The 144,179-nt window shown below is 44.8% G+C and overlaps 1 protein-coding gene across 1 annotated transcript; it reads right to left on the reverse strand.

The window, feature by feature from the left end:
* Positions 1–3,846: 3,846 nt before the first annotated feature.
* Positions 3,847–104,280, reverse strand: LOC147439405 (glycolate oxidase 1-like). The gene is made up of 11 exons (XM_086485258.1): positions 104,027–104,280; positions 103,723–103,847; positions 103,499–103,545; positions 96,421–96,498; positions 95,196–95,320; positions 95,042–95,108; positions 93,755–93,817; positions 46,930–46,999; positions 30,112–30,212; positions 4,396–4,500; positions 3,847–4,312 (listed from the first exon to the last, which is right to left on the reverse strand). Exons 1-11 carry the CDS (start codon positions 104,197–104,199, stop codon positions 4,133–4,135), a joined length of 1,134 nt encoding a protein of 377 aa, XP_086341384.1. The 5' UTR covers positions 104,200–104,280; the 3' UTR covers positions 3,847–4,132.
* Between the last annotated feature and the right edge of the window lie 39,899 nt (positions 104,281–144,179).

The following is a 144,179-nucleotide window of genomic DNA, read 5'->3' on the forward strand; positions in this document are numbered from 1 at the left end:
AGGCTGCTTGCTGCAAGCCCTTCAGGTTGATGAATCTTTGCACTCGCCTCGACTATAGCAGTGTGGGTTGCCGGTGAAGATATTGCATGTGTAGCTAGTGGTCGCCGGTGGTCGCCAGGCAGTGTGAATTGCCGGTTGTGCTGCCTTGACTGCAGTCGAGGATCATGTGATGCAAAGCAAGCGGTCGAGGGGTTTAACTCCTGCAGTGGTTGTAGCTGGCGGAGAAGGTATAGGGTATGTGAGCTGTCGCCATGCAGTATGTCGCCATGCAGTTAGGTACTCCAGGCGGATGGGGTTTGGCGCGGGGTCGACTGGCTGAAGATATTGCATGCGAAGTTGGTCGTCTCCAGGCAGTGTGAGTTGCTGGTTGCGCTGCCTAGACTGCAATCGAGGCTCATGCGATGCAAAGCAAGCGTTCGAGGGTCTTAACTCCTGCAGTGGCTGCAGCTGGCGGAGAAGGTATAGAGTATGTTGCAAAGCAAGAGGTCAAGGGGGCTTAACCCATGCAACAGCTGCAACTGGCGGAGAAGGTTGTGTATACCCAAGATGTCGCCATGCAATCAGTATTACGGGTGGATAGAGTTGAGCGTGGGGCCGAGGGGATTAATCCATGCAGGGACTGCAACTGGCGGGGAAGGTTGACAAGACTCGAGTTGTCGCCATATTGCATGCAGTCAATATGATGGAGTTGGTTGTGAATAGAGAAAAACAACAACTAGAGTGACTCTATTCCCTACTTTGTGCAGCGTATGAGGCCATGAAGCTAGAGTGTTTGTTGGCTTTGTGCAAGAGTGCGTTGCTGTAAGACTCAAGCCGCTCAGATAGCCGCTGGAGAGAGAGAGAGAGAGAGAGAGAGAGAGAGAGAGAGAGAGAGAGAGAGAGAGAGAGAGAGAGAGAGAGAGAGAGAGAGAGAGCAGTTGGCTATGGCAGCTCGAAAACGAGTCGCTAGGAGTGTGATGTTGGCGAGAGAGACGTGAGTAGGTAAATGGTAAGCCTGTGTAACAGAGAGGGTGTGGAGGGAGCTGTTCTGCAAGATGACGAGGAGAAGGTGGAGGGGGAGGTTAGTGACAGGACTAGAAAGGTAAGAGATTAATGAAATGGTCTAATCGTGGGTGGTAAGTTGGGGCAAACGCTGGGTGTCACAGCGTCGACTGAGCATGGTACAGTGGAGAAAACGAGATTGTAGGGGTGGTGATTCCCATTATCAAAAGAGACGTACTTACCCGTGTTAAGTGAAGTAAAGGGTCTCTTTAAGGTTTTCAAAGTAAGGGTTTGCCTTGAGTACTCGGGGCAAAGTTACGACAGTTGAGGGATATTAAAGTTGAGATAAAATCAAGACAAAACATAGGGAAGGTGGTATCTAGGCTAACCGGGAAGTTATAGAGAGAGAGCTATTCGAAGGCGACACAAAAGGAAGGTAATTGTTCCGATGGTCGAAGCAAAAGATTATTAAGGGTGAAGGGCAGGATAATCAATTAAGATGCTCAGAGGAAACAATGGAGCATGTTTCGGGATGAGGCATAAGTGCGCAACGCTTATATTTTTCAAAAAAATTTTAATTCATTCATAACGATGTTTAAGCGTGCGAAGCACTATGTTCATGAGCAATAGGGAGGGGGTGGGTTGTGGGGAGGTGCGGTGGGGGTGGGCTATGGGGTACCAAACGTGTTTCGCTCCATTGAGGAGCTCATCAGTGGTAGGGGAAAGGAGATAAAAGGGGAATCATGGGCAGGAGGGTGTTCTTTATATAAGAGGGGGGGGGGGGAGGGAAGAGTACTTATTGAAGAGGTATAGTTAGGGAGTGAGTTCCTTTAATTGAAGGCAATGAGTGGTGTAAAGTGTGGTGTAGAGTCCCCATAAAAATAAGAGAGGTTTTCATTGATTGTTTGCCGAGGAGCGGTTCAAGTGGAGGCGGGGCCTGATAAGATGGGAAAAATGGTGGGTGGGTGGATGTGGGGGGGGGGGGGGGGGGGGGGGGAAGGGCGTCGAATGCAATACAAGGGGGTGTATCCATCTAGGGGGGTTAAATCCCTCTAGGTTTTCATTGATTGTTTGCCGAGGAGCGGTTCAAGTGGAGGCAGGGCCTGATGGGTGGGTGGGTGGGTGGGGAAAGGCGTCGAACGCAATACAAGGGGGTGTATCCTTCTAGGGGGGTTAAATCCTAAAGGGGACTGAAATAGAAAATAAGGGGGAAATGGGAGTGTAATGTACATGACTGGGTGTAAGGTGTATACCGGGGAGAACCCGGGGGAGGGGGGGGGAGGGGGCGCTTAAGGGTTTGAGGAGCAAGGGAGAGTATTTAAATTTATAAAGAGGTATTTCAAGGGTACCATTCAAAAAAGGTGTTTACAAGAGGTGGTACAAGAGTATCATTCAAAGGGACAAAAATTAGGAAAGTAAGCTCCAAAGACGGATGAGGATTTTATGGATAGGAGGGGTCTTCGTTGTCAGTGAGGTTTATATGGGGGGGAAAAAGAAAGGGAGGTTTGGAGAATTAACCTGCAAAATAAGCGATAGCGGTTAGGAAGGGAATAAAGAGTATTTCAAAAAAACTTTGTTTGAATTTTGCTTTTGGATTTGGTTAGCAGAGTGCTTAAGTTGTGGCCGTTAGTCCAACATAGGATAGGTTTGTCCAGATAAGAAAGGGTGGGAGAGAGATTGCAGGCTGTATGGATAGGTTTGCCTATTGTAAGGGTAGGATGAAGTTTTCGAGTTTCTGGTGCAAAAGGGAGTTTGAGGATGTTAGGGAGAGGATTTTTTGAAGAAGGGGTTTTGGTTAAGAGAGAGGTACGTTCCTTATAGGTGATCAATCCAAATACCTTAAGAAGGAAGTTTCTTGGGTAACCTCTGTGAATGAGTCTTAAGAAGAAAAGGTTTCTCAAGCTAGCGAATCCGTCGGATTACTGTCCCTGATGATATAGCGCTTAAGTTCTGTTTTGATAAAAGCTACTTTTTGATGGAGAGGGTGCCAAGAGATCCAAAGGATATATTGGTATGAGTTGAGAGGCTTTTGGTAACAATTGGAATCAAGTATACCATAAAAGTTGAAAGCATGTCCCTTGTAGAAATGGATATCTAGGATGGTAGCTTCAAAGGGGGAAATGATGGGTGAGATTACAATATGCTTTTGCAAAGGGAAGGCGTAAGAAGCGAAGGCTTGGTAAGTGATTTGCGACTTCCCACACAAATTGATCAACAATCTAAGACAGTTTTACAGTCACATTGTAGTTTATGCATTTAAAATTACAATTAGAAGTTGTTATTGCTTTTTCTTGTTATTGCTGATTCTTCAAAAATGTCTTCTACCATTTAATGGAACAAGGAAAGGGGCAAGTGTCAATAGAGACAATCTATGAGAAGAGAAACATCACAAAACTTCCAGTTTTTGTTCCTTGGAGCCTTGATAGACTCCCTACTTCAATCTAATTAACCAAAAACTGCAAAGAAAACAATGAGAGACATGCAACCTATCAATACTTATTTTTTCCATAGTTGATATTGCTAACTTTTTCATCATGCACTCATTGCCCAAGTCAACAAGTTCGACTGCGCTTGGATGCACAACCCATCAGGTATGTCTAAGTACTAACGCCCACTCTTTAATGTAATTGCTTGTTATGACAATACAAATCTATTCTTAAGTGTCTCAATACTATATACTACCCTAACTTCATCTTCTACTGAGGGAGAACCAATCTTCAAATGAAGAAATGCAAAATAAGTAGTCTTCGCATATGTTTTTGAAATAAAAAATGGGTATTTGGGAAAAAAATCAGGGGCATTTTGGAATTTCCAAAGAATATGAAGGGTATTTTGGGAATACTTGCTCTCCGATTATCTGCTCTATTCTCAATGCTTGGCACTTAACACCCGGTGTGGGCAACATGCCAACTTGTTTTATTAGTCCTTATCATGTTTTTATCAACAGTCTACTTCATATACAACTTGTCATCATGTCTGACAGTGCACAACCTTTTATTTTGAGACTATACAGACTGATATAGATGGCCCTGTAGAGCTTACATATAGCATGCATTATGAAAAACCAAAACTAAAGAAGTCTTGCAAATGTGCTGCTCAGGGCCAAGATTGATTACTCAAGGTACAATATTCCGAAAAAAAAGAAGGAGATTCACAGTTTGGAAGCAAACATTTGGGAGGTCGTCTGCACATGAGACCGCTTGATGTCTTTAACGGAGCAGCAACCGCTTAAAGACATAGCCAATTCCAACTCATCTGAAAGCATTTGCAAGACATTTTTCACTCCCCTCTCTCCATCAGCGGTGAGTCCATAGAGAACTGGTCTTCCAATCTGCACAAAATCAAAAAACAAGGCTATAGTCTTTTTCAAAAAATATAAAAAGTAAAGAAGCAAGCATGGCTTGGTCTACATACGAGCACTGCCTCTGCACCCAATGCTAGGGCTTTGAAAATGTCAGTACCTCGGCGAACTCCTCCATCTAAGAAAACAGGTATTTTTCCCTGTACAGCATTAACAACCTGCACAACCAATTCATTATAAAGGTGATCCGAATATGCTGTTTAGAAATTTCTTATGTGAAACTATCGCCCCTTCAAAAGATCGAGATTTTAAAATTTAAATTTTGGCTGGGTGGGTCTGTATTCATGTTGTAGGCTCATTCGGAAAACACAAGCAGTAGATCCTGTGTCCTCACTTGATGATGTCCACTTGTGGAGGTAATGGATTTGGGAGAGCAGGGCTCTCACATTTATCATGGGGACCTAGGAAGTGGTGCTGGCCCTCAGCTGCAGATCAGGCTTCAGAGTCAGATAGTCTTCTTTTTTGAGTATTCTGCTAGCATTGGTCGATATATTCTAATGTGGCAGCAGAGTTTGTTGGCCTACACGATTGGAATCTTGGCTGGATGCTGGATAATCTCCTGCGTTCATTAACACATTTGGTCCTTCCTCTGGGATTTGCAGATCAGCCACTTCATGTGGCTCATGTTGGTTTGCCAAAGAGGACATGGGCTGACAAAGTTGGCCACTTTGCACCTTCCATGTAGATGAATAGCCACTGCCTTCAGGTTCGGTGCACATACGGTAAGGCGTGCAATGTGTGCTATGTCAGGTGGGTGTTTCCAAAGGGTTTGTCTCTTGGAGTTTGGTCTGCTGGCTGTTATAGTTCCCAGGTTCTCAACTTACTCTTGAGGGGGAGGAGAGGATCTCTATGACTCCTACAGACCACCCTGAACTTGGAGTCTTTGTACATATGTTATAATTTATACGGCTCCTTGAGGACATCCTGACCCAAGCATCCTCAAGGACCCAGTAATACAGACTTGTCATTTGAGAGAGAGACGAAGAGAGAGAACCAATGGCAAGAGGTGGTCTCCCACAAGGCTGAGGGCAGGCAGCCACATGTTGAGTTGGGGTAAATAGGCAGTCAGACCTTAATGCACGACGCTCCTTGCATTAAGGTCTGACTGCCTATTTACCCCGACTCAACATGTGGCTGCCTGCCCTCAGCCTCCTCTAATTCGAATAGCCTTTTGACACAAACATGAGAAGGCAATTAATCTCATCCATATAATTAGAGAGAGAGAGAGAGAGAGAGAGAGAGAGAGAGAGAGATGAAATGAAATGTTATATTAACGTCTTCAAAAGGCCAGAATGACCTATGAGACCAAACTGATACAAAAGTGGTGAATCTGTTACAATGTCTGGGTACCTTAGTACTAAAGTACTAAGTGTGAAAATAAATGTGAAAAACTAAATACAAAGTATTAAATAAACTTCTTAGGAGCATTCTGGGTGTCTGGCTAGAATGCTTCCAATCCTTTGTTGTAGTCTCCTCCGGTGAAGTGTGCTTCTGCATCTCGGTCGTGGTCGTCTCGATTTCCTAAGCTCAATTGCCCTGTCAATGAGGGTGCCTTTGGTATGAATGTGGGTACTCCTTTGTGCTGGTTGCTGGCCTCTTGCTTCTCCTTCCACTCCTGCTTCTCTCGATCCGAAGAAATCTGTGATCTGCCTCTGAGGCTGTAGTGCTCTTTGTCTTCTCATTAGATTATCCCTATGCCGATGTAGTTCCAGTAGGTACAAGCCTAAGCATCTTTGATCTTGGTATTGCATGACTCTATCAAGAGGTCCAAAGCCTTCTTTAAATAGGCAATGGAAGCGCCCACGTATCTCATAGTATACGGTGCAATGGCATATGTAGTGTAATTCTCTCTCCGGCTCCATTCCGCATAACTTGCAAATTCTGCTCTCAGATGGGATTCCCCTAAATCTGCCAAATTCAATTTCCAACTGGTGTGAGGATGTACGAATATGACCAATAGCACATCTCAAACCATGAGACAGGTGGGTATCCATGTAGCTCGGGCGAATCACAAATCCATCTTTAGATAGCTGTAGGAAGTTTTCTTTGTAGTCGGCCATCTTCGTGCCCAATTCTTGTGTAGGGTCTACCCATGTCCTCTTAGTATCCAACTGTATAAGATCCTAACAAATGATTTTATTAATCTCCGTTTGTGTAATTGCCAGTGAGGGAGCCTCAAGAGAGTATTGGAAGGGGGGTAATCTTTCCATACTGAACCCGTGTCTCTGAAACCACGAGGACAGTTGCGCATACCAGCATGATGTATCCCCTTTCATTGCTAATTGTCGAGAGGATTCGAGGGCCAGTCTAGTATATCGGCAATTATTTGTATCCCACAAACCATGTATAAAGGACACTGATCTGGTAAGAGCTTCAATTTCTATCAGAGGGGTAGCTAGTTCCGCTCGGGTAATCGCGCGTGGTACGGAGGCCTTGGCTCTAATCATTCGGGAAATCATAGATACCAAAGGTCTCTCCATTGACTTCCAATTATCCTGATCCACAAATGGTCCCCAAATCTGGACCCCATAAAGCATAGCCGAAGCCACCACAATATCAAAGAGCCAAAGTTTTGTTCGTGGTTCCTGAAACTGCACTTGTGAACACATCCTCTCCAACCCTCCCAAGGCCGCAGAGGCTCTAGACAATCTAGCATCCGTTGCTTTCTTAAGAGTAAACTTCCGTCCTGCAAATACCACCCCAAGGTATGTGTATGCATCTGTGTACTCTACTGTATCCTGGCCATATGCAAATGTAGGTGCTGATCTCCTAACCCACTGCGGTGTGGTGTTAAACACCATAACTTTGGTTTTACCCAAGTTTACCGACAGTCCACTGTCCTCCGCGAATTTATGTAATGCATCTAGCTGCCTCTGCATTCCATTTGGTGATTCTGCTATCAATACAATATCATCTGCATACAACAACAAAGGGATCCATGACCCTGCAAGTTGAGCACCTCTGTCACCCTCTCTATCAATGTAGTCTGATACCTCATCTATGTACATACCAAATAAAGTAGGGGACAGTGGGCATCCCTGCTTTACTCCAACGGTGGAATGAACAATGTCGGAATCCCCTTCTGGAGTACGTACATACCCAGTTACTGACCCGTATAAGGCCATGATCCCCCAAATAATCTCTTTGGGGACCCCTAACTCTTGCATCCTGCGCATCAATCTGGCCCTTGGTACTGTATCAAAAGCTTTCCGAAAATCCACAAAGCAACAATACATCCTTCTCCCGTTTGCTCTTCCTTCCTCAATAATGCCTCTAAGCGTAAGAATATGATCTAAAGTGGAATAACCCCTTCTGAATCTGAATCCAGCTTGTCCTGTTGCCCTTATGCCCTCATTCTCAATTTTTGTTCAAGAATGGATGCGTACAGTCGGGTCAATGTGTGACCTACCATAATGGTACGGTAGTTCCCGAGTATCATAGGATCCTCTGACTTGAAAATAGGTACGATAGTAGATAATTTTCAAGATTCAGGTAATCCTTCACACATGACCCGATTAAACAGACGAGCAAGGACTTCTGAAAGTAGATCCGTGGCATGGATCAGATGTTCTGCTACTAAACCATCATGATCATATGCTCTTCTTGTCTTCATCTTATCAATGGCTTTTTTCACCATTTCCGTAGTAAAGAAAGTACTAGTAGCAGGGCATGGCTCTAGCGGATCTGGTAGTGGAGGCTGTCCAGATACCATATATAATGATGTTACATATTGACCCCAAATCTCAGGAGAAGTAATCGTCGGAGGCGGTGAGTGCTCGTGAAATAAGCGCCAGGCCTCATGTGAGTCTTGACTCAAGAAGAGCTGATATAAATCCTTCTCCAGATTGGCTAAAAATGCCCTTTTCTTGCGACGTACTATACACCGAAGAGCAATCCGAGACTGCTTATATGTGATGATCCCAAGTGTAAGCTCTTTCTGGACCTGGGTTCTCGTCTCTCTGCATTCCTCGTCATACCAACTGTTTTGAGGCATGTTCCCAGATCCTCTCTTCTGATCAGGTTGAGTATGTGGGTATGCCTCTTGTGCTGCTCCATGTAGTATCTCTGTTAACTGAGAAGTAATCTCCTCTACAGTATATCTTTATAGATATACTATTATAGATCTTTTCCACATAGACTGAATCAGTCTCTGGCGTGAAAGTATATCTTGTGTGTGTCTTCTTCCTTTGTACTTGAGAGGCATTGTATTGGAAGGAGATTGATAAGGTCAAGAGAGCATGATCCACTGCAATCCCCACCGGTCTGGGTCCCACCTTAAATTCCTCGATACTAGAAATAAAGCTTGGTGAAGTCATGACATAATCCACTGTACTGGCCCCATGCCTGTGCGGGAAGCATGTGAATCCCCAGATAACGGGAAATTCTCTAGACCATTAAGTATGGCCAAACCATGTATAGTTGCCATCTCCATAAGATGTCTCCCATATTCAGTGTGTTCATTATCCTGTGAGTTTCTAGTAAGCCCCCTCTGTGACAAATCCACTTCTCTGAGCATTTCCTCAGAAGTATCATAGAATACTGCTTGAGAGTTGGTTGTTCTGGCATTAAAGTCTCCTAAGAGAACGATGTCTCCATCTCTAGAGAACTCCCATATGTCATTATTCAATATGGAGAAAGGGGACTATCCTTAAGGTGAGGAGTAGACTGAGGTACTTGGAGGGAAGTAGCATATAGCGATATATAGAAATCTACCTGTCTCGGCTCTCATTCTCACCCACATATACCTTGCTTGCTCATCTTTCCTGATAATCTGTAGTAGCGGTTTCAGCTCCTCTTTAAATAAGACTGCTACTCCTCCTGAACCCCGGCTACCCCGTAGAGATCTCTTGTCTGGTCGACCAGCTGTTTCCCATAAATAACCCTTCACATGTGGCATACGCTGTCCCGGTATCTGGTGTGTCTCTGAGTAGAAAACTATGTCTGTCCCTAAAGCTGTCTTCAAAGGCACCTACATCTAGCCTATATGGTCCATTACAATTCCACGCCGCTATCCGGAGTGTCGCCCCATAGGTCTCGCACCGTCGTGCTGAGCGCTTTTCCAGAACCACTACTTTCCCTCCTCTATAAAAGGCGATTTTTCCCTTTTCTCTTGCTGCCATGATCTCTGGCATCAACTCTTGCATGTGTGCCACTTGTGCCAATGTAAGGTCATCTCCCAGGAAAATACCGGTTTTCTTAAGAGTTGGCCTCTTCTTTAGAAATTCTTTCCTTATTTCTATATTCGGGAAGCGAAGAATAAGTGCCCTATCCTTTACGTTTCCCTTCTCATCGATTCCTTTCTTGCCCACTCTCCATGTACTTGTGTGAGTAGGCTCTGTGATGCCCATGCGTTGTAGCAGTTCCTTCACTTCTTCATCTACATTCTCTTTGTCTTTGACTCCTGTGACCCGCACATGCAGAGCCCGATTCTTCCTTTTCTGCTCTTCCTCAATGGTCATATTAATAATGGTAGAAGTAGGTGTGGTCTCGAGCATCTGGGCCTTCCCTTTCTTCGCATCCTCAATCCATTTCTCTGCTTCATTAACCTTTTCTTGTGTCTTAAAAAGACGTTCCGCCCATGAAGATGCCGTTTTCGATTTCTGTTCATCTCCTTCCCGTAGAGCTTTCATCTGATCCTTCATGTCCTTGAGCTCCTTCAGCACCGAAGGTTGGTCGTCTCCCTTCTCCTTAGTTGCAGATTTGCAAGCCGCCAGTTCTCCTTTTAGCTCCTCGATTATTGCATCTTTTTCCCCCATGTGCTTTTCCATATTTGTTCTCCATGCTTCAAAACTTGCTACTGCCTCATCGAGTTTCTTTTGCATAACACATTCTGTTACATTTACTTCGGCCTTGATTAGGTTTCGTAATTCCGTTTTCAAGATCTAAATCTCCTCATTCTGTATCCCCTGGATCTCTCTCCTTAGTTCTCTCATCATGTCTCCATACATGGAGTTCCTGTAGCTCTCAGCGCTCGCGTGCATTTCCTTCCTGATGTCATCCCTCATATAGTTTAGCTCTGATTTGAGCATCACCTAGATCTTCTCCATCATTAGTTCATCATGTATCCTGGAGGTTTCCCCCACTCGTAAGGATCCTGGTGATAGTACAGTATCTCTGTTTCTCCGTTTAAATGTAGCTGTTGTTTTTTTTGGGGTGGTGTAGCTAAACACCCAGCCCTTCCCCTTCGATAGGCGGATCCATCGAACCCGAGCCACAAATGTGGGGTAGGGTACTAGGGTACTAGGGTGAAACTAACTCACACACAATCACAATCAAGCTTCCACAGCGGTTCAGAATGCCGATAGAAATACGTTTTTTTTAAAAAAAAAAGCTAGTATGAATAGCCGCCTTGTATGCTTTGAAGCAACTTGCGTTCTATTTTGGTTGTAGTGCACAGAGCCTAGACACATGAAAAAGACCGAGCAAGCGAGGCATGCACGCCTTCCAGGGCAAACTTAAAAATTTACCTTAAGGATTAAAAAATCTCTTTAAACTTGAACGTAAGAGCTATTGACTTTCTACGCGTAGATGAAGGGGGGTGCCGGGGCGCGCGTAGGACTGCTGGGACTTGCTACGTGTAGGACTGCTGAGCACCAGCGCGTAGGACTGCGCATGGGACTGTTGGGCATAGGACTGCTCGCGTAGGCCTCAGCCTCAGCAGGAGTACGCAACAGCAGCGCGTGCAAGTCTCAGGGCAGCGCGAGCAGGAGCCGGCAAAGGCAGTGCGAGCAGGAGCATCAGGGCAGCGTGAGAGAGAGAGAGAGAGAGAGAGAGAGAGAGAGAGAGAGAGAGAGAGAGAGAGAGAGAGAGAGAGAGAGAGAGAGAGAGAGATGCAGTTAGCAAGGAGAAGAACTCATGGTGTGGGAGGGCATGGTGGTGCTGAAACCGGATGCACAGATCGGCTACAACTCTGAGAGAGAGAGAGAGAGAGAGAGAGAGAGAGAGAGAAGAAGAAGAAGAAGAAGAAGAAGAAGAAGAAGAAGAGGAAGAGGAAGAAGAAGAAGAATAACGTAGTAGGAAACTATCCCAAGAGATGATATGAGACCTAGAAAAATTACATCATCATACAAAGCCTCATCTCTGGAGCAGACTGTCACAACACATCTCATCACATAAACTGTCCCAGAGGCCACTACACCATGCATCAATGTCCTCTGTAAACAACCTCATAGGAACTGGTCTCTGGCTCTCGAAGTCCTAAGGGGTGCTGCCTGAGGGGTCTTCTCTTGAAGAAATCTACAACTTCCTCTCAAGGGGTAATTTGCTAGAGCGGGTTGAACTCCTTTGTGAGAAAACCGGTTTGTCAAAGAGCGTGTTGAACTCCTCTAAATGTAAAACCCCTAACCCTAAAACTGGTTTTTCAAAGAGAAAGCTTGGAAAGAGGTCTAGCAAGCCACAATTGACACCGGAATAGAAACTGGAATGGTTCAAGTTAGAAAAGTGCTACACGTGTAAAGAAACAGGCAATATCTTGACCAAGTGTCCAAGTAAGGAGGAGAATAGAGCAAACAAGCTTGAGACATCGAAGGAGAAGACATAGAGGTTTGTCAAAAGAAAACTTGGACACAGGTCTAGCGAGCTGCAGTTGACACTAGAACAAAAACTGGAATGGTGCAAGCAGGGAAGGTGCTACGCATGTGGAGAAATGAGTATACCTTGGCCAATTGTCTGACATAGGAGGAGAATAGAGAAGACAAGCCTGAGAGATCAAAGGCAGCCAAGGAGCAGAAGGCAAAGACAAATGCACGACTTGTGTCGGATTTATTAGGGACGCCATAGGATGCTAAGTCTACCGAGCTCTGCAGAGCATGGGGCAAGATACGAGATCACAAGGCACTAAACTTCTACAACAATGGAGCCAAATCATGAAGAGATGGAGCCACAGATGGACAGGCATCAAGACATTAATAGCATTAGGAAATGAGGTTGCAGTGACACTTTTGATCGGCAAGCTCTGCTTGGATGTTCAACGATATATTGGACCAGAGAACTTCCATATCATGCCTTTGGAGGGGTGGGATGTTCTCTTGGGGATGACCTGGCACCACAAGAGCAGTGTCATAGTGGATTCTTGGGCTAGGAAACTCCAGTTCAAGAATCGAGGCAAGGATCTTGTGATTGATGTAAGACTAAGAGGGGAATCTGTCCCTCTTGTATCAACATCTACCATGGTCCATTTCTAAAGGAATGAACTCACATTTTTGCTTACATGATCTTTTTTTCAAAGAGTGGAGTTCATCTAGTTTGTCTCAGCTAGAGTCAGGAGATTTGAATTTTCTCAAGTCTCACGAAGATTGTCTTTCACAAACCTTCCCGATGAGCTTCCGAGTTCCTCCTAAACGACCAGAAGACCACGCCTGCTTTTTGATCTCAGGGAGTTCACCTCCTAATAGAGATCATAAGCCATGCAAATGAGCTTCTGGCCAACAATCAACCGAGCTCATTTCCCTTTTGTTCAACAATGCTTGTACAGAAGGACCGACCTTGGAGAATGTGCAGAGACTACAGGGCTTGCAATGAGGTCAAAATCCAGAACATCTTCCCAACACCTAGGATCAATAATGTATTTGACAAACTATAGGGTTCTACTTGTTTCAATAGGATCGACCTGAATAGTGGATACCATCACGTCAAGAACGCTCTTGGACACAAGAGTAAGTTCACGACGTCCTTTGGATTGTATGAGTTTTTGGTGATGTTGTTTGGGCTTACAAACTCTCCTGCAACATTGAAAGGATGATGGGCCGGAGATTTCGAGAGCACAACAATATGTAGGCATATTTTTTGATGATATCATTGTTTTGTTTCGGAGGCCAAACATCGAGAGCATCCAACACGGGTGTTTAAGAGATTGGAAGAGCTCAAGCCTGTCGTCAATGGCAAGAAGAGTGAATTCTTTATGTCGGAAGTACACTTCTTGGGACATATTGTCACCTCGAATGTTTTTAGAGATCCGGCCAACAAAGAGGTTATTTACATTGTACAATTGACCACCTTTGAGGAATGTGCATGAAGTGAGTGTAGCAGGGCTACAGTGTCACTGGCATGGGACAAGCAGTTAGTTGCAGTTGAGCTTGAGTTCACACTCGGCGGACTCTCGCCTGGACAGTGACACGTGGCAAGTGTTACGGATGGTGGTCCAATGGACACCGTGGCCAGATCACCACCACCTCAGTTAGGAGATGGGCTTAGCTGGATTGGGATATCTGCCAGCTGTTGGTGGCTCTTTAGGAGATACATATGAGTGGTTGGTTCCAGTGGTGGGTACGCATCATGATCTACTTTTGTGTGGTCAGTCTGGAGTCTATCATCTGGAGTTGTACACAGCACGTCTGCACCATCCCTGCACAATTGAGCCTCGACACCCCCGCTGTACCTATGAGATCTGGGTTGGAGCTGAGTGTGCTGCCATGCCAGAGTCTGTATTGGTTTCTTTGAGTTAGTCGATGTTCCTGCTGTTCATGTTCACTGCTGAGCCATACTGTTGTTGCTCTGTCGTTCATTGTATTTTTTGCTTGCATTCTGTGGAGTGAGATCTCATGCACATTGCACTGAGGAGCACCCACTATAGAGGGCACGACACATTATCTTCGCTACAGGTGCTCTCATTTTTGGCACGCCCAGTGGGACCTCAACTGAAGTCTCACTCCGTTATGCCTACTGGTCGAGGAGCTAGTTGATTAAGATTAAGCTCTCTAGTGTTTGTCTGAGATTTCTGATTTGTTTGTTGGTCTCGTCCAGCTTCCCTCTGCCGGCTGGGTCTAGTCCTCTCTCGTCTAGGTCTAGCCAGGAGTAGGCTAGGTCTAGTCCTCTCTCATCCGGGCCTAGCTAGAGGTCTAATCACTCGCCCTGGTCTAGTAACTCACCTGGTCAAGTGGAGTATGGACGAGTGTGCAGTAAGTAAAGGTCTTCGTGCTCAAAGCTTGGGTGGGATTTTGGTTACTGCATGACACATACAAGGCAATCAAAAGAGCGACAAAGCCCCCTCCTAAGTCCTTTGAAGTACTACCACAGGAAGCGTCAACCCTTCGTGCCAAGCAAAAGTCCACCAGCCCCATTACCCCTACCTTCCCCTTCAACCAATTCTACACCTCCACAATCACCCCCATCAATAAACTTCTCATCCCCTATGTTACAGCAAACTCCAGTGCAACAAGCGGCCTCAACCGAGAAGATGCCTACTTAGTACTCTTCCCATCTACCTTGGATGGTTTAGCAGACAAGTGGTAGTATCAGTTTGCAGAGAACCACTTTGCAACTTGGGCCACTTTACGACAACAGTGTTGTGAAGCTTTCAAACCAGGGGACTTCCAGGAGAAGGTCCTGGATGAGTTGGCCAACCTCATGCTCCAGCCAAATGACACTTTTGCAGAGCTCATGACCCGAACAAAGTCTCTGGTGGCCAAGCTTCCTCAGCAACCGGGTGAATCTATGGTTAAGAAGTGGGTGGAGAAGGCTCTTCCCAAAACTTCCCAGCAAAAACTCCGAGGGAGTCTCGGACCTGACGCCACTCTAGAGGAGTTTGTCCCGGCTGCTACTAGGATAGGAGCTAGAAAGCTGTTCACTGACTCCCCTCAAGTAGAGACCCCTTCAGTGTTTTTGGAAAGTTCTTTTGATCCGTTAACTTCTTTACGCAGGGAACTGCAAGCCCTAAAGCTCAGCGAGCTCTTCAAGAGGAGAGGTCCTCCTCTCTTAGACAAGAGAAGCCTCCACATCACGAGGCATTGGAACAGATCAAGCGCGAGCTAGAAGAGCTCAAGTCTCAGCAGGAGACTAAGGCTATGGTTTGGTGTATAGCTCATGCCGCTCTCCAAGGCACCCTCCACATGAACGCCCCCTTCGGGTTTACTGCCACTTCTGTGAAAAGTCTGACACGAGGACAAGGATTTCTACTACCTCAAGGGATTGCGACAAATACAACAAAGTCTTGGTCCTACTCTTCAACAAGGACCACCTCTAGCATCCAACATGGTTTTCCCCTATGGTCATCCAAACCACATGCCACCTTTGCTGACAACCCCTCCTATGCAAGGTATGTAGAGCACTTTTCCCTCTCAGAGCTTTTATCATGCCCATGCTCCCTCATCCCCTCAAAGCTTCTATGCCTCCACCTCCAACTCCATGCACCAGGAGCAAGGAACACCTCGCCCTTCGACTCACCCATTGAATCGGCCTATTTTATGCTACAGATGCGGAGACTATGGACATTACCAAAGCAAATGCCCTCTGCTAAAAGGGTCCCCTCCCTGCCATCATTGCCCTGAAGCGAAGGATCACTACAGTAAGGATTGTCCCAAACTTCGTGCATCTACGTCTTCGAAGTTCGAACCCGAGTCAAAGCCAAAATGAATTTACCTTTCCAAAGATCAATCTGATAGAAATTAGCACCATCCCTCAGCCGCCACCTTCTGCGCATGTAATAGCCCCTCAAAACAAGCTACAGTTGATAAAGGAGCCCGCAGGTGTCCTCACTCGGGCCCAGAGGGCAGCTCTCGGTCTCAGCACTCCAAAAAGTTCCACTATTACACCCACAAGTGGGTCCCTCGCTTCTAGCTGTTGAAAAGCAGTCCCCTAGTGCAAAGCTCATCTCCGCTCTCAGATATTGATGAAGCTTTCTTGAAAGCAGTAGCCGAGCTCCAACAGATCAAGGTACAAGAAAAACCACATGTAGAAAAAGAAAAGCTTACAATTGAGACAATCTTGAAGAACACTTTCCAACAAGTGTCACTCTATGATATGCTGTGGCTAGATGCGAGTTTTAGAAGTGACACCCTTGCAGTTATTCAGTCACTTTACCCGGGAGCAGGTCCTCGTGGCGGGCACCTCCTAGTGCAACCATCAAAGTCCTATATGATATCCCATCCCGCTACTCCCCTCACTGATTATAGAAGTCCTCGTCTCACCGTGTCCATCGTGGGGCAGACATTCTAAGGAGTGATAGTGAATGGTGGATCTGGCATCAACCTGATGCCCAAGTTCACTATGTTAGCTTTAGGTCTACAACCTACTCGACCTACCCCATTCACAGTGACTTTGGCTGACCACAGAACTGTTTATCCTCTCGGCATAGTCGACAAGGTGCAGTTGCAAGTGCAGGATTTTACATTTAGTCTGAATTTTATGGTTGTTCGACTTCCACAAGTTGAGGGAGACTTTCCCTTGCTCATTGGCAGACCATGGTTGCGGCACACTAAAGCACTTCATGATTGGGGCAATGATGCTATGTGGATAAATACTCCATGTGCCCCAAGGAAACCCATTCGCCTTGAAGGTGGTATAGATCTAGTAGTTCATCTCATCATAGTTCGCTGTCACTAGAGTCCAATCCCGAACTGGAGCAGCCTACACCACCAGAGTCCAACGACGACCTCTTGCAATGGTTGGAGGCTACTACTTCTATGCCCTGCTATGGGTCTCTACTTAATGTTTCCCTGAGGATACACCCTCTTTCACAGTTCCTACACTACCTACGCCTAGTGAGCCACCTAAGCCAGCAGCACGTGTGGAGGATCTACGAGACGACGCAACAAATTCTTCACCTAAAATGCACTCTTCGGCGGTGCTAGCTAGAGATCCAATAAAGGGAGCGAACTACAATGTTTCTGATACCCACCTAGCTCTGCTGAACCGTATGCAGAGCAAACAATCCAATTTGTTGTCAACGAAGATCAAATTAACCCCTTTTGAAGCAAGGGAAAAGTCAAGCATTGATGATTTTACAAGCGGTCACCTTCACTACAGGACACAGGTCCCCTTCAACTTGCTCCACATCCTCTCCATCCTTTTGTGCATCTTCTACTTAGCTTCACCCAGAATTTTGCTCCTATTTACCCCCTTGGCCCTACCCACCCCCCTCTCTCTCTTTTTCTCCCTCGCCTTCACCACCCTCTCTTCCCCTCGTCCCTACCTACCCTCCCTAGACCCTATCCACCTCCCCCTAGACGCTACCTACCCCTCCCTAGACCCTATCCACCTCCTCCTATACCCTACCTACCCCTCCCTAGACCCTATCCACCTTCCCCTCGTCCCTACCTACTCCCCCTAGACCCTATCCACCTCCTCCTATACCCTACCTACCCCTCCCTAGACCCTATCCACCTTCCCCTCGTCCCTACCTACTCCCCCTAGACCCTACCCACCCTCCATCCCCCCTCGCCCCTACCCAACCCCCTCTTGCTCTCGCCCCTCTCCACCCCCTCTTGCCCTCGCCCCTACCTAGCCCCCTCACCTACTCGCCCCTACCCACCACCTCCCCTTCGCCCCTACCTAGCCCCCTCACGCACTCGCCCCTACCCACCCCCTCCCCCTCGCCCCTATCTAGACCCCTCTCCTCTCGCCCCTATCTAGCCCCACCCCTCTTGCCCCTATCTAGCCCAACCCCTCTTGCCCCTATCTAGCCCAACCCCCTCACACCTACCCACCCCTCCCCTACCTACCCCTTCCCCTCTTCCCTAGCCCTCACCCACCTTCGCATTCAAGTTAGATTTCGACCATTGACTTAAAGAAATTGCTACAGCAGCCCCTCAAACCAATGTATTTCAAGATTGGTTGCATTTACACTAGCTTTGTGGGATTTGTTAATCTTCGCAATCTTCAGTTTCTACTTTCTGGTCAACTTATCTCATTGAGCCGGGATCGTTACTTCTTCAGCATATCTTGCAAATATCGGCATTGCTTCATTGGTACTTCCTCCTAGGAACTCAAAATCTTCTCCAAACATCACCTTCTTCAGTCAAAGTGTACTGCGTTTTTCCTGGTGTTTCACTGTTCTCTCTAGTTTCACTATTCTATCTCACCGGGACGGTGAGTGGTCTTGTGGTGGGCAACCTGTAGTAGCAGGGCTACAGTGTCACTGGCATGGGACAAGCAGTTAGTTGCAGTTGAGCTTGAGTTCACACTGGGCGGACTCACGCCTGGCAGTGACACATGGCAAGTGTTACGGATGGTGGTCCAATGGACACCGTGGCCAGATCACCACCACCTCAATTAGGAGATAGGCTTAGCTGGATTGGGATATCTGCCAACTGTTGGTGGCTCTTTAGGAGATACATATGAGTGGTCGGTTCCAGTGGTGGGTACGCATCATGATCTACTTTTGTGTGGTCAGTCTGGAGTCTATCATCTGGAGTTGTACACATCACGTCTGCACCATCCCTGCACAGTTGAGCCTCGACACCCCCGCTGTACCTATGAGATCTGGGTTGGAGCTGAGTGTGCTGCCATGCCAAAGTCTGTATTGGTTTCTTTGAGTTAGTTGATGTTCCTGCTGTTCATGTTCACTACTGAGGCGTACTGTTGTTGCTCTATTGTTCATTGTCTTCTTTGTTTGCATTCTGTGGAGTGAGATCTCACGCACATTGCACCGAGGAGCACCCACTATAGAGGGCACGACTCATTATCTTTGCTACAGTGAGGAGTTTTTTGGGGCTATGTTTTTATTATAGTACGAGAATCAGACATATTACAAGATTGTTTCAAAAAAGTTGACCACATGACCTGTTTTGGTACTTCCAAACTTACAAAGGCGTTTCCATGTGCATTTTGATGCATATGGTAGCAATTTGGGAGGTGTGTCGATGCAAGATGGCAACGAGGTAGCATATGAGAGTCGTAATTCCTTCAAGTTAGAGAGGGTTGCACAAATCTAAAGAAGGAGCTCTTGGCGGTGATTCATGCTTTGAGTTCATGAAAGCATTACTTGCTTGGTGCACACTTTACCATGTTACTCGAAATTTCAGACGAGACACTTAGGCGTGGTGCAACGATACAAAACAAATGTTAGTTTTGAATTAGAGTCTACAATAATTCTTGTCTCAACCAAAGTATCCGAAAATTTTGATGTCATAGTTTCACTTACACATTGTCTATGATGAGGGTAAAAAAGAATGTGGTTACGGATGCATTATCTCGCAAGCCACAAATTTCCGGCCACATTCATTTTTCATCATGATTTTGATGACATCATGGAGCAAACGCTTCAGATCCCAACTTTGATGTGATTTTTGACAAATTGCAGAATAGGGAGTAGGTTGCTTGATACAAACCCAAAGACGGTTACTTAATGTGTAGGGCCAAGTTATATGTGACGAGGGCTTTGCAGCAGAAACTATTGTTGGATGCTATATTCCACCTTTTGTTGGGCATAGAGGCATTAAAGCAACATTCAAGGCAATGGAGAGCTACTTTATTGGCCTCTACTCAAGTCGGATGTGGATGCTTTTCTCCAAACTTGCATAGTATGTCAGACGATCAAGTATGACACACACAAAGCGCAAGGACTCTGACAACCTTCCAAACTGAGGGTGGGAGAGTATTGCTATAGAACTTATCTTTGATCTCTCGAAGACTCAGGGTGGGCATGATGGCATTTAGACTATAGTGGATCGATTTAGCAAGAAGGCTCACTTTGAACCAGTAAAAAAGACGGTTAAGGCCAATCCGTTGGCTAGACTACTCATTGCACGGATCTTCAGATATCATAGGATGCCGAAAGAGGGCAAGTGTACAAGAATTTGGGTAATGACACTCATATTCTATTTATCATTTTATTCACAGACTAATAGGCAATGAAAGATTACCAATTGTTTAAGTGCTATCTTTTGATCACGAGTCCGCATGGGACAAGTATTTGCCATTGGTGGAGTTTGTCTACATCAACACCATTCATGGGATCTCTAGCCGATCGAGCAAGACTAGGACCTCTCATGATAGGGTACAAATTCCAAACGATGCATGACCACCCTTGGACAGTGTTAGTAGTTGTAGATGCACAAATATAGTAGACTTTGATGGAGGTGCATAGCTCTATAGGATTTGAGTTCTTCTCAGATGCGATTGAGAGCCAGCTTGATAATGGTTGGGACGGCTGGTATGGTCAAAAATTGCTACTTTTTGGTACCTTCCCTTTGTAATCATTGTGGAGGATGATATAATCAATGTTCATCTTCCAAGTCCGTTAGTATGGCTATGTAGGAGGACTGCACCTTATTTGGGGATTGGACAACGAGATTTGATGATATAATCAATGCTTCGATCGGTTCGTATGGTCGAAGATTGCTACTTCTTGGTACCTTTCCCTTGTAATCATTGTGGAGGATGATATAATCAATGTTCATCCTTCCAAGTTTGTTAGTATGGCTGTGTAGGAGGATTGCATCTTATTTGGGGATTGGACAATGAGATTTGACGAGATGAAATGGCATAGTGTAGGGGCTATACAGTCCCTTGGAGCATATTTCAGGCTACCTGGAGATGAACCATTTATGGTAAGATACTCGAGTAAGATACTCGAGGTTACTGTGGTAGTGAAGACTGGAGTAAAAGGTTTCGCTGCACAAACCAAAGGTGTTTCAGCTTCCACCTTGATAGCTGGGGCAAATAAAGACAAAGGGAAGCAATCGCAATTGTCCACAATTCATGCTTCTCCGAATGCAAAAGATAAAGGCAAAGAGCAAGTTTCAACCTCACACTTGGATAGTGCCCAAGAAAACACTTAAAGCCCGCATTCCAACATCTTCTCGCAACTATGTGTCCCCATTGAAAAATGTTACGCAAAAAAAACTCCCTTGTAATGACAACACTTCTTTGGCTGAGGCCTAGGGCAAGGTTGTTCGCTCCTACAAGGATGTGGTTGCAAGGGAAGCCTCTTTATCGCAAGGTGCCCCCCTCTTCATTCCTCCTATTCCATGTTATGATACGTCTTCTCATGTACCCACTGCTGATGAGGATGTGCCCATGGGCACTAGTATTTAAGTCTCTTTTCTCTTGTTTCCTCGCCCACTGTTAATACCATATAAGATGCAGAGTTCTTTAAATTGCATCTCCTATAATGTGCATGGTTTATGCAATCACGAAAAGTGGCAACTTACCTCGCACTATGTACATACATGTAAAGTGGACATGGTTGTTTCATTACCCAACATCATTTTTCCGGACAAACTTCTTACTTTGTGGGCTATTGGATAGCTTATGCAAGATCAGCTGGCTATTCGGAAGTGCTTATGCTTGTTCGACATGAGCTCTTCCTAACCTTGGTTTTCAATGACCCAACTGGGAGATGGATGGTCATTCAACGTGTTGTTAATGGGGAAGTCTTTGAATTTGGCAGATTATATGCATACACAACATCTGTTGATAGGGGACGGTTGTGGAGTGCCGTCTCCTCCTATTGTTGGCGTTCCAATGCATTTCTTTGTGGGGATTTCAATAATGCACCAAACCTTGCGGATAATACTACTAGGCACTCTCACATGCTTCATGTCGAACGACAATCATAAAATCATTTTATGCTGACTTGTAATGGATTGGATTTGTGGCCGCTTTTGCATGCGGATGATCTAGGATTCACATTTCAATATAATGCTTGATCCATGTATCATGCTCGATTGAATCGCTCGTATCTTTTCCCTATGATGACTTTGTGTGCGATATGAGGATTGATTATACCTTGTGTCTCTCGAATCATGCTCCCATATGCTTGAAACTACATTTTAGCTCCTTTTCTGCCAATGACTCCCTACCCAGGAAGAGACTTTTGCATGTCAATAATGCTTATCTCAAGCATGAACTTTTTCGCACTATGATTGTGGATATTATCCTGCCTTTGACATCTCAAATGCATGTTAATAAGGACACAGTCTGGTTTTGCTTTGTTATGCGTGTTCAATGTGTCATCCAAGATTATGGCAAGTGTTATTTGTCGCAATTGAGAGAACAAGTTACACAAGCAAAAGATACTTGTGACAAATTGATGCACTTGGCTAACAATTCCTCCCTTACTGAAACTCAGATGGCTGAGTTACTCTCTGCTTGCACTAAGTTATGACATAACGATGAGAGGAAATTGGCCAAATGGTAGGCTCGAGCTCGCCAACAGGCTTTTACAAACAAAGGTTGTGCTTCTAAACAATTCTTTCAGCATTGGCATCATTCTAAGCAGTCTCAAGCTATCCAAAAAATTAAGCTATCATCAGGGGAGTGGACCTTCTCCTTACAAGGGCTTGCACAAGCCTTGCATGTCACAAATTGATGATGTGGCAGTGCAACCCGGACACAGCAGACTGATGACGTGGCTGACTATACGGACGTTCGAAAAATGCGTTGACTGGCTGACTGTACGAACGTTTGAAAAACGCTCTGACTGGCTGACGTGGCAGCGTATGGATTTTCCGCGTTTACGCTGGCTGCTGACGTGGCCTGGCTATACGGATTTCTGCAACTAGCGTTGAGTGATTTTTACTGGCATATTTTAGCCAAGATGCTTTTGGGGCCTAATTGCTTTTGATTTACTGCTTTTGGAGGCTCTGCTTTTGGCATCCCTTTGTAATGTTTATAAGTGACCCAAGGACTCACTTCTCAGAGCATCAGGACGCAGAGTGTAAGAGCGAGCACCTGTGGGCAGTTGTACTCTGCTCAAAGATTAATATAAAAGAAATACCGAAAGAGGCGCCAATCTTTGGGGCCTATCTCTCTTGGCACGGAATACGCCGAGCCGTGTCAACTATTAAATTTGGAAAGTGTTTTGAAGTGAATGAGCCCCTAAGGCCACTTATAAACGATTTACAAGGGATGCTTAAAGCAGAGCCCCAAAAGCTTCTTAAAAAAAATCAAAAGCAACTGTCCCAAAAGCTGCGAGTACTAAAAACACAAGTCTGTACAGCTGTACGTAAAATGTTGGAACTTCCGTACAGTCATCCTAAAAAGCGGGATCTGTACGCTGCTGCCACGTCAGCCTGTCACCACATTTTCCGGCGTCCGTAATGGTGGCCACGTCAGCAAGCATCAGTGTGTTTGTGTCCAGGGGTCTACCACGTCACCAGTTTGTGACATACCCCCCTCTTGAAAGAATTGTAATCGTCCTCGATTACGCCTACAAAACAGACAAAGGCCATAAATTGTCTTAGCAGACATTGACTGTTAGTACCGACGCACTAGACACGACACACCTAGCACTTGTACAAAACAACAATCACATCACAAGATATCACAGGACATCACATGACAAATCACAGAAAAATTCATTCCAAGTCTCAGACCATGACCATCAGCAACGTATTTAGTAATTGCATCTAGATCCATTCCGGACCTCACTGATGCCCGATTAACTAATCCTTCTTGCAAGTCTATAGAGATTTATGAGACCTAAATGCTGCAATCATTTCGTCTTTTAGTTCCTACACTCAAACAGGTCAAGTACAAATCAATCATATTCATTTTCGGGAATTCCTCTCATAAAGTCATACAGTAGAATACTGGTCAGCCCATTAGTATCCCTGAAACCCAAAGGGGACATCAGTGACTTTATTCAAAATCGAGGTAATCCGTCGACAAAGGAGCGTAGTGACTCCTCTCTTGTGCAAACCTGCTGCACTAGATTCACCCTCGCCGAATTCGGGGTTCTATCGGAGTAGACTATGCTAAAGGGGAGTCACTCTGCTCCTTTGTCAACAGATTACCTCGATTTGAATAAGGTCACTGATGTTTCCTTTGGGTTTCACGGATACAGATGGGCTGACAATACTCTGCTGAATGACTTTATGAAACGGAATTCCCGACATTGAATATGATTGATTTGTCATAGTTACAGGGGACGGGGGGGACGGGCCCTAGGGCCGGGGAACGGCCGTAACCGGGCCGGGAACGGCTGGGAACGCCGAGGGACGGACGGAAAACGGGCCGGACGGGTGGGTCGCAGGGGGGACGGCCGGGGCCGGACCGGGGTCAGACGGACCGGACGGGGACGGCAAGGGTCGGCCGGGGTCGGATTCAAAAAAGTGACCGTTTTTTACCGTTTGCAACGGCTCTGTGCAGCCCCAACTGCCATATTTTTTAAGCCTTGGCCCTTGGGAGGCTATAAAAGGCTCCCTTGGGCCTCTTAATACTCATAGTCTCAATGCTCAATGCTCATTCCATTTCCCTCAAGCTCAAGGCTCAAGTTTGAACTTTGAAGCTCTCCTCTCCCTCTTCTACCCACTTTGAAGCTCTCCTTTACTCTCTCTCCACACAAGCTCTCCTCTAACCCTTCTAACTTCTAAGCTCTACTCTCTCGAGTCTCTCCACCATCATGTCATCTCAAGCCAACTCCACTTCTCAAGCCGCTTCTTCTCGAAGGAGGCCCGCCGTGCAAACGTGGTCGTGGTGGGATGAAGTCGACTTTAGCTCACGTGGCAAAGGTGGCGGTGCAAGACCATGGACGTGCAAGCTATGTCCATACAAGAGATCGGGTGGTTCAAACAAAGTGCAAGCCCATCTTCTTCATGAACCCGGTCACGAGGTGAAGTTTTGCCCTCATGTAGCTCCCGAGAAGAGGTTGGATCTTCTTGAGAAACTCACGGTGTATGAGGTTGCGGAAGCGGCCAAGAGGGGCCGTTTTGTTGCCGTTGATCCCTCCGCCACGGCGACACCGCGAGAGCAAAGGGAAGCCAACCTTGACGACATCTCTCGAACCTTCAAGAGCCATGGATCTACACCGTCCTCTTCCCTTCCACATCGCCAAACTACTCTCAACGAAAATTGGAATCCTAAATTGAAGGAAGAGGTAGATAGGTCGGTTGCCCGATTCTTCTTCCACGACCACATTGCCTTCTATGCTTCGCGGTGAGTTTCCCTTGGCATATGCACATTGCAATCTTCCATTTTGTATTCATAATGGGTTATAATTTCTCGACTCTCCATACTAACGCAACATGCTCTATTTTGTGTGGATAGGTCTCCATACTTTCGAACCATGGTTACGAAAATAGGGGAATATGGCTCCTCTTATGTGCCACCTTCATCGGAGAGGCTTCGCACCACCCTCCTTGACAAAGAGAAGCTTGCCGTGGAGTAAGCGGCCCAAGCAACAAAGGATTTGTGGGAGACCAATGGCGTCTCTCTTCTTGTAGATGGATGGAGCGACACCCGCAAGCCGTCCATCCACGGGGTGGTGGCCTACTCTCGAGGGGAGATGTACTTTGTGGAGTCACATGATGCATCCGATAGTGGCAAGGCCGCCGAGATGCTTGCTGCGGAGTGGACAAGCACCATAGAGATCACCGGCCCGGAGAATGTCCTTTGTATGGTTGCAGATGGAGAGGCGTCAAATAGGGCAACCGGAGCTATCATTGAGGGCATGTATCCCAGCATCCATGTCACATTTTGCATGGCGCATTGCCTCAATAACCTCCTCAAGGACATAGGGAACTTGTCATGGATTTCACCCACCATTGGTGACGCCTCTCGAATTGTCTCCTTTGTGCTCAACCATCAAAAAGTGCGCCATGAATTCTCAAAGAGGAGCAACTTGTCTTTGCTCAAATATTCAGAGACAAGATTTGCATTCAATTGGCTTATGCTAGGCCGCTTGTCTACATGTGGCGGAGCCTTAAGGGGCCTCTTTCTCAGTGATGAGTTCCAGGCCATGCCGGAGTCTACATCAGCAGTAGGATTGAAATGCCGAGAATGGGCCGACGACGCCGCTTGGTGGGAGGAGGTGAAGACTCTTGACCCCATGGTCAAGCCTATTCTACACCTACTTCGAGTGGTGGATGGCTTGCAGCCATGCATTGGCAAAGTCTACGAAGCCATGGATCGGATGATAGAGGCACTTGAGAAGCTTGTGCCTGACCCTGTTCAGTATGCGGAGATTCATGGCTTGTGTGAGTCGAGGTGGAATGGATACTACTCTCCACTTCATGCGGCAGCTTATGTGCTTGACCCTGAGTTTCAAGGAAGGCGTCAAGAGACCGACAAGGAGGTGAGCAAAGGATGGCGGCTTGCATTGGAGCGCCTTGAGCCTAGCAGTGACATTAGGCGCAAGATTAGAGACGAGCTACTCAACTACAGGCAAAAGAAGGGCTCCTATGGATGTGTAGATGCACAGCTTGATCGCAACAAGATTGGCTCGGTTTTGTGGTGGGAGGACTATGGAGGAGATGGCCCACATTTGCAACGCTTGGCTGTTCGTGTCCTTAGCCAAGCATGTACCACTAGTTGCTTGGAGCAACTATGGAGTGCGTACAGCCACATTGCCTCTAAGAAGAGGAATCGCCTTGGCGTTCAGAGGGCCAATGATTTGGTGTTTGTGAGCGCTAACTTGCGCATGCTTGCCAAGAGCGTCACACACAAGGCAGATCCTTTCACTGAGTGGGAGATGGCACAAGAGAATCCATCTATGGCCGATACTCTTTTGGAGGAGCTAGAGGAGGATTTCGAGCCTCAATGCGAGCCTCCCGAGCCGGAGCCCTCATACGTTGCTGACGACCTCGACTACGACGACGATGTGGAGATTCAGCAGGCTAGCACTTCTTGAGTTTGATGATCATTGATCACTCGACTCTCGAGTCTAGACTCTTGAGTCTACGACTCTACCTACTACATAGCCCTTTGTACTTTTTGTTATCCTTGAGGCCTCAGGCTTGTCCTAAGTCCTTTAGGCTTTTTGACTCTTGAGCCCTTGTGGCATGCACTTCTCATTTTGTATCCATCGATCATCGATGTTTTATTAGCACATTTCAGCCTATATGACTCGTGTTCTTTGGTCTATTTAGTGTAAATTTATGGTCAAAGTGATGCTCTATGTGTGTGGCATGTGTGTAGGTCAAAAAATGCCAAAAAAACTCTCTTTTTTTTTTGCCGTTCCCGACCCCGACCGGCCGTCCCATGTAACTATGTGATTTGTACTCTCTCGCTTGACTTGTTTGAGTGCAGGAATTGAAAGACGAAATGACAACAGCATTTTGGTCTCATAAATCTCTATAAACATGATCGCAATAAGGATTAGTTAATCGGGCATCAGTGAGGCGCTCTGATTGGCTGACGTAGCAACGTATGGATATTTCACATTTTACGCTGGCTGCTAACGTGGCCTGGCTGTATGGATTTCTGCAATTAGCATTGAGTGCTTTTTACTGGCAGATTTTAGCCAAGATGCTTTTGGGGCCTAATTGCTTTTGATTTATTGCTTTGGGGAGCTTTGCTTTTGGCATCCCTTTGTAATGTTTATAAGTGACCCAAGGGGCTCACTTCTCAGAGCATCTGGACGCAGAGTATGAGAGCAAGCACTCACGGGCAATTGTACTTTGCTCAAAGATTAATATAAAAGAAATACCAAAAGGGACGCCAGTCTTTGGGGCCTATCTCTCTTGGCACGGAACTACGTCAAGCCGTGTCGACTATTAAATTTGTGAAGTGTTTTGAAGTGAATCTCTCCTGTGTCGCGACAGAATCTTGACTTGGGGTGTCCAAGTTTGTTACATTGCACTCTCATTATGGCAAATTCTTTGAGGCTCCTTTACCTCCCACACACGAACCTCGCCAATTGCGTCACTTGTTTCTATCGCATGTTACTCCCATTCTTTTTTTTCCGAGAAAAAGATCCTTCTATTAGTTACTGAAAACTGCCCATAGGGCTACATCCACCTCTGCAAGAGAGGGCTACAACAAGCATGATGGGGAGACTCTCCCAATGAAAAAACAGCATATATACAATGAGGCTAAATCAAGAAATGGGAGGAGGGAAGAGCCACACAGGTGGACAGTAGTGCCATCTGAGCACCCCCTGGACTATGGTGAAGAAAGGCCTAGGGCGCCAGAGTCGAAGGAAAGCCTCGCGGCGCTCCCGCATGCGGTCGGAGCTGCCCTGTAGTCCCTCAAGCTGTCCTCTAAGAGTATGGATCAGCTCTAGACAAAAGTCACGAACAGTCTCTGCTGGTGGCACAGGGCGAGCCTCAAAGATGCGGAAACAACGGGCCCGCCAGATGAACCAGAGAGCTAGGCCACTGATGAGCTCCCAACACTCCTCTCTCTCACTGCACCACTCCTGTGGAGTAAGCTCTGTAGCAGGCTGGAGTGTAGGTCGCCCCCCCTGCATCACTATCATCCGACTGGTGGAAGATAGCTCAAATTGTAGTGCCGGGCCCGTGAGGGTGGAACAATATTCCTGTTAATCGACTCAAGTGATTTCTGCATAAGGCTTACATCAATCTCAATATGGCTTCATTCCACGACGTCAAATTACTGATAACTCGGTGAATGTTTAATTTTCGTAAATCCAAGTTATTACCTTTGATTGGCATAAGCTACTATGGCCAGGGGAGATTGTTCCTCTGCACATCATAGTTCGCCATTTGGGTTATCCACTGGCTTGGGATGTATCAGCTGCGCAAAAACTGGACTGGGTACTCCAACTTCTCCATTCCAAGTTAAATTATTGGAAATTGTCCACGTGGCCACTACATGAGTGTCTCAGGATTCTCCAGTGCATCCTCATGGCTTATGTGTAGTTTTAGTTACCTCTATTATACCGGCCTCAGTTACGCTTGCAATCCCTTATGTCTACTATTTTGGAGCATTTCTGGCGCACCTCGTCTCACAGAAAGGGTCTTTGGCTTTATCTATGGACGAGTTGTGTTCTCCCAAGCGCCTTGGAGCGCTGAATATTTTGGATTTGCGAAGTCATAATCTGGCTCGAAAAGCTATGCTATTGCCCGTCTTGGTGGAGCACTGATAACCTTGGACACTCATGGTATCACATTTGTATGCGCATATTGTCACGCCATACTTTGGTCATTGGCAACCGACATATTGGGATGTCATTTTTGGGAAGCTTGAAGGACACATTCCAAGATGTCACTTTGCTTCTTCTCTCATGTTGATTGGAAGGTTGTCACCTTGCATTTGGCATGGCATGGTCGACAATCCTTCAAGGCAAATCCCTTCGATTGGAGAGTCTGCATTGCAGCAGGGCAAAGGATGCTTGCTGATTTCCCACCCATTCCTCCTTTGAATGTAGACTCCCGCTTCTCTGATTGGGATCTTCCCACTACCAAACAGGAATGCATTTCGGCCGCCAATGTTTGTGCTCTCTTACAATCTGATGCGTGGATTGTGTGTCGTGGCAATTAGCTGTGGTCACTCTCGAAGTCATCCTTGTGGTGGCAAGGAACATTGTCTAGCATTTGGCAGAGTCATCTACCTCTGAAAGAACATATTTTCTTGTGGCGCTGCTTGGTGGGAGCTCTCCCTATTGGCAACTTATTGCATGCACGGCATATTGCACCTTCTCATTGTCTCGGATGCCATAAAACTGAGGAGACGGTACAACACTTATTGTGGGGTCGTCACTGCTCTAGATCCTTCATTCAGCAACTGTCGGCTGCTCTTCAACTGTGTTTTCCATCTGGGACTTTTCATAGACGGTTTTGGCTTTTTGGGGTGCTCCAATCTCCGCAGTCTCAATTCACGGTATTTTTTTAATTGGTCAGATTTTGGGTTCTGTGGGCCATTTGGCAGCACCAGAACTCCTTAATGTTTTAAGGCACTGATGTTGACCCGTTTCCCTATTTCAAATTGTCGCTTGGTCAAGCGCTGTATTTCGCTCATGATGTTGGGGACATCACTCTTGATGCCTATAGGATTTACTTTGACTATTTCTAGCCCTCGGAGCCTCATGGTGCTCCACTTTTTGTATCTCTTATTTTTCGAGGATTTTCCTCGCTTTGAGCTTTTACACTTGTAAATTCAATCAACAAGATTTAAACCAAAAAAAAAGTGTGTGCTGTGTGTGTGTGTGTGTGTGTGCATGCGCGCCCTTCATTACGAGCTCTTCTTTGACTATTTCTGATTTACCGCATGTAATGTTTTCTATGTGCTTTCCACGTTTTGAGGTTTCCCATTAGTAATTCAAGCTGAGATTACTTAAACAAAAAAAAAAAAAGTGTGAGTGTGTGTGTGTGTGTGTGTGTGTGTGAGAGAGAGAGAGAGAGAGAGAGAGAGAGAGAGAGAGAGAGAACCTCCTCAAGAGCCATTATCGAAGGAAGAACAAAATCTAATTGGCGTGCCCCATGATTGGAAACAATAACGCCCGCAACACCAGCTTGAACAGCTAGCAAAGCTGTCCAAAGACACCACAACTGCAGAGAATCAGCAGCAATTTGCAGTCTTACTTAGAAGAAACGCCCACCTATGACCAATGATTTCATGCTCTTATAAGCAAAATAGCAGAAACTGAGACACCACCACCAACAGAGGCCACAAATTACAACTACAGCTTCACTTTGCACATAGCGGTTCTGCAGTTGTGGTGTCTTTGAACAACTACAGTTGACGAAAGACACCACATCTACAAAGAATCAGCAGCAATTTGCAGTCTTACTTAGAAGAAACGCCCACCTATGACCAATGATTTCATGCTCTTATAAGCATAAGAGCACAAACTGATACACCACCACCAACAGAGGCCACACGTTACAACTGCAGCTTCAATTTGTGCATAGCGCTTCTGGACATATAATCATGTCGTGATAACAGGATGACAAATTCCTTTATTTGGAAATTTTTAAAAAGTCAGCAAAGAAGCAGGGCTACTTTTTCAAAAGACACGCAGCATGCATGGACTAGTGATAATTCAACCCTCAGGACTTTGAATAACATAAGAAAAACCACTAAGGAGGCAAGTGGCCCGAGTTTTCAAGAAGTCAAGGAACTAGTCTTATAACAATGGTTTAAGTTTGAAGAAAAATGGCTTTTCTCAGTTATTCATAGTCAGCACCCACAGTAATTTTGACACCAAAATTTACAGCACTTTTGCAAAAATATGGCGGTTTGGCTTAAAAATAAAGAGGATATCCAACTAAAAGCCATCCTCACAGTCTATACAATTTCCACAAAGTCCATACATTGAGGCTTGCATTCTAGAAACCTAGATTGCTGCCTACTTGCAACCGTTTGACATTTGTCAACTTCTGCAAACCTTCTCCAAAAATGTTGTCCTTGCAGCCTACAAGCTGCTGTTGAGAACTACTAAAGGGCAACCTAAGCTCACGATTTTTCTGAGACCTCTGTCCTATTTATAGGATTCCTTAACCGCCCTAACCATAGGGCCATCTCAACACCTGGCTGGAGATAGCTTAGGCGCCCATCCTGATGTCTAAAGACGTAACACTTCCCCCCTTATTTTGAATTTCTGTCCTCAGCAATATCCTTGACAGATATAAAACTGGGGAAACGACTTTTCAACGATCTTACTGATTCTCAAGTAACACTCGACATGGATAGAGGCTTCCACTTGATCAAAGATTCAAGCTAGGAAGACATTCGGGGCAGTTTGACCCTTGATTAAGAACCAACTCAGATTCCAATGGAATGTAACGAGTGGTATCCGCCAAACTCGAGACTCTAGAGGAATAACTTGTTTATCCTGTCCCAATCGCTCCTTCAAGTGCCTGATGGGGGCACACATGATGGACGGTAATATTGGACGGTAGATCCAGTTTGTAGGAAACATCACTAATCTTCTTGATAATTTGGAATGGTCCACAATATCGCGAAGATAATTTTTGGTGATGACCAGTACCGATAGTTTCAGAATCCTTTGGTACCTTAAGGTACACCTAGGTCCCACACCCCCTCTTGGAGATCACGAGGCTCTCGATGCTGGTAAGGCAGAATGTCTTTGACGATCAGGAGCATTTCTTTCATATCACGCAAGAAATCGGCTACCGATTGCATCTTAACTCCCTTGAGTCAAATAGCGATCGGTGGCTACGGATCATAATGTTACAAGCTTGGACACTCCAAGCGAGAAATCAATAGCAAAACATGAGTAGAAACTGCAAATTCGAGGAGGGGGGGGGGGGGGGGGGGGAGAAGAGTTTCACAAAGTGATGACATGGCATGGCCTAAAGGACAGACCGTGATCAAGGGGTCCGAAACCCTAGTGAAATGAAGCCAAAGAAGTTGTTCCAATTTACAGGTTCTTGCGGAGTGGGTCAGAGGGGTTAGGGATTAAAGACTTGACCCTCCCAACTTATGGCACCGGGCCGAGGGGCCTTAAACCTTCTAAATAAAGCCAGGACTCCAAATTTGCAAAGAAGATGCTAACGGGGAACGCTATACGGATGCCCGCAATTGGCACGGGTGATGACGTGGCAGTTACGTACGGACAGCCCCTGAGGCGCTTGCTTTTGGGGTCAAGAACTACAGCTTTTCAGTGTAGCTGCTTCTGAGTTTGGCCAAGGGCCATTATAAGTGTGCCAAGGGCCTCCTCTCTACTCAGATTAACTTGGGAGCACTGAGAGGAGGAGGACCCTCAAACATTGTACTTTGTGAAGCATAATAATAAAGAAATACCGAGAAGGGGCGCCAGTCTTTGGGACCAATGCATCTAGGGACGGAACTACGCCGTGCCGTGTCTATACTCTCTCTCTCTCTCTCTCTCTATTTATGTATATATATATATGTATATACATGTGTATATATATATATATATATATATATATATATATATATGTATATACATGTGTGTGTGTATATATATATATATATATATATGCATGATCTATATCAACTATTCCTGAGTAAGGACTCACGTGAGGCATGGCGACTCTTTCATGAGCACTCCCCCCCTCCTGCCATTACTTCTACAGAGGTCTGGGGCCAGTATACGTCATCTTTGTACACAGTTCTTGGACAGCCGCCTCTCCCCGACCCCCCCGAGCCATGCCCACACACATGTGCTTTTTTCACCGCTGAGATGGTGAAGAAGGCCATTGATAGGATGAGGACTGGGAGAGCATATGACCATGATGGCTTAGTGGCTGAGCATTTTATACATGCCAGGGATCTGCTTGCAAAGCTTCTAGTAGTGATGTTCAACCGTGCCATGTGTGAGGGTTTGCCTGTTACTTGGAGTTTATCTACTATTGTACCTATCCTCAAGTCAAGAGACCCTATGGAGCTTGGGAATTATCGCATTATCATGATTGAACACACATTGGCACGGTTGTACGCATCCATTCTTGCGTAGCAGCTGAGTAGATGGGCAGAGAGGGAGGGTATACAAGCAGACGGGCAAGCAGGGTTCAAGAGAGGTTTTTCTACTCTTGACCACATTCTGATACTCAGAGCCATTATTGAGGAGCGCAGATCACATGGGAGACGGATCTATTGTAGCTTTGTGGACTTCCACAAAGCATTTGACACAGTGCCCAGAGCTAGATTGATGCGCAGACTACAGGAGATGGGAGTACCCAAAGAGCTGATTTGGGGGATTATGGCATTATACAGGTCAGTAGTGGGGCATGTATGCAGTCCACAGGGGTTATCTACATTGCTTCACTCCACTATCGGGGTGAAGCAAGGCTGCCCGCTCTCTCCTACTCTATTTGGTATGTATGTGATGAGATTTCTGACTATATTGAGAGAGAGGGTGATAAGAGGTGCACAGTTGGCAGGGACATGGATTCCACTATTGTTATATGTTGACGATATTGTGTTGATCTCCAACACTCCGAAGGGGATGCAACGTCACTTGGATGCTTTGCATAGGTTTGCTCACGACAGTGGTTTGTCTGTCAACCTTGGTAAAACCAAGGTTATGGTGTTTAACACCACCCCACAGTGCACCAGGAGATCAGCACCCACATTCACATACGGCCATGAGACAGTAGAGTATACAGATGCTTACACCTACCTTGGGGTAGTCTTTATTGGACCAACATTTTCACTGAGGAGAGTAGCAAACACTAGACTGATCAGAGCACATGCAGCATTGGGTGGATTGGAGAGGATGTGTTCACAGATTCAGTTTGAGGAGCCTCGGACACCCACTTATCTCATGGGATACAATGTGCTATTGGCCAGATATGCACATCTTCACACCAGCTTTGGATCGAGACTGGTAGATATAGCGGAGTACCAGCAGCGGCCAGGACATTTCCCCTATGTCACATGGAGCCTGAGACAGAGTTGCACTACATATGCCATTGCCACGTTTACAATGAGATACGAGGCCGCTTTCACTACCTGTTCAGAGAGGGCTTTGGAAAACTCTCTAGAGTCATGGGACGTTAGGTGCAGTGGAATGAATGTTTGCACTTTGGTCAAGATGAGTGCTCCAAACTGTGCTCAATGGTTCCTTTTGTTCTTATGGAAAGTAGAGCCTTCCGTTCTTAATGAGAAAGTACTATGATCACAAACAAAGTGAATGGACATTGTGCGTGCAAGTGTATGAGACTGAGAGAAAGAGAGAGAAGAGAGATACGACACCAGAGACGTTGTAAAACCCTCCTCCGAAGGCCCCATTCTCGTCGGCGAGAGTGGTCTACTAATGATTGCACAAAGTGGTACAATGATGATGCATGGAACTGATGCAACTTGGGACTATGTCGGTGACGACGACAGAGATGACGACAACGACTTAAGGGCTGAAATCTGCGGTCTTCTATCTGCTGTCCATAAAAACGCTATGGCTGAAAATCTGGGACTGATTCGGGTGGCTGAAATCTGCTGTTTTGGCTGCGTTTTTTAGGGCTGCAAATGACGATCTCTTGCATGCATCTAGGGCTGAATCTGCTGCTGTTCATGAATGCTGAAAACGCTGACTATCTGCTACAGAATGGGCTGAAAATAGAAAACGCTGGCTATCTTGGTAGCGTTAGTGAAAACGCTGGGACTGTGGGGGTGTTGGCGATGATCAAGCTGAAAACGCCAAGGTCAGGGGGAGGTGTGGGCGATGGAGGAAAACGCTAGGCTGAAATGGGAGAGGGGCTCGCCAAGGGAAGCTTGGAGAGGTCTTGCTGAGAGAGAAGGGGTACCTGCTGCCTGAGGGCCTGTTGTGCTCCTTGCTCATCTGCCAAAGAATGCTAGCTTTGGTTTGCTCATATATTTTCTTACCCAAATTGCCCTTCCTACTTTTGTTGGAAAGTCGCTTAAAAATAATAAGTGAAAAATGTCAAAAATATGGAAAATAGGCTAAATGCACTGGAAAAATCCCCTAACTGATTCTAATGGATTCTAATGGGATTACTGATGATCATGTTGTGTGCAACCAGAGGATATGCATCTACACTAAGTGACTGGGCATGCACGGTCTATGAATAGACTCACAAAAGTGCCAGATCACTTCTAATCTAGACTTGACTGGACTGGCTGGACCTGTTATGGTGTAGCTTGTCCATGGACACGTAGGGTTGGATGTGTCACGTGACATCCCCTCCTTTTCAAAGTGAGGTATTGGTACCGAACTGTATGGGGTTGAGGGAGATCGCCAATAGCATCCAAAATCCTGGAAGGGACTCTTCGCCGGCCAACTCTGATGTGTGGGTCATGTGGTACTTTAACTTCATAAAGGTCTGCAACGCTTACTTCTTTGGGCCGCGCCGAAAGCAACACAAAGTCTTCTGTGGCTCCTTCGATGCTTCAACTTCGTCTAGAGTCCTGCTTCTTTCTTCTTCAAGAATCTCCATGGTTGAAAACTCCTGAAACCACTTCCAACACAACAACATGAACATACCTATTCCATGTAAAGTGAGTAGAAAAAATCTTGTCTTCCTCAAAGACTGTGCATGCAATGTAGATGAACAAATAGACGGAGTGCGAAACCGTTCACCACATACACGCAAACAATGAGATCGAATCTTATCATTCTTTTGATCTAAAGCAGTCAACTATGGCAAAACACAATGGAAATGCCCACGCTTGGTGCTCATACTTTCATGTGCTCTTTCGTGTATTGTGTCATGCCAAGGAAGAGACATGGAATGTGACTTCCTTGAATGCATACTTTTCAGCTTTTCATGAAAAATCCGCATACATTCGTGCTCATCCATGAGTAAAACGTGCTCAACGTACAATATGTCATGCCTAGGAAAAGGGATCACATAAAGACGCTGACTGAAATACAGGAAACGATCACGAATGAAACACTCGAACAATCCGTGCGTATCAATCATGCGAACATATAATACTTCCTGTGAGGGTGCTTTGGACCTAGGCTCGAGAGCCAAGATCGGTTCTTCCTGTTTGATCGGATCTTCCTATGGGGTTTCTGTGGACCTCGACTTGATAGCCAAGATCGATCCTTCGTGATTGATCGACTTCTGCAACGAGGTTAGCTTCGCTAGAAAAAGCATCCACTAACACATCATCCTTGTGAACAATCACGTCATCTTCATGCAACTCATCATGCTTGTGAGAAATCACATCTTGATCCTGCAAATCATCATGCTTGTCTTTATCATCCAAATCATCATGCTGATCATTGTCAATCAAATCATCATCATGCAAATCATTGTCACTCAATTCATCATGCTTCTCACAATCATGCAAATCCTGTGTGTCATGCTGTGGAGAAGAAGAGACTGAGAGAGTCTCCTTTTCCTGAATCCGTTCAATCTTGTCCTGCATATTAGCAATGAGAGATGGAGAATGAACAATGTCTTCTCCATGAATAACAATGGGAGAATCACTTTTGGCATTGAGAGTGAAAGTGTTAGCCTCCCAATCAATGAGAGGGTTAGCATCACGAAACCATCGAATGCCCAAAATCATATCACATCCTGAGAGAGGAGAGACAACAATATCATCTAGCGAAGGTAGCTTGTTGAATTGCAAACAACACATCAAGGCACTCCTCCGTGATGAGAGCGTCCATACCGGGAATAAAACCAAAGACCTCGATAGGAGATCTCTGACTAACTTCGAGACAGGCTCTCTCAACAAGAGAGGGACTGATCACATCATACATACTACCTGGGTCAAACAATATGACAAAACACTGCCCCGACGTACGACCATAACATTTAATGAGAGAATCATCAATGGGAGGGTCATGAGAAACTTGGGGCACACTCGTATTATCATTAATTGCATTGACAGAGGAAGTGGGTTCGTGGATTCTTTAAATTCATTCGATTCAAGCTTAGGACATGTTCTTTTTATGTGACCCTTAATGTGACAATGAAAACAACGACCTTCCTTAGAATAAGTGCTTTGCTCTTCTGACATGATGTATCCTCCTACAATTCCTTGTGCTACCTTTTCGTCTGGAGTAAGCTTATGTTTAGCAATTGTGTTAGCCTTACCCTTAGATTCATTGGAAGAATTCTTTTCTAAGAGACTGTTGGAAGATTGGCTAGAAGAGTTACCATTCTTACCGTTCTTACATATATGAGGGTTCTAAGAAGTCTGCGAGGTACTTGTGGAAGTCTTGTTCTCCTTAGGCTTTCCCTTGTTGTGCTTCATCTCCTGTGCGAGAGCAATCGCTACCGCCTTGTTGAGATCGATTGGGTCGAAGACTTCTACATCAAACTTGATATAGTCGTCTAATCCGAAAAGGAATGCTTCTTTGCGTTCATCATCCAACTTGCATAATTGGATACCTAGCTGCAAAACACGATTAGAAAAAGACATAACCAGCATACCATTTTGCTTGAGAGTGCGCCAATCATCCTTCAATCGTGCGAGGTACTTAGGTGGCATACACCGCGCCTTGAGCTTGTCTTGGAAATCAGCCCAATTCAAGGAAAGCGGCGTGAATTCGTCGGCTTCCTCCAAGTGCACGGCTAGTTGTGCCTCTTGCCATGCGTGGTACCAATTAATGGCATCACCGGCAAGGTACATAACTGCTGTCAAAACTTTGCTATTTCCTGTCTTCTTAGTTGTCGCAAAATAAGCATTAAATTGATGCAACCAAGAATAAATAACCGTAGCATCCATCTTACCATCATACTTACTGAAAGTCGACTTCTTTGTGACTGGATTGTTGGAATCCGCATCGTGGCTTGCGCCACTTGATGAACTCCCACGATCTTTGGTTGGTTCGGTCTTCAAGGCTAGCACTTGTCGAAGCAATTCTTGAGTGCGTAGCTCTCTTTGAGCTTCACGCTTGCTTCCCTTTCTGCTTTTCGTTCATCGGGCTCGTGTTTGAAGGCAAGGCAATTGGTTCCTTGTTGTGCCAACGCAACTCGATTCGCTTCTTGTTGTTGTATTGCATTTCTTTCATTGCGTTCCAAAGTAATGCGAGTCGCTTCTTGCTGTGCCAGCATCATGTCCATCATTGACTTGACCATTGTCTCCGTGTAAGTTGGTACAACTTGTGGCGTAGATGGCAAAGGGGAAGGGTCGAAAAAATCTCCTGGTGGGGAGAATTCTTCGTCGCCTCTCTCATGCTCATCACTTGTATGCGAAGTATCCATTCCGCTTCGGGTGACGACCATGCACTATGATCTTTGGTTCTTAAGTTCACGAGGAACTTGGGTTCTTGAGGGTCTTGGATTCTTGGGTTCTTGAGGTTCTTGAGGTTTTCTTTCGCTGCGTTTGAGAAGGATCTTCTCTTCACCCGAGTTTTACTCTTTTCCGCGGGCGCACCCCTTGGCGGCCTTGCGCTCACACCAAGGTTGCTTTTTCCCACCTCACGTCGATTGGCTGGCCGCTAAGTGCACGGTCCGCTCTCAATGAGTGAAAAGAGACACAAGGGGAGGCTGGACAAGCCCTTCTTTCCTGGGATTCCTGTCACTCTTCAAAAAACACCATTAGGAATCGACACACCCAAGCGAACTTGGGTTCGTGCGACCGCAACAAGCAAAAAAAATCTTGTGATTCTTGTGGTTCTTTCCTTGAGTGATACAGAACACTGTCAAAGCTCTGATACCAATGTTAGGTGCAGCGGAATGAATGTTTGCACTTTGGTCAAGATGAGTGCTCCGAATTGTGCTCAAGGTTCCTTTTGTTCTTATGGAAGGTAGAGCCTTCCGTTCTTAATGAGAAAGTGCTATGATCACAAACAAAGTGAATGGACACTGTGCGTGCAAGTGTATGAGACTGAGAGAAAGAGAGAGAAGAGACATACGACACCAGAGACGTTGTAAAACCCTCCTCCGAAGGCCCCACTCTCGTCGGCGAGAGTGGTCTACTAATGATTGCACAAAGTGGTACAATGATGATGCATGGAACTGATGCAACTTGGGACTATGTCGGTGACGACGACGGAGATGACGACAACGACTTAAGGGCTGAAATCTGCGGTCTTCTATCTGCTGTCCATAAAAACGCTATGGCTGAAAATCTGGGACCGATTCGGGTGGCTGAAATCTGCTGTTTTGGCTGCGTTTTTGAGGGCTGAAAATGACGATCTCTTGCATGCATCTAGGGCTGAATCTGCTGCTGTTCATGAATGCTGAAAACGCTGACTATCTGCTACAGAATGGGCTGAAAATAGAAAATGCTGGCTATCCTGGTAGCGTTAGTGAAAATGCTAGGACTGTGGGGGTGTTGGCGATGATCAAGCTGAAAACGCGAGGGTCAAGGGAAGGTGTGGGCGATGGAGCAAAATGCTGGGCTGAAATGGGAGAGGGGCTCGCCAAGGGAAGCTTGGAGAGGTCTTGCTGAGAGAGAAGGGGTACCTGTTGCCTAAGGGCCTGTTGTGCTCCTTGCTCATCTGCCAAAGAATGCTAGCTTTGGTTTGCTTATATATTTTCTTACCCAAATTGCCCTACCTACTTTTGTTGGAAAGTCACTTAAAAATAATAAGTGAAAAATGTCAAAAATAGGGAAAATAGGCTAAATGCACTAGAAAAATCCCATAGCTGATTCTAATGGATTCTGACAGGATTAGAGATGATCATGTTGTGTGCAACCAGAGGATATGCATCTACACTAAGTGACTGGGCATGCACGGTCTACGAATAGACTCACAAAAGTGCCAGATCACTTCTAATCTAGACTTGACTGGACTGACTGAACCCTGTTATGGTGTAGCTTGTCCACGGACACATAGGGTTGGATGTGTCACGTGACATGGGATTTGAGGACTAGAGATGTCTGAGTCTGTTTTTGCTCGAGCTGCACAGACACAAAGAGAACCTGATGAGAGGAGAGGCTAGCCAGTCTCAAAGACGGATCACAGACTTCTTTAGAGCGGACACTAGGCAGCCGGAGGAGCAACTACCACAATAGAGCTCACATTCTCCTCACACCAGAGACACGTTAATTGATTGAGCGATCGAGCTAGGGAGATCCAGACGCCCACGACTGCAGAGTACTACACAACATCGACAAAGGCTACATCAAAGGATTTGGATCACTTTGGCTAGACATGCACGATGCCCGGTCAGACTATTGACCATGGAGGAGACCAATGAGATCCACCATCGACCGATGATGGATCTCCTATGATTTAGATCTTTTGAGGATTGTACACCCTGCTCATCCTTTGTATCAGCTCTCACCCATTATATTCCCACACGCACACCCAAGGATCAGATCCTCCTTGGAAGAAAAATCGTTCTGAGCTCTGATATCACTGTTATAGGCTTCGACACTCCAAGCGAGAAATCAATAGCAACACATGAACAAAAACTACAAAATCACTGATTTTAAATAGAGAGAGAGAGTCGACACGACACGATTGTCGAGTGCAACAGAATTGCAATGGTGAAGATCTAGTTTTACACTTCCACAAAATCTTTCTTTCCTTGCGTTAATGATTCCTTTTAGCTTGGATGATGGTCCTTTTATCGTTTCCTGAGAGAGGGAATGAGAGAATGCAATAGAGATGTGGAGGGAGAGAGATAGAGACAGAGAGAAGAGGAGAGCGACACCCGATGGGGTCCCAACCAACCCTCTCAAGGACTCCCCAAACCGTTGCCGATGTGGTATTTGCTTTTGATTGTGTAAATGGAATGTACACACGATGCAATACCTCAAGTGCAGACTCTACTGACTCGAATGATGACAATCACCTCAGTAACTCCTCAAGACGAGGCACCTCCGGGGCTGATTTGATGCACCTTTGGATCCTTCACGATGTGGGATTGCGGATGGCCACCAAGGGGCTTATTTGCACTCCAAATGTGAGAGGAATGAAAGGCTGAAAAAGCAGATCTTGACGAGGCTAATGATGGACAATGGAGCACTCGATGCCGGTGAGGAAATGGAGGGCTCAATGGGCTGCCTAAGTACCAGACCGCATCCGCAAGGGGTAGCGTTAGCAGATCTTGCACCACCACCATGGCAACCGGCTGAAAACTGAAAACGCTGGCCTAATCTGCTGTAAACTGTTGGCGCTAGGGCTGATCTGGCGAGGAACTGCAAAATGCCAAGTCTGTGAATTCGATCGATGCGGGGAATGGCTCGTTGGATTCCTCTAACTTAGAACTACATGCACGTCATGCCAGATGCCCACTGTAGTGTAATAACATCTGTCAAAACGCCTATACAAACCATTTATGCAAGAGGGTTCCAAAACTGGAATACCTAATCTAATGGCTTGTTCAGACATGCAAGTCCTTTGAACAGGCTCACAAAATTGCCGGTACTAATCCTCCTAGGATTCTAGACACTCCAATCTAGGAAGAAGGGGAAAACTAGCTCCGGAAGTTGATGAAGCATGTCCACGTGGCACACAGAGCCATGTGCACGTGACAACGGCCGAGTTCCAAGACGCACTGGCCCCAAAGACTGGGCGCCCTTTCCGGTATTTCTTTGTTATTATGCTCACAAATTACAACTCCCCAAGGGTCCAACTCTCTCAGAGACTCCCCATCAAGATGCTCTTTGGAGAAGTGACCCCAAGGGGCACTTGTAAACAATGCAAGCGATGCCCAAAAGCAGAGCCCCAAAAGCATATGATCAAAAAGCACTTCATCCCGAAAGCAATTGTCCTCAAAAGCTCACGTAAAGCTGCCCAAAACTACCAGCAACGCAAAATGCAAAAATCCGTACAATCTGCCACATCATCACCTAGAGCGCAGAACACGTAATTCCGTATAGCCTGCCACGCCAACATGTCAACACGATTTACAGAAATGTCAGCCAGAGATCAAGTTTTTTATTTTTAGGGTTTTAGGTCCCTCGATTGGTGCTCCATAAGTTCTTTAAGGTGGTGGGTTAGGTTTAAAAATCCTAACCCCTGTTTTTAGGGTTTTTGATCTTCAGTTCTTTTGGGTTCACTTTCTCTTGTCCTCTTGGCCACTTCTTTCCAATTGGTCACGCCACGTCATCGCTTTGTGACACTTGAGTCTTGGTCTCTTCTTTTCAATTGGCACGTGGTGACCATCCCGTTACATAGTGCCATGTGATGCGACCATGGTCTAGATTGGAAATGACTGAAGATCTTGCCCATGGCTGAAAAAAAGAGGATTGACGCCTCTCCGCTGCCATAGAGGAGCCCGCTGAACTATCCCACTGGCTGCGAAGCTTATGCAACAGCTCTGTCCAAATAGCTGTCAAAGTGGTGGATGTTGGGGAAGACTGTGAGCCCAGGATGTGAGCGCAACAAGCCTTTCAATAGTCCAGAGAGTGATGTTTCCGATCATAGTAAAAACTCCATCCCTCTAAGAGAGGTCCAACTGATGACCTGTATTTGGAATTATCTGTAGAGTGCCCGGTCTATATCCTGATAAAGTAAGCATGAGGACCCAATCTCTTGGAGAGCCCTGGAAAAAGGTGTGACCCAAAAATTTACAGCCATGCAACTGCCCCCACGTCACAAACCGGAAAAAGGTGTGTGGACCCCAGAAATTGGAGCCATGCAACTGCCGCCACGTCACAAACCCATTATGAATGCCAACTCTAATCAGCAACCAGCAATATATATACCACCCTCCACACTGGCTGAGCATATGAATAGATCCAAAAACAAGGCCTCAAGGACTCAAGCTGCAAAGTGCATCTCTGACAAGTCGGATCATGACCAGTCCTGCATGCGCAATCATCCACATGAAATAGCAGATCCTACGGCTAATCCTGAGGCTCCAAATGCATGACCAAAACTGTCGCTGAAAAGCTGGAGAAAATGCACTGATCTTGCCATACCTCTGACTGGAGTGGACGGTGAGCCGGGTGTCATGTCTTCAAGACAATCCTCCTTCCAAGGGATAGAGAGCGGGGCCCCATTAGCTTCTAAAGAAGGCCACTGCCACTCACCAGCATCCCAATCTAACTCAGCCAACGGCCGTCCTTGCCAGATCCACAACCTCCAAAGCAGTGCCTCCTCTGCAGTGAGATAGGGTCAGCACAAGGCCTCTCCCTAGAGAGCACACTGCTCGAATAGGTTACCAATGGGCATCCAGCCGATAATCAAGAGCCACCTCATCCTGAGAGTTCTCTCTCTCTCTCTCTCTCTCTCTCTCTCTCATGGGAGGGCAGATCTCATGGGAGACGGATCTATTGTAGCTTTGTGGACTTCCACGAAGCTTTTGACACAGTACCCAGATCTAGATTGATGCGCAGATTACAGGAAATGGGAGTACCCACAGAGCTCATTTGGGGGATCATGGCATTGTACAGATCAGTAGTAGGGCATGTACGCACCCCTGAGGGACTTTCTACACTGGTTCACTCCACTATTGGGGTGAAGCAGGGCTGCCCGCTCTCTCCTACTCTTTCGGAATGTATGTGGATGAGGTTTCTGACTACATTGAGAGCGATGGTGATAGAGGTGCACAGTTGGTAGGGACATGGATTCCACTTTTGTTATATGCTGATGATATAGTGTTGATCTCCGAATCCCCAGAGAGAATGCAACGTCAATTGGATGCTTTGCATAGGTTTGCCCACGAAAGCGGTTTGTCTGTCAACCTTGGTAAAACCAAGGTTATGGTGTTTAATACCACCCCACAATGGATCAGGAGGTCAGCGCCTACATTCACATACGGCCAAGAGACTATGGAGTACACAGATGCTTGCACTTACCTTGGAGTGGTTTTTAGCGGACCTGCATTCTCACTCAGAAGAGCAGCAGAGACTAGACTGACTAGAGCCCACGCAGCATTGGGTAGATTGGAGAAGATGTGTTCGCAGGTTCAGTTTCAGGAAACCCGGACGAAGCTCTAGGTCTTTGACACTTTGGTGGCCTCAGCATTGCTCTATGCAGCTGAGATATGGGGACCTTCATTAGATCACCACAGGAGACCGGGTCGCACAGATGGATGGGGGAACATGGAGAAACCTCTCGTCTCTATGATCTCGCGGCTCATTAGAGCCAAGGCATCAATACCACGGGCCATTATCCAAGTAGAGCTAGCGGCCCCCCCACTAGTAGTTGAGGCGCTCACCAGATCAGTCTCCTTCATAAACCGCACATGGGAACTTCCTAGAGACAGATATGCTCGCATTGCACTCGAGTCCTCTCGACAGTTAGCCATGCAAGGAGATACAACATGCTGGTATGGGGAGATGGCATCATTGTGTCAGGCGCATGGGTTCAGCATAGACAGGCTGCCACCATTCCAATACTCATTGGATGCACCATCTCTCACTCTTACACAGTCAGAGATCACCAAGCTCATCCGCCAAGACCTGACCCAGCTAGACACCAGGAGGACATGGATACATTCAGCACAGGAATTGGGCACGAAGATGGCTTTCTACAGAGACCACCTTCTCTAGCTTACGGAGGATGGTTTTGTGACGAGACCCAGATACATGGACACCCACTTGTCTCATGGGATACGATGTGCTATTGGCCAGTTACGCACATCTTCTCACCAGTTGTGGATTGAGACTGGGAGATACAGCGGAGTACCAACAGAGGCCAGGACATGCCCCTTGTGTGACATGGAGCCTGAGACAGAGTTGCATTATACATGCCGCTGCCCCGTCTACTACGAGATACGAGGCCGCTTCCATTGCTGGTTCAAAGAGGACTTTGGACCACTCTCAAGAGTCATGGGATACGAGGATTAGAGATGCTTGGGTTTGTTCTTGCTCGAGCTGCGCAGACACAGAGACAACCTGATGAGTGGCGAGGCTAGCCAGTCTCAAAGACGGATCACAGACTTCTTCAGAACAGACACGGGACAGCCGCAAGAGCCACTCCCACAGCAAAGCTCCCCCTCGTCTCACACCAAAGGCACACTGATCGACCGAGCGACTGAACTGGGGAAATCCAGGCGCCCACGACTACGGAGGACTACACAACATCGATGGAGGCTACGTCAGAAGATTCGGAGCACTCTAGCCAGGCATGCACAACACCCGGTCAGACTACTAACCATGGAGGAGATTGATGAGATCCGCCAACGACCAATGCTAGATCTCCTGTGATTCAGCTATCCCAGCTAGCTGCTTAGTTCACACCTAGCAGTTTAGGATTCCGTAGTATTTTATTTTGTCATTTTGTTATCATGTTACTCTGACTTCGTATCAGATCCACCACATTGTAACTTTCTGGTCTCATAGGTCACTTTGGCCTTTTTGAAGACGTTAATATAACATTTCATTTCTCTCTCTCTCTCTCTCTCTCTCTCTCTCTCTCTCTCTCTCTCTCTCTCTCTCTCTCTCTCTCTCTCTCTCTCTCTCTCTCTCTCTCTCTCTCTCTCACACACACACACACACACACACACACACAAACACACACACACACACACACGAGCTGGTCGTGGGCTCTCTCTGATGAGCTGCACATAAAGCAGGTTGCACATAGATGGATATATGATGCAGAATAGTTCAAAACAAGCACATGAATTAGATGGGGCTCTCTCTGACGAGCTACACATAAAGCAGGTGACGAGCTGCACATAAGTAGGTGACGAGCTGCACATAAACCAGGTTGCACATATAATGAATATATGATGCAGAATAGTTCAAAACAAGCACATGAATTAGATGGTGTCCCCAGTTTGCTCAAAAAAGCTATAATTTAATAGTTTTTGAGGTGGCCGCCCATAGTGGAAATACGACCCAATGGGAGCCGACAGATTGAGTCGAAGAGATATGAAATCAGTCGGGTTAATAATGCCCCTGATTGGCTAGAAAACTGGGATTTAACACCCGTATTTAAGTGCAAAAGTTAAAAACTTTTTAAAATCAATGGCCGGCCACTTTGAACGCGGCCAAAATTCTTAAAAATAAAAAAACTCAGCTTGTAGCGTAAAAAAACTGAGAGACCAGCGTAGAAATTTAGCAAAGGACCTACACATAGAGGATCCATAAGAGGCAAATCGCTACTTTTTACAAAGGGACTACTCGGGATGGCCCACCACAGGTTACTCAGTCACACCCTCATTGGGGCATCCTTCTTGATTGAGCCACCCAGTTTGGCCGCTCGCGAAGCTCAAGGATGCAAGGATCTTCACATCATAGACGAGGTCTACAACGGAGGTTACAGAGCATCGTTGAGTAACATCAAGCACGCCCCCCCCGGGCCCCCCCAAATAGAGCTGACCATGGAGGACACTAAGGCCATACTGCAGAGACCCATGAGAGAATTCATGGGATGATCACCGTTGTCTACTTTCTCCATTGTGCACCTCATTAAAATGTGATTGTGCCCCTCCCATATGTTTTGAGCTGATGTATTATGTGATGAGGATGTTAATGATGATGAGGATGTAGGTTAGGCTTACATATCTACCCACTCTAGGCACCCTCATTTATTTTTATCTTTATGATCCGCAAACATTGTACTAGAGTCACACATAGATGTAACCTTTTGGTCTCATAGGTCATTTTGCCCTTTTGGAAGACGTCAATATAACATTTCATTTCATCCCCACCCCACCCCACCCCCCCCACCCCCACCAAAATCACGCCGCCTTCCCTTCATTGATGGTCCTAAATAGCGCGCTGCTTTTACGTCGATAAAAAGACACCGCTTCATAAGAATGCATATATAATTTTTGACAATTGGGAAAATGCTCTCCATCACATCTTGACAATATATTGGTGTTTATCAAATTTTCAAATCTTCATATACTCAAGCTTATGGACCTCACACTCCGTGAGCAACCAATTTCAGTGAATCAGCTTAATAAAAATTTGACTTCTATGGCCACAGTTGGCTAAGCATGGCCGTTCGTGTTTTAAACAAATGAGAAAAAAATGCTCACCATCTTCCGCAGTCAAAATTCCTTTAACAAGTATTGGCAGGTTCGTGATTGATTTCAACCATCTTATGTCCTGGAATAAATAATAACTTCTGATCAAGCAACAAGGTATGGAGATGCCACACATTCAGGAGACCAAAAGAAAACTGTACAAACTGCAGCAAATTGAGTAAAAACAAAACTGATGCTCTCAAAAATGGAGCTGTCTAGTTAGGATCACCAAAGATATACATTTCTTTGACCTACAAAAATACAACGTAGTCCAAAACACCATACGTTTGGCAACTAAAAAAGAAGATATCGTAAGCCTGCAAAAAATTAAAGTAACTTACGAGACTTTTTTAAAAAATGTAACATTTGTGTCTCATCACAGTACACAGAAACAAATCAAGGTCCTAACAGAAAACTGTATCAAAAATAAGACTACAAATGTCAGGTAATAGCTGCAACACTTTCTGCCATGTTCTTGAAGTCATCGTGCATCAATGTGCAATACTTTTATATAGCATCAAGCAACGGAAGGATTCTGTTAAGGCAAGTCAAAATAAGCATCACACCAATAACAGTAGATAAGAAAGCTTGGGAAAATAATCTAGCTACACTTGAGTTCAGTCATCAATTTGGTCCGTACTTCACAAATACTAGTTATTAAAGAGCAAACAGAAAGAGAGAACATGTATCTAGGTACTTCACCCCATGCATCGATAGAAAGCCATCTTTGTCTCCTCAACACCATGTCTGCAAGGTAAGTGTTTAGATGACTCCCTATCTGTCAATGCATGTGTCTACCAATATTCTCAATAAACAACCAACCTGCGTGTAAGGCTCCTAACATTGCACTCGAGACCATGTCCTCTGTTGGCCAGCATAACTTTGAAAATAAATGGGCACACCCTCTCAATCAGAATGAAGGGCCAATGAATAGCACACATGTGAATCAGCATAGACTACTACATCCTGTCCACAATGAAAAGAGCATATGTTCCTTGTTAGCTATGCTCTAAACACCAACACATTGATTTTTCCAAGGTTAAATGAGAGACAACTATCCTATGGATATAAGTGCAATCAGTGAAGATGTCCCTATAGGCCCTCCAAGGAACACACTTTCATCTGCATACGACAAAAGCGGGACTGATATGCCTCCTAGCCAAGCCCCTGTATCAACGAACCAGCAATCCCATCAATATACAAGCCAGACATCCATATTTCACCCAATGATGGAGCAAACACATACAGGCAGGCCCTCACGTATCGTAAATTTATCAAAAGCTGTCTCATAGTGTTGAGATCCCCCAAATAATATCATGGGTATTCCACTGTCATACAGCCACCTCCCTTGTGCAAAAGAGAGAGAGCTTTTTAACGTCTATGTGAGGCCAAAGTCGGCCAATGAGACAAATCAAGTATACATGTGTGTATGTCTTCTATCTATCGGAAAAGACAATAGTTAAGACTGGTACAAAATAAAAGAGAGAAGGACATCTGGTGGGTGATGAAATCTATGGGGATGGGTGGAGCACTAGTACTAGGGATATATGCATGTCTATATGCTGAGGGTAGTACAACCATGCAAATGCATCAATCTAGCTAGCTCCATCCTGTGCTAATGGGAGGCTGTAAAATGTAGTACATGGGAAGGTCGGCGGGAGTAAGGGCGGCCCTGATGAACGCCTTTGGTTGAGCCATCATCTGGGCTCGCCCCTCCTCGGTAGCTCGATGTGCTCGAGTCCGGATATCCTCCATCTGTCTACAGTGGAGTCGTGGGGCCGGGCCTCTGGTAGCCCACGGGCATCGTCGGGCCCGGCTTGCCTCAGCCTGCTGAAGGGTCACTCCCCTCAGTGGGTCTGGGAGTGGAAGGGGTGTACCTCTCTGAAAGAAATCTGTAAGTTGTGACTGTCCCCCCGCCCCCCCCCCCCCGGGGTCTCTGTAGGTGGATGTAGAAGTGTGTCCCTGTGCCTCTGTATCTCTAGCAAGTAGCGCCCCATCTGTCTCGGATCTCGAGAGTCCATGATATCTCGAAAGGTAGGCTGCTCTCTGAATAGGGGCTCGTATCGGCCTCTAATATCCGCATAAGCTCTGCATCTGCAAACAAAATGCTCCTCGCTCTCCACTTCCTCTTTGCATACTCTACACACTCTCCTCCATGGGAATTTCATGAGCTCGCCCCACCTCGATGTCTAGTCTGTGTGATGACACTCTGAGCTGACCAATTGCCACCCGTGAGATGTGTGGCATGTAGGTGTCCATATAGCATGGTCGCTTTATGAACCCATTCTCCAGTATGGTAAGAAAATGGTCTCTGTAGTACGACAAATTCCGCCGGAGGGGGGATGTGATCCAAGTCTTTCTCATATAGAGCTGCCATAGATCCTGTCGGATCACTATGTTTCTCTCACTACGTGAGAGCTGAAGCTGGGGGGAGTCGGGGTCGTACTGGAAAGGTGGCAAACTCTCAAGGTCAAGGTCGTGTGCTCCGAACCATGCTTTAATATGTGTGTACCATGCTCTGTTGTATCCTATCTCTGATATCTGTATAGCTGACTCAAATGCTCGTCATGTGAGTCTGTCAGTTGGAAGCTCTCGCACTCTATGGATGAAGCAGACAGTCTAGAAGAGTGCCTCCACTACCATGGGGGGGGGGGGGGGGGGGGGTTGTGGCAAGCTCTGCCCTGATGATGTCCGATGGCACTCTGTGCTAGCCTCGAAAAAGACGAGAGATCATATAAGTCTGTGGTCTCTCAATTGGTGCCCATTGGCTATCGGTCAATCTGAGTGCCCACACTGCTGCTGCATACATCAAGGCTGGAGTGACTGATGTGTCGAATAGCCAACCCTTCGTGCGGGGCTCCTGAAAGTGTGCCTGATGGCATCTTCGCTCTAGCATGGTGAGTCTGTCAGTGGCGACTTGTGCCATGGAGAAGGGCCCCTGTTTGTTGGTGAATGTGACACCCAGGTAGATGTAAGAGGTAACCGCCTCTACTGGTCCTCTTGCTACTGTGAATGTGGCTACTCGTCAAACTGCTTTGGAGGTGTGGAAGATCATGATCTTGGTTTTCCCAAGATTCACTGTGAGTCCCCTGTCTGTGCAAAACTCATCCAAAGCTCTCAGATGGCTCTATAGGCCCTCTAGTGACTCTGAAATCAATAAAATGTCATCAGCATATAGCATAATATGGATTGTGGTACCTACTAGGTCCACTCCTGCCCCTCCCGCTCGTAGGATCTGTTGAGCGCGCGGCGGTGTGTGCAAGTGAAAGAGCACGCGAGGAAGTGCAGTGTGTGTGCAAAGAGGGGTGGCGAAAGCCAGCAGGAGAGGAAGCGCTAGCAGAACGATGAGGGAGAGAGGGAGGGCTCACGTTTTTGGAGAAAACTGAATAAGTGAGTTTTGGGTTTTCCCACTTTTATTATAAGTGACCTTTAAAAAATGTGTCCAGGTTCAATATGAACCTGGACAACCTGGACAAAGTATAAAAATGTACAAAAAGGGGTTATTTAGGCCTTTAACCCAACAACCTCCCACTTAAAGGCATAAATGACGCCTTTAAGTTAACCAACTCCCACCAGCTATATGCAATGCTCATGTTGAGCCTTAGCAAAACTCTTGGTGAGAACATCTGCAGGGTTATCCTGTGTATGGATCTTAGTCAAGCTAACTAGACCATCCTCCAATACCTGTCGTATGAAGTGGTACCGCACATCTATGTGTTTGGTACGTGCATGAAACATGGCATTTTTGGCTAAATAGACAGCACTCTGGCTATCACAACCCAACACGGGTGTATGAGCACGCATGCCAAGTTCTTTTGCAAGTCTGCCCAACCAAATGGCCTCTTTTGAAGCCTCTGTGGCTGAAATATATTCAGCCTCAGTAGTACTTAAATGCCACAATTTTCTGTAACCTAGAACACCAAGAGACTGCACCATCACCAATGGCAAATACATATCCACTGGTAGATTTCCTGGTATCCATGTCACCTGCCATGTCTGCATCACAATATCCCTGCAACTTTAAGTCACTTTTGCCATAACAGATACACGTTGATTGTGTACCTTTCAAATATCTCAGAATGCATTTGACAGCTTCCCAATGCGCTTTGCCAGGATTCGAAATGTATCGACTAACAACTCCCACTGCATAAGCAATGTCGGGACGAGTGGCAACCATAGCATACATAAGAGAACCACAAGCTGATGCATAAGGGATTCCCTTCATTGCTTTCAATGTTACCTCATCCTTTGGGCAATCTGCTTTGCTAAGCTTAGTGTATGGAGGTAAAGGTACTCCAAGAGGCTTAGCATCAGCCATATTAAACCTATCAAGTACTTTTGCAATGTACCTTTCTTGAGATAAAAACAGCAATTTCAGCTTTCTATCTCTTTTAATACGCATGCCCAAAATATGCTCTGCATCACCCAAATCCTTCATAGCAAATGTTGAATTTAGCTTACGTTTCAGAGCATCAAGACTAGTCTTATGTTTCCCGGCAAGCAGCATGTCATCAACATAGAGAACAAGTATGATGGGACTACCATGTTCATCCCTTTTCGTATACAAACAATGATCTGCATGGCTGCGTTTAAAGCCTTGAGACAGCATAAAAGTGTCAAACTTCTTATACCACTGCCGTGATGATTGTCTCAAACCATACAAAGCCCTTTTCAGTTTGCATACAAGTTCCTCACGTGTAGGAACTACAAAACCTTCAGGTTGTTTCATGTATATGTCCTCTTCAATGTCACCGTGCAAAAACGTTGTCTTTACATCCATTTGATTCAATTCCAAATCAAGCACCGCAACGAGAGCAAAAAGGACACGTAAAGTTGTAAGCTTTACAACGGGAGGAAAGATTTCTTGAAAATCAATTCCTTCTTTCTGTGCATATCTTAATCTTGTATACCCATTTGTTAGCAAGAGCCTTTCTCCTTTTAGGCAATGGCACAAGATCCCAAGTATCATTTGCATACAAGGATTTCATTTCCTCTTGCATTGCAAGCTTCCACTTACTGCTTGACTCACATGTCTTTGCCTCTTTATACGTAAGAGGCTCTCCCTCATCTGTCAACATAACATGATCCAAAGAGGGCTCAAAGCGCTGTATCAACCTTCTGACACGAGTAGACCTGCGTACCCAATGATCTACATTCTCAGGCACAGGTTCTACATCAGGAGGCAACTCATTTTCAACATGCTCATGCTGCTGAAAATCATTTTCAGCCATGACAGGTGGCTGTCCATCCTCATTTGGAGCATCTAAATCATGTCCTACCTCTTCTGGCTCAAGGTTAGCCGGCTGATTATCAATTTCAGCTTACGGTAATGCATCCTGAGGCTCTTTTTCAACATCAATAGGTGGCAAGAGAGGCTGAAATTTGATCGATTTCTTGTCAATTTCATAAGATGTAGCATTTTTCAGCAATTTAGCCTCATTGAACACTACATCTCGGTTGCGTACAACCCTCTTAAACTGAGGCAACCATATCCTGTAGCCCATTTCACCCTCTTCCCCATAACCTAGGAAGAGTCCTTGGATGGACTTGGCATCTAGCTTTGTCCTCAAGTCATTACGAACATGGACAAAAGCCTGGCAGCCAAACACTCTCAAATGATCATAAGAGGCAGGTTTGCCAAACCAAACCTCCTCTGGAATGTCATTTTTCAACTTACTGTTAGGAGAGCGATTGCATACATGAACTGCAGTTTTCAAAGCCTCTCCCCAAAACCCATGAGGGAGATTAGCCGTGGACAACATGCAACACACTCTCTCACATAAAGTACGGTTATACCTCTCAGCCACACCATTAGAAGATGGATTATAAGGGGTTGTCAACTCCCTTTTAATCCCATATTCTTCGCAATAACGTTGAAATTCAGCAGACGTGTACTCCCCCCCATTGTCAGATCTCAGACATTCAAGCTAACTACCCTTTTGCGTGGTCACAAAAGCATGAAACCTCCTAAATGCATTAAATGTCTCGCTCTTTTTCTTTAACAAATATGCCCAGCCTTTCCTAGTGCAATCATCAATGAATGTAACAAAGTATGATGCACCACCAAAAGACTTAACAGGCATTGAACATACATTGGAGTGAATTAAATCAAGAGCATTAGCTTTGCGCGAGACACCAGAATAATAAGAAGACTTTTTTTGTTTACCATACAAACAGTCATTACAAAAATCTAACTTGGTGCCCTTTACATCAACCCTCTTCAAAGAGGAGAGCACATCAAGTCCCTTCTGGCTCATATGGCCAAGTCTTTTGTGCCACAACTCCAAATGAGAAGCAACTTCGGCCACTGCAAGAAACTTGCCAGGCAAAGCTTTGCCATGTAAATAGTACAATGTACCACTCTTGCATCCCTTGACAATGAGCATTGATCCCTTAAGCAACTTCCATGAACCCCCAGCAAAAATGGTTGTATAACCCTGTGCATCCATCTGGCCAACAGACAATAGACTCTTCTTGATGCCTGGTACATACCTTACATCTTTAAGCATAAACTCTTGGCCATTGTTTAATGCCAAGCGCACAGTGCCCATTCCTTCAATGTCACAAGCATGGTTATCCCCACGGTAAAGCTTGCCATACTTGCCTGCATGATAAGTAGCAAAACACTCCATAGATGGAGTCACATGAAATGAGGCACCCGAGTCTACTATCCAAGACTGTGTAAGGCCATCATTTGCACTTAGCAATGCATCAATGACATCTCTACATGAGATAAGCATGTCTTCTGCATTTGCTACAACAAAATCTGAGGGGCATGAAGCTGCAACCAAGATCTCCTCACTGTCGGATAACTCTGTGATAACCACACTAGAGGATACATTGATAGTCTCCGAATCCTTGGAGGAGGTACCTGCTGATTTTTCCCCTTTCTTATCCTCTGTCTTCTTCTTCTCCTGTGATTCCTTCTTTCTTTCCTGCTCTTTCTTGAAATACCTGCAATCTGGCTTCTTATGGCCTTTTCTGCCACACTGGTAACAAGTCACATCCTTATCCCTAGACTTGCTTTTGCTCCTGTTTTGAGTCTTGGTACCTATATTTTGCTTCTGACTTCTGCCTCTCGCATTGTAAGCAGAACTGCCACCTTCCCCACCACTAGACTTGCGTCTAATTTCCTCATTTAAGATGGAGCCTCGCACTCCATCATATGTGAGGTTGGGGCTATTACTCAAAAAAACCACAAGCGTTTCCCAAGAGTTTGACAAAGTCATCAACAAAAATATGGCTTTCAACTTGTCATCAAAAGGTTGAAGCCCAGTATCCTGTAGCTGACTCATAACACTGATGAAAGCACTTAAGTGCTCAGAAGCCGACTTGGCTTCGTCAAGCATCATGTTCACCAGTTTGCGCATCAAATGCACCTGATTCACAGGGGTGGCATTCTCATAAGTGGCCTTCAACTTATGCCAAATTGCATGTGCAGTGTCCAAGCCCTTTATGTCCACCAGAATGTCATCGGTCACAGCCATTTTGATATAGGCCTTTGCCCTCTTGTTGAGCTCGGCCCAATCCTCATCCGGCATATCCTCAGGCTTTACAGCCAAAAAGGCGTCCTCACAATCCTTGAGGAACAAAATCCCCTGCATCCTGTCCTGCCATAGGTCGAAACCTGTACCGTCAAATCGCTTGATTTCCATCAAGCTCTTGGCATCAGACGACGAGGAAGTAGAGGCCGTTTGCACGGATAAAAATGAAGCAGAAAGTGTCTACACAAAATCTGAAAATTTCCAGTGATCACAATGTACCGCATGTTGCATACAATGTGCTGAAAATTTCAGCAATTAACAAGTATCCCCAATGCGTACTTGCATAAACCGACAAAAAGCATACATAAACGTCAATTTGTGTACATAAAAACAGTCCAATTCTGAATTTTCTGCAAATTTACTATTTTGGCGCATCAATTTGCATCAAATGGACCTATTTTGAGTGGGAAAAGCAAGGGACATTCACGGGAATCGATTTAGAACACATGTGTTTTGCTGTTTTGACCTGTAATTTTCTGGTTTTTACCTTTTTTGACCTAATTTCAGCCTGTTTTAGGCTGTTTTGGGAACCCTATTCACCCTAGGTGACACCAGAAGCAAGGGGCTTCGCGATGAAAGCAGAAATTTGACGCGAGAGAAGCCTTTTGCCTGCTGTCCAGCCACCTGCGCAAAGCTTCTGAAACCCTAATCTGGCTCTGATACCAGTTGTTGAGCGCGCGGCGGTGTGTGCAAGTGAGAGCACGCGAGGAAGTGCAGTGTGTGTGCAGAGAGGGGTGGCGAAAGCCAGCAGGAGAGGAAGCGCTAGCAGAACGATGAGGGAGAGAGAGAGGGCTCACGTTTTTGGGGAAAACTCAATAATTGAGTTTTGGGTTTTCCCACTTTTATTATAAGTGACCTTTAAAAAATGTGTCCAGGTTCATATTAGGTTCAATATGAACCTGGACAAAGTATAAAAATGTACAAAAAGGGGTTATATAGGCCTTTAACCCAACAGGATGCAGTCGAAGATCTCGTCGATGTAGAGTCCGAAGAGGGTTGGGGAGAGGGGGCATCCTTGCTTAACACCAATAGTGCTAGCAATAGACTCTGACATACCGCTTGGGCAGCGAACTCTCTCAGTTACTCTCATAGAGAGCGTAGATGGCCCATATCATCTCCGAAGGTATCCCCAAACTCTGGAGTCGTCGAAAGAGCCTCTCTGGTGGGACGATGTCAAACGCTTTGCGGAAATCCAAAAGGCAACAATAAAGCCTCTTCTTCCGCACCTTTGCCCCATCAATGAGGCAATGCAGAACGAAGGTGTGGTCGATAGTAGAGAAGGTCCGCTTGAACCCTGCCTAGCCAGGAGCCCGTATATCCTCAGCCTCCCCATAAAAATTTGAGGCTGCCCCATATAGCTTGGCCATTGTATGGCCGATCATGATAGTCCTGTAATTCCTTGGGTCCAAAGTGTCTCCAATCTTGTGGATCGGCACAATGGTGTGCCTGGTCCACTCCTCTGGGAAGCCCTCCCCTATAGCCCGGTTAAATGCATGTGCAATCAACAGGGCTATCGTGGCGGCTGCATAAATGAGGTGCTCACTCTGTAGACCTGTATGGTCTGATGATCGACGGTGCTGTAGTCAGTGGATGGCCTTCTTGACCATCTCCGTTGTGAAGGAGGAGCTCGTGGGTCGAGGCCCAGGAGGTTGTGGAATCGGAGGCTGGTTTGACACCTCATAGAGTTTCTCTGCGTAGTCGTGCAGTACCTGTGGATCCTCAATGGGGGTAGTCGGTCGTGGCTCCTAGAGGGTGCGCCACGCTATGGCAGTGCCCATACTCATGAACAGATGATATAGCTCTAGCTCCTGTGCCTCCTCGAAAGCTCGCCGCTTTCGGCATGTGAGTATCTTCATCTAGCGTCTGGCCTCTCGATTAGTGGTCTCTCCAAGAGTTCGTTGTGCACGCAGCCGACGGTAGAAATCTCTGCACTCATCATCGTACGTTCTGTGGCATGGTCCCCAGGGGAGGAGTGTGGCCTGTATGGGTGGTGTGTGGGAAAGAGCTGATGGCTGATGTCTGAATAACAAATGTGATGTGAGAGGCAAGCATAGGTAGTGGTGTAGAGGGGTGGAGCAAGAGGAGTCCCTTCTCGACCTTTGCCGAGTATAAGGGGGACTAGCTCCTGTGTGAAATGGATCATGGTGTGTGGAGTGTGTCATGGGTGTGTGGGGTGTGGTGTCGCCAGTGAAGGAGAGTGCCAGATAGGTGTGGTCGGTTCCAATCAGTATGGGTGGGTTGGTGAAAGAGCTAAGTAGGTGGGTCGCCTCTCTGGGTCCCATGATCACGTTGCTTCCCCCCCCCCCCCCCCGGCGGACTGCAACTCCATGTGGTATGCATGTTAGTCCTCCTGAAGTAGGCCATTGTGCCATCCCGTTATATATAACGAGGCAATACTGGGAGCCTAATCTAAGCAAATGATGGCCGTACTTTGTAAGGCGAGCTGTGTTTGCTAACTCTCTCACGGTGGCCTCCTCTTGTATAGCAAATAGTGCCACCGGGTCCTCTGTGTCGTATGTCTCACACTGATTCCTACTTGTCCTGGAGTTAAAGTCTCCCATAAGGAAGACTTCCCCTAGTGTAGAGTACTCCATAATCTCATCTGACAAGCATGTGTATGGGGATGGTCTCTCCTCCCTCTCCCCTACTATCTCAGTGGTAGCAAATCTGGAGCCTGAGGGAGCGAAGTAGCAGAGGGCGATGTACATAGTCCTGGCCTGGGATAGCTCAAACGAATCCAGAGGTAACGGGCATGTGGGTCTTGTGCAACAATCTGTATCCTGCTCCGGAATCCCTATCTGAAGAGTATAGCCACCCGTCCTGACCCTCGTGTGGTGTGTTGGCGAGTGCTCTCTCGATGCGAGGACTCCCACTGAAAGCCCTGAATCTTTGGTAGACTCCGCTCAACTCTCATGTGTCTCTGTCAAAAAAATGATGTCTCGTCCTCTCATCACCTCCTCAAGTCTCTCTGGGTGTGTCCATAGATCCCCGTTGTAGTTCCAAACCGCGAGGTGGATCTCTTCATGTGTCCCATAGGCTCCACGTCCCTATGTGGTGGTCTTGCCATCAATGATAACCCTACCATCTCCGTATACCGCCTTCATCCCTTCTTTGCGAGCTTTCTTGACTCTAGGCATGCATGCTCGGCGGTGGTCCTATTGCATCTTGGTGAGGTTGTCGTCAAGGTAGATAGGGGGCCCCTCGAGCGCTCTCAGGATGACCCGCTTTCGGATGAAGAATGTTCTACTCCTCGGAGGTGAATTGGGGATCTTTGCCGGCTCTCCAATCTTTGGAGAAGGGTGGCTCCTCGTCTTCTTTGTACCCAAGCTTCATACATAGGGCTTTCCCATCGCTCTCGGGTGTGGACCCCTCCTCTTCTTTGATGCTAGTCACTCGTGCGTTGAGGCGGCAGGCTTGACGCATCTTCTCTTCCTCAATGGTTGTGTGTATGATGAGAGCTTCATCTATTTGGGCTTCCGTTTTCGCCTCCTTTTTTATGCTCTTCTTGACTACTTCAACCCATCCTTCCTTGGTAGCCTCCAATTTGTCGTCAATGCTTGCCATGAGACCTTTGGTGATCTCCTCTTTGAGGGCTTCCTTGGCTTCTGCTTTGATCTCTCCTCTTTGAGGGATTCCTTGGCTTCCGCTTTGATCTCTCCTTTTTCCATGCTTCTTCGGGGGTGAGGGATGCGATAGAAGCACAAAGGAGGTCGATTTGCTCCTTAAGCTCTTCCTTTTCTTTCTTCCATTCTTCTTTCTCCTTCTCTCTCTTCTCCTCCCACTTCTCCTTCTTCTTCCATGCTTCCTTCTCCTTGGTCAAGCCTTCGACCTCTTTCTCAAGCTTGGGGGGTTGGGGGTTTGTTGGCGCAGGAGGGTGGCAGGAGGGTGGCGTGCAGGTGCAACAGCAACAGCGCAATAATAGGCAGCACTACAAATTGTAGGGCAGAGGTGCAGCAGCAAGAGAGTGCACAGGTGCAGCAGCAGGGGGGGGCGCAGGTGCAACAGCAGGGGGGACGTGCAGGTGAGACAGCAACAGCAGTGGCAGGGCAACGCACAGAGGTGCAGGTGCAACAAGCGCGAGGGCGGCAGCCTCAGCAGTGCGCAGCGAAGGACGTAGGGGCAGATTAGGGTTAGGGTTCGCGTTAGGGTTAGGGTTCGCGGCAGCAGCAGCAGCAGAGTTTGAGTTGAGATTTTGGGGCTCTGCTTTTTGGGCAACCCTTGTAGCAATAAAAAGGTCTTTTGGGCCTCATTACTCAGAGCATCTGGACGTGAGGACCTAGCAGATACTCCTCAGATTTTGGAACTTTACCTTGAAGCATTCAGTTTAGCATAGTCTACTCCGATAGAACCCCGATTTCAGCATGGGTGAATCTAGTGCAGTGGGTTTGCACAAGAGGGGAGACACTCCGCTCCTTTGTCAACGGATTACCCCGATTTTGGAATAGAGTCACTGATGTCCCCTTTTGGGTTTCAGGGATATTGATGGGCTGACAGTATTCTGCTGTGTGACTTTATGATCTGGAATTCCCAAAAATGAAAATGATTGATTTGTACTTGACTTCTTTGAGTGCACGAACTAGATGCGATTACTAAATACGTTGCCGATTAATCATGGTCTGAGATTTGGAATGGATTTCCATGTGATTTGTCTTGTGATGTTCGGTGATGTGACTGTTGATTTGTACAAGTGCTAGATGTGTTGTGTCTAGTGTGTCAGTACTAGCGATTAGTGTCTACTAAGATAGTTTATGGCCTCTGTCTGTTTTGCAGGCGTAATCGAGGGCGCTTACCATTCTTTCAAGAGGGGGGTATGTCACAAACTGGTGATGTGGCAGGCCCCCGGACTCCCCGTGAAATGCACCAACACGCTGACATGGCAACAGGCCAGCCAAAATTCTGCTGGAAAACACGTTGACGTGCTGACATGGCAGTGTACGGATTTTCGAAAATTGCGCTGCTGCTTTTGGCTGAATTAGCACTGGCTGCTTTTGGAGAAGATTGCTTTTAAGTTTTTCAGTGAATGCTTTTGGGGCAGTAAGCTTTTGAGTTGAGATTTTGGGGCTCTGCTTTTTGGGCAACCCTTGTAACAATAAAAAGGTCTTTTGGGCCTCATTACTCAAAGCATCTGGACGCAGAGTCTAAGTGTGAGCTCCCAGGGACTTCCTTGTACTTCACACACAGATTAATATAAAAAGAAATACCGAAAGAGGCGCCAGTCTTTGAAGACAATACCTCTTGGCGCGGAACCACGTCGGGCCGTCTTTTGTGAATTGTTTTAAAGTAAATCTCTGTTGTGTCGTGGTAGAATCTTGACATAGGGTGTCGAAGTTTGTTACAGTGGTATCAAAGCGGGGCCGATTTCTCTTCTACCGGGAAATCCGATCCTTTTCTCGCGACACTTATGGATTCCAACAAGAATCAGTCGACTTCTTCTGCATTTTCTAATGCGGGAGGAGATCACGAAGAAGATTTTGATGATTTAACAGAGGAAGAGTCAGCCTACTCAGTACGGACTTCAAGAGATGGAACGTCGACAGCAGGTTGAGGAGTGCAAAAAGCAGATGATTAAATTTGCAAAGCATCCGCACTTTGAAAAATTTTTGTCTCAGCAATCCATCGCAAAAGTGCGCACCCAATGGCAGAAAGCCACAGAACCACCCATCAAATCGGCAATCAAGAAACCTCCTTGTGGTTGTATGTGTTTGTGTATGGTAAGAGAGAGAGAGGGATGCCATTCATCGAAATGAGGGGGAGAGAGAAATAGTGAGAGAGCAAGAGATGAGTGTGTGTGTGTGTGTAAGTGAGTGTGTGTTTGTATGTGTGTGTGTGTGTGGGAACGGGAGTATAAGAGGGATATTATTTTATTTATATTTCTTTTTACATGCTACTTGGCCGACTACAGAGAATGAGGGAGAGAGCGGAGAGCGTGAGTGAGGAGAGAGAGTGGTTGATGGGTTGAGAGGGTCTCGAGAGTGAGGTTATGGGTGTGTGTTTGTGTGAGTGTAGGTGGGTGTGTGTATAGAGAGAGAGAGAGAGGTTTTTGATGCACCTACGAGTTGCCGACACAGCAGAGAGAGAGGGAGAGATACCAACGGGAGAGGATGTTTACAGAGCAAGAATTATAGGAGGTGGTTCAGACACAAATCACTCGGCTTTTGGACGCGAACAACCAATCCAAAAAGCAAAAGAAAAAGCACAAAAAGGGGACTGACTACCCTGGTTATTTGGGCCGTCAATCTTCTTTTGCATCTGCAAGAAAGCAGAAGAAGCATGTACGATTTGAAGGACTACCCAGTTCTTCTTCTTCTTCTTCTTCTTCTTCTTACAGTTCTTCTAGCTCTCCTGATTCGAGCGAGGAGGACAAAAAAGGCAAAAAGCGAAGCAAAAAGCAAAGCTTCGGAAAGGGCAAGAAAAAGGCAAAGAAACCCAGATTTCGCCCAGTTTCTGACAGTTCTACAGAGCAGTCGTCCTCTGACAGTTCGCACTCCGATGACCATATGTTTTATGCAAAGAAGAAGCATTTTTACAGAGCCAACCAATATGACTTCCTCGAAGACAAAAGCAAGAAAGTAAAAGAATTCAAAGAAGGTGGACAGTCCATTAAATTTGAATCCTTTTCTGGGTTCCGAGATGCTCCGAGGGCTTTGGCCTTCATTCAACAGTTTGACATAGCCTTCTCTGGAGCGCACTACTTAGAGCACTCCAAGATTAGGAGGGCTACATCTTTCTTCAAAGAAAATGCTCAAACATGGTGGTCCACTCTTTTTCTGAGAAAGGAAGCTCCAGTTAAGTGGTTGAAATTCAAAAGGCTCTTTATTTCTTCTTGGCTGACTCGGGAGTACAAATAAGATATACGAACCGCTTGGAATCAACTTCGAATGACCGAGGGAGATTCTTTGGATGCTTATTGCGAAAGATTTTGGAACTCTTTTGTAAGGTGCAACAGAAGTGAATGTTGAACTTTGCTCAAGATGAGTGCTCCGAACTGTGCTCAAGGTTTCCTATTACTTATGGAAGGGAGAGCCTTCCGTTCCTTTAGTGAGAGAGTACAAATGATCACAAACAAAGTGGTAAACACTGTGAATGAAGGTGTTGAGACTGAGAGATAGAGAGAGAAGAATACAACACCAGAATGTTGTCAAACCCTCCTCCAAGGGCCCCTTTCTTGATGGCGAGGGAAGTCTTTGCTATTGATTGCACAAATCTCTACAACAGCCTAAATGCAATGGTCTTGCCGACGATGTCGACCACGATGAGGACGACGACGAGACGGGCTGAAATCTGAAAATGCAAAGGGCTGGAATCTGCAAATCTTGTATCTACTGAATTCTGACTCTATGTCGGTGACGACGACGATGACGACGACGCGCTGAAAACGCAGATGCTGAAATCTGCGAATAGCAGGCTGAATCTGCAAACTATGGCTGATCTGACCGTGTGGCGAGGATCTATTGCGGGAAGGTGAGATCTGCGAGGTTTGGGGCTGCGGAACGGAGTCTAACTGCTGAAAACTGAAAACGCTGATGCAATGGATGTGCTTGTCGCCGAGAATCTGCAAAACGCTAGGATAATCTGCATGTTGCAAAAACGCCAGGCTGATCTGGGAGTCTGCAAACGCTAGGTGATCTGATGTTGTGGAAAACGCCAGGGCTGATCTACTGTAGATGAACGCCAATGCTGATCTGCAACTGAAAAACGTTGGCTGGTCCTTGTGGCTGAAAACGCTAGGTTCCCTTGCCGGTCTTGCTGAGAAGGTGCACTGCCAGATGCTATCTGCTGCCTCTTCTGCCAGAAAGTGCTAGCGCTAGCTTTTCTTATATATTAACTTAGCCAAATTTCCCTACCCAGTTTCCCAACAAAGTCACTTATTAATAATAAGTGAAAAATGGCTAAAATAGGGAAAATGGGTTCTATGCACTGTAAAATGCTCATGATGGCTACTGACTGTAATTCTGATGATCATGTTGCGTGCAACCAGAGGAAATGCAACTACTCTAAGTGTCTAGACATGCACGGTCTGCGAACAGGCTCACAAAGGTGCCAGAACACTTCCTAAGCTAACTAAACCCTTGTCATGAAGTAGCTTGTCCCCCTGCCATAGGGTTAGATGTGCACGTGACATCTTTTCTACCAACCTCTTCATTTAAGAAGGTCTCTTTTAAGGAACAGATTGAGCGGTTTTGCTGCGGACTCCCTACAGAGATCTGAGACTACTGCCTGGAATAAAAGTCGAATTCTATTCAAGAATTGATGGGTCATGCGAAACGGGGTTTTGCGATACATTCGAGAAATTTGACTCAGCCCACTGATGAGATCTTGACTCAGAGAACCCAACAGACCTCTAACAATGAAAGTAGAAAGAGAGAGAGCTCCTAAGAAAAGAAAGATAAGGATACACGACCCCGGCTCACTCTACAAAAGAGGGCCCATTACATCAAAGAAGGGAAGTGTTTTGGTTGCGGGGAACATGGGCACGTCTCCGCAAAGTGCCCCAAAAAGGCACATCAAGAACAAAATGAAGACAGGCCAGAGAGTTCGAGAGCAGTAGAGGAACGTGGCAGAAAAGGCAAGACGAAAACAGGTTCGGTTCCAGATTGCATGGATACTGACCCAAGCCTGATTGATGAAAGCACAGAACTTTGACAAGCTTGGGGCAAAGTGAAAAATCAAGAAGCCCTGATTTTCTTCGATGGAGGAGCCCAGGCAACTTCATTTCACCCGAATTGGCGGTGCGGCTCGAGATTACACCCGATAGGATGGGAACACCAGAAGAGGCAGCTCTAGCGGCACCCGGACGGGACATCGCCATTACACATGTCAATGGCAAACTTCGGTTGCATTGTTAGGGGTATTTGGGGCAAGAGGACTTTTACATAATGCCCTTGGAAGGTTGTGACGTCCGCCTAGGAGTCCCTTGGTACCACAAGAACAACGCCGTAGTCGATTATCAAGCAAAGAAGGCGACATTGACAAATGAAAAGGGTCGAAAAATTGTACTTGATGTAAAACTGAAGGGTGAGTCTGTCCCTATTGTATCGGCTTCGGCCATTTCCAAATTAATGAAATCCAATCTCTTTGTTTACTCGATCTACTAAAAAGAGTTAAATGATAAACACGTAACGAACATGTCTGAACTTGATAAAAAACGCCAAGATTTTCTCCACACTCATGCCAATTGCTTCTCTGAGGGCTTGCCAGGCGAGTTGCCCCCATCTTGACCTGAGGATCATACCATTGATCTGATCCCTGGAAGCACACCACCGAACCGGCCACCTTACCATGTTAGCCGAGCCCAAAATGAAGATATTATGAATCAAGTGAAAGACGTTCTGAAAAAGGGTCTTATCCAGCCGAGTACTTCACCCTACTACTCTCCAGTGTTGTTGGTTTTAAAGAAAGACGAATCTTGGAGAATGTGCATTGACTACAGAGCTCTCAATAAAATCACCATCAAGAACATATTTTCGATTCCAAGGATCGATGATATTCTTGACCAACTACAGGGATCCTCTTGTTTCAACAGGATTGATTTGAAAAGCGGATATCACCAAATCCGAATCGCGCCGAGAGATGTCTACAAGACAGCCTTTCGAACGAGCTTTGGTTTAAATGAATTTTTGGTGATGCCTTTTTGCCTTACCAATGGTCCAGCGACTTTCAACCGAATGATGGATAGGATTTTCAAAGAGTATAGATCATTTGTCGGCACTTTCTTTGATGACATTATAGTCTTCTCCAAGGATTAAGCGGAACATAGACACCATCTACTACATGTCTTTCAGGCATTGCACGATCACAAGTTAGTTATCAATGCCAAAAAGAGTGAATTTTTCTTGCCGGAGATACAATTTTTGGGACACATCGTCTCAGCAGCAAGAGTACAAATGGACCTCGCCTAGATTGAGACTATACGTGATTGGCCCGATTTGAAGAATGTTCATGAAGTTAGAAGCTCTTGGGCTTATGTTCTTACTACCGGTGGTTCATTCGAAAGTTTGCATAGGTAGCTTCCTCTTTGCACATTCTGACACAGAAAGGAGTCCCTTTCTCGTGGGGACCCACAGAGGTGACTGCCTTTCAGACTTTGAAAGAGAAATTGACTACGGGACCAGTTTTGACTTTGCCGGATTTGCAAAAGTCATTCGAAGTATATTGTGATGCTTGTGGTCGTAGTTTGGGAGCAGTCTTAATGCAAGAATGCCATGTCATTACCAATGAGAGCCGATTGTTTTCAAGGCCGGAATTGACAACACAGATTTATGAGAAAGAGCTTTTGGTGGTTATCCATGCTCTTACTCACTGGCGACATTACCTACTTGGAGCCGATTTTACGGTCTTCATTGATCATCACAATTTACGCTACTTCTTGTCACAGAAGCAGCTTTCAAAAAAGAAGATGCGGTGGGCTAACATCTTGTCACAGTTTCACTCCCAGATTGTACATGTTCAGGGACAGAAGAACTTGGTGGAAGATGCTTTGTCTCGGAAGCCGTTAGTCTTGGCTATTTCCCCAATTCATCATACAAACTTGGAGGACATGGTTGATCACTACGCCAAAGATCCGAATTTTTCGGATGTATTCACTCAAATACAGAATGGGGAGGTAGTAGCGGGATATTCCATACGGGATGGCTACTTGATGAAGAAAACGATGTTGTGCGTTACACAGCCGTTGAGGGAAAAGGTTTTGACTGAGTGCCATTGTCCACCTTTTACGGGTCACCGCGGCATCGACATCACCTTGAAAGCTATGGAGCATTACTTCTTTTGGCCGAGACTCAAGAAGGACGTGGACGACTTTGTACGCAGCTACTTGGTATGCCAAGAGGTCAAGTTTGACAGGCATAAAGCACAGGGATTGTTACAGCCTTTACCCATTTCTACCCGCCCCTGGGAAAGTATTGCAATGGATTTCATTTTTGATCTCCCGAACACACAGAGTGGGCATGATGGCATTTGGACTGTCATTGACAAATTTAGCAACCAAGCTCACTTCATTCCAGTGAAGAAAATAGTCAAGCCGGGTCATTTAGCGAGACTCTTCATTGCTCAGATTTTCAAATTACATGGCATGCCGGAGACAATAGTCTCTGACAGAGATCCCCGATTCACGAGTTTGTTTTGAAAGGCTATTTGGGAGAACATTAGCACACGGTTGCAGTTCTCGTCATCTTTCCACCCGCACACAGATGGACAATCGGAAATTGCAAATTCAGTCGTACTGGATTTACTGAAGGCTTACATTTATTATCAAAAGCCTCAATGGGAAAAAAAATTGCCCTTGGTGGAATTTGCCTACAATAACACAATCCGCTCTTCGACGGGGAAGGCGCCATTTGAGATCATTGAAGGTGCTACGAAGGTTCCACCCTTCCTTAGCACGAAAGATAAGATTTTTGAAGCCGACCAGTACTCGAGGGACTTGGACACTGCTTTTGCCAAGGTCAGGGAGGCTTTAGCGAAATCTCAAGAACGACACAAGAAGGCAACAGAACGACACCGTCGCGATTTGAAATTAAAGGAAGACGATTGGGTGCTCTTACGTTTTGAGAAGGCACGCCTAAGAAAGAAAAAAGGGAAAGGAGCGGCTTTTTCTAAAGCTTAGCATGAGGTACTGTGGCCCTTTCCAGATAAAAGAAAAGATAAATGATGTCTCCTTTAGATTGAAGCTGCCCAATACTTGGAAGATTCACAATGCATTTCATGTGAGTCTATTGAAGCCTTTTAAAGGCAATGTGCCCGATGATGGGGAGCCAAATGAGCAACCTGAAGAGGAGAAAAGCGAGGAGATACTCATTTTAGAACAGATATTGGCACACAAAGACAGAAAGATTAGAGGTAAAGTGATTAGGCGGTTCTTGGTTAAGTTCAAGAACTATCCTGCATTGGATGCGAAGTGGATGGAGGAGGAGGACCTAGCAGATACTCCTCAGATTTTGGAACTTTACCTTGAAGCATTCGGTTTAGCATAGTCTACTCCGATAGAACCCCGATTTCAACATGGGTGAATCTAGTGCAGCAGGCATGCACAAGAGGGGAGTCACTCTGCTCCTTTGTCAACAGATTACCCTGATTTTTGATATAGAGTCACTGATGTCCCTTTGGGTTTCAAGGATACTGCTAGGCTGACAGTACTCTGTTGTATGACTTTATGAACTGGAATTCCCGAAAATGAAAATGATACTAATTGATTTGTACTTGACTTTTTTGAGTGCAGGAAGTGAAAGACGAAATGACTGTAGCATTTCGGTCTCATAAATCTCTATAGACATGATTGCAATATGGATTAGTTAATCGGGCATCCATGAGGTTCCAACTAGATCTAGATGCGATTACTAAATACGTTGCCGATTAATCATGGTTGAAATTTGGAATGAATTTCTATGTAATTTGTCATGATGTCCTGTGATGTTCGATAATGTGACTGTCGATTTGTACAAGTGCTAGATGTGTTGTGTCTAGGGCGTCAGTACTAACAGTCAGTGTCTATTAAGATAGTTTATGGCCTCTGTCTGTTTTGCAGGCGTAATCGAGGGCAATTACAATTCTTTCAAGAGGGGAGTATGTCACAAACTGGTGACGTGGCAGGCCCTCGGACTCCCGTGAAATGCCGCCGACAGGCTAACATGGCAGCAGGCCAACGAAAATCCCGCCGAAAAACGCGCTGACATGCAAAATTGCGCTCTTACTTTTGGCTGAATTAGCGCTCGCTGCTTTTGGAGAAGATTGCTTTTAAGTTTTTAAGTGAAAGCTTTTGGGGCATTAAACTTTTGAGTTGAGAATTTGGGGCTTTGCTTTTTGGGCAACCCTTGTAACAATAAAAAGGTCTTTTGGGCCTCATTACTTAGAGCATCTGGATGCAGAGTCTGATGTGAGTTCCCAGGGACTTCGTTGTACTTTGCACAGAGATTAATATAAAAAGAAATACCGAAAGGAGCGCCAGTCTTTGGGGCCAATACCTCATGGCACGGAACTACGTCGGGCCGTGTCGTCTTTTGTGAACTGTTTTAAAATGAATTTCTGTTGTGTCGCGGAAGAATCTTGAGTTGGGGTGTCCAAGTTTGTTACACGAGTCCCCTTTGGCGGCTCATGGAGGGCTCGCCCAAAAAATGGCCCATGGTCACATATAGCTCGATGCGCATGGGAGCCTTCTTGGCACCGCGCGTTGAGAGTTGAAGTTGAGTGCGAAAGCGTCTTTAGGATCATGTTGAGCGAACGAGGTTATTCGGGCCTAGAGCGCATGTCTAAGAGGTCCCTTTGGAATCCTCTCAAGCCACTTTGGGCAAACTTGAAAAATCACCGAAAATTCCCTGGACGCCTCGGGCCGGGCCGAATCTGCTGACAGCCGTCGATCGCAAACGAGGAGCGCACTGGGTGCGCGTTCATGAATGTACATGGCTGATCTCGAAGAGGATGTCGAGGTCTTCGTGTGGAGTACCTACACGTCAAAATCGAACAACCACCGAAGATGCCCTGGACACCTCGGGTCGGGCGGGCCAAGCGGGCCGAATCTGCTGACAACCGTCGATCACAAACGAGGAGCACCCTGGGTGCGCGTTCATGAATGTACATGGCTGATCTCAAAGAGGATGTCGAGGTCTCCGTGTGGAGTACCTACACGTCAAATCAAACAACCGGTCCGCGTGTAGTGCCGAGCCGACGAAGAGCCGACAGCCCCGAATCACCTAGGTCATGAGTCCTTGTGAGAGGCGGATCCCTCTATACCTCCACGTTGAGAAATGGAGAGGGGACACTCCCGTTGCCGAGCGCTCTCCCTATCTGGGTCCATCATGCGCCCCGCGGAACCCGTGCCACGGTTTGCCAAGATCGGGCGTTCGCCATCCGCTGTCACCCCGGAGCCCCCAAAACCAACGGAGGCCTAAGGGTAGACTCTCCCCGGGTAATGCTTTGGGAGGTGTAGAACGTCATGCATCTACTTTGCAAAAAGACGGGCTGCTTCTGAGCGTTCTTACCATGAATGGTAGAGTCTATCCCATAACAGCCGTGCTGGTTTATTGTTAGAAAGTTGTGAGTACCAAGTCCGCTTGGCACTTTTTAATGGGGCTGATAGATAAGACTTTACAAAAGTTGGCATAGACCACTTGCTGTGTTGATTCATGCCAAGTAACCTATCTGTTCCGAATCATATCTAAGCTGCCTTGACGATGCAACACTCGTCTTTGAGAACCGAGTCGCGTTGATTCCCACTGCTTCTTGTAAGCTAATTTGGATGTCTTTGTCCTTGTTCCTTCCTGAATGGCGACAAAGGTCCACTTCATGGTGAAGCTTGGTTGATTGCATGGCAGCATGCCCACTGCTGAAAAGGATTTGCCAGTCTTCAATACTCCATGGAGAGTAGGCACTCTTCAAAGTCGATCTTGGGGCTTGATTGCTGAGCTGCCAGCTGCTCTTGAAAATTTGGCCCTTACTTCTTGAAGCACTTACTCGAGCGCACTTGTAGACCTGAAGTCTTGATCTAAGCCTTACCTGCTTGTTGAAGTAAGGTATGTTACGGAAGTTATCGACTGGGCTTATTGAGCACCGGTCTGTCCCGTAGACCAAATAGATGAAGCCTTTTTGATTCCTTCTTTGGCATACAGGTCAAGGTTTTCCTGAGATTGCTGGAGAAACAACCCCGTTGATCTCTTGAAGCTTTGACATACTTCAGGACTCGGTTGAACCTGAATGTTCGCATCTGAGTCTTGCAAACTTGGGGGCAAGGCTTGAAGTAGGTAACTCGTAGAGAAGAAGATGGCCAATCCGTTTCTGTCCTTGATAGCCTGCTTTAAGCTTGTCTTTGAATTGAGCCTGAATGCTCACATCTGGAAGTTCTGCTCTTGAAGAACTTTGACTTGTTCTTCACAAACCTGTCTTCGTTGGCTGTTGGGTTAAAGGCCTAAATAACCCCTTTTTGTACATTTTTATACTTTGTCCAGGTTCATATTGAACCTCGACACTTTTTTTAAAGGTCACTTATAATAAAAGTGGGAAAACCCAAAACTCACTTATTGAGTTTTCTCCAAAAACGTGAGCTCTCTCTCTCTCCCTCTTCGTTCTGCTAGCGCTTCCTCTCCTGCTGGCTTTCGCCACCCCTCTCTGCACACACATTGCACATCTTCGCGTGCTCTATCACTTGCACACACTGCCGCGCTCAACAACTGGTATCAGAGCCAGATTAGGGTTTCAGAAGCTTTGCGCAGGTGGCTGGACAACAGGCGAAAGGCTTCTCTCGCGTCAAATTTCCGCTTTCATCGCGAAGCCCCTTGCTTCTGGTGTCACCTACGGTGATTAGGGTTTCCAAACCAGCCTAAAACAGGTTGAAATTAGGTCAAAACAGGTAAAAACCAGAAAATTACAGGTCAAAACAGCAAAACGCAGGTGTTCTAAATCGATTCCCGTGAATGTCCCTTGCTTTTCCCTCTCAAAACAGGTCCATTTGATGCAAATTGATGCACCAAAACAGTAATTTGCGGAAAATTCAGAATTGGACTGTTTTTATGTACACAAATTGAGGTTTATGTACGCCTTTTGTGGATTTATGCAAGTACGCATTGGGGATACTTGTTAATTGCTGAAATATTCAGCACATTGTATGCAATGTGCGGTACATTGTGATTACTGAAAATTTTCAGATTTTGTGTAGACACTTTCTGCTTCATTTTTATCCGTGCAAATGGCCTCTACTTCCTCGTCATCTGATGCCAAGAGCTTGATGGAAATCAAGCGATTTGACGGTACAAGTTTCGACCTATGGCAGGACAGGATGCAGGGGATTTTGTTCCTCAAGGATTGTGAGGACGCCCTTTTGGCTGTAAAGCCTGAGGATATGCCGGATGAGGATTGGGCCGAGCTCAACAAGAGGGCAAAGGCCTATATCAAAATGGCTGTGACCGATGACATTCTGGTGGACATAAAGGGCTTGGACACTGCACATGCAATTTGGCATAAGTTGAAGGCCACTTATGAGAATGCCACCCCTGTGAATCAGGTGCATTTGATGCGCAAACTGGTGAACATGATGCTTGACGAAGCCAAGTCGGCTTCTGAGCACTTAAGTGCTTTCACCAGTGTTATGAGTCAGCTACAGGATACTGGGCTTCAACCTTTTGATGACAAGTTGAGAGCCATATTTTTGTTGATGACTTTGCCAGACTCTTGGGAAACGCTTGCGGTTTCTTTGAGTAATAGCCCCAACCTCACATATGATGGAGTGCGAGGCTCCATCTTAAATGAGGAAATTAGACGCAAGTCTAGTGGTGGGGAAGGTGGCAGTTCTGCTTACAATGCGAGAGGCAGAAGTCAGAAGCAAACTATAGGTACCAAGACTCAAAACAGGAGCAAAAGCAAGTCTAGGGATAAGGATGTGACTTGTTACCAGTGTGGCAGAAAAGGCCATAAGAAGAAGCCAGATTGCAGGTATTTCAAGAAAGAGCAGGAAAGAAAGAAGGAATCACAGGAGAAGAAGAAGACAGAGGATAAGAAAGGGGAAAAATCAGCAGGTACCTCCTCCAAGGATTCGGAGACTATCAATGTATCCTCTAGTGTGGTTATCACAGAGTTATCCGACAGTGAGGAGATCTTGGTTGCAGCTTCATGCCCCTCAGATTTTGTTGTAGCAAATGCAGAAGACATGCTTATCTCACGTAGAGATGTCATTGATGCATTGCTAAGTGCAAATGATGGCCTTACACAGTCTTGGATAGTAGACTCGGGTGCCTCATTTCATGTGACTCCATCTATGGAGTGTTTTGCTACTTATCATGCAGGCAAGTATGGCAAGCTTTACCGTGGGGATAACCATGCTTGTGACATTGAAGGAATGGGCACTGTGCGCTTGGCATTAAACAATGGCCAAGAGTTTATGCTTAAAGATGTAAGGTATGTACCAGGCATCAAGAAGAGTCTATTGTCTGTTGGCCAGATGGATGCACAGGGTTATACAACCATTTTTGCTGGGGGTTCATGGAAGTTGCTTAAGGGATCAATGCTCATTGTCAAGGGATGCAAGAGTGGTACATTGTACTATTTACATGGCAAAGCTTTGCCTGGCAAGTTTCTTGCAGTGGCTGAAGTTGCTTCTCATTTGGAGTTGTGGCACAAAAGACTTGGCCATATGAGCCAGAAGGGACTTGATGTGCTCTCCTCTTTGAAGAGGGTTGATGTAAAGGGCACCAAGTTAGATTTTTGTAATGACTGTTTGTATGGTAAACAAAAAAAGTCTTCTTATTATTCTGGTGTCTCGCGCAAAGCTAATGCTCTTGATTTAATTCACTCCGATGTATGTTCAATGCCTGTTAAGTCTTTTGGTGGTGCATCATACTTTGTTACATTCATTGATGATTGCACTAGGAAAGGCTGGGCATATTTGTTAAAGAAAAAGAGCGAGACATTTAATGCATTTAGGAGGTTTCATGCTTTTGTGACCACGCAAAAGGGTAGTTAGCTTGAATGTCTGAGATTTGACAATGGGGGGGAGTACACGTCTGCTGAATTTCAACGTTATTGCGAAGAATATGGGATTAAAAGGGAGTTGACAACCCCTTATAATCCATCTTCTAATGGTGTGGCTGAGAGGTATAACCGTACTTTATGTGAGAGAGTGTGTTGCATGTTGTCCACGGCTAATCTCCCTCATGGGTTTTGGGGAGAGGCTTTGAAAACTGCAGTTCATGTATGCAATCGCTCTCCTAACAGTAAGTTGAAAAATGACATTCCAGAGGAGGTTTGGTTTGGCAAACCTGCCTCTTATGATCATTTGAGAGTGTTTGGCTGCCAGGCTTTTGTCCATGTTCGTAATGACTTGAGGACAAAGCTAGATGCCAAGTCCATCCAAGGACTCTTCCTAGGTTATGGGGAAGAGGGTGAAATGGGCTACAGGATATGGTTGCCTCAGTTTAAGAGGGTTGTACGCAACCGAGATGTAGTGTTCAATGAGGCTAAATTGCTGAAAAATGCTACATCTTATGAAATTGACAAGAAATCGATCAAATTTCAGCCTCTCTTGCCACCTATTGATGTTGAAAAAGAGCCTCAGGATGCATTACCGCAAGCTGAAATTGATAATCAGCCAGCTAACCTTGAGCCAGAAGAGGTAGGACATGATTTAGATGCTCCAAATGAGGATGGACAGCCACCTGTCATGGCTGAAAATGATTTTCAGCAGCATGAGCATGTTGAAAATGAGTTGCCTCCTGATGTAGAACCTGTGCCTGAGAATGTAGATCATTGGGTACGCAGGTCTACTCGTGTCAAAAGGTTGATACAGCGCTTTGAGCCCTCTTTGCATCATGTTATGTTGACAGATGAGGGAGAGCCTCTTACGTATAAAGAGGCAAAGACATGTGAGTCAAGCAGTAAGTGGGAGTTTGCAATGCAAGAGGAAATGAAATCCTTGTATGCAAATGATACTTGGGATCTTGTGCCATTGCCTAAAGGGAGAAAGGCTCTTGCTAACAAATGGGTTTACAAGATTAAGATTGTGGATGAAAAACCAAAGTACAAGGCAAGATTGGTTGCAAAAGGATATGCACAGAAAGAAGGAATTGATTTTCAAGAAATCTTTTCTCCCGTTGTAAAGCTTACGACATTGCGTGTCCTTTTTTGTCTCGCTGTAGTGCTTGACTTATAATTGAATCAAATGGATGTAAAAACAGCTTTTCTTCAGGGTGACATTGATGAAGATATCTACATGAAGCAACCTGAGGGTTTTGTAGTTCCTCATAGAAAGGAACTTGTATACAAACTAAGAAGGGCACTGTATGGTTTGATGCAGTCATCACGTCAGTGGTACAAAAAGTTTGATACTTTTATGCTGTCTCAAGGCTTTAAATGCAGCCATTCAGACCATTGTTTGTATACAAAGAAGGATAATGATGGAAGTCCTATAATCCTTGTGCTATATGTAGATGATATGTTGATTGCTGGGAAGCATAAGTCTACCATTGATGCTCTTAAACGTTAGCTGAATTCAGCTTTTGCAATGAAGGATTTAGGTGATGCTGAGCACATCTTGGGCATTAGAATCAAGAGAGATAGAAAGCTGAAATTTCTCTTCTTATCTCAAGAAAAGTACACTGCTAAAGTACTTGACAGGTTTAACATGACTGAAGCTAAGTCACTTGGAGTACCTTTACCTCCACACACAAAACTTAGCAAAGCCGATTGCCCAAAGGATGACGTGGCAGTGAATGCTATGAAGGGAATCCCTTATGCATCAGCTTGTGGTTCTCTTATGTATGCTATGGTTGCTACTCGTCCTGACATTGCCCATGCGGTGGGAGTTGTTAGTAGATATATGTCCAATCCCGGCAAAGCACATTGGGAAGCTGTGAAATGCATTGTGAGATACTTGTCAGGTACACAATCTAGGTGTATATGCTATGGCAAAAGTGACCTAAAGTTGCAGGGCTATTGTGATGCAGATATGGCAGGTGACTTGGATACCAGGAAGTCCACTAGTGGCTATGTGTTTGCTATTGCTGGTGGTGCTGTCTCTTGGTGTTCACGACTGCAGAAAATTGTGGCATTGAGTACTACTGAGGCTGAATATATTTCAGCCACTGAGGCTTCTAAAGAGGCCATATGGTTGGGCAGACTTGTCAAAGAGCTTGGTATGCCTGCTAGTACTCCTGTCTTGGGATGTGATAGCCAAAGTGCTGTCTATTTGGCCAAGAATGCCATGTTTCATGCACGAACAAAGCACATTGATGTGCGAGACCACTTTATACGACAGGTATTGGAGGATGGTCTAGTCACCTTGACTAAGATTCACACACAGGCTAACCCTGCAGATGTTCTCACCAAGAGTCTTGCTAAGGCTCAACATGAGCATTGCATACAGCTGGTGGGAGTTGGTTAACTTAAAGGCGTCATTTATGCCTTTAAGTGGGAGGTTGTTGGGTTAAAGGCCTAAATAACCCCTTTTTGTACATTTTTATACTTTGTCCAGGTTCATATTGAACCTCGACACATTTTTTAAAGGTCACTTATAATAAAAGTGGGAAAACCCAAAACTCACTTATTGAGTTTTCCCCAAAAACGTGAGCTCTCTCTCTCTCCCTCTTCGTTCTGCTAGCGCTTCCTCTCCTGCTGGCTTTCGCCACCCCTCTCTGCACACACGCTGCACATCTTCGCGTGCTCTATCACTTGCACACACCGCCGCGCGCTCAACATTGGCCACTGAAGGCAAACTTGAGAATCACTAATCTCGGGTCTACATGGTTTCCCTTACTTGGATCCGCTGTGATCCTAATGAAGGGTTTCTATGCGGTTGAAGAAAAGGATGTAGGTGGGGGCTCCTCTCTTGAGCCCGATGTGGATTCACCACATGCCTTTGTACCTGTAATGGCTCCTGCTAAGCCGAATGTAGGTGTATATGCTATCTTTTCCTTGAATGAGCTCCTGTCTGAGCTCGAATGTAGGTGTCAGCAGTTGCTTGTGCCATTTTTCTGTTGAAGGTGACCCCACTCTGCTTGGGCTGATATTGGTTTTGGTTCATGAGCAGTGCTATCCTCCAAGACTGTCACTGCAGGAGGCATCACTCAACCTCCGGCCTTCTTGTGAGGGGGCCTTCCTCATGTGGCCCTTACGTTCAGCAGTCTTGATGGGGGGCTATCCCCGAATCTTTGTGTTGAAAGAGGTGCATGGCCCGCCCGCTCGCAGGCCTCCAGCTTCGCTTTGGTGCTCAGTCCACCTCTCTGGATCATCCGGCTTCAATTGGATGCACGGTCCACCCGCTCGGAGGTACTCGGCTTCGGTGTCTCTTGCACGGTCCACCCAAGTTGTTTTGGGTCCCCGGCTTCGCTGATAATCTTGACTCTTCGGTAGCCGCTGACCTGCTTATGAAGATCCTGGCTTGGTGCTTTGTTGGGCTCTGGGTGTAACCTGATATTCCGCAGGCACTCAGTCTTGCTTCTGAAGTTCTAGGGCTTTGGTTGTTCTTGCTTGCGTCTTGATTGAGTTGGGGGCTATTGCCTTGCTTGGTTTACCCGCTTATCGTTGGGGCTAGGATCCGGACTCCTTGCCTTCACCTGCCGCTTGAATTCTCCTCAAGAGGTAGTGCCGCACTTTCCCTCGCCGGCTTATGCTTATAACGCCTTGTGGAAGCCAAAGAGAACTTGCCTCTTAGACACAACCATATGGAAGTCTCTGTCATCTGGATATCATAAGATACAACAAAAAATATCCACCATTAAGTAGCTATGGACGTGCATGGAGGGTGTACAAAACATGAGGAGGTAGTGTAAGAGATACAACAGGGCTAGGGATGGAGCCCTAACTCCTATGATGCTCAATGCATGTCTATATGCTTGGGAGAGTTCAATGGCATGAAAATATAATCCTAGTCAGCTCTATCATGCTATTTACAACTTACGCTTCCAAAAGCAACTTGGCTTCAATAACCCACATGGAGTCCTCAAAAATGCAGCAGTGTGAAACTGCCATGTAAGCAACCCAATCGTAGAGACACCTCAGCAATTGTACTGCCACATCAAATTGATGCCACATCATCAGCAGTCCATGTTCCTCCTGTCTGTGCCTCTTCTGTAAGGTGGGGGCACCATGCATCGTTCTGAGACAGTCATTCCCAATCACTTAATAATATAAATTTTAGCATGGTTTCAAATAACAAATAGGGCTGGAGTTGTTGCTAATTGGCTTTATCTGACAGAAAAATAATTCTAAATGAATTATTGGATTTATAAGTGAGAGGGTTTTCTCGCTTGGAACACCAAGAAAATAATTCTAAATGAATTATTGGAATTTTAAGTGAAAGGGTTTTTCTCACTGGAGACATCCGAGTACAGAGTATCCCTAGTGTGTCATTCAAAGAAATGACGAGAGCACTGTGAACGGGAATATCTGTAAGGCCACCAAGAACGAGTACTTCTGATGCGTCACAAGGGATGGGTGACAAGGAGCATCAGTACGAAGTATCCGACCATCCGGGAACGAACATCTCTGATGCGTCATAGGATGGGTGACATAGAGCATCGTGAAGGGGATTGTACCGTAAGTTCGGTAGGAAAGGACTAGGTAATGGGTATTCCTGATGCGTCACAAGGTGGGTGACGGGTGCATCGGAAAGGGGATATCCATAGTCGAGAGAAAATCCGAACTGGAAAAGAGGAATACGCGTAAAGACGCAAGCACAAGAATAAAGATGGGTTTTGAGAAGCTTTTCTTAAAAAGCGGAATATTTTAACGAGTTTTCCGGGAAGAGCAGACGCTTTCCCGCGAGGAATCTATGTTTGCATTGCATTCGTGCATGTGGTTGCATCCAGGGACGCTTGGGAAGTGTTGTGAAAGGCATTGTTTTTAACTTATAAGGTTTTATTGAGTTTTGGGCAGGTTCAGACCAATTTTAAAATATGCCGGCCGTCCACTTAATAAGTGGGCAGCCACTTAGAAAATAAAGCAACAAAACCAGCTAGCAAATTCTCTCTCCCTATTTCGGGTAGAACAGCGCCAAAAACAAAAGGCCGCGATCTCTACGCGAGCAGCTATTCATGACGTGGTCAAGGAGCTATAAAAGCACCACATGCCCTTACTGAAAGGAAGTTACCAACGTCGGCAAGAGAAGACTCTGCCACCAGATAACGCAAGAGATCACGAGACTACGAAGCACGGAAGTCACTTTTCCCACGCAAGAGCGACAGGTATCTATTGTGGATTCGCCATACGAATTGTTGTCGCACTTTTGCATGTGTGTTTGCAAGTACTTCATCGCGAAGGAGAAGCGAGAAGACTTCGGCCTACGCTTGGGAATTCCGGAAATGGAATTCGGAAATTGTCTGCGGAGTCTCGACTTCGAGTACAGACGAAAAAAGGATTGAGAGCTCGTCTCTTGGTATTCCCTTACGGGAAGGAACGACCATCGAGTTAGGGAATTAGAACGGAGGGGTTTTCTCCGGTTCTTGTGCTTGTAAAAAGATTCTCCGTAATAAAGAATTCTCTTTAAGGGGGGGGACCAACCCATCTTCTGGTCCCCAGTACTGTGTCGATCTTCTCACTCTCTCTCTCTATTTATTTCTCTCTCTATATCCTCTGGCTTCAGTATTAAGTGATAAATTCTATTTATCCGAGTATATTTTATATTGTTATGCGCTCCCGTTTGTGACAGTGGTATCAGAGCATGATCTCCTCTCTTTCTCTGTAAAGGAGGACAACTCTGGGAAGATACGGGAAGAAGCCATGACAAGCCAAGAGAGAAGTAAGCAGGCGGAAACCTAAGTCCTGCAGGAAAAAGCTCGCAGAGTTGGAATTTTTTTCTCTCTGCAAGAAGTCGACACAAGACTTGGGATTCTCTGAGAAGGCAACAAGAGCATGATGCTCAAGAACCTAGAGAATCCAAGGAGCGGAATGCTTGAGATCCTTCAGAATCCAGAAAATATCCATGAACATCAATCCATAACCATAGCCAAGAAATCCCATCATTCCGGGAAGGATATAAAGAAGGTCTTTAGAACTCTAAACACTCCGGTCAAGTTTGATACTTTTGACAGATGGGAAGATGTCCCACAAGCTAACGCTTTCATTTAACACTTTGAAGTTGCCTTTGCAAGCGGCAATTTCTGAAAAGCGTCGAAGGTGAGACATGTGACCAAACACCTCAAGGGGGATTGCAAGTACTTGGTGGTATACCAAAGCTTTGCAAGGAACTTACAACAAGACTTGGATTCAATTCAAGGCTGAATTTTCGGACAAATTTTTTTTTCCTCTACGCTTTGAGGGAGGCATTCAAGAAGATTGGGATTGGTTTGCCCAATAGGAACACGAGCGAGTCAGAGTAAGTAGTGGTTCACTCTTGCCAAGGTAGCTCCATTCTTGATCCTCTCTGAGGAAGGAAAGATGAACAAATTTAACGAAAGACTTTTGCCCGGATTTTGTAAACCCATCTGCAAGATACTTTGCAGCAGATGGTGGAGTCAGCAATAAAAGCTGAAAGTGTACACCTTGATGTCAATAGAATACAATCCCCGTAGTGGGACGAGAACCATTGAACACAGAAACAACGAATTTTTGTTACCTCTCCTCGAAGGATACATTGCTATCCGGAGAAAGTTTGGAGTAAGGGAATTCAATCTAACTCTAGAGTTTTTGAATAGAAGACCCTCAAACTTTAAGTGAGAGGGTAGGTCCTCTTGAGTTTTTGAATAGAAGACCCTCAAACTTTAAGTGAGAGGGTAGGTCTTTGATCAAAGTTAAATCTTTGAGGAACTCATCAACTGCATATTGCTTTTATGCACGAGATATGCATGTGTCTAACCAGGACAATCACTCTCGAGTATCTACGAGAGTAGGATCAATTTGAAACATTGTTTTCTGAGATGAATTGGTTTGCTCAACCATCCGGAAGGTCAACTATTGATCTCGTATCCAGTAGTTCACCAACAAATTACCTGCTACTGCGGGTAGGAAATTATCAAGGAACCATTTTGAGCTTACAAGCAAAGAAAAGCTTTCATTAAGCTTGAGTTCTCTTTAAGCCTACAGCCCTTACCCGGTAAGGGAAGATATAGTAGTGCTTTTCGCACAAGTGAAGGAATACTCTCTTTACGAGGGAAGGAACAAGCGACGACTACGGCCTATGATCAAGGAATCCAAGGATTAAAATCCTAGTTTATTTGATGAGCAGGTTTTGCTCTGAGATTGAGCCAAGGGATCGTCAGGTTGAGCATCTTCGCTCGAAGACATCGAGATTAATACTCTTGTGATTTGGGCATTCCCTATGTGGGAGGACACAAGAGGTTTAATGCCCTCTGGACTAACAGCGCACGATTATGCGCAAGGACGATACCTAGATTGATTTCTAGGAGGATTATTCTTCTCGGGATTGAGAAGGTGGAATTGAGTTAACAGGTTCTCGAATGAGGAAACTTCCGATCTGTTGGAAAGACGTGAATGACGAGCATGGCTTGTAACTTTAATGAAAGGTGAAGGATATCCTCGAGGTACTAGAGGAAAGACATGAATCAGTAAGTATTAAATTATTGAATTTTTGAATTTTTGTTTACTTGAAGTTCTCTTTTGAGAAAGGACTAGCTCAACTCACCCTTGAGCAAGATTTGGAATCTTTTCGGTTTCTCCCCGGCAGTTCAGTTGGACCTCTACAGTTGAGGAGGACTGTTTATGAGTGAGAGGGATATTGCTAAATTGGCTTTATCTGACAGAAAAATAATTCTAAATGAATTATTGGATTTATAAGTGAGAGGGTTTTCTCGCTTGGAACACCAAGAAAATAATTCTAAATGAATTATTGGAATTTTAAGTGAGAGGGTTTTTCTCACTGGAGACATCCGAGTACAAAGTATCCCTAGTGCGTCATTCAAAGAAATGACGGGAGCACTGTGAACGGGAATATCTGTAAGGCCACCAAGAACGGGTACTTCTGATGCGTCACAAGGGATGGGTGACAGGGAGCATCAGTAAGAAGTATCCGACCATCCGGGAACGAACATCCCTGATGCGTCATAGGATGGGTGACATAGAGCATCGTGAAGGGGATTGTACCGTAAGTTCGGTAGGAAAGGACTAGGTAATGGGTATTCCTGATGCGTCACAAGGTGGGTGACGGGTGCATCGGAAAGGGGATATCCATAGTCGAGAGGAAATCCGAACTGGAAAAGAGGAATACGTGTAAAGACGCAAGCACAAGAATAAAGATGGGTTCTGATAAGCTTTTCTTAAAAAGCGGAATATTTTAACGAGTTTTCCGGGAAGAGCAGACGCTTTCCCGTGAGGAATCTATGTTTGCATTGCATTCGTGCATGTGGTTGCATCCAGGGACGCCTGGGAAGTGTTGTGAAAGGCATTGTGTTTAACTTATAAGGTTTTATTGAGTTTTTGGGCAGGTTCATACCAATTTTAAAATATGCCGGCCTCCCACTTAATAAGTGGGCAACCACTTAGAAAATAAGCAACAAAACTAGCCAACGAATTCTCTCTCCCTATTTTGGGTAGGACAGCGCAACAAAAAAAAAAAACGGCCGCAATCTCTACGCGAGCAGCTATTCGTGCCATGGCCAAGGAGCTATAAAAGCACCACATGCCCTCACTGAAAGGAAGTTACCAACGTCAGCAAGAGAAGACTCTGCCGCCAGATAACGCAACAGATCGCGAGACTACGAAGCACGGAAGTCGCTTTTCCCATGCAAGAGCGGCAGGTATCTATTGTGGATTCGCCATACAAATTGTTGTCGCATGTTTGCGTGTGTGTTTGCAGGTACTTCATCGCGAAGGAGAAGCAAGAAGGCTTCGGCCTACGCTTGGGAATTCCGGAAACGGAATTCGGAAATTGTCTACAGAGTCTCAACTCCGAGTACAGACGGAAAAAGGATTGAGAGCTCGTCTCTCGGATTTCCCTTACGGGAAGGAACGACCATCGAGCCAAGGAATTAGAACGGAGGGGTTTTCTTCGGTTCTTGTGCTTGTAAAAAGATTCTCCCTAATAAAGAATTCTCTTTAAGGGGGGGGGACCAACCCATCTTCTGGTCCCAATACTGTGTCGATCTTCTCACTCTCTCTCTATTTATTTCTCTCTCTATATCCTCTGGCTTCAGTATTAAGTGATAAATTCTATTTATCCGAGTATATTTTATATTGTTATGCGCTCCCGTTTGTGACAAGAATAGTGGCACTGTAGTGCAAGTCAGGTTCCAGTAGTATCCAAACTTCCACACCTAAAGCAAGACCTGCAAAGTGCCCCATTTGAAAGTGACTAATGTGACGTATAGTGCTTCCAGCCAGAAGGCAAAGTTGCCCACTTCAACCCATGCCTTTAGACATTATGGCGTTTCAAGCTCTAAGAGTCTTGGCATTGCAATGGACAGAACCTGCATCATCCACATGTCGACAAACAACGGGAGCTTATTTAAGTAGCTGATCCTTCTTCCATAAGCCATAAGTACCTTATAAATTCCTTAGGCTTCCAAAAAAAACTCCTTTCATTGATTTCTTCACAGAAAAACATATACCTAGATGAATCCAGGATAAGCCCAGATTCACCCTTGAAGGAAAGTGCAAGGTGTAGACCCATGGTAGTCACCCACAACACGATATAACCATCAGCTCCATCATGCATAGTATTGACTAAATACCATGACATCCCCACTAACGTTGTCAGTGCCCAATAGTGGGAGTAGAACTAGGTAGTAACATATGCTCCCCAACACAACACACACCACACGCACACACACATGAGCATACATCAACACAAAGTTCAGCGTACTGAGTTTCTGTCATGACTCCAGAGATCAAGGGCAGACTCAGCCATAATGAAGCCTAGCACTAAAAGAAGCATGAAATCCCCTTGGGCAACATCAGCAACCAATCCTATCAAGACAAGGGTAGGACCGGGGGGAGCCACGGCCGATTAAGCATGAGAGTTCGAGGAGAGCTCAGGGGTCTCCTAAAGGTAGGCTAGGTAGCCTATAAGAGGAGTACAGTTGGGTGGAGAAGACATGCTTCACTTCCTTGGCTTCACATTGGTATCAAAGCAGGGGAGCTTGCGGAGACTCTTGCGTGAAGTTTGCATGGCTCTCTCTCTCTCTCTCTCTCTCTCTCTCTCTCTCTCTCTCTCTCTCTCTCTCTCTCTCTCTCTCTCTCTCACACACACAAACTGGTGACCGGACACACACACACTCCCTGCTGATAGGACTGCCCGGAACATGCGCCGCAAATGCGCTGACAGCCTGACACATGGCAGCCCGAATTTTACGGCGCTGGAAACGCTGACAGTGCTGACGTGGCATTCCGTACGGAAATGCGTAGATTGTGCTGGCTGATTTACGCTGGCCAGCTTTTGGGGCTGAATGCTTTAAATTTTGAAAGCTTTTGGAAGACCTATTATTTTTGGGAACTTTGCTTTTGAGTTTGAGATTTTGGGGCTCTGCTTTTGGGCATCCCTTGTACTTATAAATAAGTGGGCTAGGCCTCACTTCTCAGAGCATCTGGACACAGAGTCTGAGAGTGAGCGCCTGCCTGCTCTCTTGTCCTTTGAACACAGATTAATATAAAAAGAAATACTGAAAGGGGTGCCAGTCTTTGGGGCCAATACCTCTGGGCACCAAACTACGCCGGGCCGTGTCAACTTTGTGAACTGTTGAAGTGAATCTCTGTTGTGTCGCGGTAGAATCTTGACTTGGGGTGTCCAAGTTTGTTATAGTAGTATCAGAACGCGGCCGATTTCTCTTCTACCGGGAAATCTGATGCGGCACTTATGGATTCCAACAAGAAACAGCATCTACGAATGCGGGAGGAGATCACGAAGAAGATTCTCATGAGCAAACAGAGGAAGAGTACGGCCCACCTAGGCCTACTCAATTCGAGATTGAAGAGATGGAATGTCGACAATTGGTTGACGAGGCAACAAAGCACATTAAAATTGCAAAGGATCCGAAATTTGCAAAATTTTTGTCTCAGCAATCCATCGGAAAATTGCACACCCAGTGGCAAAAAGCCACAGAACCACCCATCAAACTGGCAATCAAGAACCCACCTTCTCCGAGGATGTTTACAGAGCAAGAATTACAAGAGGTGGTTCAGACACAAATCAGCCAGCTTTTGGACGCAAACAACAAATCCAAAAAGCACAAGAAAGGAACTGACTTCCCGGGTTATTTGGGTCGTCAATCTTCTTTTACATCGGCAAGAAAGCAGAAGAAGCGTGTACGATTTGAAGGACTACCCAGTTCTTCTTCTTCTTCTGGCAGTTCTTCTAGCTCTTCTGACTCAAGCGAAGAAGACAGAAAAGCTAAAAAGCGAAGCAAAAAGCAAAGCTTCGAAAAGGGCAAGAAAAAGGCAAAGAAGCCTAGATTTCACCCAATTTCTCACAGTTCTACAGAGGAGTCATCCTCAGACAGTTTGGACTCCGACGATCACATGTTTTATGCAAAGAAGAAGCATTTTTACAAAGCCAACCAATATGACTTCCTCGAAGATAAAAGCAAGAAAGTAAAAGAATTCAAAGAAGGTGGACAATCAATTAAGTTTTGACTCTTTTTCTGGATTCCGAGATGCTCCGAGGGCTTTGGCCTTCATTCAACAATTTGACATACTTTCTCTGGAGGGCATTACTCACAGCACTCCACGATTTGAAAGGCTACATCTTTCTTCAAGGGAAATGCTCGAACATGGTGGTCCACTCTTATTCTGAGGCAGGAAGCTCCAGTTAAATGGTTGAAATTCAATAGGCTCTTTATTTCTTCTTGGCTGACTCGAGAGTACGAACGAGGTATATGAACCGCTTGGAATCATCTTCAGATGACCAAGGGAGATTCTCTGAACGCTTATTGCGAGAGATTTTCGAACTCTTTTCTACCGACCTCTTCGTTTAAGGAACAGATAGAGCGGTTTTGCTGCGGACTTCCTACAGAGATCCGAGATTACTGCTTGGAACAAAAGTCAAATTCTATTCAAGAATTGAAGGGTCATGCGAAACAGGGTTTTGCGATACATTCGGGCAATTTGACTTACCCCACTCATGAGATCTTGACTCAGAGAACCCAACATACTTCTAACAATGAAAGTAGAAAGAGAGAGAGAGTTCCCAAGAAAAGAAAGACAAGGATACATGACCCCGGCTCACTCTTCGAGAGAGGGCCAATTACATCAAAGAAGGGAAGTGTTTTGGATGCGAGGAACATGGGCACGTCTCCGTGAAGTGCCCTAGAAAGGCACAGCAAGAACAGAATGAAGACAGGCCAGAGAGTTCGAGGGCAGCTGAGGGACGTGGCAAAAAAGGCAAGATGAAAGCAGGACTGATTCCAGATTGCATGGGTACTGACCCAAGCACGATTGATGAAAGTATAGAACTTTGCCGAGCTTGGGGTAAAGTGAAAGATCAAGAAGCCTTGAGTTTCTTTGATGGAGGAGCCAAGGCCAACTTCATTTCACCTGAATTGGCGGCGCGGCTCGAGATTACACCCAATCGGATAGGACCACCAGCAGACGTAGTTCTAGCGGCACCCGGACGGGACATAGCCATTACACCAGTCATTGGCAAACTTTGGTTGCATTGTCAGGGGTATTTGGGGCACGAGGACTTTTACATAATGCCCTTGGAAGGTTGTGACGTCCTCCTTGGAGTCCCTTGGTACCATAAGAACAACGCCATGGTCGATTATCAGGCAAAGAAAGCGACATTGACAAATGAAAAGGGCCGAAAAATTGTGCTTGATGTGAAACTGAAGGGCGAGTCTGTCCCTATTGTATCGGCTTCGGCTGTTTCCAAATTACTGAAATCCAATCTGTTTGTTTACTCGATCTATTTGAAAGAGTTAAATGATGAACATGGGACGAATATGTCTGAACTTGATAAAGAACACCAAGATTTTCTCCACACTCATACCGATTGCTTTTCTGAGGGCCTGCCAGGCGAGTTTCCACCATCTCGTCCTGAGGATCATACTATTGATCTAATACCTGGAAGCACACCACCGAACCAGCCACCTTACCGTGTGAGCCGAGCCAAGAATGAAGAGATTATGAACCAAGTGAAAGACCTCTTGTAAAAGGGTCTTATCCAGCCGAGTATTTACCTTACTGCTCTCCAGTGTTGTTGGTTTTAAAGAAAGACGGATCTTGGAGAATGTGCATTGATTATCGAGCTCTCAATAAAATCACCATCAAGAACAGATTTTCGATTCTAAGGATCGAGGATATTCTTGACAGATTACAAGGATCCTCTTGTTTTAGCAGGATCGATTTGAAAAGTGGATATCATCAAATCTGAATCGCGCCGGGAGATGTCTACAAGATAGCTTTTCGGACAAGCTTCGGTTTATATGAATTTTTGGTGATGCCTTTTGGCCTTACCAATGCTCCAGCGACTTTCAACCGAATGATGGATAGGACTTTCAGAGAAAACAGATCTTTTGTTGGCACTTTCTTTGATGACATTATAGTCTTCTCCAAGGATGAGGCAGAACATAGACATCATCTGCTGCTACTGGTCTTTCACGCATTGCGAGATCACAAGTTAGTAATCAATGCCAAGAAGAGTGAATTTTTCTTATCGGAGATACACTTTTTGGGACACATCGTCTCAGCAGCAGGAGTACAAATAGACCCGGCCAAGATTGAGACTATACGTGATTGGCCCGATTTGAAGAATGTTCATGAAGTTAGAAGCTTCTTGAGCTTATGGTCTTACAACCGGCGGTTTATTAGAAAATTTGCAGAGGTCGCTTCCCCTTTTGCATATTCTGACACAAAAAGGAGTCCCTTTCTCGTGGGGACCCACAAAGGTGACTGCCTTTCAGACTTTGAAAGAGAAATTGACTACGGGACCAGTTTTGACTTTGCCGGATTCGCAAAAGTCATTCGAAGTATATTGTGATGCTTGTGGTCGTAGTCTGGGTGCGGTCTTAATGCAAGAAGGCCATGTCATTGCCTATGAGAGCCGATTGTTTTCAAGGCCGGAATTGACAGCACAGATTTATGAGAAAGAGTTTTTGGTGGTTATCCATGCTCTTACTCAGTGGCGAATTACCTACTCGGAGCCGATTTGACGATCTTCACTGATCATCAAAGTTTATGCTACTTCTTGTCACAGAAGCAGCTTTCGCAAAAGCAAACGCGGTGGGCTAACATTTTCTCACATTTCACTTGGACAGAAGAACTTGGTGGCAGATCCTTTGTCCCGGAAGCCGTTAGTCTTGGCTATTTCCGCGATTCATCATAGAAGCTTCGAGGACATGGTCGATCTATAGGCCACATATCCAGATTTTTCTGATGTATTCACTCAAATACAGAATAGGGAGGTAGTAGCGGGATATTCCATACGGGATGGCTACTCGATGAAGAAAATGATGTTGTGCATTACATAGCCATTGAAGGAAAAGGTTCTAACCGAATGCCATTGTCCACCATTTACAGGTCACCGCAGCATTGATACCACCTTGAAAGGTGTGGAGCGTTACTTCTTTTGGCCGACCAGTACACGAGGGACTTGACACTGCTTTTGCCAAGGTCCGGGAGGCTTTAGCGAAATCTCAGGAAAGACACAAGAAGACAGCAGATTGACACTGTCACGATTTGAAATTAAAGGAAGACGATTGGGTGCTCTTACGTTTTGAGAAGGCACGCCTACGAAAGAAAAATGGAAAGGAGCGGCTTTTTCCAAAGCTTAGCATGACATACTATGGACCTTTCCAGATAAAAGAAAAGATAAACGATGTCTCCTTTAGATTGAAGCTGCTCGATACTTGGAGAATTCACAATGCTTTTCATGTGAGTCTCTTGAAGCCTTTTAAAGGCGATGTGCCCGATGATGGGGAGCCAGATGAGCAACCCGAAGTGGAGGAAAGCGAGGAGATCCTCATTCCAGAACAGATATTGGCACATAAAGATAGAAAGATTATAGGTAGAGTGATTAGGCGGTCCTTGGTTAAATTCAAGAACTATCCTGCATTGGATGCGAAGTGCATGGAGGAGGAGGACCTAGCAGATACTCCTCAGATTGTGTAACTTTACCTTGAAGCATTCGGTTTAGCATAGTCTACTCCGATAGAACCCCGATTTCAGCATGGGTGAATCTAGTGCAACGGGCATGCACAAGAGGGGAGTCGCTCCGCTCCTTTGCCAACAGATTACCCTAATTTTTGATATAGAGTCACTGATGTCCCTTTGGGTTTCAAGGATACTGCTGGGCTGACAATATTCTGTTGTATGACTTTATGAACTGGAATTCCCGAAAATGAAAATGATACTGATTGATTTGTCCTTGACTTGTTTGAGTGCAGGAACTGAAAGACGAAATGACTACAACATTTCAGTCTCATAACTCTCTATAGACATGATTGCAATATGGATTAGTTAATCGGGCATCTGTGAGGTCCCGACTCGATCTAGATGCAATTACTAAATATGTTGCCAATTAATCATGGTCTGAGATTTGGAATGAATTTGAATGTGATTTGTCATGTGATGTCCTGTGATGTCAAGTGATGTCCTATGATCTACGGTGATGTGACTATCGATTGGTACATGTGCTAGATGTGTTGTGCCTAGTGCGTCAGTACTAATAGTCAGTGTCTACTAAGAGAGTTTATGGCCTCTGTCTGTTTTGCAGGCGTAATCGAAGGCGATTACAATTCTTTCAAGAGGGGGGTATGTCACAAATTGGTGACTGGACCCACACACACACCCTGCTGATAGGACTGCCTGGAAAATGCGTCGCACATTGTGTTGACAGCCAGCCTGACACATGGCAGCCCGAATTTTACGGCGTTGGAAACACAGACAGTGCTAACGTGGCATTCCGTACGGCAATTGCGTAGATTGCGCTGGCTGATTTACGCTGGCCAGCTCTTGGGGCTGAATGCTTTAAATTTTGAAAGCTTTTTGAAAGACCCATTATTTTCGGGAACTTTGCTTTTTGAGTTTGAGATTTTGGGGCTCTGCTTTTGGGCATCCCTTGTACTTATAAATAAGTGGGCTAGGCCTCACTTCTCAAAGCATCTAGTGTAACAGACGACACTCCAAGTCGAGATTCTACCGCGACACCACAAAAATTCACTTCAAAACAGTTCACAGTTCACAATTGATTCGACACTGGCCCGGCGGAGTTCCGTGCCTAGAGATATTGGCCCCAAAGACTGGCGCCCCTTTCGGTATTTCTTTTTGTATTAATCTGCAACTCAAAGTACAAGTGAGTGGGAGGCTCTCACTCTCAGACTCTGCGTCCAGATGCTCTAAGAAGTGGGAAACCTGCCCACTTATTTATTCATTACAAGGGATGCCAAAAGCAGAGCCTCTAAAAGCTGCCCATAAAAAAGCTGCCCCAAATATAGGCTTACAAAGCAACCTTTTAATAATAAAGTTCCCTTTCTCTCTCTCTTGCTAAATAGCGTGTAATAAAGCAAGTCCAAAAGCTGCATAGAAAATTCAGCCAAAAAGAAGAACGTCCGTACACTGCTTTCAGATTTCAGCCCGTCTCATCGTCATCCTCATTGTCGTCAACATCGTCGGCAAGTCCATTGCATTGTAGAGATTTGTGCAATCAATAGTAGACCGCTCTCGCCATAGAGAGTGGGGACCTTCGCAGGAGGGTTTTGACAACATTCTAGTGTCGTATTCTTCTCTCTCTATCTCTCAATCTCATGCACCTTCATTCACGGTGTTCACCGCTTTGTTTGTGTCCATTGCACTCTCTCACTAAAGGAACCGAAGGCTCTCCCTTCCGTAAGTAAAAGGAACCCTTGAACACAGTTCGGAGCACTCATCTTGAGCAAAGTTCAACATTCACTTCCGCTGCACCTTACAAGTTACAACAAGCTAACTCCTACTTCGAGGGTTTAGGAGAGCCTAGGAAGTGTTTTGGCACCCTTGTGAGACTGTACGCAAGACGTGCATGTCCAAGCACTTTAAAGTAATTGCATACCCTCTAATTCCACATGAGCACAAGAAGTATCTGCTAGGTGTAGGCATTGGGGCGTATTTGCATAGTCTAGCATCAATATCCCGGCCTAGGTAGTTTAGCATGTGAAGCACCTCTTATTGATAAGTCATTTATCAATAATAAATAAGTGTCCATTGCCCAGCTTAGAAGTCGTGGGCTTTTATTTGACACTGCTTGACCCAACCTGGCTTCCTATATAAGTGACCCCTAGGCACTCCATTCATTCATAAGTTAGATCGATCAGTATAGTACCAAGGACAGCATGCCTTGGCGTTTTGCCATGTTAGAGTTCACCGCTCTGCTGCTTCACACAGGTCTAGGGCACTTCCTTATACGGCTAGTGTCTCCAAGCTGGCCACCCATAGTTTAGGTTGTACCTTGTCCGGCCGCCCGAGTTTGGGGGTGGCCGCCCACTTGAGTTGGGCGCCCCCTTGGGCACTCCTATATATGGGGCCAGGGGGGTACCCATTTCATATAGACTGACACATTGTACAGGTTTTATGCTCTAGTAGTCAGACTGATCGCCCCCTCTTCCCCACAATAGCGTTTTGTGTTCTCTCTCTCTCTCTCTCTCTCTCTCTCTCTCTCTCTCTCTCTCTCTCTCTCTCTCTCTCTCTCTCTCTCATCGAGCCTCATACACGACATTAAGAAATGGTTCGCGAAATGGAATGTAGAGGCATATGTGGACATGCTTATTGAGGAGGGCAAGGAGGGAGAACACATGCTGAATTTTGAAATTGCATTACTAAATAGCCTCCACACCAAGTGGAAGACAACGCAACACCGCTCGAAATTTGAATACTTGCAAGCATGTCAACACAAAGTATTGGGAAGGCTATAGCACAAACCCAATGGAAGCTCAGGCCCACATACGAACACCCATGCCCCACATGGCACGAAGAGCCATCTCTTTGATGCGCACAAGGTCACATATGCTCAAAATAGAAACAGAGGGCTGGCTGAAAATTGATGCTTCTAAACGGATATGCACATCATGTACAATGCAAGCTCCCGAAGATGAAGCACATGTGACATTGGAATGCCCAGAATACGCTCACATCCGGGCTAACTTTCAACCACTTCTAAGCGGTTGCTCTACCTTTGCGGACCTATTATCCAAGACAGACCCCTCCCCTACAGCTCTCGGCACATACCTCACCCGCATACTTGAGCATAAAAAGACACTCATAGGAACACAAAAAGAGAATAACACACACCATACACCCCCGTGAGGGGAGACTATGTATCACTTTGAGGTCCCATGGGTCATTTCTGGCCCCCCGCGGACGTTAATACCAAATCAAATCAAATCAAATCTCGCGTGCACTCTCGCATTGTATCAGCAACGAGCTTTTCATGGTCTTGAGACCATGTGCATCATCATCAGCATCAGGTTCTTCTCCCAACAGCAAGATCAGCCATCAATCCAAGCAGAAAAGGGATGGCACCAACACTTGTTCTCTGTTTTCAGCCTATCAGAGGTTGTGACCTTCACCACCCTCCCCAGAATTCTGCACCGCTCCGGACCATGCCAGGAGCGTACGAGCACGCTGAAAATCGCTGGACAGCAGCATTTTCATCACCTCGCAATTGCATTTTTGGGTGGACAGCAGCCACATGGTTTGAGTTTTCAGAGGATGAGGTTACCTCCTGCCAGGACACCATCCGGTGGTGGTCCGTGCAGTCTCTCAATGACTGCTGCAGTACACAGAATCTTCGACATCGGCTTGATCATCTACGGGCGTACGATCCTTGGGAGATCCATTCATCAGTCATTATTCGGCAGTTGCGCACTCCAGAGAGGGTGGTGACTTGTGGTTTGCTATGAACACACCTATGCACTCATCAGAGGAGTTCACACAAGATATGGCCATGCCCATGGCATATGGGATTCCAACATTCCCAGAGAAGACACCACCATTTTGGGTGGACAGACACTTACCACTTTACCTCGACACGTCAGATCACTTGCTTACATAGGAGCATCTACATGGACTTAGGGAGAGGATCTTGGATCTCTTCTTGGACAGGTTCATTGCTTGGATCTACAGACTGGAGTGGGACTTCAGTGCTTTGGACTCTCTTGGAGAGTTTACCCGCAAGATGGCGCAGACAAATTGGTCTGGCCTTTCCTCTTCTCAGAGGTTATTCACAACACAAACTGCTCAATCTGGCTTCCCTTCTTCTACAGGATGATTACGGTGCAGATAGCTTGGTTTGACCACACCTCTTCTCAAAGGCCCACAGCGCAGACTGTTGAGTCTGGCTTTCCCCTCATCTTGGATTACCCTACCTACTGTCAGGACACCATCCAGTGGTGGTCCGTGCGGTCTATCAATGACTGCTGCAACTTACGGTACCTTCTACAGCGCAGACTGTTTAGTTTGGCTTTCCTTGTTTCAGAGGACGTTTACGACGCAGATTGCTACATCTCGCCCTGGAGTTTTACACAGCTTAGCCACCTGGCCACACTGGGTTGCAGGTTCATGCATTGATAGGCTTCTGGTCATACTCATGACAGTTCCTGGGCTTCCCCATTTTCTCCAGACGGTTTGACTACAGACACCACAGATCCTATTGGGCAAGACACTTGCAGGTCTATTGGCACTTCTTTTACGACAAGGAGTTGTTTTCACACTCAGTTCAGGACCTTCACGCAGTATCTTCACCCTGTATCGGCGGAGTACAGCAGTAACGAAGTTTGCTACACTGCTCGTGACGGCACTTTCCCATGGACATCTCTCGAAGATTGGGACACCCCAGACTGCTACTACAATCATGGAGTATCCTTCAATGGACATTGCAACAGACATCTTCATCATTTGCCTCACATCTTCGGCTTCGTGCGGTTTGTTCAGCATTAGGTGCTCAGAGGGGGTGTTAGAGTTCACCACTGCTGTTTCACACAAATCTAGGGCACTTCCTTGTACGGCAAGTGTCTCCGGGTTAGCCACCCATAGTCTAGGTTGTACCTTGTCCGGCCACCCGAGTTTGGGGCCGGCTGCCCACTTGAGCTGGGCGCCCCCTTGGGCACTCCTAAATATGGGGCCAAGGGGTACCCATTTCATATAGACTGACACATTGTACACGTCTTATGCTCTGGTAGTCAGGGAGGCTGATCGCCCCCTCTCCCCCACACCAGCGTTTTGTGTTCTCTCTCTCTCTCTCTCTCTCTCTCTCTCTCTCTCTCTCTCTCTCTCTCTCGCGCAGCTCTCACATGCCATAGCTTGAACACCCTGGCGTTTTTTGCCTAGCACCAACCATCGACCATAGTGTTTTTCCATCAGCCTACAGCCTCAGCCATTGGCGTTTTCAGCAGCCTATCCTTGCAGATCAGGACCAGTACCCAGCATTTTCAAGCCATAGCAGATTCCAGCCCTAGCGACAGTAAATTCAGCCTTCAGCCAATCATCAGCACCAATGTTTTCAGATTTCAGCCTGTTTCCATCATCATCATCAGCACCCTTGACATCGACCATAGCAGATCGGCCCATAGCCTCGTTAAGTTGCAGTTTTCCCAAGCGTTTTGCATTTTCAACCCTTAGCCTCGCAGATTTAAGCATCAGTAGGAAGATCCCATCAGCATCTCAACATCTAGGACCATTGTATCAGCATTTGTGCAATCTAAAGCAAATACCTCTCCAACGATAAGAGGGGAGGGCCTTGGAGAGGGGCTTGGGACCCCATCCGGTGTAAAGTCTTCTTCTCTCTCTATCACTCACAGCATCTTCACTCACTACCACACCTCTTTCTAGTCTATTGCACATCTCTCACATGAAGAAAAAGGAACTCTTTCATGCAGTAAAAGGAACCTTGAGTACGCACTGAGCACTCATCTTGAGCATTCACCATAAATCACTTCCGCTGCACATTGCACTCACGGAGGCAGTAACCATTTTATGGTGCAGATGGCCAAGGAGCAGCCACAGATTCTAGAAACGGTCACTCAAGGGGACCACCACCATAGGAATCTTTCCCTACAGGGTATGATAACCCAGAAAATTTGTCTTGGATGAAGGACTTGAAGCCCCCAGCCTACGAAGGTGAAGATTGGAACGCAACAAAAAGACATAGTTAATATATTCTTGCATAAATGGACCGACACTCACCATCTTAATCCACACCAAATACTGCACGTCTTAGAGAGACGACTTAAGCTTTGCAAGGAGGCATACAAGTGATGGGTGGCTATCCCACCAGCAAGAGAACCCAAGACGTAGGTGCAATTTCAGCATATCTTTTGGAAAGAATTTTTGCCATACAATGAAGCAGATAAGAATTGGAAGGCATGGGACAACTGTTACATACACAATTCTTCTCTAACAAGTTACATCAAGTATCGTGAGATTATTCTAAGCTGGATGGGATAGACGAGTTCCAGAAAGTTCGAGGCTTTCTCCATCCTTATATCAAGGCTTCCATTACTCATTTGCATCCATGGACTCATTCATAGAAATTATGCAGGTCAGCTAGAAGCCGCTGTCTGAACTTCAATGTATTTATAATGCACAATTGTATTAGCATCTCTACCCCTTTCATCAAGATATAGACATATTATCCCAAAGTTTTCTACGACAAACATAGAGAAAAACCTGCTCAACTGACTTGAGTGAGTAGACAGACTTTAACAAGCCTTCAAACCATTACCCTTGCTCAGATGCCCCTTTCCTCACATTCAACAATTCTCTCTGGTCTCACCTACTCAAGTCCTAAAGTTTCGACACAGAATACCCAGTAAGTTTAAGAAAAATAGAGAGTTGGCTTCAAGCTAAACTTTGAAGAACTTTCAAGAACAGATCTCATCAAACATTTGATTTTCATAAACTTTACAAAACAAGCTACCATAAGAAAATATACCAAAAAGATTCTAAAGAGGAGGATTTTTAGCCACCTTCCAGCTCAAAGACTTGTCCATTGTGCCTGCCGCATATGCCTCCAGGCCAGAGCCTTTTGACTGCAAGATAGATACATATACAACTAAGTAACAGACAGCGAGAAATATCTCACCTATATAGAGTGACCATTAGACAGAGTTCTGGTGTGATCAAGCTCTAGAGCAATATAATGAAATGGAACATTCAGTGGCAGGCCATATATAGAGTGACCATTAGACAGAGTTCTGGTGTGATTAAGCTCTAGAGCAATATATGAAGTGGAACATTCAGGGGCAGGCCATGGTGTACCTTAGCTATTCTGATCCAATGCTGATCATTTGGATGGCCCAAAATAAGGATACAAGCTGGGATCAGGATTCCAACAACCACACATACACAGCTTGGAAAAAAAGAAGTTCAAGAGCACAATGCAGTGTAATACTTGATGTCAATGTGCACGATAAGATAGCCCTTGAGTGTAGGGCCGTCTTGATTGTGTTCACACACATCACTCTGTAATAGGATAAGAGGTCTCCCCAGACCAGTGATGCAATGAACATAAACTGGTACTCATAAATGAGTGTGCCAGTCTCAATGGGAGTAAGCCCAAAGCTTTGCAAAAATACAAAGCGAAGCCATTGTGAAAATGTATGCATGTGTGTAGGTACAGACACAGAGACATGTAAGCAAATTTTATGTGCGCGCATGCGCATGCGTGCAAGAATTACCAAAAAACTCTGTGCGCACGCGTGAATGTGTGTGTGAATGTGTGCGTGTGTTATAAAATGGGTATATTTAAGAGGCTAATGTTCGATTCTAGTGTCCTCCATGGCCAAGTGTTGCAGGACCTAGTGTTCAAAATGTTATGCTAGTAAATTTTGGCTCAAACTCATACATATATTCATACATCCATATACACTTTTTAATATAGAGACGCAGCTACAAGCTCGTGCGCGCACACGTACATACAATATATTATGTGCTTGTGTGTTTGTATATGTATGTACATGTATGCAACGTGCACACACATACACATGAACAAGCACACATTGAGCAAGTGAAGTTTAAGCTAGTAAATTTTGGCTCAAACTCATACATACATTCATACATTCATATACACTTATAAACATAGAAACGCAGCTGCAAGCGCGCGCGCACACGCACACACATACAATATATTATGTGCTTGTGTGTTTGCATATGTATGTATGTGTATGCTCGTGCACACACACAATCACACAAACAAGCACACATTGAGCGAGTGAATTATATGTAAATCTGGTTTTTGTAAGAAGGTTGATCACCTTATCCAATTGCACGGACAACAATCCATCAAGGTTCTTCATAGTCACATTGGGTGGCAATGTGAATCTGCAATAAAGTTAGCCTGTTAAATGTATCAAGCTGTATACCAGATAATGCCAAAGTAAAATTAAATAAAATTCAATAGCATACAACCTGTTTCTTATGTCTGCCTCTCTACGTCCAAGTCTGGGGGTGTCCCCTGTGAGTACAATTGCTTTGTAGCCAGCCTTCTCCGCTCGTAGCACCAGTGTTTCAGCTATTTTTCTGTCCTTATACACCTGAACCAAAGCAAACCTGTTGCTATGAGCATGAACAGCACAAACAGAAACATAGAACAAAGCTCTTCCATGCTAACCAATTATTCTAGAGATTCTTCATTTAGAAGGGCCTGCAGGCTGCCGTGTGTCCTCAAGTTTTACTCAGTAACCCGCCTCATATCCAAGAAGCCCAGCATTGGTGTAACACACATAATAAACCTATAGAATGTCCTCCCCAACAAAATCCTAGAGGCCTTTTGGTAGCCAAAAGGCATATGACGCAAGCAACTTCCTTAAAACTAGGGAAAATTACCAAAATACCCCTCTAATTTCCAAATACCCCTCAAAGTTCAAGAATTCCCAAAATACCCCCAATATTTTGTCATAAATTCCCAAAATGCCCTTCAAATTTTCCAAAATTCCCAAAATAGTTGTGAGATTAAATTTCTCCAAAGATTAAAAAATCTGTAGCTTTTCATAAGAAGAATAATTGTCTATCAATACAAGGTGCTAAAACTAGAATATGGGTAATGTAGGCTTTGGAGATGAATTGCTTCATTATTTTTTTACATAGTTGCCTTATTTTGAGAGGTAATTTGTGACAAATTACATGCTAAGCACTCAAAAAAGGATCTTAATTGAGGGGTGTTTTGGTAATTTTCCCTTAAAACTACAAAAGGACCTTTGAAATGTCAAAGCCCCATTGCCTCAATACATATGAGCCCAAGTATGTCAAAAAGTGAGGAGACTCCAGGAAAGAAGGGGATTTTTTTTTTGGGGTGGGCGGGGAGGGGGGAGGAGGTTTCCAAAGACAGGTAATGAGGAGGAGTTGACAACAAGAAGAAAAGGAGAACTGGCAATGGTTGTGAAGGCTGGGTAAGGAGAGAACACATGGACTGCTGGAGGGCTGGAGTTGCTCTGACAGCAGACAGCAAGGGCAGGAGTGAGGTAAACATGGGAGCAGGAAGCAGCAACAAGAAGCTCCTGCAGAGTATATATTTGAATTAACTACTGTAAAAGATCTCAAAACTCACCTTTAAGGAACTCATTTATTTCAAAGTCAACCATGAATAATAATTTGAACAATATGAAAATCTTCAGAAGATTGACAGGAGTCTTACATAAAGCTGAAAAAATTTCACGCCACAACCAGCTTCTGCAACTTCCTCTAGACTGAAGGATGAGGAAAATGAAAGGGCCTGCAACACAGAAATGCCACTGCATTAAACCAGCAAGTAGACACCTGTACACCATCTGCATTTAGTTTGTCTTGAACAATTTCACAACCCTCTTTTTATTAAAAAAAACCCGAGCAAGCCTCGAGTCACGACCCTCTGCAACCAAACCAATCTAAAGACAAGCGCTGAAAATGCCATAGTCAAGATTGACGAGCCTCCACCAAAAGGAAACCCTGAACAGTCCAGAACCATTGAATTGGTCCAAAATAATCACAAAGCTCATTACATTGGACTACCAGACAACAAAAGGACTTCGCCTTACCACAAACTTTACTACATCAGAGCGTTGGGCACCGGGCGGCTGGGGGGGGGGGGGGGGGGGGGGGGGGGGGGGGGTTTTGTCGGGTTGTTTTGTTGTTGCCCTTGGCTGGGAATGACAAGACTTAAATGCAGAAAATCAACAAGACTACATTCTACAAAGAGACATACTCTCGGTAATCATTGAGGTAAAGGAGAAGCAAGCAAAGATTAGTTACTTTGAAGTCTTCATAGGGGACGTCAGTGGATAGCAGATGAGCTGGCCCCACTTCAACTCAAGAATAGATTGGCATAACCCATGAAAGTCACAGATGCCAGGATGAAAAGAAAATGGGCAGTCTATAGAACAGGGAGCTGACCCCACTTCAATTCAAGAATAGATCAGCATAACCAATGAAAGTCAGAGATGCCAGGAAGAAAAGAAAATGGGCAGTCTATAGAACAGGGAAGGCTATTAAAGATTTCTGCACTACACCCCAAGAAAATGAGTAATAACACTTTGTTTGTAATATCATGACATCTCTTTTCTCTTGTTTATCAAGGGCGCCTATAAAAAGAGCCCCAAGGGCATGTGAGTGGGCTCACACCAAACAATTATAACCACAATGATTCATCAATATAAAAAGAAATACCGCGAAGGACGCCTGTTGAGGGGCCAATCTCTTTGAGTGGGAAACTCCGCCCCACTTTTGTGTCAATCTTCACACAATATTCTCAAAGAGGAGAAGGTAGTCCACGGGTGTGTTTTGTCACATTGATTGGCCAAGGTACCTGTCATGTGACACATCCAACCCTATGTGTCCGTGGACAAGCTACAACAGGACAAGGGTTCAGTTCAGTCAAGTCAGTCTAGAATAGAAAGTGATCTGGAACTTTCTTGAGTCTGTTCGCAGACCGTGCATATCCAGACACTTAGATTAGATGCATATCCTCTGGTTGCACACAGCATGACCATCAGATTCCAGTTAGATCCCATCATTAGCATTTTTACAGTGCATAGACCTATTTTCCCTATTTTTGACATTTTTCACTTATTATTTGTAAGTGACTTTTGTTGGGAACTAGGTAGGGCAATTTTGCTAATAATATATAAGCAAACCAGAGTTAGCACTTTCTGGCAAAAGAGGCAGCAGGAGCACCTTGCTCAACAGGCAACTTCTCAGTAGGACCAGAACAACATGGCCTAGCGTTTTTGCAACAGCATCAAGCTAGCGTTTTTGCAAGACAGATCAGCCTTGGCGTTTTTGCATTGCAGAGCAGCTTCGGCATTAGCAGACACAGCAGATCCACTTCACGACAGCAGATCAGCCCTAGCGTTAGTGGATTTCCTCCAGCAGCAGATTTACAACCCTAGAGTTAGCAGATTTCCTTCAGCGTTTTGCAGATTCACCGCGACGGAACATCAGATAGCATCAGCGTTTTCAGTTTTCAGCAGTCAGTACCCGCAGTAGAACCCCCGAACCTCGCAGATCTCACCTTCCCGCAGCATATCCTCGCCGCACGGTCAGATCCCGCGTAGTTTGCAAATTCAGCCCGGAAAACACAGATTTCAGCATCTGTGTTATCAGCGCGTCGTCGTTGCATCGTCGCCATCGACATCGTCACCGACATAGAGTCAGAATTCAGCAGATAAAGATTTGCAGATTTCAGCCATTAGCATTTTCAGATTCCAGCCCGTCTCCTCGTCATCGACATCGTCGGCAAGTCTAAGCATTGTAGAGATTTGTGCAATCAATAGTAGACCGCTCTCGCCATAGAGAGTGGGGCCTTCGGAGGAGGGTTTGACAACATTCTCGTGTCGTATTCTTCTCTCTCTATCTCTCAGTCTCAGTACCTTCATTCAGAGTGTTCACCACTTTGTTTATGTCCATTACACTCTCTCACTAAAGGAACGGAAGGCTCTTCCTTCCGTAAGTAAAAGGAACTCTTGAGCACAGTTCGGAGCACTCATCTTGAGCAAAGTTCAACATTCACTTCCGTTGCACCTTACATTGGTACCAGAGCTTTGGTAGTGTTCTGTATCACTCAAGGAAAGAACCACAAGAACCACATAAATTTTTTTCGCTTGTTGAGGTCGCACGTAACCAAAGTCCTCTTGGGTGTGTCGATTCCTAATCGTGTTTTTGAAGAGTGACAGGAAACCCAAGAAAGAAGGCTTGTCCAGCCTCCCCTTGTGCCTCTTTTCACTCATTGAGATCGGACCGTGCACTTAGCGGCCGGCCAATCGACGTGAGGAGGGAAAAAGCAACCTTGGTGTGAGCGCAAGGCCGCCAAGGGGTGTGCCCGCGGAAAAGAGCAGAACTCGGGTGAAGAGAAGATCCTTCTCTAGCACACATTGCAAGTAAAAGAAAAACCTCAAGACCCGCAAGAACCTCAAGAACTCAAGAACCCCAAGAACCAAGGCCACCAGGAACCCAAGTTCCTAGTGAACTTAAGAACCCAAGAACCCACAAGAACCCAAGACTTCAGTGGATGGTCATCACTCAAAGCGGAATGGATACTTCGCTTGGAGGTGATGAGCATGAGAGAGGTGAAGAAGAATTTTCCCCACCAGGAGGTTTTTCCAACCCTCCCCCTTCCCCATCTACGACAAGGATTGCACTAACTCCTACGGCAGCTTTCGGCAAGATGATGATAAACAAAAGTTAGAACGCAAAGTAAGAAATGCAGGATGAAAAGCTGAAATAGAGCGTGCACACGAAGAAAGAATGGCAGCCATAGATCGTGAGAACAAAGCAAGACGAGCAGAATTTGATCGCGAGAACAAAGCAAAAACAGAAAAGAGCGACCAACACATGAAAGAGTTCTTGCGACTCTTTTCTATTGTACAGACGCAGTTTGAACAGAATCAGGAGGAGGAGACTCTCTCCATCCCTTCTTCTCCAAAGCATGACACAGGATTTGCATGATGATTTGAATGACAAGCATGATGATCAAGATGTGATTTCTCACAAGCATGATGATTTGCATGATGATCAAGATGTGATTTCTCACAAGCATGATGCTTTGTATGATCAAGACGTGATTGTTCACAAGGATGATGTGTTAGTTGATACTTTTTCTAGCAAAGCTAACCTCGTTGTAGATTCGATCAATCACGAAGAACCGATCTTGGCTCTCGAGTCGAGGTCCAAAGAACCCCCTCAGGAAGAACCGATCTTGGCTCTCGAGCCTAGGTCCAAAGAACCCTTACAGGAAGTACTATGTGTTCGCATGATTAGTCAGCACGCATTGTTCGAGTGTTTTATTCGTAATCGTTTCCTGTATTTTAGTCAGCATCTTTATGTGATTCCTTTCCATAGGCATGTCATATTGTACGTTGAGCACGTTTCACTCATGGATGAGCACGGATGTATGCGGATTATTCATGAAAAGCTGAAAAGTATGCATTCAAGGAAGTCACATTCCTTGTCTCTTCCTTGGCACGACACAATTGTAGAACGAGCACAAGAAAGTATGAGCACCAAGCATGAACATTTCCGTTGTGAATTGCTACAGTTGATTGATTTAGATCAGCCAGACACTATTCGATCTCATTGTTTGAATGTGTGTGGTGAACGGTTTGGCACTTCGTCTATTTGTTCATTTACATTGCATGCACAATCTTTTAGGAAGACAAGATTTTTTCCAATCACTTTACATGGAATAGGTATGTTCATGGTTTTGTGTTGGAAGTGGTTTCAAGAATTTTCAGCCATAAAGATTCTTGAAGAAGGTGGACCTACGTCCATAGACCAAGTTGAAGCATTAAAGAAGCTACCAATGACTATGTGTCGTTTTCCGCGCGGCCCAAAGAAGCAAGCATTGCAGACCTTTATGAAGTTCAAGTATCGCATGACCCACACCTCAGAGTGGGCCGGCGAAGAGTCCTCTCAAGGATTCCAGATGTTGTTGGCGATCTCCCTCAACGCCATACAGTTCGGTACCAATACCTCACTTTGAAAAGGAGGGGATGTCACGTGACACATCCAACCCTATGTGTCCGTGGACAAGCTACAACATGACAAGGGTTCAGTTCAGTCAAGTCACTCTAGAATAGGAAGTGATATGGCACTTTCGTGAGTCTATTCGCAGACCGTGCATGTCCAGACACTTAGATTAAATGCATATCCTCTGGTTGCACACAGCATGACCATCAGATTCCAGTCAGATCCCATCAGTAGCATTTTTACAGTGCATACACCTATTTTTCCTATTTTTGACATTTTTCACTTATTATCTTTAAGTGACTTTTGTTGGGAACTAGGTAGGGCAATTTTGCTAAGATAATATATAAGCAAACCAGAGTTAGCACTTTCTGGCAGAAGAGGCAGCAGGAGCACCTTGCTCTACAGGCAACTTCTCAGTAGGACCAAAACAACATGGCCTAGCGTTTTTGCAACAGCATCAAGCGGGCGTTTTTGCATTGCAGTGCAGCTTCGGCATTAGCAGACACAACAGATCCACTTGACGACAGCAGCTCAGCCCTAGCGTTAGTGGATTTCCTCCAGCAGCAGATTTTCAGCCCTAGCGTTTTTGCATCTGCAAGACACTTCAGCGTTTTGCAGATTCACCACGATAGAACATCATATAGCATCAGCGTTTTCAGTTTTCAGCAGTCAGTACCCGCAGTAGAACCCCCGAACCTCGCAGATCTCACATTCCCGCAGCATATCCTCGCCGCACGGTCAGATCCCGCGTAGTTTGCAAATTCAGCCCGGAAAACGCAGATTTCAGCATCTGCGTTATCAGCGCGTCGTCGTTGCATCGTCGCCATCGACATCGTCACCGACATAGAGTCAGAATTCAGCAGATAAAGATTTGCAGATTTCAGCCATTAGCATTTTCAGATTTCAGGCCGTCTCCTCGTCATCGACATCGTCGGCAAGTCTAAGCATTGTAGAGATTTGTGCAATCAATAGTAGACCGCTCTCGCCATAGAGAGTGGGGCCTTCGGAGGAGGGTTTGACAACATTCTCGTGTTGTATTCTTCTCTCTCTATCTCTCAGTTTCAGTACCTTCATTCAGAGTGTTCACCACTTTGTTTATGTCCATTACACTCTCTCACTAAAGGAACGGAAGGCTCTTCCTTCCGTAAGTAAAAGGAACTCTTGAGCACAGTTCGGAGCACTCATCTTGAGCAAAGTTCAACATTCACTTCCGTTGCACCTTACAGTACCAGCTTTGAAAAGTAAAGACGGTAAGTAGGCATAACAAAATTTCTGGTTGTAGTCGTCCAATGTCTTTCGGACATGGTTAATTGGGTCCAAAGAAAACGAATGTTGAGCTCAAATAGCGCAATGAGATAATTGTTGGCAAAGGTTATTTCAAATAGCTGCAATGTCTTCGTGCATCAGAACGAGCAAATTTCCTACAAGAATCGCAATCTCTTCCCTGAAGAAATGGACCTGCCGTTTCCCACTGTTCCGTTTCTAGAAAAACAGCATTTCTGACCCTTTTTTCTTTTTTTTGGGGGGGGGAGTAAAAAATCTGCATGTCACTTTTTATTCTCAACAATTATCTATTAGGCTTAGCATCATTTTTCACACTTGCATTCGTTTGTACACAAACTCTGCACTCTGTGCATATTGCTCTCTCTTCTCTCACCAAGGTTAAATGGGCACTTGGAATGAGTCTTGTGGCTTCTTTACACACTTATGTGGCTTCTGGACATTTTGGGTGGTTCTGTAGGTGGCTATGTATGTTTAAGTCCTATAATAATTTGTACACTTATTTATTTTTTTTATTAAAAGAAACGCCATTTCAGTATGGTTTCGAAACTCCAAAACTCAACTTTTTCCGCTTCCGTTTCTGCTGTTTTCGTTTCTTGTGATGACAATTCGAGCAATCAAGGCATTCCATCATTGCAAGGTACCGGCTGATAGTGTTTCTCAAAACTCATTGGAGGTACTAAAATATCACTCACAGAGGGCCTTGGACTATGCTTGTCGAGAGGAAAGCAAAGGCAACATCCTGCCATGTCTTTGGTCCTCGGAAAGCACAATCCACGTCCTTGAAAAAAGAAGGAACTGCAATCATCTTTGATTCTTTAGTAAAGTTTCCGGATGAGAGGCATTTGAGATTAGACGCACTTGTAGTATCTCAGCTCCTATGGTATTACTATTACAACATAATAGGCCGGTGGAGTCTGAATCAGAGAATTCAACTAGTGCTACCCAAATACTCTTTGCCCACAAAATGGGATATGCTATGGGCACTACCCTATCAACCAAAGTGCTCTTTGTTGAGGATCCTCCAAGGTATCCATGAACCTGTTGTGGATCCGCAAGAAAGATCTTGCCAAATCCAATTCCTGTGTGAAACAAAAGCAGAGAGCCATGGGTCTATTAAGCTCTCCTATGTTTTGAAATTTATCCTCCATCTGCACAAAACTAACAATAGCATCCGCCAAGATCTCAGTTGGAACCTTTTTTGTATTAAGCATTTTAGATGATCTTGTCTTGGAAGAGTTGATGACCCAAGAAGTCCCCAAATCGTCATAAGGGACTCTCCACTTTCTGATTATTATTGTGTGATCATGATTATGTTCCATGCTGAGTACATCTAAATGTCTAAGCCTTCTATCATGTTCTTGCTTACACAGCTCCCGGCAACTACTCAGGCTGTCATTATATCTTCTCTCTTATTTTGGTCACTTGCTCATGATCCCTTTCCTGGACCATAAACTAACATACCCAGTGTCTGCTTCTTGCAGAGAACATACCATTATAGTCCCCATTGATGCTGCTGCTCTTGCTGTGGCTAATTCACCTAACAGGAAAAACAGCCAAAAAGGTGGTTAAATGCATGCGCTCTGGAGCTGGTGTAACGAGAGGTACAGAAATAGCTCACAGCTGTTTAATAACAAATTAATCTCCTGTATCAAACACGACACATGTGGAGTAAAAACACCAACACAAAACACCTCAACAGGATACATGGAGCCACCTTCAGGATGTGCCAGTCTATGTAATGAGGTTGGAGCAACCATGATTGGCATGGGGACTTTGAAACCCAAAATGGAAGTGGATATATCAACTTTGCTCACGTCCACCAAAACGCGTGGACGCAACCTACAACATGAAGGGATTACAGCAAAGCACCGTAAAAAGAATCGTGTGCGTGCATGTGCATGCTCTGTGTGTGTGTGTGTGTGTGTGTGTGTGTGTGTGTGTGTGTGTGTGTGCGCGCGCGCGCGTGCGCGCAATCTGGATGAAGTACAAATTTGGAGCATGCTCTTAAATGAATGGACCTGATGGTGGAGAAGGCAGTCGTGTTGTGTTGAAGGGTCCATTGGTCTTCGGCACCACCAGCATAGAAGTCGTAGACCATTTTGGGTAGCCTCTGCTTGGCTAGCGCCTCGTACTCTCCCACATTCACAACCAGTTCAGACGAGCTCATCTCCATGTCTGCTAAATTAACCATCGCTGCTCGGGAGTAGTGAACTAGACTGCTCAATGGAAATGAAAAGTAAGGGTGGAGAGGAGACGTGTAAATTCAAGCGATCTTGTAAATTCAGAAAAAGAAACCAGAACTTGGTGTGTGGTAATCTCTAAGCCCATTTGTAAAGCTATTAATTACATTTTTCATTGTTGGTTATCAACCCAAGGGTGCAAGTGATACACATTTTGGAAAGGAAATGAGGAGGAGAATCTTGGTAGATCTTCTTGAACAACGTTGAAGATTTTAGTTCATAGTGCCAGTCTGCATGAAAGCACTCTCTCTCTCTCTCTCTCTCTCTCTCTCTCTCTCTCTCTCGCGTGCGCAGGGGTTGCTATCAAAGAGGTTGTTCACGTCTCTCTCTCCCCTCTCGACTTTTGCTATCAGAGAGATCGTTCGCGTCTCTCTCTCTCTCTCTCTCTCTCTCTCTCTCTCTCTCTCTCTCTCTCTCTCTCTCTCTGCAAAGCCTGTTTGCACACGCGACCTCTGGAGGGGTTGCCTTGTTGGGTAGCATGAGGGAGGACGCATGGCTATAGTGGGGAGGGTGCAGAGCAGGGCGTCAAAGCGTACTAGGTGCAAGAGGAGGGCGGTTGTGTAGAGAGAGGGGGAGAACGTCCCGACGGGGTGCTGTGGGGAGGGAATATTCTTGTTTAATAAATTTCTTTAAAGTGTAGCCAGTAGTAGGAGCGAGTAGAGTACACACCAGATTTCATTCATCCAAAAAATAACGACCTACAGCACCTTAAAATACTGCCAACTAGCCCAAATATTTATTGTCGGCATAGAGAATATACAACCTTTAGAGAAGTGTGAGAGTAAATCTTTATCAAGACCCAGTAGAAGGCCCAAGAGAAGATAAAAACTAAAGCCAAGGGACCCAGTAAAGTTTTAACCATATCCAATAATCCAGAGGGCCCAACACTTACTTTTCGCAGCAATTATCCAAAAAGTAATCGTAATTGTGAAGACAAATATCAAGAACAAGCACAAAAAAGAGGCATCAAGTAAGCCCTTCTTCATAAGTGTGTCCAAAACAACTAGGTTCAAAGAAAATCCTAGAGCAAAGCATATGTTGCAATATAGCCAAGGATCAATAGGTAAAAATTTCCCTATAAAGATAGGTTTTAAGGAAGTGAAAGGCCAGAGATATAGTGTGCATTATGAGACCCATAAGACTATCAAGACTATTTTATGATAGCTTAAGCTGGTCAAAAATTATCTTATCCAAGTGGGAGAGCTTGTTTTGTGCAAGGAGATCTTCACATATTGTCGTAAAATCTAATATCTAACTAACCCAATTGATTTTCTCATATTAAATTGATCATTTAATGTGGGAGAATAAACGGGAACAAGAGTTAGAATGTAGACATGTGCTTATGGATCTATCTCAACATGAGGCCAAAGTCAATGGGTCCAAATGCTAGATGGTATGTCAAAGAGCAATGCTAGCTAATGTAGCTTGAAAGACCTTAGGGTTAGCTTCATTAAAAACCTCCAAAGGTTAGTGTTAAAAGTCCTTAGACCTAAGACGTTAAGCAACTTAGAACTATGCTTGAGGTGGGAACCCGGCCCAAGCTTGAGGTGCTTGTCGTACTTGTTGACTAAGGTGCTTGTCGTTCTTGTTGACTAAGGTGCTTGAAGTGCTTCATGACTAAGGTTCTTAAGGTGCTTCGTGACTAAGGTACTTGAGGGGCTTAAGGTGTTCCAGAAGTCAACAAGGATTCCTACATATGGGGGGATGAGCCCTACAATTAGAGGCATGAGAGAGAGACACACACACTCACTCACTCAAGGCAAACCTCTAAAGAGGCAACAAGGACACATGTCAAGCTCCTCTCCATGTTGCCCTCATAAGGTGCCTAAAGCCTATTGGTTAGCCTCTAAAGGGGTCCAATAAGCTTTTAGATAATTAAATTAACTGTTTAAAGCATTTATGAAGCCCTCTCTCTCAAAGGGGTAAGAAGGACAATGCTAGCATTGTTGCTTGATACGAGTAAAGCATGTGATTGGCTAGGCTTGTGGGGATCCAATCAATTTCATTCTTGAGCTACAAGGAGGGGTCGACCAAGGCAAGTTGGGGGTGTGCTTGGGGGGTATACTCTCTCTCACACACACTCACATGTGCTCATTCTCACTTGGTGAAAGTGCAAGGACTCCATCTCCTTCTCCAAGCTTGTTGAGAAGCTGAGAGCCTACACCAACACTCTTGGCTATGGAATGCAAATCCAACCAAGAGCCATGCCTCAATGCTAAAGCTTTCCATCTTCTCCATCTTCATTATTATGCTATTATGCCACTACAACAAAAAAAGGTGCCATCGACGCATATATCGACGCACCGCGTCGATATCTACGTCCCTGTGAATCTGTTGCTATTTGTGTCGATATCTACGTGGAAAGGCTTTATTTGTGACGCGGATATGGACGCAGTTATAGACGGATATAGCGACGCAGATATGGACGGATATATAGACGCATATATCGACGACCATAAAAGAAAAAAAAATTCTTGGGCAGAGGGCAGGTAGCCTGGCCTGTGCCCAGTGAAAAGATGGACACAGCCACCACAGCCAGACTTCCTGCCCTCTGCCCAAGAAAGCGAGCAGCACCAAAATCAATCGTGCTCCCGCAGAAATTTCGGCAGAGTTCCCTTCGTTTTTACATAAACTTTTCAAAAAAAAAAAATCATGTATACGCCTCCTACATGCTATCCATGTAGGATCTCACATGAGATTTAAAGCCAATGACCATAACGAACCATAACCATAACTTAAAAGCATAACCATAACAAACCATAACCATAACTTAAAAGCATAACCATAACAAACCATAACCATAACTTAAAACCATAACCGACCAATATAACCACTTTGATCATAACTAGAAACAAAATTAACAATAACCATAAGCATAACCATAAACAAAACCTGAACCATAACTATGTCTATACAAGAATAGAAGAAATAACCATGTCTATACAATGACAATGACAATAACCATGAGGTCAGGAAAACAATAACTGTCTGAACAATAATCATAACCATATATATATGTCTATACAAAAGAAGACACAAAATCATGTCTGTGTCTCACAAAGCATATATATGAAATCCGGTCCACTAATGACTAGGCGTCACAACCTGCACATAGGACAACTCACAAAATTAGTATTGATATTACTTCACATATACTTACTTAATTAAATCAACTCACACATATTAACGTCTCACCTCAAGCGATCAGCGAGACTATAAGGCCGCCGAGTCTACGGGCTCTCCTGAAGCATCAAGATCATTCAATACTTCATAGATATCTCTGCGATATCCATCTGACTCCTCCTGACGTGTCGGGGCTCGATGCATCGCAAGATTCTTCATTTATACAAAAATGAGAGTAATAATACATGATTCATCACGTTTTAAAAAATGCCATAGTTAAGATTGGATTAGAAACTCATAAACTCATAGCGAAAGGTGTCGAAGCCTCCGCTGCCAAGATGAGATGTCCCCCTGGTCATCTGTTGTATCTGCACGGCCTCACGCCGCTGTCTGAACCACGTGGCCACTGTCCGCTCATCCTCCCTGATCGTAGCCACGTCTCGTGTGGGATGCCCGAAGGCTTCGGCGAGCCGGTCCTGAAAGCCTTCCGAGCTGCATCTCGTCGATGTTTCACGGTGTCCCGTGCAACACCCTTGATCCACCTCCTCGGAACAACGTCAGAACCCGGAGCAGGCTGGTACTCTCTCAGGATGGTCTCCACTATGTAAGTGACTTTGTCCTTTTCCTGTTGATCCCAATACGTTAGAATGCTGGTAAAAAACTATAGCTTCGCGAGCTGGCGAATCCGTTGTCTCATCTCAGTCCCGACTCTATCCATGTCAACAGAACCATCTGACCGTACACTATAGAGCTTGGAGGCACTAGGATCGTGTGCCCCCCAAGGTGTCCGAGGTGTGCCAAGAGGTGTGTCGAGAGGTGTGCCCTTCTTGATATCAAGCTTAATATCAAATAACCCTTCTTGATGACAAGCCACGGCAGGAGGTTGTAATTGATAAGGCACATAGGCCAAGTGCTCCATGACGAGCTTCTCAAGCCAAATGGATTGACTCCATCCATTGCCATGCCTAAACGCAAATTGCGTGGTTCACTCTTAAAATGTGGCCAGGTATCTTCAATGTGCCTCCAGGCCTTTGAATCAGCAGGCACCCTAAATGTTGCGTCAGTGGATCTATTCGTAGAATGCCACCACATCAACTTTGCAATGGAACCACAACGAAACATGCTTTTTATCCTAGGAATAATAGGGAAATGCCGCAACACTTTAGCTGGCACTGTCTCGCCAACTGCATCTTGTTTGTAGCGCATTGCTCCGCACTTAGGACACGACAGACAATCTGCGAATTCATTGCGAAAAGAATGCAATCATTTGGACATGCATGAATCTTGTTGTAGTCCAAGCCAACTGAGGTCAATAGTTGCTTTGCGTCTGGCCTAGAGGGGGGCATTTCATTGCTAGCCGGGAGCAGTTGCTCCCGCAACAACCTGTTTAAGCCACATTAAATTAAAAAGCTCTCCAAGCACGTCACCGTTGCAATCAAAAAATCTCTTTTGTTAATTATGTACCTAAACAAAGCAGTGACGCTTGCATCTGACCACCCGTACACTGACTGAAGATTCAAAAACGCCAGAAAAGTATGAAGCGTCAATATTTTGGCGCCTTCATAAATTGGTTGACGTGCCAACTTCCTCAACATGTCTTCAGGAGATAGGCGCACGGCTTCTGGTGCTGCTTCGTTAGCGTTCTCCTCGCTTGTCTGGAAGAAGGCATCCAGCATCTCCTCCATGCCGTCGTCTTCTGTTTGTAAGTCTTTTTCTGCTTCCATCCTTGGCTCTATATTGGTCGGACCTTCACGCATAATCCTTTTTCTCTCTCTCTTAGATGTAGGTGCTATGTCGCGAAAATCAATGCCCGTTTCGTAGGAGTCGTATCGTAGATTCTGTACGGTTTCTTTAGCAAACTCTCCGTACTTGTGCACATGCTCATTACATATCCTACGCTTGCGCAGGATTTGATACTTGCAGAGCGTGCATGAGCATGCAATCTTTTCCTCCATGTTAGTTGATGACGTTGCCATCTACAATGATTATGAATGTTGTTTTAATATATATACTCCTCACAATGTAAACTACCTCGTATTCTCTAGTCTTGCTCAATCTCCGTACACCTCGGTCCAGAGGTGTACGGAGATCAGGACCATCGGGTCAAAATCTCATTTTTATTGGTCAAATCCTATATGGATAGACACATACGTACACTCCCAGGTGTACATGGCAATGCATGTAGCGGGCAAAACCCTTTTCCTCTTTTAGTTCCATAGTTTCTTCAACATCCAACGGCTATCCGTTTCTTCTATCCGTTTGACCTACGACTTGCCATACGCGCTCTTGACATTGCTTTAAAACTAACTAATGGATGGTTTCAGTAGGCATAGAAGTCATTTCCGAAATCCATTTGCGTTTTTTCGTAGAAAAACGCTACTGGATTTGACCTACGGCTTGTGTATTTGGCATTAATTCAAACCCATTGACCTACGGCTTGCCATACACACTCTTGACATTGCTTTAAAACTACTTAATGAACTACGGATGGTTTCGGTAAGCATAGAAGCCATTTTCGAAGTCCGTTTGCGTTTTTTCGTAGAAAAACGCAACCGGATTTGACCTACGGCTTGTGTATTTGGCGTTTCTTCTATCCGTTTGATCTACGGCTTGCCATACGCGCTCTTGACATTGCCTAAAAACTACCTAATCGTCTACGGATGGTTCCAATAGGCATAGAAGACATTTTCGAAGTCCGTTTGCGTTTTTCTATAGAAAAACGCAACCGGATTTGACATACGGCTTGTGTATTTGACGTTAATTCAAACCCATTGACCTACGGCTTGCCATACATGCTCTTGAAATTGCTTTAAGACTACTTAATGAACTACGTATAATTTCGGTAGGCATAGAAGTCATTTTCGAAGTCCGTTTGCGTTTTTTCGTAGAAAAACGCAACCGAATTTGACCTACGGCTTGTGTATTTGGCGTTTCTTCTATCCGTTTGACCTATGGCTTGCCATACGCGCTCTTGAAATTTCCTAAAGACTACCTAATCGTCTACGGATGGTTTCAGTAGGCATAGAAGCCATTTTCGAAGTCCGTTTGCATTTTTTCGTAGAAAAACGCAACTGGATTTGACCTACGGCTTGTGTATTTGATGTTTCTTCTGTCCGTTTAACCTACGGCTTGCCATACACTGTTTTGAAATTGTCATAAGACTACTTAATGGACTACGGATGGTTTTGGTAGGCGTAGAATCAGTTTCCGAAGTTCGTTTGCGTTTTTCCGTAGAAAAGCGCAATCGGATTTGACCTACGGCTTGTGTATTTGGCGTTTCTTCTATCCGTTTGACCTACGGCTTGCCATACGCGCTCTTGACATTGCCTAAAGACTACCTAATGGACTACGAATAGTTTCGGTTGGCATAGAATCAGTTTTCGAAGATCGTCTGCGTTTTTTCGTAGAAAAATGCAACCGGATTTGACCTACGGCTTGTGTATTTGACGTTTCTTCTGTCCGTTTGACCTACGACTTGCCATACACGCTCTTGACATTGCTTAAGACTACCTAATGGACTACGGATGGTTTCGGTAGGCATAGAAGCCATTTTCGAAGTCCGTTTGCGTTTTTTCATAGAAAAACGCAACCCGATTTGACCTATGACTTGTGTATTTGGCGTTTCTTCTATACGTTTGACCTACGGCTTGCCATACGCGCTCTTGACATTGCTTTAAGACTACCTAATGGACTACGGATGGTTTCAGTAGACATAAAAGTCATTTTCGAAATCCGGTTGCGTTTTTTCGTAGAAAAACGTAACCAGATTTGACCTACAGCTTGTGTATTTGGCGTTAATGGTTTCGGCAGGCATAGAAGCCATTTCCGAAGTCCGTTTGTGTTTTTCCGTAGAAAAACGCAACCGGATTTGACCTACGGCTTGTGTATTTGGCGTTTCTTCTATCCGTTTGACCTACGGCTTGCTATACGCGCTCTTGACATTGCCTAAAGACTACCGAATCGTTACGGATGGTTCCAGTAGGCATAGAAGCCATTTTCGAAATCCGTTTGCGTTTTTTTGTAGAAAAACGCAACCGGATTTGACCTACGGCTTGTGTATTTGACGTTTCTTCTGTCCGTTTAACCTACGGCTTGCCATACATGCTCTTGACATTGCTTTAAGACTACTTAATGAACTACGGATGGTTTCGGTAGACATAGAAGCCATTTCTGAAGTCCGTCTGCGTTTTTCCGTAGAAAAACGCAATCGGATTTGACTTATGGGGCTTGTGTATTTGGTGTTTCTTCTATCCGTTTGACCTACGGCTTGCCGTACGCGCTCTTGAAATTTCTTTAAGACTACCTAATGGACTACGGATGGTTTCAGTAGGCATAGAAGTCATTTCCGAAATCCGTTTGCGTTTTTCCGTAGAAAAACGCAACCGGATTTGACCTACGGCTTGTGTATTTGGCATTAATTCAAACCCATTGACCTACGACTTGCCATACACGCTCTTGACATTGCTTTAAGACTACTTAATGAACTACGAATGGTTTCGGTAGGCATAGAAGCCATTTCCGAAGTCCGTTTGCGTTTTTCTGTAGAAAAACACAACTGGATTTGACCTACGGCTTGTGTATTTGGCGTTTCTTCTATCTGTTTGACCTACTGCTTGCCATATGCGCTCTTGACATTGCTTAAAGACTACCTAATCGTCTACGGATGGTTTCAGTAGACATAGAAGCCATTTCCAAAGTCCGTTTGCATTTTTTCATAGAAAAACGCAACCCGATTTGACCTATGGTTTGTGTATTTGATATTTCTTCTGTCCATTTAACCTACGGCTTGTCATACACGCTCTTGAAATTGCTTTAAGCCTACTTAATGAACTACGGATGGTTTCAGTAGGCAAAGAAGCCATTTTCGAAGTCCGTCTGCGTTTTTTCTTAGAAAAACGCAATCGAATTTGACTTACGACTTGTGTATTTGACGTTTCTTCTATCTGTTTGACCTACGGCTTGCCATACGCGCTCTTGACATTGCCTAAAGACTACTTAATGGACTATGGATGGTTTCGGTAGGCATAGAATCAGTTTCCGAAGACCGTCTACGTTTTTCCGTAGAAAACGCAACCGGATTTGACCTACGGCTTGTGTATTTGACGTTTCTTCTGTCCGTTTGACCTACGGCTTGCCATACACGCTCTTGACATTGCCTTAAGACTACCTAGTGGACTATGGATGGTTTTGGTAGGCATAAAAGCCATTTCCGAAGTCTATTTGCGTTTTTCCATAAAAAAAACGCAATTGGATTTGACCTACGACGTAAAAGCCGTTTATGAAGTCCGTTTGCGTTTTTCCGTAGAAAAACCCAACCGGACTTCAGAAACGGCTTGTATTTTGGGCGTTTCTTCTATCCGTTTGACCTACGGCTTGTTATATGCCCCCGCCCAACCTTTTTTGAGGAGGAAGCTTGTCTCTAAGAGCAACGACGGCGTTGTTGTTGCTCCCTAGAGGACTTTCATGTGTAAAGGTGAGAGTTGAGCTTCGAATGTATTTTGAGTTGGTCAAATGAAGTCATAGGCTGCTCAGACGATCCAAGTCACTTTGGCTCGACATGCACAACGCTCGGTCAGACTACTGACCATGGAGGAGATTGATGAGATCCGCCAACGTCAGATGTTGGATCTCCTATGATCTACCTATCCCAGCTAGCTGTTTTAGCCGTTTAGTCCACACCCAGTAGTTTAAGATTCTATAATATTTTATTTTGTCATTTTGTCATCTTTTTACTCTGACTTTGTATCAGATCCACCACATTGTAACTTTCTTTTCTCATAGGTCACTTTGGCCTTTCGAAGACGTTAATATAACATTTCATTTCATTTCTCTCTTTAATTTTAATTTCCTACGCATACATTAATTCTCTCTCTCTCTCTCTTTGATTACCTACACACACACACACACTTCTCTCTCTCTCTCTCTCTCTCTCTCTCTCTCTCTCTCTTTCCTACACACACACATTCACTGCTCTCTCTCTCTTTCTCTCTCTTTCCTACACACACACACACACCGCTCTCTCTCTCTCTCTCTCTCTCTCTCTCTCTCTCTCTTTTCTACACACACACACACCGCTCTCTCTCTTTCCTACACACACACACACCGCTCTCTCTCTCTCTCTCTCTCTCTCTCCCCCTACACACACGATGTAGAGAGAGAGAGAGAGAGAGAGAGAGAGAGAGAGGTTGGGGGGGGGGAGTGACATAATACCTGCGCAGCAGGTTTCGGCCAAGATTTGAGCAGGCGAAAATGGCCCCTGCGCGCACGGGTTTATCTTTTTTCCCCCAATTTTTTTTTTGCGTCGCAAACAGCGTCGATATACCTGTGGGATTTTGCATCGATATACGCGTGGCAATTAATGCCTTTCCACGCATATATCGACGTGCTCTAATTCCGTCGATATATGCGTGGAAAGGCATGGGCGTCGATATATGATGCGTCGATATCTTCATGTTATGTTGTAGTTCTATGCTAAGCAAGAAGAGTGATGATAAGTAAGGAACTATTTCTTTCTCATAAGAATGTTTCTTCTTCCTCTTCTCTATCCTCATTCCCTGCTAGCTCTCTCCACCTTCGAAGGTGTTTGAGGTCTTGGGACTGAGGCCGGGGACAAGTTAGTGCTTTCATTTCACTAAGTTACGCGCATAATTGGGGTGCATGAAGCTCTCTATCTTCATTGCACCATCAAGGCCTTAAGGAACACAAAGCTTGTATTGTACCAAGTCTCTCTTTATGGGAGTTATTATAATACAAAAGCCTTCTAGAGGGGGGACCGGCTCCACATAAATCCGGTCCTCAGTTCTCTAATTCTCTCTCTTACAAAGTATTGTTCATGCTAATGGGTGCTACTGCGGAGTGTGCATGAGAGGGAAGGAGAAGTGGGAAGGGGATGAAGCACACAGACAAGTTGGGTTAGTGGAGAGGAAAGTGAGAGAGTAAGTCAACTCTCTCACTTTCTCTCCCTATATTGATTAGGGAAAAAGAAAGTGTAAGGGTGGTTTCCCACGGCCATCTGGCCTACATCCCAACAACCTCCCACTTGAAGGTCATGGTGGCCAATAGTGGCATCAGTATAGTTAGTCTACACAAAGTTGATGAAGCATCTCCTAGGCTTCATCCTACACCCATAAGTTCTATGCAATATGTAAATCGCTATGAGGCTAGGCTCTTTATGAGAGCATTTGCGGGGTTCTCGTCAGTGTGAACTTTGACAAGCTTGATACGCTATGTATCTCATATGACATGGTATCTGACCTCTATGTGTTTCGACTTTGAGTGAAACACTGGATTATTTGCCAAAGCAATGGCACTCTGACTATCACAATGTAGTAATGGAACCTCGAAATGCCCAAATCTCCCACTAGACAAGCTAACCATATGGCTTCCTTGCTTGCGTCAGACGCATCAACATATTTTGCCTCAGTGGTAGATGAAGACGTGCAATCTTGGAGACACGATCTCCAAGAGATACCTGCTCCAGCAAACATGAACACATAGCCAGAAGTGGATCTTCTACAATCCACACAACTTGCTGATGCATGGGTTTTAGGACCCCTTCTGAAGATGCAATAAAGGCACAGTCAGTTGTTAGGGAGATGAGGATACTCTAGTCCAAGGGATCTTGAAAGAGAAGAAAAATCTACTTCACAAGCACCAAAGAGTAAAAAGTGCCATGGACAGAAGATACGTGGGAACGAGCTCTTATGCATGCCTACAACCTATATCTTACAGAATAGCCCATTCTAGGTGTGAATTTCTAGTGAAATTTACACAAGGATGTTCATGTGGACTCACAGCACAGCATACTCCGTTTTCACTTTTTTACCAACAGTAAATATTTTTCACCTACATGGTAAATACAAATCACTTTTTACCTACAGTAACTTGTTTTACCCATGGTAAATATTTTTTACTGCACCATAAGTATTTGGTAGGTAACAATTCACTGTTACTAGAAGCAATGATTGGGCATCAACAATGCAGTTACAGGAGGAGAAAAGGGGAAAATCTTATGGTAAAGGTGAGTCAACAGGGATAAAGACTTTTGAGTTGAAAAGAGACATGCTGATTTTTTCAAAGAACACATTTCAAAAGAAGCCATGGTTGAGGATTTTTTGAGAATTTGATATTCAGGAGGACCCAGCTGCCACCTCCCCCCCGCAGGTCCCCCCTTGACATGTGCAGAACCTCCAGTTTCAACAGCCACCTTACCTGCTCTTAAATGCTGGTCAAGGCTTTATCCCCATGTGTCACAATCAGAAAAATCAGCATTTACCCTCCCCTCTCACATCACTCTAGAGAATATCTTGATGGTGACATATCAGGTGACCTCAATCTGTTGACCACCCTAAGCAAAAAGTAACCCCAATCAGCGGATTTAAGCATGTTTATCCCTAATCCTAAACCCTCTCAGAAACCTATATAAGCAGGCCTTCTCTCACTCAAAACCAACACTTCACCCACTTCACCAAGCAATGAAGCTATGACGACATTGCTCACAACGAGGAGCTATGGATGGAGCTCTACTCTCTCTCCCTCTAGTATGCTACATTACTAGCCCTAAAACCTAAATAAGGAGTCTTCTCTCATGCTCCATGGCCACCATCCTCGCCATCATTCTCTAAGGTATTGATGTGTTGCTAGTAGGATCATACCTACTTGCTGGGTTGATTGTTTTTGACAAGGGATTATGCCATCCTTGGCTTGCTTCTCTATATCCTTGTTATGTATGATCAGATGCCGTTGTATTGTTAAGCTGATGTCTTGTGTATATATATGCTACATAAGGTCCCTAAGCTTCGTTTCTATGTGTTTTGCCATATGTTTTGATGCCATCATAATGCCAGAAGTCTCACTTGCCTATGTGCACTATGTGTGAGGTCCCTAAACCTCTTAATTCAGGGTGGTGCCCCCTTTGTTTTGTTCTTTGCTTGTTTGCATGAGGCGTGGTTTGTGGAGTGTGCACGAATACAGAGGCCACCCGATTGCACTGCTCTTTTTCCCGCTATCATTTTGGTGCCCCCACTGAAGAGGGCTACACAGACCTTCAGTCCACAAGCAATGAAGATGTGCAATCTACAACATGGACGAATGGCGTGAGGAGTTTGCAAATTGGAGAACAGAAGAGGAGGAGGCTTTAGAGGCCTTAAAAGCTTTCATCGAGGTCTTGTTACCAGGTTGCAGTGTCATTGAAATTCAAGAAGTAAGTTCTTCTACATGCCTTGTTCGTGATCGTCGCCAACGAAGGAGAGTAAGAAGAAGAGCTTGATATACCTCTCCTCTCAACCTATGAGTGCTCCAGAAACCTCCAATGCACACGAGCTTGAAATATTCTACATCAACATACACGAAGGTACTGTGACACACATTAAGGGAAGAGAAAGCATCACCAGACCTCTCTTTCCTGAGGAGCCGACTAAGAGGAGGAAGATCACCTCTACACCTAAGTGGCCCAAGGCCGCAGCGCGTGCTCAAGCGTAAGGTAACATTTGGCTTAATCTCATTAATAAGGGATTACATGACCACTACAGGCAAGAAAAAGGCTAGTGAGCAACCAACTTCAACCTCCAACTTGCAACCACGACTCTCACCCCTAAATCCTCCTGAAGCAAAGAGACGAAGGCTTGCCTACAAGATTGCCGCCCGTCTGCGAGTGCTCCCAGTGCACTTTGTGAATCCAGACACCACCAATCCCAAGCCAACCTCCTGTCCGCGTGAAGATCACTTTGGATATTGTCCAAAGTGCTTTGGAGACCGGGTGAAAAGCCTCCCTGCCCTACCTTTGCTGCTAATTTTCAAGAAGTTATCTCAATCTAAGGAAACTATCTTAGTTGATGATGTACTGCAAATTAATGGTGTCACTTTCATTCGTCATGCTGATTATGGTAATAGCATCCAATTGTTGCTTGCTAAAAGGCTCAGCATTGTACAAAGTGTTGCCATCATGCCTTACGTCTTCACAGATGCATCAGGAAGAGTCGAAGTGATCCGAGGTGCTGACCTTCTGTGGCTGATCAGGCTCATTGGTCCCAAGGTGGTGCAACTAAGTTAGGCTCTTGTGTGTAAGTATGGATGCCAATAATGAGAATGATGATCCCCGCATGTTTCCTTTCCATTTTGTGCGTCATATCCGTGTGAATATTTGTATTGATAGAAAAATCTTTTATCAGCAAAGAATAGCCCTGTTGTTTGGAGCCGAGAGACTTGGGGAAATCTTGCACTCTCCTCATCCTGTCATTCTACCCTTACTAGACTATTACCATTCCTTTGATGTGTCGATCTTCATCCTATTTTGAGCTAAGTTGTGCTAAAGCTCCAAATTGTAATTACCATACTCTATTTTAAAATAAATTGGAGCTGTTTGTGTAATTGTTTACTCTCTCACTTATGGCCTTCCCTAATTTTTATGGTAAGCCTGGGGAGGTTGCTCCAGACTTTTTTGGATAATTTGGAAATGGCCTTTCTGGTATCGGGAAGGGATGACGAAGCTACTAAGTTAAGGGCCTTTCCTTTGGTCTTGAGGGAAGGTGCAAAATTATGGTATCAAACTTTGGCACCTGAAGAAAGAAGAGACTGGGAGTCCTTAAAGATGGCCTTCATCGAAGAATTTCGCTGCCATGAGCCTCCAGAGGAGATATGGAGACAGCTCTTAGAGCTACGCCAAACATCACCCAATGACTATAGAAGCTATGAAGGAAAGTTTTCCAACATGTGGGAGAAATGGTGTGCATCACTAGGTGAAGGAGAAAGGGCGCCAGAATGCCTAAAGAAGGACTGTTTCTTGGCAGGGCTTTACCCCATCCTTCGAGAAAAGGTAAAAGGTAAATTCCCAGATACCTTTGATAAAGCTATGACTTATGCAAGGGAGAAGGATAGGAAGTTAAAATTCCAAGCTCAACTACAAGGGAGAATGGAGCCTCCACCGCTAGCTCAACCTACGGCAAGGGTAGTAGCAGGGACATGAGCAACAGACCAAGAGTCTTCTCAACAAGAATTACTTCAACAAATCACCAATCAACTAGAGAGCCTGTCCATCAATCTGGTTCAAGGTGTAAGGGCTCCCCAGCCAGGAAATGAACGAAATAGACAAGAAGGACAAAGGCAAGCACGTGAGTACATTTGCTACTACTGTGGAGAGGTAGGTCACGGCATGTATTATTGCCCCCATCCACGACGCTATCAAGGAAATGGTAATCAAAGACGGCCTCCTCGCCAACAAGTCACTCCTCCTCGAGCTAGGCCACTAAATGGACAAAATGCACACGTGGCTCCACCAATCCAAATATTGAGACCCCCTCCTCCACCACCACAAGCACCAGCAGAGATCCCTCCACTACCATCGGGAGGGGAGGAGAGGGCTGTCTCTATCATAAGTCTTGACAATGGTAAGGATAAAGGGAAAGAAAAAATGGAGGAAGCTGTTGCCATGCCAATAAAGAGAGTTAGGAGACAAAGAACTGATGAAATGGAAGCTTCAGAGCCGGATAAAGGGAATGAGGGTTCCTCCCAAGTGATAGGAGACAAGAAAAGGAAGAGTAGGTCAAGGAGGCACATAGGAGTAGAAGACTTTCCACTTGGGGTAGGATCCATACCTTACGACCTGGTAGCAGATGTGAGTAAGCAAGGACCAAAGATTTCATGGCAGCAACTCCTCCACCTTTCCCCAAAGATGCGTAGAACCTGGTCTAAGATGGTCAGCACCAGGAGGGCTAAGGCAAAGTCAGTTGGGTCTATTAGTGCAAGAGGCATGAAGGATATCGTGCCAGTCATTGATGCAGAGATTAAGAGTCAACGAGTCTCCAATGTGTACGTAGATGGTGGAGCCGAGATTTGTGTTATGACAGAGAAATTAATGCACAGGTTGGGTTTGGAAGTAAACGAGCAAACTTCCTTACAAGCTAAGATGGCAAATAATGTAAGGGTGGCTTGTGTGGGAAAGGTTAATGGAGTGAAGGTTTCAGCTTTTGGTGTGGCAATCTCAATTGATGCTTATGTGATCCCAACTAAGGGGGAGGGCTATCCGCTAATCCTTGGAAGACCTTGGCTTATGGCTATGAAAGCTAGGCAAGATTGGGAGACAGGTTCCCTTGAGTTGCGACCAAATCATAAGGTAGGTGGCAAGCAACAAAAAATTGTGTATGACATGAAGCAGGGTAGACAACAAGACCTAGAGATGGAGACTTCTATGGATGAATGGAGCACAAGCAGCTGCTCTTCATCTGAGGATGAGTCATCTGAGGAGGATGCTAGCTCTTTGGAAGTCATGGGTATAATACTGCGAAACCCAGAAGGAGAAGGTGGTCAAGAATCTCTAAACAAGGAAGAAGCCACAGGCTTAGAGGAGATGCTAGCTAAGGACCTACTAGAAGAAGAGAGAGAACCCTATTTGCAGGTACTAAAGAAGCATGCTGGCCTCTTTATAACTGATTACGAGCACATTAAAGGAGTGACGGTAACCCAACACCATATCGAATTAAAGGAAGGTGCTAAACCAGTGGTGCAAAGGCTAAGGAGATTAGGGCTAGTGCAACAAGATGCACTCTTAAAAGAAGTAAAAAGATTGCTCAAGGCAGGATTTATCTACCCAGTGGAAGATTCTGAGTGGGTGTCTCCAGTGGTGGTAGCACCAAAGAAAAATGGGAAGTGGAGGGTATGTGTGGATTACAAGCCTCTAAACGCAGCCACAAAAAGGGACCATTTTCCTTTGCCTTTTCAAGATGAAATACTAAATGAAGTGGTTGGTCATGAAAGGTACACAGTGTGTGATGGGTACTCAGGCTACTTCCAAATCAGAATTGTAGATGAAGACCAAAGAAAGACTACCTTCATAACACCTTGGGGGTGTTTTGCTTATAGAGTTATGCCTTTTGGTTTAACTAATGCCCCAACTACTTTCCAGAGGTTTATGAACTTGGTGTTTCAACCTTACTTTGGTAAGTCCATACGAGTCTTCATTGATGATTTTTGCATTTACAGCTCTAGGGAAGTACATCTGTCCAAGGTTGATGAAGGTTTCACCCGTCTGGCCCAATTGGGTGGGCAATTGAATAAAGACAAGTGCCACATACGTGAGAGCAAGGTCACTCTACTAGGCCATGTTGTGTCTCAAGATGGTATTGAGGCTGACCCTGAAAAGGTAAAGACATTGTTAGCTTTACCTACTCCTTCAAACATGAAGCAACTAGTCTCCTTCATTCAAAAGGTTCGCTACATGGGACGATTCATACATCTCCTTTCTCAGGCAATCTATCCTTTGCAACAGCTCACTAAACACACTACATTGACATGGAGTGAGGAGGGTGAAAGGTGCTTTCAAGAAGTTAAAACCATTTTGAGCTCATTGCCTGTCGTCCTACAACCCACATGGGGTGAATTATTCTATGTAAATCCTAGTGTAGGTCCAGAAGCTCTAGGAGCTGTCTTGATGCAAAAAGACCCAAAGACATCTCTCATGAGACCAGTCTACTTCTCTAGTAGAGTGATGACAGCTGCTGAAAAGGGTTTCAGCGCAACTGAGCAATTGGTGCTAGCTCTTAAGTTTGCAGTGGAGAAGTTTCGGGCTTACTTACTTCCAAGACAATTTGTGGTGATCACAACTGAGGAGGTTTTTCCATATGCCCTACAACACATGGAATTGTCTCAAAGAATAGCAAAGTGGGTGGTGCAGCTTCAAGAGTTTGACTACACACTACAAGTAGAGAATTCCACCCGTGCTTGTTTGGCAGATGTCCTCACACAAAGGTGTTATGAGAAGGCCAAGAAAGAGGCACCTAGTAAGGTACCGCCTATCCCGGAGCCTGAAGTTCTACTGGGAGCACACAGTCTGTATTTTGATGGGGCTTACAAGAGGACCAAAGACAAGGCATCAGCAGGCATAGTAATATTAGGTCCAGAGAAGGAGAAGATCTTTGCAAAAGGGTTTCATCTAAAAGAGGTTCATTCTAACAATGAGGCTGAGTACCATGCCCTTGTTTTAGGGTTGCAATGTTGTCTTTCTCAGGGCATCACAAAGCTAAATGTTTTTGGTGACTCCATGTTGATTGTTAAGCAAATGGTTGGTGTATGGGCCTGTAAAAATGACAAATTGTCTGTTAAGATGAGGGAAGCAAAGGCCTTGTTGAAGGGTTTTAAAGAAGTTCGAGTGCACTTTGTACCTAGAGATCAAAATCGAGAAGCAGATGCCTTAGCAGGTGAAGAACTACAAACTCTCATAGTAGGTGCTATCCTTGTGAAAAGTCCTTTATACTAGGGAAAGGAGGAGCTGCATGATTTACTTTACTTTCTTGAGCATTGTGAAGCACCCTCTGGTATGAGTAAAAGTGAATGTAGGTGGTTGGCAAAAAAGGCTACCAGCTATAGCTTAGTGAATGAGGACTTGTATTGTAGAGGGAAAGATGCTGTCTTAAGGAGAGTTCCTGCATCCCAAGAGATAAAGGATATTTTGTTTAGTTGTCATGAAGGTGTGTGTGGTGGCCACTTTGCACAAGAGATTACTAGCAGAAAGATTTTACAAGCAGGGTTCACGTGGCCAAGCCTCCATCGAGATGTACAACATTGGTGCCGCACATGTGAGGTTTGCCAAAAAGCTGGACCAAGGCGTCTTACCCATGAAAATCAGCATCCAATCAAAACCTATGGGCCATTTGAAAAATGGGGGATAGATGCAATAGGGCCACTACCTTGCACTCAATCAGGGAAGGAATACATCATTATGGGGGTGGAGTACATGACCAGATGGGCAGAAGCTCGTCCCACAAAGCGCATCACAGCCAAGGACGTGAGTGATTTCATTTTTGAATGCCTTTGTTGCCGTTTTGGCACACCTTTGGAGATTCTCTCGGATAGGGGACCGGGATTTCGAGTTGATTTAGTCGGGCAATTGATGAGCAAGTTAAAAATCAAGCGGAGGCACTCTACAGCATACTACCCTCAGTGCAATGGTCTTGTGGAAAAGGTAAATGGTCTTATATGTAAAATCATCACTAAGCAAGTGCATTTACATCCTAAGGCATGGGACAAACACCTAGATGCAACACTTTGGGCCTACAGAACATCCTTTAAAACATCCTCGGGGTATACACCTTTTCACTTGGTTTACGGGCAAGAGGCACTATTGCCTATAGAAGTGGAGCTAGCGAGCCTCCGAGTTCTAAAAGCACATCAAGAGGATAGTCAAGAGAAGCAGGTGGAAGGAAGAATCATCGATTTGGAGAGGTTAGGGCTAGATCGAGAGTCAGCAATGAAGTACTATGCAGCCCAGGCAGAGAAGAAACGAAAGAAGTTCAATCGCAACCTTGTCAAGAAAGGTATCAAGGAAGGTTCTTTAGTGCTCAGATACGACAATCGCTTTGATCGCAGGAAGGATGGTAAGTTCTTGCTTAAGTGGGAAGGCCCTTTTGTAGTGATACAAAGGTTCTCAAATGGTAGTTACCAACTAGGTGACCTAGATGGTAAGGTACATCAGACCCCGGTAAATGGTTGGCGATTGAAGGCCTACCAATGTCATCTTTCACAGCCATATGCTGGTGAAATCAATGCGAAGGATGGTTCAGAGGAGAGCTCATCCTATTCGAGCTCCAACTAAGGTAACAATCATGTACATAGTCGTTTCAAAAAAAAAAAAGAAAAAAAGAGAGAAGACAAAAAAAAGAGAAGACAAAAAAAAAGGAAAAAAAGAGAAGAAAAAAAGAAAAAAAGAGAATGCTACCAGTGAAAGCGGATATTGACAATGGATGGGGTATGGCTTTCAAGGGTCTAGGAGACCACTTGTTAGTCATGGATGGATACAATTATTCATCAGAAAGGACTAAACAGGGTGCATCAGCCAAGAAAGCAGTAACATGGCAAATTCAATTGGTACCAGGTAGGTAAGTATTCAAGAGAACCCTATTGTAGCACAACCTACAGCTAGAGGCATCAAATACCTCTAGCTTAAGGGGGAGGGCTATATGATGCATGGTTTTTAGGACCCCTTTTGAAGATGCAATAAAGGCACAGTCAGTTGTTGGGGAGATGAGGATACTCTAGTCCAAGGGATCTCGAAAGAGAAGAAAAATCTACTTCACAAGCACCAAAGAGTAAAAAGTGCCATGGACAGAAGATACGTGGGAACGAGCTCTTATGCATGCCTACAACCTATATCTTACAGAATAGCCCATTCTAGGTGTGAATTTCTAGTAAAATTTACACGAGGATGTTCGTGTGGACTCACAACACAGCATACTCCGTTTTCACTTTTTTACTGACAGTAAATATTTTTTACCACAGTAAATATTTTTCACCTACATGGTAAATACAAATCACTTTTTACCTACAGTAACTTTTGTTACCCATGGTAAATATTTTTTACTGCACCATAAGTATTTGGTAGGTAACAATTCACTGTTACTAGAAGCAATGATTGGGCATCAACAATGCAGTTACAGGAGGAGAAAAGGGGAAAATCTTATGGTAAAGGTGAGTCAACAGGGATAAAGACTTTTGAGTTGAAAAGAGACATGCTGATTTTTTCAAAGAACACATTTCAAAAGAAGCCATGGTTGAGGATTTTTTGAGAATTTGATATTCAGGAGGACCCAGCTGCCACCTCCCCCCCGCAGGTCCCCCCCTGACATGTGCAGAACCTCCAGTTTCAACAGCCACCTTACCTGCTCTTAAATGCTGGTCAAGGCCTTATCCCCATGTGTCACAATCAGAAAAATCAGCATTTATCCTCCCCTCTCACATCACTCTAAGGAATATCTTGATGGTGACATATCAGGTGACCTCAATCTAATGACCACCCTAAGCAAAAGTAACCCCAATCAGCGGATTTAAGCATGTTTATCCCTAATCCTAAACCCTCTCAGAAACCTATATAAGGAGGCCTTCTCTCACTCAAAACCAAACACTTCACCCACTTCACCAAGCAATGAAGCTATGACGATGACGAAGGAAATTTGGAATGGCGGCCTCTACACCAAAACAAACTCCATTGCGCCACAAGGGAAATGAGATGAGGGCACCACCTAGTCTTGGAAGCGTGGACTAGGACCGCTACACAAAGAGAGAGAGAGAGAGAGAGAGAGAGAGAGAGAGAGAGAGAGAGAGAGAGAGAGAGAGATCACTATGAATGAAGCATTAACCGTGGTGTGTGTACAAGGAATGGATGACTTCAAACACTCCCAACACAAATAGCATATAGATTACCAAACAGTCACTCAAGGATTAGCCAAGATCACATCAAGCACTCTCACACGCATATAAAACATTTCTCTTAATTAACATAAGTAAGAGGAGGAGAGGTTACTAGCATGAAACAATTTGCACTCTAGGATGTGCAAGAATAGAGTGAATGAATGAGCTTATGGGCTCATGGTGAGTGATACAAAGGCTCAATGAGCTGAGGGAGGCTTTAAATTACAAAGGGGAAGGCCTCTTTATATAGGAAAGAGAGTGATTAGGAGTGAGGTTAAGATACAAGTGTAATTTGTACAAATGAAGCTTGATTAGGGACATTCAACCAATGAAGAAGCTCCTTCCAAGTGATTTGTTGACCAATTAGCTCCATCATCACTTGTGTTGTCTTCACTCCTTCCTCCATAGCTTGAGTCCAAGAGCTTCCTTATTTTAAAATGTAAAGAATCTACATAAAATCAATACATATCTAGTAATAATAGAAAGGGGTTGAATGAGAACTTATGAATTACAACAAGATTAAGCATGACTTGAGAGGTGATTAGAAGAGGAACTTTGATGGGTTTTTGAGCTTGAGAGAGAGGAGGAAGGAGAGGAGGGTGAGAAGACTAATAGCTGATTTTAAAGAAGGTCTCAATGTGGAAAAGGAAGGGTGTGTGTGTGTAAAGGTAGGGGGGTGGTCTCCACCACAGTTGAAAAAACTGGTGTCCACCATTTTGGACATATCTCCTAGACCGTAGATGCAAAAATTATAAAAAAAATATGGCCAAAATCTTCAGCTCGTCAGTTACAACTTTGATGAAGACAACTTTTCTTGGATCGGAGTGGAAGTATTTTTTAAAAATTCAACAAAATCATGTGCCTGGTTTCTTCCTTTACCAAGTCTTCCACTTGGGTCCCATTTGTTTGAATCATCATATGGCTCCAAAGCCATGATGATATGAGCCACTCATGACCCTTGAATCATGGGTGCATGGCTCCACAACCACATCATATCTTTTCTTTTCACATTTACATATTTTCCCTTCCCTTTACCACTAGGTTCTCCCTCTACCTTTCACCTCCGGTGAACTAGTCAAGAAAAAATCATTTTTTTAAAAATTTTTCCAAGAGGTTGTTCTCACTCTTTCTTTTATTGTAAACCTCTAGAAGCAAGGAAAACCAACAAAATATGATAAACAAAAATTTGTGATAGGCTCGGATCATAGCCCCCCCAAACCTGGCTAGGGGTATTTATGCCTCTAGCCTACTTTCTTTGATCTTGAGCTGACCTTATCTTGATGTGATAAGGCTTTAGACGCCATCCATTTGTCTTGGTCTTGTGCACTTTACCATCAATGTCTTGAAGTCTGTAAGAGCCATTTTTGAACTTTTTGGTGACCAAGAACGGGCCTTCCCATCGGAAAAGAAACTTTCCATCCTTACGAGTGTCGAAGCGATTGTCATATCGAAGCACCAGAGATCCCTTTTTGATGTCTTTGGATGCTAGCTTTTTGTTGAACTTTTCTCTGCGCTTCTCTGCTTCTTGAGAATAGTGGTTGATGGCTTCTTCACGATCCAATTGTAGCCTCTCTAGATCCATGATCCTTTGATGTACTTTCTCCTTTTGAGAGCCTACCTGGCTACCCAATATTCGAAGACTTGTTAACTTCACTTCAATGGGCAAAAGCGCCTCCTTTCCATAAACCAAATGAAAGGGTGTGTACCCTAATTTGGTTTTGAAGGAGGTTCTATAGGCCCATAGAGCTCCATTCAGGTGTTTGTCCCAATCTTGGCGCCTGGCATGTACCTGTTTGGTGAGAATTTTGCAAATGATTCCATTTACCTTTTCCACCAAACCATTGCACTGAGGGTAGTAAGGAGTAGAGTGTTGATGCTGAATATTTAGCTTCTTCATGAGTTCTCCTACCAAGTCTGCTCTAAACCCTGGTCCTCTATCAGATAGTATTTCAAGAGGGGTGCCAAACCGGCAACAAATGTGGTCAAAGATGAACTGACTCACATCCTTAGCAGTAATTCTATTGGTCGGCATAGCCTCAGCCCATCTAGTCATGTAGTCTACTCCCATGATGATGTACTCTTTACCTGACTGAGTGCGTGGTAGAGGCCCTATGGCATCAATTCCCCACTTCTCAAAGGGCCCATATACCTTTATTGGGTTCTGAGGTTCAGCTATGAGCCGTCGTGGTCCTGCTTTCTGACATTCATCACATGTTTGACACCAATATTTGACATCACGATGAAGACTTGGCCAAGTAAACCCAGCTTGTAGAACCTTTCTACTAGTGACGTCGTGTGCAAAGTGTCCTCCGCACATATCATCGTGACAAGCTTTTAAAATCTCTTCAATTTCACTCTTCAAAGGAACTCTCCTAAGCACACTATCCTTACCAAGACAATACAAGTCATCATTTACTATGCGATACCTGGTAGCCTTCCTAGCTAACCATCGCCTTTCCCCTGCATTCAAGTGTTTAGGAGCCTCTCCTTGCTCCAGAATGTGCATAATATCTTCCAAGTCCTCCTTGCCTTGCTGAAGTGGAAGTTTGATGGCCACTGCTCCCACTATTGACTCATTTAACTTTGATGATGCTAGGTGGTCTGCATCCTTGTTCTGGTCTCTTGGTACATGATGTACTTGTGCCTCCCTAAATCTCCTCATAAGAGCTTTTGCTTCTCTCATTTTAGTAGAGAGATGGGCATTTTTGCAAGCCCATGTACCTTGCATTTGCCTTACCAAAAGCATGGAGTCACCAAAAGCGTTTAATCTCTTAATTGAATTATCGAGGCACCAACAAAGGCCATGAATTAGAGCATGATATTCTGCTTCATTGTTGGAGTGGACATCTTCTAGAGTGATCCCTTCACCATGGATCCTCTCTCCCAATGGGGATAAGACCACGATGCCTGCAGCTGCCTTATCCTTGGTTCTCTTGTATGCTCCATCAAAGTAGAGGCTATAAGCATTGACCAAAGCCTCTACAGCTGGAGGTGGTGGAAGTTCCTTTCTCTTCAAATGGCAAACTTTTTCATTTCACTTGTTTGTTAAAATGTCGGCTAAGCATGCTCGAGTTGTTCTTTCAACCTGTATTGTATAATCAAACTCTTGAAGTCGCACCACCCACTTTGCTATTTTGTCAGAGATTTCCATATGTTGTAGTGCATAGGGAAACATATCCTCCACAGTGATAATTACAAACCTCTTCGGCAGCAAGTATGGCCGAAATTTGGTTACCGCAAACATGAGAGCTAACACTAGCTGTTCCATTAGGGTGTAGGCCTTCTCTGTGTTTTCCATGAGGCGGCTAGCAAAATACACAGGCCTCATAAAGGAGGTTTTTGGATCTTTTTGTAGGAGGGCAGCACCAATGGCTTCTTCTCCCACACTAGGGTTTACAAAGAATGTTTCTTCCCAACAAGGTTGGAGGATTACAGGGAGTGACCCTAACATTTTTTTAATCTCTCTAAAATGCCCTTCACTTTCTTCACTCCAAATAAGCGTCTCTTGACGAGTCAGCTGTTGTAGAGGAAATATCACTTGGGAGAGTAAGTGTATGAATCTACTCAAATATCTTAGCTTTTGCAAGAAGGAGATTAATTGTTTGATGGAAGTTGGGGAAGGTAGATTTAGCAATGTTTCTATCTTTTCAGGATCTACCTCGATTCCATCAATGGACACTACATGCCCTAATAGTGTAACCTTGCTTTCCCCAATGTGACATTTGTCCTTGTTTAGTTGTCCACCCAGCTTAGCTAAACGAGTAAATCCTTCATCAATCTTGCCGAGATGCATACTTTTGGAGCTGTAAATACAAAAGTCATCTATGAAAACCCTTATGGACTTACCAAAGTAAGGTTGGAAGACCATGTTCATGAATCGTTGAAAGGTGGCTGGAGCGTTGGTGAGACCAAAAGGCATGACTCGAAATGCAAAACATCCCCATGGTGTGATGAAAGTAGTCTTTTTCTGGTCCTCCTCTGCAATGCGTATTTGAAAGTAGCCAGAGTAGCCATCACACACTGTGTATCTCTCATGGCCTGCTACTTCATTTAGAATCTCATCTTGAAATGGGAGAGGGAAGTGGTCCCTCTTTGTTGCAGCATTTAGTGGCTTGTAATCCACGCACACTCGCCATTTACCATTCTTCTTTGGCCTCACCACTACTGGGGAGACCCATTCTGAATCTTCTACTGGGTATATGAATCCTGCTTCTAAGAGTCTCTTCACCTCAGACAACAGTGCATTTTGTTGCACAACTCCTAATCTTCTTAGTTTTTGTACTACTGGCTTGCTCCCTTCTTTTAGATGGATACGATGCTTCACTGCAGTGACACCTGTAATGTGAGTGTAATCAGAAATAAACAATGATGCATGCTTCTTGAGAACATTTACATAACCCTCCTTTTCTTCTTCCTTTATATCCTTGGATAACATCTCCTCTAGGCTGGCATCCCACACATTCTTCATTTGGATCCTTGGGTTGTCTTCTGATGAGGTAGTTTCCTTTATGGTGACGCCCATGACTTCGAGAGTGCTATCACTCTCTTCACTTGAACTCTCTTCCTCGTCCATGGATGAGGAGCATCCACTTGAGCTCCACTCATCAGCTGACGTCTCTAGTTCAAGGTTCTCTTGTCGCCCATTCTTTAGGTTATAAACCACCTTCCGACTATGGCCACCCATGCGAGGCCTCAACTCCAAGTCTCCTGTTGCCCAATCTTGCCTAGCTCCTATACCCATGAGCCAAGGTCGTCCTAAAATAAGGGGGTATCCTTCTCCCTTTACTGGCATCACATAAGCATCAACCTCTGTAGTGATTCCAAAAACAGAAACTCTCAAAGCTTTCACTACACCCACACAAGTGACAGAGACATTATTGGCCATTTTTGCCCTAAAGTTTGATGATTCCATTACCTCTAAACCCAATTGATGCATTAGCTTTTCTGTCATGACACAAACCTCTGCTCCACTGTCAATGTAAGTTTTTGGAATCCGTTGTCCCTTGATTTGAGCCTCCACCAAAGGCACTATATCCTTGAGACCATATGCTTTGATTACACTTACTAGCTTACTTCGCTTTGCCCTCGTGCTCACCATTTTTGACCATTGTCGTCGAAGCTTTGGGGAGATATGAAGTAGTTGTGGCCAAGTAATCTTTGGTCCTTGAGAACTCACATCAGTTGTCAAGTCATAAGGTTGTGTCCGAGATCCCATAGGGAAATCAGAGATGTCAATTTGAGACCTAGTACGGGTCTTTCTCTTCTTGGCTTCATCTTTAGTTGCCCGAGATGTACTTGCTTCATTGCTTGCATCCTTGCTTGTTTCTTTACCTACTTCATCTTGGACACGCACACGTTTGATAGGCATTGTAGCCACTTCATCTATCCTCATCTTCCCTTTAGCTATTTCTTCCTGGTTGCTTCTGCCCTTGAGGACCTCCTGCATCCTTATGATGCTCACATTTGGTTGAGTAGCAGGGGCTTGAGCTTGAGCACGAGGTGGCTGCAAAATTTGAGGTTGCGGTTGCTCTTGTGCTTGAGCTCTAGCACGGGGTGGACTTACTTGTTGTCGAGGACCTCTGACAGGGTAGTCATATCTTCTGGGATGAGGGCAATTATACATGCCGTGGCCAATTTCCCCACAATTGTAACACAACATTTCCCTTGCTTGACGTCGCATTGGTGGCCGATTCCCACCATTTCCCTCAATAGGCCTTCTTGCACCCTGCACAAGATTTACTCTCAACCCCTCTAGCTGGTTTGTGAGATTGTTTATTTGTTGGAGCATATCTTCTTGTTGACCTCTATTGAGGTCTGGTGCATTAGGCACATTTGGAGGTATGTGAGAAGCTTCCATAGTTGTGATATTGCCTCCCAAAGCTAGCTGGCCAGCTTGGGCTTGATAGAGAATCTTTCTATTCTTTTCCCTAGCAATTCTTAAGGCATCTTCAAAAGCATTTGGAAATTTGCCCTTTACCTTCTCCCTTAGCAAGGGGTACAAACCTGGGATAAATCGATCCTTTTGGAGGCAATTGGGAGCTCGCTCACCAGGGTTTAGTGAGTCTGACCATTGCCCCCAAAGTTTCAGAAAACCTTCCTCATAGGTTGCATAACCATGAGGGTCAACTTGATGAAGGGACAGAAGCCGTTGCCATAGTTCTTCTGCCGAATTGGCTCGTTGAAATCTTCGTAGGAAAGCCACCTTCAATCCCTCCCAATCAATTCTTTGGGTTGGATCTAGAGCCTGGAACCATACCCTAGCTTCTTCTTTGAGCACCAAAGGAAAAGCTCTCAATTTCAATGCTTCGTCATCCCTCCCGGAGACAAGGAAAGCCATCTCCAAGTTATCCAAAAAATCCCCAGCATTTTCCCCACTACGCCCAAAAAATTTGGGAAAGCCATCATAAAAGTGGGTTGCCTTCCTCTCAATACAGCACAAAGATGAAAACGTCTAGGCCCAAATCATATCTTATTAAGGGTAGAATAAATGGATTGATAGATGCATTAATCTCAGCTACACGACGAGGGCCTAGTAAGTCCCTTATGATATTTTGGAACCTAAGCTTTGTGCTAGCTATTATATGCACAGTTTGTCTAGCAAGAGGTTGGAAAGGTCCATATAAATCCCTATGATTCATGGAGTATGCTTAAAGCAAGATGAAGATGTGAACATCAAAAGATACATTATACTCCAAAATGGGAAATATTATAGGGTTAGGGGACAGCAATATCTCTCTCAACCTCTCAGCTCCAAAATAGAAGACCAATCTTTGTTGGAAAAAAATCTTTCTATCAATGCGCACATTCACCCTAATATTCTGAACTGATTGAAAGTTGTAGAAAATGGGATTGTTCATTGGTGCATTAATTACAAACTTCCATGAAGCACTTCATTGAAGTTGAGCTCTCTTGGATCCCACCATTTGAGAGATGTGAAGAATTTGCTCACCAGTGATTAGCCTAGCTTTGGTGTGACCATCTTCAGCTTTGTAGAGTTCATAGGGTTCGATGGCTACCCTCTCAACCACCTTGAGCCTTCTTCCTAGTAGTAGTTGGAGTGCATCACCATATGTAGCCTCTTGCCAATACCGCACCCCATTGATGTGTAGCTCCCCCTCCAAAAACTTGTTAATACCCGAGTTTGAGAGTGCTTTCACCACCTGAAGTCGAGGCTTCAAAGGGAGTGTCTTCACACTAGCCACAAAGCACTCAACACAATTTTTTGACCTAGGGACTTGATGACTACAAGATTTTCCTTGAAGCAAAGAAGGGTGTGTGTAGTTAACTCTCTTTACCCGCATACGTGCCGTTTGTCGATAAAGACGCTTCTTTTCTCGAGCTTCTTGGGGAGACCATAGTGGAAGTCTCGGAGAATTTGATGGATCTTCCTTCATAGGATTGATAGAGCGCTGCTTGAGAACTCCTCCGTGGGGGCACCAATTTATGACGAAGGAAATTTGGAATGGCGGCCTCTACACCAAAACAAACTCCATTGCGCCACAAGGGAAATGAGATGAGGGCACCACCTAGTCTTGGAAGCGTGGACTAGGACCGCTACACAAAGAGAGAGAGAGAGAGAGAGAGAGAGAGAGAGAGAGAGAGAGAGAGAGAGAGAGATCACTATGAATGAAGCATTAACCGTGGTGTGTGTACAAGGAATGGATGACTTCAAACACTCCCAACACAAATAGCATATAGATTACCAAACAGTCACTCAAGGATTAGCCAAGATCACATCAAGCACTCTCACACGCATATAAAACATTTCTCTTAATTAACATAAGTAAGAGGAGGAGAGGTTACTAGCATGAAACAATTTGCACTCTAGGATGTGCAAGAATAGAGTGAATGAATGAGCTTATGGGCTCATGGTGAGTGATACAAAGGCTCAATGAGCTGAGGGAGGCTTTAAATTACAAAGGGGAAGGCCTCTTTATATAGGAAAGAGAGTGATTAGGAGTGAGGTTAAGATACAAGTGTAATTTGTACAAATGAAGCTTGATTAGGGACATTCAACCAATGAAGAAGCTCCTTCCAAGTGATTTGTTGACCAATTAGCTCCATCATCACTTGTGTTGTCTTCACTCCTTCCTCCATAGCTTGAGTCCAAGAGCTTCCTTATTTTAAAATGTAAAGAATCTACATAAAATCAATACATATCTAGTAATAATAGAAAGGGGTTGAATGAGAACTTATGAATTACAACAAGATTAAGCATGACTTGAGAGGTGATTAGAAGAGGAACTTTGATGGGTTTTTGAGCTTGAGAGAGAGGAGGAAGGAGAGGAGGGTGAGAAGACTAATAGCTGATTTTAAAGAAGGTCTCAATGTGGAAAAGGAAGGGTGTGTGTGTGTAAAGGTAGGGGGGTGGTCTCCACCACAGTTGAAAAAACTGGTGTCCACCATTTTGGACATATCTCCTAGACCGTAGATGCAAAAATTATAAAAAAAATATGGCCAAAATCTTCAGCTCGTCAGTTACAACTTTGATGAAGACAACTTTTCTTGGATCGGAGTGGAAGTATTTTTTAAAAATTCAACAAAATCATGTGCCTGGTTTCTTCCTTTACCAAGTCTTCCACTTGGGTCCCATTTGTTTGAATCATCATATGGCTCCAAAGCCATGATGATATGAGCCACTCATGACCCTTGAATCATGGGTGCATGGCTCCACAACCACATCATATCTTTTCTTTTCACATTTACATATTTTCCCTTCCCTTTACCACTAGGTTCTCCCTCTACCTTTCACCTCCGGTGAACTAGTCAAGAAAAAATCATTTTTTTAAAAATTTTTCCAAGAGGTTGTTCTCACTCTTTCTTTTATTGTAAACCTCTAGAAGCAAGGAAAACCAACAAAATATGATAAACAAAAATTTGTGATAGGCTCGGATCATAGCCCCCCCAAACCTGGCTAGGGGTATTTATGCCTCTAGCCTACTTTCTTTGATCTTGAGCTGACCTTATCCTGATGTGATAAGGCTTTAGACGCCATCCATTTGTCTTGGTCTTGTGCACTTTACCATCAATGTCTTGAAGTCTGTAAGAGCCATTTTTGAACTTTTTGGTGACCAAGAACGGGCCTTCCCATCGGAAAAGAAACTTTCCATCCTTACGAGTGTCGAAGCGATTGTCATATCGAAGCACCAGAGATCCCTTTTTGATGTCTTTGGATGCTAGCTTTTTGTTGAACTTTTCTCTGCGCTTCTCTGCTTCTTGAGAATAGTGGTTGATGGCTTCTTCACGATCCAATTGTAGCCTCTCTAGATCCATGATCCTTTGATGTACTTTCTCCTTTTGAGAGCCTACCTGGCTACCCAATATTCGAAGACTTGTTAACTTCACTTCAATGGGCAAAAGCGCCTCCTTTCCATAAACCAAATGAAAGGGTGTGTACCCTAATTTGGTTTTGAAGGAGGTTCTATAGGCCCATAGAGCTCCATTCAGGTGTTTGTCCCAATCTTGGCGCCTGGCATGTACCTGTTTGGTGAGAATTTTGCAAATGATTCCATTTACCTTTTCCACCAAACCATTGCACTGAGGGTAGTAAGGAGTAGAGTGTTGATGCTGAATATTTAGCTTCTTCATGAGTTCTCCTACCAAGTCTGCTCTAAACCCTGGTCCTCTATCAGATAGTATTTCAAGAGGGGTGCCAAACCGGCAACAAATGTGGTCAAAGATGAACTGACTCACATCCTTAGCAGTAATTCTATTGGTCGGCATAGCCTCAGCCCATCTAGTCATGTAGTCTACTCCCATGATGATGTACTCTTTACCTGACTGAGTGCGTGGTAGAGGCCCTATGGCATCAATTCCCCACTTCTCAAAGGGCCCATATACCTTTATTGGGTTCTGAGGTTCAGCTATGAGCCGTCGTGGTCCTGCTTTCTGACATTCATCACATGTTTGACACCAATATTTGACATCACGATGAAGACTTGGCCAAGTAAACCCAGCTTGTAGAACCTTTCTACTAGTGACGTCGTGTGCAAAGTGTCCTCCGCACATATCATCGTGACAAGCTTTTAAAATCTCTTCAATTTCACTCTTCAAAGGAACTCTCCTAAGCACACTATCCTTACCAAGACAATACAAGTCATCATTTACTATGCGATACCTGGTAGCCTTCCTAGCTAACCATCGCCTTTCCCCTGCATTCAAGTGTTTAGGAGCCTCTCCTTGCTCCAGAATGTGCATAATATCTTCCAAGTCCTCCTTGCCTTGCTGAAGTGGAAGTTTGATGGCCACTGCTCCCACTATTGACTCATTTAACTTTGATGATGCTAGGTGGTCTGCATCCTTGTTCTGGTCTCTTGGTACATGATGTACTTGTGCCTCCCTAAATCTCCTCATAAGAGCTTTTGCTTCTCTCATTTTAGTAGAGAGATGGGCATTTTTGCAAGCCCATGTACCTTGCATTTGCCTTACCAAAAGCATGGAGTCACCAAAAGCGTTTAATCTCTTAATTGAATTATCGAGGCACCAACAAAGGCCATGAATTAGAGCATGATATTCTGCTTCATTGTTGGAGTGGACATCTTCTAGAGTGATCCCTTCACCATGGATCCTCTCTCCCAATGGGGATAAGACCACGATGCCTGCAGCTGCCTTATCCTTGGTTCTCTTGTATGCTCCATCAAAGTAGAGGCTATAAGCATTGACCAAAGCCTCTACAGCTGGAGGTGGTGGAAGTTCCTTTCTCTTCAAATGGCAAACTTTTTCATTTCACTTGTTTGTTAAAATGTCGGCTAAGCATGCTCGAGTTGTTCTTTCAACCTGTATTGTATAATCAAACTCTTGAAGTCGCACCACCCACTTTGCTATTTTGTCAGAGATTTCCATATGTTGTAGTGCATAGGGAAACATATCCTCCACAGTGATAATTACAAACCTCTTCGGCAGCAAGTATGGCCGAAATTTGGTTACCGCAAACATGAGAGCTAACACTAGCTGTTCCATTAGGGTGTAGGCCTTCTCTGTGTTTTCCATGAGGCGGCTAGCAAAATACACAGGCCTCATAAAGGAGGTTTTTGGATCTTTTTGTAGGAGGGCAGCACCAATGGCTTCTTCTCCCACACTAGGGTTTACAAAGAATGTTTCTTCCCAACAAGGTTGGAGGATTACAGGGAGTGACCCTAACATTTTTTTAATCTCTCTAAAATGCCCTTCACTTTCTTCACTCCAAATAAGCGTCTCTTGACGAGTCAGCTGTTGTAGAGGAAATATCACTTGGGAGAGTAAGTGTATGAATCTACTCAAATATCTTAGCTTTTGCAAGAAGGAGATTAATTGTTTGATGGAAGTTGGGGAAGGTAGATTTAGCAATGTTTCTATCTTTTCAGGATCTACCTCGATTCCATCAATGGACACTACATGCCCTAATAGTGTAACCTTGCTTTCCCCAATGTGACATTTGTCCTTGTTTAGTTGTCCACCCAGCTTAGCTAAACGAGTAAATCCTTCATCAATCTTGCCGAGATGCATACTTTTGGAGCTGTAAATACAAAAGTCATCTATGAAAACCCTTATGGACTTACCAAAGTAAGGTTGGAAGACCATGTTCATGAATCGTTGAAAGGTGGCTGGAGCGTTGGTGAGACCAAAAGGCATGACTCGAAATGCAAAACATCCCCATGGTGTGATGAAAGTAGTCTTTTTCTGGTCCTCCTCTGCAATGCGTATTTGAAAGTAGCCAGAGTAGCCATCACACACTGTGTATCTCTCATGGCCTGCTACTTCATTTAGAATCTCATCTTGAAATGGGAGAGGGAAGTGGTCCCTCTTTGTTGCAGCATTTAGTGGCTTGTAATCCACGCACACTCGCCATTTACCATTCTTCTTTGGCCTCACCACTACTGGGGAGACCCATTCTGAATCTTCTACTGGGTATATGAATCCTGCTTCTAAGAGTCTCTTCACCTCAGACAACAGTGCATTTTGTTGCACAACTCCTAATCTTCTTAGTTTTTGTACTACTGGCTTGCTCCCTTCTTTTAGATGGATATGATGCTTCACTGCAGTGACACCTGTAATGTGAGTGTAATCAGAAATAAACAATGATGCATGCTTCTTGAGAACATTTACATAACCCTCCTTTTCTTCTTCCTTTATATCCTTGGATAACATCTCCTCTAGGCTGGCATCCCACACATTCTTCATTTGGATCCTTGGGTTGTCTTCTGATGAGGTAGTTTCCTTTATGGTGACGCCCATGACTTCGAGAGTGCTATCACTCTCTTCACTTGAACTCTCTTCCTCGTCCATGGATGAGGAGCATCCACTTGAGCTCCACTCATCAGCTGACGTCTCTAGTTCAAGGTTCTCTTGTCGCCCATTCTTTAGGTTATAAACCACCTTCCGACTATGGCCACCCATGCGAGGCCTCAACTCCAAGTCTCCTGTTGCCCAATCTTGCCTAGCTCCTATACCCATGAGCCAAGGTCGTCCTAAAATAAGGGGGTATCCTTCTCCCTTTACTGGCATCACATAAGCATCAACCTCTGTAGTGATTCCAAAAACAGAAACTCTCAAAGCTTTCACTACACCCACACAAGTGACAGAGACATTATTGGCCATTTTTGCCCTAAAGTTTGATGATTCCATTACCTCTAAACCCAATTGATGCATTAGCTTTTCTGTCATGACACAAACCTCTGCTCCACTGTCAATGTAAGTTTTTGGAATCCGTTGTCCCTTGATTTGAGCCTCCACCAAAGGCACTATATCCTTGAGACCATATGCTTTGATTACACTTACTAGCTTACTTCGCTTTGCCCTCGTGCTCACCATTTTTGACCATTGTCGTCGAAGCTTTGGGGAGATATGAAGTAGTTGTGGCCAAGTAATCTTTGGTCCTTGAGAACTCACATCAGTTGTCAAGTCATAAGGTTGTGTCCGAGATCCCATAGGGAAATCAGAGATGTCAATTTGAGACCTAGTACGGGTCTTTCTCTTCTTGGCTTCATCTTTAGTTGCCCGAGATGTACTTGCTTCATTGCTTGCATCCTTGCTTGTTTCTTTACCTACTTCATCTTGGACACGCACATGTTTGATAGGCATTGTATATATATGCTACATAAGGTCCCTAAGCTTCGTTTCTATGTGTTTTGCCATATGTTTTGATGCCATCATAATGCCAGAAGTCTCACTTGCCTATGTGCACTATGTGTGAGGTCCCTAAACCTCTTAATTTAGGGTGGTGCCCCCTTTGTTTTGTTCTTTGCTTGTTTGCATGAGGCGTGGTTTGTGGAGTGTGCACGAGTACAGAGGCCACCCGATTGCACTGCTCTTTTTCCCGCTATCATCGCATAATCCTCATCCGTGTAACCTACAATAGATGCATCGTTGTTTCCAAAGCGTAAACACTTGCTAGCTATACCCTTCAAGTATCTGAGGATTTTCTTCACTGCTTTCCAATGCTTCTTGCTAAGGTTTTCCATGTACCTACTAACCACTCCCACTGCATGTGCGATCTCTGGTCTTGTGGCTACCATAGTGTAAATCAAACTGCCAAATGCTGAAGAATATGGCACTTTCGCCATTTCCTCTTTCTCAACACTCTCTTGGGAGAATCTTCCTTGCTAAGTTTGGAGTATGCTTGCATTGGGGTACTCAGTGACTTCCCCCCCCTGCATACTAAAATGTTGCAAGACTTTGTGGATGTACTTTTCTTGAGATAATTCAAGAATTCCACATTGCATGTCTCTCTTGATGAGCATACCAAGAAAGTGATTGGCATTTCCCAAATCTTTTATGGAAAATTGAGTGCTTAACATCTTTTTCAACTGATTGATCTCATCAATTGATTTGCCTGCAATATGCATATCATCTACATACAAGATCAAGATGATTAAAGAACCATCATTCAACCTCTTTGTGTATAAGCAGTGATCCTCTTGACTTCTTCTGTAACCCTGAGACTTCATGAATTTGTCAAATTTTTGATACCACTGCCTTGAACCTTGCTTGAGGCCATAGAGTGCCAATTTTGCCCTCGTTGGCTTTTAGGTTTCGCATACGAAACCCTTTGGTTGTTTCATGTAGACATCTTCATCTGGATCCCCATGAAGAAATTCTGTGTCCACATCCATTTGGACAAGTTCCATGTCTTGGATAGCAACCAAGCCAAGCACAGTGCGAAGTGTAGTCATCTTGACTATTAGAGAGAAAATATGATCGAAATCCGCACCTTTCTGTTGCTTGAAACCCTTGGCAACTAGACGAGCCTTGTACCTAGGCTCGGGATCTTCCACTGTATACTTCTTCTTGTAAACCCACTTGCAAGGTAAAGCATTTTTGCATTTTGGTAATTCAACCAAATCCCATATCTCATTAGCCACAATCAAATTGTATTCTGATTGCATAGTCTGCTCCCACTTAACACTACCGTCCATTTGTATAGCTTCTTTGCAGCAAGTTGGCTCTCCACTATCAGAGACCAAAATGTGGTGTATACTCGGCTCAAACCGCTCGCGTGCATGTGATACTCTTACAGAGCATCTCAGTGCCTCACTGTTTGACTTTGCTCTCTTCGGAGCAATAGTAGTATCTTACACTTGAGGATTAGGTGTAACACTACTGAACTGAGTTGGTTCGGAGGCTACATCCTCAAAACGAACGCGTCTGTACTCAACTGCTTTGATGGGATTCTTGTGAATTTTTGATTCATTGAAAATCACATGTGAGCTACAAATGACTGTTGGATTTTGGGTGCTAGAGATGATAGCCCATCTCTCCATTTGTACCATAGCTGATAAAAATACATTTATGTGACCTAGGATCTAACTTGTGACGAAGTTCTTTGGACACATGTATATGCCTCACATCCAAACACATGTAAATGCTCATAGCTTGGCATTTTCACAGTCCATAATTCCTCTAGAATTTTGAAATTCAAAGGAGAACTAGGTGACCTATTTGATGATGTGCATTGTTGTCAGAATAGCTTCCCCCCAAAATTCTGGAGTAAGCTTCGCCATAGACATCATAGAGATAACACGCTCTTGAATCGTGCGATTCATTCTTTCAGCTATCCCATTTTGTGTAGGTGTGTATGGAGCAGTAAACTGCCGACGAATGCCTCTTCGATTGCAAAAATCCCTGAACTCTGTGGAGACGTATTCTCCACCATTGTCCGTACGAAAAGCTTTGAGCTTTTTTCTTGATTGGTTCTCAACCATGGCGAGGAATTTCTGGAACATAGAAAAGACCTCTTCCTTACGCTTAAGGAGATACACCCACACCTTTCTAGTAGAATCATCTATGAATGTGAGAAAGTAGTTTGCCCCCCCAGAGTTTTATGTGGCATTGGACCACACAAATCACTGTGCACTAAGTCTAGGGGTCGGCCTAGTTTCTTGTTCAATGGTGAAGATGTCAACCTAGTTTGTTTTTTGTATAGACAATGCTCACACAATGGAAAGTCTGTGTAATTTAACACAGGTAGTAGCCAAAACACTAAAGTGTTTTCATTCCCTTTTGGCTAATATGCCCTAGCCGGCTATGCCACAACTCGGTAGACGGCAGCTTGGCAACATAGATAGAGTGTTCGTCGACACTCGAAACAAACATAGAGTACAGGGATCCATTTTTACGACCTTTCAGCATGACAAGGTTGTTCTTGCGGATCAACCAAGAACGATTACCAAAAACAATAGTGTAGCCAAGATCATCCAATTTCCCTATAGAAAGCAAGCTCTTTGTAAGCTTGGGCACTCTGACATTCTGCAACACAAAAGTAGTGCCATTATGCGTCTAAATTTTCACATCACCAATGCCAATAATGTCAAGCTCATAGGAATCACCAAGCTTGACTATGCCATGCATGGATACATAAGAGAAAAACCACTCTCTATGCGGTGTGACATGAAAACTTGCACCAGAATCAAGAATCCAATTATGTGCATAACCCTCATCCTGTGCAAACAAAGCATCTCGAGTGAGATTTGAAGCGAAAATGAGAACATCTGATGGATCTGCTGTCACCTTTGTATGAATCTCTGTTGGCATAATGTTCATCACTGGAGGAGGAGCATGCTCTACTATAGTGGTAGGTATGGGAGACTCAACCACATTGAGCTCCTCAATCTTTACTATACTTTTGCCTTTGCTAGGATTATCTTTTTGCATGTTTTTCTAATCTCTTAGGAAACTGCGATAATCCTTTTTGTAATGGCCCTTCTTATGGCAATAGTAACACTCGACATTTTTGGCACTGCGGTCTCTACTTGAGTTCCTGTGTATGCTAGGACTACGAGGATTTCGCTCTTTACTTTTGCTTTTGTATTTGTTCCTTTCACGGCCTCTTGCCTTCGTTGAACTACCAGCCATATATGCATCTCCATGACTAGCACTGCCGAGAGATTTACGTCGAATTTCTACAATGAGAAACACATTTGTGAAGTCTTTGAACACTAACTTTCCATTAGGATCCGAATTGCTAATGGTTGTGCAAAAGATGTCCCATGAACTGGATAGAGAGCATAACAAGAATATAGACTTGAGTTCGTCGTCAAACTCCTTAAAGCCTTGAGATGTCAACTAACTAAACAAGGATTTGAACTCATTTAAGTGACCAGAAACTGTGCTACCTTCTTTCATGTTGAGCTTCATAAGCTTTTTCATGAGAAAAACTTTGTTGGATGCACTTTTTCTATCCCATGCTGAACATAAGTTATCCCAAAGTTCCTTGGTTATTGTCTTCCCTATGATAGTGAAGAACACTAACTCGGCTAGATGTAGACGTATTGTAGTTGTGGCTCTCGCATCCAAAATCTCCCGCAGAGCTTGTGTATAATCATCATCCTCTGCATACTCTTTCAACGATTTTGATGGGCCTTTGTTTGTCAAAACATCTTTCATGCGCTCTTTCCACATGGTGAAGTTGCTGCCATCGAACTTGCAAATGAAATACTCCTCCTTTCTGAAGAAGAATCCATCACTTACAAGAGGGTTTGAGAGGTGCCAAACTATGGGGAGAAGATGCAAAAATTTGGACAGAGTAACCATCTCAACCGAAATAGGGTAAAAGGTGCCAACAATGAAAGTCACGACTCGCGGGAAGGAAATCCGCCAGAGTCTCCTCTGTATGAGGAGTCAAAACACAACTCAAAATACGCATAAATGTACTAACTGCACTAATTGGGCATCTATTTCACAAAACCACTGTTGTGTGACCGCGAACTTGACGTCAAAAGGACAAAAAACTGTCCAGATACATATCCTATGGCGAGGGTACCGTAAAGGGGAACTCCAGCTACCTGTATCACTGAAGGTGTCTCAACATTCGAGCACACTCTAGCTCAAATAAAACCTCATGCTATTGTCCCTCCAAAGGCTAATGCAAACACAAATGGACTAGGCACAGTCTCAGAAAGGGCTCTTCCGGTTCGAGTCTCAGAAACGGCCAAGAAAAACTGCCAAATAGCCAAAAATGGTTCCACACATAGTACAATGGGTAGTGTCTACAACTCAACGTACATGGTGTGGGGATTCAGGCCAATTGGCTGGACATCCCACTTACTACTAACCCATCTACCATTATACACTTATTCTTTAATACAACAGAATAAGGAGCTGCCATACATGATAACGTTGTTGTGCGCTCCACCCAAAGCAACTCTCTCTCTCTCTCTCTCTCTCTCTCTCTCTCTCTCTGCTCTCGCACTTGCACTCGCACACGCTTCCTGCGACACATTCAATTGGTATCAGAGCAGGGTTTGTGCTTGCCCATTTTCGCGTCCACGCGTGCACTTTCAAAAGTGCAAACAGGTTTTCGATTTTGACATCGACAAATTCAGCGTTCCGAGAGCGTTTCCATCAGATGTCCTAGGATTTTACCCCCCTTTCAAAGCTATTCGTGCAATTGAAAGCTTCATCCGAGCTACGCTTTAAGAGTTGTATTATTTTAACTCCACTTTTGCTACAGCTACAGGTACAGGATAGAGGTGCAGGTTGTTCAGAGACTATTTTGGGATGGTATATAGCCATTTTATGGCTATTATGTGTTATTGAGATAGTGTTTATGGGCTGATTAGGAGCACTTTTTGGCATCGACATTGTCTCGGATTTTTTAGGCATCCATCTCCTCACAGGTTCTTGAATACATACAGGACATCCAGGTTTCTTACAGGTTGCAGTATTTTGCATCAACATAGATTTCAGTGGGAGTATTTGATACGCATATGCATTGTTTTGGCACTTTTGATAGTGCTTGAGCTCTTTTGAGAGCGGTTTTACTCCCCGCAGGGATTTGTTTAATGCTTGCACATTTTGTTTGGCGCCTGTTTGAGCGCGTATACTGCACCTTGCAGTATCGTTGACAGTGGATGTACGTTGAGTTGCTGAAATTGCCATATGTACCTTTTGTGGAGCCTATTTGGCTTGATCCTGGCAGTCCCGACCGTTTTTGAGACTCTGCTCGGAGGCCCTTTCTGAGACTGGGCTGGTTTCTTGTCTGCATAACCTTTTGTAAGGGTCGATAGCATGAGGTTTTCTTGAGCTAGGGGATTCTCGAATGTTGAGATCCTTTCGATGATACAGGTTGTTGGAGTACCCCTTTTTCCTGGCCTCGCCATAGGACATGTATAGAGAGGGCTAGGTGCATTTGACACCGTGTTGGCAGTCTTGGGTGAGCCTTTGACTTTTTATGCACAGTTAGTGGTTGATGCGCCTGTCCTATGCTTTGAGAGCATTACTTTTGATGCGTTACTGATCTCTTGTGATCTGTCAGTTTTTCTGGGGAAACTCTGCCGAATTTTTTCCAGAATTACCAGTGTTTATCGCCATATTATCTTTAGCTTGCAGCCATGTCATCTAGTGATGAAAAGGATATTTACAATACCCGGAAATTTGATGGGACAAATTTTGTTATCTGGAAAGAGCAAATTCAAGATGTTCTCATACAAAAAGGCCAGTTGGATCCTATCATGGAGTGCCCAAAGGGCGAGTATACAGATGTTAAGTGGGAGAGACTTGATGCTAAGGCCAAATCTACGCTCCGTTTACATTTGGCCAAATCTGTGTACTTTACTATAGTTGGAGAAAGGACTGCTAGAGATGTATGGGATAAGTTGTGTTTCACTTATGAGAACAAAAGTGCCACTAATAAGGTTTTCTTGATGAAGAAGTTGTTTGACCTTCGTATGAAGGAAGAGGCCACTATTTCTACTCACATTAATGAGTTCAATATCATTTTCACTCAGTTGACCACTCAGGGTTTGGTCTTCAATGAGGAAATCAAATGTATCTTCTTGCTATGCAGTTTACCCTCGTCTTGGGATACGTTCTGTATTGCGATTAGCAACTCAGCACCTGGTACCGATCTAGTGTACAATGATGTCCTTGAGAGTCTATTTATCGAGGAGATTCGCAGGAAATCTCTCAAAGGCAAGAAGGATGGTGATGCGTATGTTGCTAGTGATAGACAGAGGGGTCGCACTCAAAGTCGTGCCAAAAGCAAGGAACGTGGGACTCATGCAGTAAGTCTCGGGGTTCTATGCGTAATGTCGAGTGCTATCACTACCATAAAAAAAGGGCATGTGTGGTGAGAGCTGCAAAATTTTGGGCAGAGTAATCTTTGTATCAAGAGCAAAAATCTCAACTAAAATAGGTTGAAAAGTGCCAACAATGAAAG

The sequence above is a fragment of the Adiantum capillus-veneris genome, chromosome 16 (assembly GCF_014529385.1).
Source record: "Adiantum capillus-veneris isolate H3 chromosome 16, ASM1452938v2, whole genome shotgun sequence".
Taxonomy (NCBI): Eukaryota; Viridiplantae; Streptophyta; class Polypodiopsida; order Polypodiales; family Pteridaceae; genus Adiantum; species Adiantum capillus-veneris.

Bases quoted from the DNA above. Each gene is read 5' to 3' on its own strand.
- LOC147439405 (XM_086485258.1), bottom strand. From the start codon at position 104,199: ATGGTTAATTTAGCAGACATGGAGATGAGCTCGTCTGAACTGGTTGTG. The intron at 95,321-96,420 runs GTAAGACTCCTG...GCTTTGGTTCAG, and splicing joins TGAAATTTTTTCAGCTTTAT to GTGTATAAGGACAGAAAAAT. The intron at 30,213-46,929 runs GTGAGCATTTTT...GTCTTTGGACAG, and splicing joins AATTTTGACTGCGGAAGATG to CTTTGCTAGCTGTTCAAGCT.